This window comes from Rhinoderma darwinii, chromosome 3 (genome assembly GCF_050947455.1).
Source record: "Rhinoderma darwinii isolate aRhiDar2 chromosome 3, aRhiDar2.hap1, whole genome shotgun sequence".
Lineage (NCBI taxonomy): Eukaryota > Metazoa > Chordata > Amphibia > Anura > Rhinodermatidae > Rhinoderma > Rhinoderma darwinii.
The window spans coordinates 241,299,470-241,443,648 of NC_134689.1; the positions used below are offsets into that span (position 1 = coordinate 241,299,470).

Consider the following 144,179-nt stretch of genomic DNA (forward strand, 5'->3'; position numbering starts at 1 on the left):
AAATGCCTTTGTCATTAAGGTCTAAAATAGGCTGGTCATTAAGGGGTTAAAAACGTATATAAATTTGTTTATATCAAGTTTCTGCAAGAATATGCAGGGGTTTTGCAATTGGCCATATTACAAAAATATGCCAGGATCTCCAGTAACCCTTTAAATGGTTGACACTAGGTAACAGCAGGTGGCAACTAATAGAACAGCAAGCGGCACAGCCTACAGCACTGACTCTGTTATACATGTGCTGAGCTGACAGTTGCAGCATCACCAGGGGAAATAGCAGTAATTAGGACTGCTGTCTTTGCAGCTTGTTAAAGCTATGATGACTCTGTGGGTTTCTCTGCATGTGAAATATAATGCACAATTTATAAACATAAGCTAATAATGGTCATAATGTGTTGGAGCTCCCTGCAGTTCTGAATTTTGTAAACGCCAGTGTATGAAGTAGCTAACGAAATGTAAATGATATTCATTCTGTCATTCGTGATATCAGGTCATTTATGTAACAAATCCTATTAAGAAATACTGTATAAATAACCACATGGAGAAATAGTGCCACTGTAGCTCCGGGTAGGAGCGGAATCCCTCTGGCCAGGAATCTCCGCTTCAGGAGTTGCCCCTGATGTCACTGTCCAGGGGCGTAGCTAAATGCTCATGGGCCCCGATGCAAAAGTTCTTCTTGAGCCCCCCTCCCAACTTCTTCTCATGGCCGACAGCCCGCAGCTTTCAGCTCCTAAGTGACCCAACGATGCAGCACTAGCAGCCAGGGACGTCACTAAGGTCTTAAAACGTCAATACATATGTCCCCCACAAAAAAATGTGTGTGCGTGTATGTATATGTGTATATAGGAGACATCGTATCTATAGCACTACGACCCTATAGCTATGGATAGGGTTAGATACAGTGGCTCAGCAGACAGTATCACATATGATGGGCTTAGATATAGGGCCCAGCTCGCTGACATTGCGGCTCCAGCGCTGGGCACAGGAAAGGTAAGAATAATAATTGTTTTGTTTTTTTATGTGTTGCTAATTTTTTTTTTATTGTGTTTGTGGTTTTTTTACAGGTTTGGATGTTGGACTACGTCGGATTTGAGGACTACTTCAATGGCGGCACTTTTTTTTATTCTCAATAAAATGGTTAATGAGTGTTGTGTGTTTTTTTTATTTCAATAAAATATTTTTTCTATGCCCTTGTATCTTTTAAAAGTTTATTACTACCGCTTTAATAATGGCCGCTGGCTGATTGACAGCGTCTATTACTAAGGCAGGGCTTAATGTTAGCCTTTGAAAAGGTTATCCGGTAAAAAGGCAGGGCTTAATGTATCGGGTAACAATAACACCCCAATATTACCCAGTACCCACTACCACCTAGGGTATCGGGAAGAGCCGGGTGTGATCCAATACCCAAATACTTGTAATGATGATCAGGCACTGGGGCAGCCGCATGCTGGTATTATTAGGCTAGTAAAGACCAGAAACAGTGGCCCTTCCTACTCTGGTAATGCTAGCCTGTTGCTGCTGTGTTGTATCTGGCTGGTTATGAAAAATGGGGAAACCCCACATAGTTTTTTCCAATTATTATTATTATTTTATTTTTTTTTAATTACGTGGGCCCCCCCATTTTTCATAACCCCCCAGATACAACATAGCAGCAGCAAGCTAGCATTAGCAGGATGGGAAGGCCCATAGTTTTTGGGCTTTCCCAACCTAGTAATACCAGCCTGCAGTCGCCCCAGTACCCGACCATCACTACAGATCACACCTGGCTCTTCCTGGCACCCCTGGTGGTGGTGGGTACCGGAGTAATAATGGGTGCTAGTGCTAGCCTTTGCACCGGCTAACACTAAGCCCCACCTTAGTAATGGACGCTGTCAATTAGCTAGTGGCCAATACTAAGGAGGTAGTAATAAAGTTTCAAAAAGTACAAATACACCCAAAAAATATTTTTTTTAAATAAAAAAAACCTACACAACCCTCGTTTACCAATTTTTGGAGAATAAAAAAAGGCATCATCGAAGTAGTCCTCGAAAACCGACGAAGTCCAACGTCCAAACCTGTAAGAAAACACAAACTCAAAAAAAAAAACATTAGTAACACATGTGAACACATTTGTGATACTGTCTGTTGGACTCTATATCGAAGCCTACCTCAAGGTAGGCTTAGATACAGGGTCCAGCAGACAGTAATCTTATTGTCACGTTGGGTGCGTGGACCCACTGGACCGTACCGCCTTAACGGTATGGCATCTGGCCAACAGGACACAGTCTATAGTTCGTATAGATGTAGCTGTGGTAGCTCAGACAGTAGCAAGACAGGCTCGGCTGGGACTAGGTAGCAGGCAGGCACCAGGCGTGGTGTAGCAGGACAGGCATGGTGCTCAGCGCAGAACGACTCCAGCTCAATACGGCACTTGGACCAGGATAGCACGGGATACAGGTTACAGGTAGCAGGAACGGGAAACACTGGGAACTGGAAACCACTTAGGAGACCATTTGCAAAGACAGGCTAGGGTAACGGCAACAAAGCTCAGGCAATGCAGGGTGGGGCAGAGCCCTTCTTATAGTCCAGGTTGATTTGGGATCAATCAGCTCAATCTCACACATGTGTGCACTCTGGCTCCTTAAGACTGGACTGAGCTCGCGAGTGCACCCTAGTGGTGGCTGTGGAACAGGACGGCCGCATGTGCAGACATCTCTGGAAAGAAGGGCGTCGACAGTATGGGAGGAGTTTGTGGTCAGCGACCACGGACGTTACGCTTATACAGTATAAGATTAGTTGTATCTAAGCCTACCATGTGGTAGGCTTAAATACAGGACTCATTAGACATGATCGCACATGGGCCACGTATCTAAGCTTACTATGTGGTCATGGTAAGATGCTTAGAAACAGGGTCCATAAGACAGTAATCTTATACAGTACAGGATTACTGTCTTCTGGAGCCTTGTATCTAAGCCTACCATGTGGTAGGCTTAAATACATGGCCCATCAGACAGGATCACACATGGGCCATCTATCTAAGCCTACCACAAGGTAGGCTTAGATATAGGGCCCAGCAGACAGGATCACACCATCTAAGCCTACTACATCAAGACACGCCATGATCCACAGTGTGAGCAAGTGACCTGAATGAAGGGAAAGCAGTGCTTGTACGAGCGCTGCACCCCCTTCAAAAAACTGATTGTCAGGGGTCCAGGCAGTCAGACCCCGACCCACGAGTTATTGATGGCCTATCTTCAGGATAGGCCATCCATTTTTAGGGACTGGACAACCCAGGCCCCAGCAGACAGTAATCGTATACTTACCCTCCTCTTCAGCCCCATCTAGCGTTGGGATGTTGGAATGTGCCGTGCACACTGTTGTGACATCATGACGCAAAGAGACGTCAGGACCTCCGCTTTTCTCTGGAACGAGGAGGGCAAGTATATTGTCAGTTACTATAGTAACACGGGCCCATATAGTTTATTACATAGTAATAAAGTATGTGCATTATAGTATTACATTACTATAGTAACTTTTTATAGATGTGGTGCAGGGAACCGCTTCGGGGCTCGGTCGCAATTGCGACCACTATAGTTACGCCACTGTCACTGTCCATATATGGATAGTGAGGTCAGTGACTTCTCCTGGAGCGGAATCCTCGGCAACGCTGTGGCCAGTGATTAGGGGGACTCCGCTCCTACGGGGAGATACAGTGGCGCTATCTACGGATGGGGGGGGGGTGAGTGCCATCTACGGTGGGTGCCATCTACAAGAGCGTTGTGGCACACCCTAAAACAAAAAAATCTCCTCCGCCTCACATGCACTTCGCACTGTGAGGAAGAGGAGATAGCGAGCGGCAGAAAGCTTAGCTGCAACTTGGATGACATCCAAGTGACGGACGTGCTTTACACAGCACTATAGACTTCTATGGGAGCCATGCGACTGGGAGAACAGACCAAAATAGGGCATGTTAGGCTATGTTCACACAGAGCTGTTTGCCGATTTTTTTTACGCGGAAACCACGCCAAAAAAGGGCCGAAAATGCCCCCCATTGCGGGAAAAAGAAGCAATGGGGGGCAGCAGATAGGCGCTGCAATGTAGATTACAGTAACGTTTTTATTTTTAAAAAACAAGCATTTTTGGCCAAGTTATGACCATTTTTGTAGTTATGCAAATGAGGCTTGCAAAAATCCAAGTGGGTGTGTTTAAAAGTAAAAGTCCAAGTGGGCGTGTATTATGTGCGTACATCGGGGCGTTTTTAATACTTTTACTAGCTGGGCGCTCTGAAGAGAAGTAACATCCTCTTCTCTTCAGAACGCCCAGCTTCTGACAGTGCAGATCTGTGACGTCACTCACAGGTCCTGCATCGTGACGGCCACATCGGCACCAGAGGCTACAGTTGATTCTGCAGCAGCATCAGCGTTTGCAGGTAAGTCGATCTTACCTGCAAACACTGATGCTGCTGCAGAATCAACTGTAGCCTCTGGTGCCGATGTGGCCGTCACGATGCAGGACCTGTGAGTGACGTCACAGATCTGCACTGTCAGAAGCTGGGCGTTCTGAAGAGAAGAGGATGTTACTTCTCTTCAGAGCGCCCAGCTAGTAAAAGTATTAAAAACGCCCCGATGTAACACACATAATACACGCCCACTTGGACTTTTACTTTTAAACACACCCACTTGGACTTTTGCAAGCCTCATTTGCATAATTACAAAAATGGTCATAACTTGGCCAAAAATGCTCGTTTTTTAAAAATAAAAACGTTACTGTAATCTACATTGCAGCGCCGATTTGCTGCAATAGCAGATCTGGTGACAGAGCCTCTTTAAACTTTACCAAATACAGCTTTGGTAAGCTCTAAGCTTTTATACCAATAATAACAAAATAATCAGTTGCATAATCACTGAATATTAATGAAATGCAAACTATCGCTAATAGCACCGCCATAAATTACATACGCTTATATACGCAACAGCATATACCTAAAAGAAAAGTTAAAATAAAAGAAATAAAGGGAGCAATTAAGGAGGGGAACAAGAACCAAAAAATATATATATTTATTCTGATAGTCTAATAATTTAGTTAGGCATGTTATAGTTTTTGAAGGCCCGATCTGCCATGTGAATAGCCCAATTTGGGGTCTATTGTTCCTACTCCGAGTATCCCTGTCGTGTAAGGCTACATTCACACAACAGTGAAAAACAATGGCCATTAGGCCTCGTTCACACGGAGTTTTCTGCAGGAGGAAAATTCAGCCTCAAAATTCCGTTTGGGATTTTGAGGCAGATTTTGTCCTTCCTGCATGTCGTTTGCTGCGATTTTCGCATCGTTTTTCACTCGCGCCCATTGAGTGCTACGGGCACAAAACTCTGCGAAATACGCTTTCTCTGCCTCCCATTGATGTCAATGGGAAGTCAGAGGCGTAAACGCGCGAAGATAGGGCATGTCCCTTCTTTCTCCCGCGAGGCGGTTTTACCGCTCGCGGGAGAAAACCGCCCCCGCCTCCCATTGAAATCAATGGGAGGCATTTTCGGACGGTTTTTGACGAGTTTTGCGGAGCGGTTTCCACTCCAAAAAACTTGTCAAAATACTCTGTGTGAACAGGGCCTTAAAAACTGATCAATTGTAAGTTTTTCAAGGCTATTTTGCATCAGTGTATCTCCAAATTTTCATCCATTTCCAGTCCATCCGTCCATTTTTAATGGCAGTTTGTCATCCGTTTGCCATCAGTTTTTCATGGGCGTTAACCCCTTCCCGACATTTGATGTATCCATACGCCAAAGTCGGGTAGGGGGAAGTGTGGAGCGGGCTCACGGAGTGAACCCGCTTCATACGATGCTGGTGTTGGCTGTTTGTTGCTCTTTTAACTCGTTAAATGCCGCGGTCAACAGAGACCGCATTTAAATTGTTAGAAAAAGGGGTGCCCCCCCGCAACGCAATCGCGGGGGGCGATGGTTGCTATGGCTACCTGGGGGCCTAATGAAGGACCCCAGGTCCGCCATCTTAATAGTTGCCTGTCAGAATCACGATATACTGTATTATTTGTGTAAAAAAAATATATATATTAAAAGTTTAAAAAAAAACCTTTTCCCATTTTCCCCCTAGAGCATAGTAAAAAAAACAAAACATAATTGGTATTGCCGTATCCGTAAAAGTCTGAACTATTACAATATATCATTATTTAACCCGCAAGGTGAACGCCGTAAAAAAAAAAATTGTAAACGCCAGAATCTCTATTTTTGGGTCACCTAATCTCCTACAAAAAATGAAATAAAAAGTGATCAAACCGTCGCATTTACACCAAAATGGTATTATTAAAAACTACAGCTTATCCCGCCAAAAATAAACCCTCATACCACTTAATCGACAGAAAAATAAAAAAGTTATGGCTCTCGGAATTTGGCGACAAAATAAATTTTCTTTTTTACACTTAGGTTTTTACTTGTAAAAGTAGTAAAATATAGAAAATACTATATATATTTGGTATCGCCGTAGTCGTATTGACCCAGAGAATAAAGTTAACATGTTGTTTTAATTGCACAGTGAATTCCGTAAAAACGGCACGCAAAAAATCATGGAGGAATCGCTGTTTTTTTCATTTTCTACCCCGCAAATAATTTTTTTCCCGTTTCCTAGCTACGAAAAACTACAACTCGTCCCGCAAAAATCAAGCCCTCATAGTACTAGATCGATGGAAAAATAAAGACGTTATGGTTTTAGAAGGTGGAGAGGAAAAAACGAAAATGAAAATCTGAAAATGGGCTGGGGTTAAAAAAATGGATGGATTTCAATAGTCAGGGTTTGTTTTGTCCCAACCCCCTGAAACACAACAGTGCCCATGTAGATAGTGCTGCAATGTCCCTGAAGATAGTGCCACAGTGCCCACTGAAGATAATACCCACATAGGGCCAGTGCCCACATAATACCACAGTGCCCACATATAAAGTGCCACAGTGCCCCTATAGATAGTGCCACAGTGCCCACAAAGTACCACAGTGCAAACATATAGTGCCCACATATAAAATGCCAGTGCCCACATAATGCCACAGTGCCCATTGTAGATGCCACAATGCCACAGTGCCCACATATAAAGTTACATAGCGCCCACATACAAGGTGCCGGAGACCACATAGTGCCACAGTGCCCATGTAGATAGTGCCAGTGTCCCCTGTAGATATTGCCACACTTCCCATGTAAATAGCACCACCCCCAGTAGATAGCACCCCCCCCCTGTATATAGCATCAACCCTTGTAGATAGAACCCAGCCCCCCCCCCCCTGTAGTCTTGTGTGCGGCCTTGGTTCGGTTGCTGGCGTTAATAGGGGGTGCCGGTGTTTACTAACAGACATTTTACTCAAAACAGCATATCAGTCATGGAAACAGTCCCCCTACTTGGGTGACTGTTAGCTATGCAATGGACCTATTGGAATACTCCTGTATGGGCTCTTTGTTCCCAATTTGCCAGTACTTAATATGCCGTTTTTTTAATCCCTGCCCATATTATGTTAAACCTGCACTCCCCTACCTCTTCTATACAGTGTTAGACGCTGTTACCCCTGTCAATATGGTGACGGCGTAGCTCCACTACTTGGTGCGCATGCACGTGCTGTAATGCCGAATGACCAGCCCCAGGTAGACCCTCTCACTAATCTTGCATGTGCGTAGTAAGGCGCTTAGAACGTCGACTAAATGTGTCTTGGTTATACAACCCTATGGAAACATGGCTAGTTACTCTTTTGGTGAGTTCACTCTGATGTATTTTTTCACATGTGCACCTTATCACATGATTAATAACACTTATTGTATATCTTATGATAATATTGAAGGAGTAATGTACATCAATGTGAATTGTATTCTATACACTATGGAGTTCATTCTCATATCTCACTACTCTAATTTGTTTTTAATAAACATGGTTCACTGTTTTATTTATATGTTCATGCATAATTGATTACTACTGCTTCAATGACTGGCATGTATAAATTTTCGTCACTTATGGAATAAAGTCACTTTGAATCCAGGAGTGCTGCTTATTTCTTGGAATTCTATCACATAGGATATAGCCTATATCCTTAGGCTTGCACCCAGCCACCGCTTTATCTATGGTGCTGCCCTGGACTTTTTTTGTTATTATTAGTAGTAGACATATTAATATTTATATAGGAAAACTGGAGAGTTAAATAGGTTGTCCCAACAGGACACCGGCCCATATGCCATATTATGGCATATGGTCGTTATAGAGGGAGTCCCCCAGTTGTTACCCCCTTCTATGAGTCAAAGTCGAGAACTGCTAACAAGCAGTAGCTAGAATGCTACATTTACTACAGGGGCAATGTCTTGCTTGCTGCAGCTTCCCCCAGCAAAATCAGCTGCTTGCCTGGGTTCTCGGGGGTCAGACCCATGTTGATGAGCTGATCACTCCAGCAGCTCCCATATGATAGGCATTGTCTATGATGAGACAAACCCTTTAAAAGACATGCAACTACACCGCGTTCCAAATTATTATGCAAATGTTATTTTTCGCTGATTTTGCTAAATAGTCTATACAAATGACAGTCAGTATAATCTTCAAGCCATCAACCGTTGGAGTATAATGCAAATTTTATTGAACAAATCTCCTAATGATAACAGATTTTTTTTTTAGAAGTAAAAAACTCAGATTATTATGCACAACAGAGATCAAAACATTTTAAGGGCGGGTTCACACATGGCGGATTTTCACTTAAATTCCGCTGCGGACACTCCGCAGCGTTAATCCGCAGCGGAGCCGTTTCTCCATTGACTTTCACTTTAATTTAGCAGTGTTCGTTTAGACGATGCGTAACATTCCGCTGCGGAGCATAGGCTGCGGAGCGGAATGTGGTGTCCGCAGCATGCTCTGTCTGTTGCGGAGCAGTGGCGGACTGGTTGCGGACTCATGGCGGAATTTCTCCATTGACTTCAATGGAGATTCTAAGTTCCGCAATGAAGTCCGCAGCTGTCATGCACATGTTATGTGTGCTGCGGATGCGTCTTGCTTTTTTAACTTGACATTTCTTCATTCTGGCTGGACCTATGTATTTCTAGGTCTACAGCCAGACTGAGGAAGTCAATGGGGCTCCCGTAATGACGGGAGCGTTGCTAGGAGATGTCAGTAAATAGTCACTGTCCAGGGTGCTGAAAGAGTTAAGCGATCGGCAGTAACTGTTTCTGCACCCGGGACAGTGACTACCGATCCCAATATACATGTATCTGTAAAAAAAAAAGAAGTTCGTACTTACCGAGAACTCCCTGTTTCTGTCTCCAGTCCGGCCTCCCAGGATGACGTTTCAGTGTAAGTGACGGCTGCAGCCAATCACAGGCCAAGCACAGGCTGCAGCGGTCACATGGACTGGCGCGTCATCCAGGGAGGTCGGGCTGGATGCCGAAGGAGGGACGCGTCATCAAGACAACGGGCGGTAAGTATGAATTTCTTTTACTTTCACTAGGGAAAGTGCTGTCCCTTCTCTCTATCCTGCACTGATAGGGAGAAGGGAAGCACTTTTCCCGCAGTCCGCAGCAGCTAGTCCGCATCAATTTTCTGCACATTTTGTGCAGATCCGCAGCCGTAATCCGCAACCCGGATTAGGTGCGGCATTGATGCGGACAGTTGCGGAGGAATTCCGCCATGTGTGGTCATGCCCTAAAGGTTGTAAAGAGAACTAAAATGGTAATTTGTTGAATTTGCAGCATCAGGATGTCATATTTACAGAAATCAAAAACTCTTTCAATAAAAAAAACAACTTAGCAGGCCAAGTTACATGTTAACATAGGGCCCCTTCTTTGATATCACCTTCACAATTCTTGCATCCATTGAATTTGTGAGTATTTGGACAGTTTCTGCTTGAATATCTTTGCAGGATGTCAGAATAGCCTCCCAGAGCTTCTGTTTTGATGTGAACTGCCTCCCACCCTCATAGATATTTTGCTTGAGAATGCTCCAAAGGTTCTCAATAGGGTTGAGGTCAGGGGAACATGGGGGCCACACCATGAGTTTCTCTCCTTTTATGCCCATAGCAGCCAATGACACAGAGGTATTCTTTGCAGCATGAGATGGTGCATTGTCATTCATGAAGATAATTTTGCTACGGAAGGCACGGTTCTTCTTTTTGTACCACGGAAGAAAGTGGTCAGTCATAAACTCTACGTACTTTGCAGAGGTCATTTTCACACAGTCAGGGACCCTAAAGGGGCCTACCAGCTCTCTCCCCATGATTCCAGCCCAAAACATGACTCCGCCACCTCCTTGCTGACGTCGCAGCCTTGTTGGGACATGGTGGCCATTCACGAACCATCCACTACTCCATCCATCTGGACCATCCAGGGTTGCACGGCACTCATCAGTAAACAACACAGTTTGAAAATTAGTCCGACGCTAGGAGTCCCTGCCTCTGCGTGGAACTACTGTCCCGTACTGTAATCATGATTACAATACGGGACAGTTGTCCTGCAGCGAGGCAGGGACTGCTAGCATCGTACATCACTATGATGCTAGGAGCCCGGCCCCCTGCAGTGTGTTCGGTCTGGGTCTTCCGGCCGAAATACGTTCCGTACATTACGGACGTAACATGGTCGTGTGAACCCAGCCTAAGACACAATACCATCCATGAGTTTAATTTAAAAAACTAATAATTAAATGTTTATGACACTTAAATCCAATGTGCATAATAATTTGGAACACGGTGTAGACTGATAAGGGATGAGAAGTTGAGAAGTCTTTCCTGTACTGAAAGGCTGGGAAAAAAAAGTAAACTATACAGTTCTTGTACAATGGACTAGAGGGTATTACCGATGTGAGAAAGTTATCATCAATGTAAGAAGGGTATGAACTTCTGTATAGTGGTATTTACAGTTATAATTATTGACAGGGATGTATTGGGTAAATTTGATCCACAAATTTTTTTTTGCCCTGCATCGGGACAAAAATGTTCACAGTTGCTGGAGAGTTATTCTCTACACAAAATGCGTAGATCGGAGTTGGCACCTGATGGACCTTTGTATTTTTTTTTTTCTAGCTTTATAACTATGCAATATTGTGTATAATATATATATATATATATATATATATATATATATATATATATATATATATATAGATATTCGCATTATAATAATTCATGAACCTCTCACTAATATTTACAAGTTTGATGTTTTTAATCACTAGGGCTCTGTTGACATCTGCATTGGAGGCTCCGTTAGGGGGCCCCGTCGCAGATCCGGCAGAGATTACCTGAAACAATAGCTCAGCATGCCGCGCTATTGTTTCCGGTAAAACCACAGACACCCCATCAGAAAGCTGACGGAACCCATCAAAGTCAATGGGTTTAGACGGAGCAGAACAGCGACAATCCATGACACAGGTATGAACGTATCCTAAAGCGCACCATTTGTTTTATTTTGTATTGTTTTGTTTATTAATTCAATAATATAAGCAGAAATCCAAAATTTTATAATTTAAAATGTAAAAATTATTAAGGCATATCGAAGTCATAGCAGTGGCTTTTGCTCTGGGCGACCAGGTCCATTCATCTTTTACATGGACGGTCGTTTATCTGAATAATTCCTATGTAATAGTTTATTTCCCCTGCACTGGTTGCTACAGTGGAAATGTTTAGCTGGCAAATTGTTCCCCGGCAAAATCTATTTTTTTTTTTCCCGAAGCCTCAGGGTTTTATATTAAATATTTAGTCTTTGACTGCGTGAATAGAAGCAGAGGATTTAGAGCTCTGTATAAAAAAAAAAACATCAGACCCATAAAAATATCACATTAATCAGCATATAGTTTTGGATTTAGGTTAAACAAAAAAGTTAAAGATAGGTATACTTTAAGGAAAATCTCAGGTAAAATGTCTCTTAATGTAAGGGTATGTTCACACGGCCTATTTACGGACGTAATTCGGGCGTTTTTGCCCCAAATTACGTCCGAAAATAGCGCCTCAATAGCGCTGACAAACATCTGCCCATTGAAAGCAATGGGCAGACGTTTGTCAGTTCACACGAGGCGTAATTTACGCGCCGCTGTCAAATGACGGCGCGTAAATAGACGCCCGCATCAAAGAAGTGACCTGTCACTTCTTTGGCCGTAATTGGAGCCGTTATTCATTGACTCCAATGAAGAGCAGCGCCAATTACGTCCGTAATTGACGCGGCGTTCAAGCGCCTGCACATGCCGGTACGGCTGAAATTACGGGGATGTTTTCAGGCTGAAACATCCCCGTAATTTCAGCCGTAACGGACGCCCTCGTGTGAACATATCCTAAGGCTGGGTTCACACGACCTATTTTCAGACGTAAACGAGGCGTATTATGCCTCGTTTTACGCCTGAAAATAGGGCTGCAATACGTCGGCAAACATCTGCCCATTCATTTGAATGGGTTTGCCGACGTACTGTGCAGACAACCTGTAATTTACGCGTCGTCGTTTGACAGCTGTCAAACGACGACGCGTAAATGGACTGCCTCGGCAAAGAAGTGCAGGGCACTTCTTTGCCACGTAATTTGAGCTGTTCTTCATTGAACTCAATGAAGAACAGCTCAAGATTTACGAGCATCTCAGACGGCTCGCAAAATGCGAGGAGGAGCATTTACGTGTGAAACGAGGCAGCTGATTTCTCTTGAAAACAGTCTGCCTTTTCACACGTAAATGACAGCTAGCGTGTGAACATACCCTTATACAGCACTCAGCTGTTTCTGTATTCCATACTTATTTGAGTGGAGAGGACCTGCACATGCGCAATCACTACTTCAACAAGAACAGGGAAAACAACTCCATCATTATCAGGATACTTTTTTTGGCTTGTTTTTATGTCAGTTTATGGGAATTTTAAAGATATATATAGTATGTTTGAGCACCAAAGAAACTTGTCTGTTTTAACACTAGTTTTGTCATCTTAGAAAACTCCTTTAAAGGCATATTCCAACTAAGGTACATTCGATCCTGACAATTTAAGCCCTTAGATGCCACAGTCAATAGCAACTGCGGAATCTAAGTGGTTGAAAGAGAACTTCCTCTATACCCCATCGGCCCCCCATGAGTGATCGTGGGATGCCGAAGGTTGCTATGGAAACCAGGAAGTCTAACAATAGCCTCCTGGTCTGCCATGTATGGAAGCCTACTAGACCCTTAAAGGGGTTTTCAAGCTTCGGACAACTGATGATCTATACATCGGATAGGTCATCAGTACATGATCTGTGGGCGTCCGACACCCGGGCCCCGCACAGATCAGCTGGTCCGGTCATACAAAAATTGTCATTTTCAATTTACAAAATCCATCCATTCAGCACTTACTTTTGGAAAACACGCGAGCTCAGAATGCTCACTACAACGCTAGATAATTGCCTTGAGGAGGTGTAGTTTTTAAAATGGAGTCACTTTTTGGGGGTTTCTTTTATTATTTTTCCTCAGAGCTTTTGTAATTGTGGGTAATGCTGAGTAAATCACTAAATTAGACCTCAAAAATGCATTGTGCATTTCACTCCTGAGCCCTGTCGCAGTGGCGTAACTACCGCTGTAGCAGCCATAGTGGCTGCTACAGGGCCAGCGGCATGAGGGGGCCCATGCCGCCCGCCAGCATGGGCCCCCCAATGGCCATGGGCTCCGCTAGCAGCCGCTATGGCTGCTACAGCGCGACGCCACTAAACACTACGGCAGAGCAGGGAGGTATCTCCCCGTCTGCCATTAAAGGGATTGTTCCTACAAAACAGGATAGGGGATACATCTGTGATAGCTGGGACCCTCAGCGAGAAGGAGAACGGGGGACCGAAAGTCCCCCGAAGTTCTCCATGAGAAACCTCGGACTTCCGTGGTCTGTGTTGGCAGCTCCGTATAAATGAATGGACCACTGGTCGCGCTTGTGCGCATGCATGACCAGCGCTCCTTTCATTTTTATTGAGCTGCTGGACGCAGACCCTGGTAGTCCGAGGTTTCTCATGGAGAACTTCGGGGGACTTTCGGTCCCCCGTTCTCCTTATCACTGGGAGTCCCAGTGATCACACATGTATCCCCTATCCTGTGGATAGGGGATGCATGTCTTTTGTGGGACAAACCATAGGCTGCATGCCGGTTTTTTTTGGGGGGGTTGGGGCAGTATGGTGCTATATACATGGGGCTGTATGGTGCTCTCTAAAGGGGGCTGTATGGTGCTATATACAGGGGGCTGTATGTTGCTATATACAGGGGGGCTGTATGGTGCTATATGAAGGGGGGCTGTATGGTGCTACATACAGGGGGCTGTAAGGTGCTATATACAGGGGGGCTGTATGGCGCTATATACAGGGGGCTGTATGGCGCTATATACAGGGGGGCTGTATGGCGCTATATACAGGGGGGCTGTATGGTGCTATATACATTGTGGCTGTATGGTGCTATATACAGGGTGGCTGTATGGCGCTATATACAGGGGGGCTGTATGGTGCTATATACAGGGAGGGGGCTGTATGGCTCTATATACAGGGAGGGGGGCTGTATGGCTTTATTTACAGGGGAGCTGTATGGTGCTATCTACAGGGTGGGGGATGTATGGCGCTATCTACAGGGGGCTGTATGGTGCTATATACAGGGAGGCTGTATGGTGCTATATACAGGGAGGGGGCTGTATGGTGCTATCTACAGGGGGGCTGTATGACACTAACTAGAAGGGGCTGTATGGCGCTATATACAGGCGGCTGTGTATGGCGCTGTCTACAGGGGAGCTGTATGGTGCTATCTACAGGGGTGCGCTGTGTGGCAGAATCTACAGGGAGGCAGTATCTACAAGGGGGGGTTGTGTGGCACCCAGGGGAGGGGGGACCCAGTCAAAAGTTTACTATGGGGCCTAGTCTTTCTTAGTTACACCCCTGCCCTGTCGTATGACCAGATTAGGTTCACATATAGGGTGTTTCTAAAATCTGAAACAAACAGCATAATAATTAGAGAGATGTCTTTTCACAGTGGCACAAGCTGTGCACAACATATTGGACACTGAAATGGCTTAATGTATCTATGGAAATATTGCAATTACCACTCTACAACATCTAAAGTGCACTAATTTCTGCAAGACACCTGTGGGGTCAAAATGCTCACTACACCTCTACAATAATTCCTTGATGGGTGTTGTTTCCAAAATGGGGTCACTTCTCGTTTTCACTGTACTATTACTTTCACACAATGAAACACGGTGTGCGAAAACCAATTTTAGTTAAAGGCTATGTAAACCTTTGAAGCCTTTTTATTTTTTTTACTTAAGCCTAAGAGGAAGGTAAGTATACTATTACGGTCTGCTGGTGCCCGGGTTGTCCAGTCACTAAAAATTGATGGCCCGCCAATCAGCTGTTTTGAAGGGGGTGCAGCGCTTGTAGAAGCGCTGCTTCCCCTTCATTCTGGTCACTTGCTCAAATTGTGAATTGCAGCGTGTTGGCGATTCAGTGTGAGCAAGTAACCAGAACGAAGGGGAAGCAGCGCTCATACGAGCGCTGCAACCCCTTCAAAGCAGCTGATAGGCGGGGGTCCCGGCAGTCGGACCCTCGACCCATCAGCTATTGTGGTAGGCTTAGATAGTGTGATTTTTTATTTTTTTTCCCAATAAAGAGAACATGGAGTCTATTAGTCAAAATATAATACGTCAATTTTATTTCACAAATTCTAAATAATCAGTACATGAGCTATTTAAAAATTAATCACCACAGATGACAGAAAAAGGACCGCCAAAAGATAGGACAATTATCGTGAGAGGGTTCACATAACGATCATATGTCCACATATACGTTGGTATACAATATCATGAAAAAGTGCATAGTGCAAAGTGAATATTTAAAGTGCTAAGTGCAAACAATGAACGACCTGGAATAAATGGTGGACTACTGACCCATGTTGCTGTGTCACCATTTATTCCAGGTCGTTCATTGTTTGCACTTAGCACTTTATAATATGGAGTATAATGGAATAGTGGTAGGGGGGTTTCTATTGGTTTTCCTGTGGAGGCTGGTAACAGTGTAGTTCTCATATCTCAACAACTAGACATACAAACGATTAAATACTCACTTTGCACTATGCACTTTTTCATGATATTGTATACCAACGTATATGTGGACATATGATCGTTATGTGAACCCTCTCACGATAATTGTCTAATCTTTTGGCGGTCCCTTTTCTGTCATCTGTGGTGATTCATTTTTAAACAGCTCATGTACTGATTTTTTAGAATTTGTGAAATAAAATGTATGTTTTATCTTTTGACTTATAGACTCCATGTTCTCTTTTTTGGTGCAATATATGTAAGGAGCACAGTCGTGTTACATGGGGAAATAACTATGTAAAATGACACATGTATATACCCTGTGGATAGGTTCTATTAGATAGTGTGATCCTGTCTTCTGGGCCCTGTATCTAAGCCAACCACATGGTAGGCTTAGATACATGGCCCATGTGTGATCCTGTCTGATGGGCCCTGTATCTAAGCCTACCACATGTTAGGCTTCGATACAGGGCCCCAGCAGACAGTAATCATATACTATATAAGATTACTGTCTGCTGGGGCCCTGTATTTAAGCATCTTACCATGGCCACATGGTAAGCTTAGATAGGTGGCCCGTGTGATCCTGTCTGATTGGCCCTGTATCTAAGCCTACCACATGGTAGGCTTAGATGCAAGGCTCAAGCATACAGTAATCTTATACTGTATAAGACTACTGTCTGCTGGACCCTATATCTAAGCCTAACTTGTGATAGGCTTAGATACAGAGTCCAGCAGACAGTATCACACATGGGCCCTGTATCTAAGCCTACCACATGTGTTACTAATGTTTTTTTTTGTTTTTTTGTTTTGTGTTTTTTTTTTTTTTTTACAGGTTTGGTCGTTGGACTACGTCGTATTACTTTGATGACGGCTTTTTTTATTCTCAATAAAATGGTTAACGAGAGTTGTGTGGGGCTTTTTATTTTAATTTAAAAAAATTCTGTGTATTTGTATTTTTTTAAAACTTTATTACTAATGCCTTAGTAATGGTAGCTGGCTGATTGACAGCGTCCATTACTAAGGCTTAGTAACCCACCGGGACCCATCACCACCAGGGGTGCCAGGTACGAGCCAGTACCCGGCCATCTGTAGTGATTGTCGGGTACTGGAGCAACTGCAGGCTGGTATTATTAGGTTGGAAAAGCCCAAATCACTGGGCCTTTCCACCCTGGTAATGCTAGCCTGCTGCTATGTTGTATCTGTCTGGTCATATAAAATGGGGGGGGGGGCCCCGCGTCATTATAGAAAAAATAATTGTAATTGGATAAAACAATGTGGGGTTTTCATAAAAAGCCAGATACAACACAGAAGCAGCAGGCTAGCATTACCAGGGTGGGAAGGCCCACTGTTTCTAGCCTTTCCTAGCTTAATAATACCAGCCTGCAGCCGCCCCAGTGCCTGACAATCACTACAGATGGTCGGGTAGTGGATCACACCCGGCTCTTCCCAGTACCCCTGGTGGCGGTGGGTACTGGAGTAATAATGGGGGGTTAGTGTTAACCTTTTCACTGGCAAACATTGAGCCCCGGCTTAGTAATGGATGCTGTCAATCAGCCAGCGGCCATTCCTAACAAGGTATTAATAAAGTTTAAAAAATTCAAGGACATAGAAAAAATATTTTATTGAAATAAAAAACCCACACAACCCTCTTTAACCATTTTATTGAGAATAAAATAATCTAAATAGTAGTCATCGAATCCGAAGAAGTCCAACAATCAAACCTGTAAAAAAATACAAAACACAAAAAAAAAATAGTAATACATAAATAAGCAAAGCAATTATTATACTTACCTGTCCTGGGTCCAGTGCTGGAGCCGCAATGTCAAGGAGCTGGGCCCTATATCTAAGCCTATAATATGTGATAAAGTCTGCTGAGCCACTGTATTTAATCCTAACCACAGCTACAGAGTCTTAGTGCTATAGATATGCTGTCTCCTATATAAACATATACATACCCGTACACATTTTTTTTGTGAGGACATATGTATTGGGGCTATTGCCCCTGATGTTTTAAGACCTTAGTGACGCCCCTGGCTTCTAGTGCTGCATTGTTGGTTCACTTAGGACACCCAGTGATGCAGCCGAAAGCTGCGGGCCGTCGGCCATGAGAAGAATTTGGGAGGGGTGGGCCCAAGAAGAACTTTTGCACCAGGGCCCATGAGTCCTTACCTGCGCCCCTGCCTACATGCAAACTTAATCTTTTGCTTGGACATACGACAGGGCTCAGGAGTGAAAAGCACCATGTATTTTTGTGGCCTAATTTAGTGATTTACACTGCATTACCCAAAATTTCAAAAGCTCCAAGGTGAAATAATAAAAGAAGCCCCCAAGAAGTGACCCGATTTAAAAAAACGACACCCCTGAAGGCAATTATCTATCTTTTCTTTTTTTTAAAAGTACCCCATAATTGTCAGTTCACACGTAGCGTAAATACTGCAGATTTTCTGCAACGGATTTCGTTGCGGAAAATCCGCAGCATAATACAGTAGCAGTAAAGTGGATGAGATTGGAACACATCTTACCCACATGCTGCGTAAATGTGGAGCAGAAAAAAATGTTCTGAAATTGACCTGTGGTGCGTTTGTTTAATTCGCAGCATGTCAATTGTATTTGCATAAACACTGCTTATTTGTTGCGGGATTTACCCATTGAATTCAATGCGGAGGTAGAACCCACAACAAATAGCAGATGTGTTTTTTTGTGGAGGAATCGCTGGGCTTCCGCCTCAAATAACGCAACTCAAAGAAAAAAAAATCGTATACTTACTCAGAAGTCTGTGTTTCTACCTCCAGACCGGCCTCCTGGGATGACATTTCATCTGATATGAGCCATGCAGTCAATCACAGGTTGCAGTGGTCACACGGGATGAAACGTCATCCCAGGGCTGCAGAGCGTCATGACGTTGGAGGGATGTGTCGTCATTGGAAGTATCCTTTTTTTATTTTTTCTGTGTAGTTTTCCGCAGCAGACATTTTGGCTTGAAAACTGCACCACAATTTGGTGCGGTTTTCCGTCCGAAATTCGCTGCAGCGCACAGGGCGCATACGCTGCATGCTTTTACACAGCGTATCCGCCCTGTGTGAACATACCGTAAGCCTGTAATCCCTTTTGAGTGCACATGCCGTATATAAATTAGCCTCTCTGCGTCATCATCCAATTTTTCACAGCAAGGAAACAGAAACATTCCTTTAAGTACATAGTGAAAACTTCAAAAACATAAATTCTATTGCAGTAGAAGCAGACAATGAGAAAGTGGACAAAAACAAAAAACAACAAACGAGAGAACTAAGGTGGGTGGATGGGGGCTAGGTATGGAGACAGGTATTCCAGGACAGCTTTTGTGGAAGGGTAGACCATCATGATCAGAGCACAGTTAGGGTATGTTCACACGGCAGCGTCTGTTACGGCTGAAATTACGGTGCGGTTTTCAGGAGAAAATAGCACCGTAATTTCAGTTGTAATGGCATGTGCAGGCGTCTTTCGCTGCATCCATTACGGACGTAATTGGAGCTGTTTTTCCATGGAGTCAATGGGAAACGGCTCCAATTACGTGCCTGTCACTTCTTTGACGCGGGCGTCTTTTTTACGCGCCGCCTTTTGACGGCGGCGCGTAAAAAAAATGACTGTCGGCACAGAACATCGTAAGACCCATTCAAATGAATGGACAGATGTTTGCCTACGCTTTTGAGCCGCATTTTCGGACATAATTCGGGGCTAAAACGGCTGAATTACGTCCGTAAATAGTGTGTGTGAGCCCAGCCTTAGGGTATGTTCACACGCAGTGGTTTAAGACGTAATTCGGGCATTTTACTCCTCGAATTATGCCTGAAAAAACGCCCCTAATACGCCTACAAACATGTGCCCATCGCTTGCAATGGGAATTATGATGTTCTGTTCCCACGAGCCTTTATTTTACGCGTCGCTGTCAAAATACGGCGCGTAAAATGACGGCTCGTCAAAAGAACTGCAGGACACTTCTTGGGACGTTTTTGGAGGCGTTTTTCATTGACTCCATTGAAAAACAGCTCCAAAAACGGCCGTAAAAAACGCGGCAAAAAACGTGAGTTGCTACAAAAAGTCTGAAAATCAGGAGTTGTTTTCGCCTGAAAACAGCTCCGTATTTTCAGATGTCTTTGGTCACTACGTGTGAACATACCCTAAGGCTCGGTTCACACGTTGCGTAAACACTGCACATTTTCCACAACGGAATTCGTCCCATGGCTCCCAGATCCCCTGGAAGAAGTCCAGGGTGTTATTAAGAGAGATCACTTTCTCACTTTTAATGCTTACAATATTCATTATGCATACTTTTAATATTTTTCAATTCTCATTATGTTTATTTGTTAATTTAGTGCTTCTTATAATATATCCAGTTTAGAACTGTTGTCCATACTTGACCTCCCATAATCTCCGCTCTACTACCGCCCTCTACTGGTTTCCTACATCTTTAACCCATTACTTTCAAGTTTACTGTATCAATACATAAAGACCTATGATAAAAAAAAATGTGAACCCCTATCATTACTTGACACCACAGTGTATTTTTTTTAACGTTATTGCTCCAGCAGAAAATTGTGGTGATATTTTTGTAAACTATAGAAAATAAGCCCTAATCCAGACAGATCCAGGGCTTTCGCCGATCGCCGACCCTCCACACGTGGTGTCTCTATCATCGGCGAAAGCCCTGCATCTAACTGGGTAAACTAAGACGGAATTCTAACCAGGACACTTCCAGGACTCTAACCTTCAAATGGGTGAAATATTTTGTACACATTTGGCAATTGTGATGACTTTGTTTTCTGTCAATTGACATGGAAAAATATTTAATAGTTTTCTAGTATTTGACACTTCTGTCTGGATTAGTGCTTATTTTCTATACGTTACATCCGAGAGACTGAAAGCACCTGTTATCGCACTACCACACCCATAGGTTAGTCCACTAAAGGTCAGGAACCTCAGACTTGAACCAATATTTTTGTAAACACCTGTTAACGCAAGCTAGTGAGCATTTGATGAACTTTTGCTTACTAAGGAACACCATAAGCATTCTTTTATTTTTCACACAAACACCAGTAGAAATAGTAGGTTAGGCTAAAATGCCTGACAAATTTTAAATTTCTTCCATATAAAATTGTAGTGTAGAAGCTGGACAACGTTAACAGCTCTCAAGGTACATACATGAAGGGTGTGCGGCCACATGGTGCGGTCACGGTGCGGTCACGGTGCGTTTTTAAACAGCAGCAAGTCATTTTTCAATAGAAGTCAATGGTGAAATTTGTGTTATGGACAGACGACTGCTATTATATTACAATGTGCTTTTTGTGCAATTAACCCGTTAGTGACCGCCAATGCGCCTTTTCACGGCGGCCACTAACGGGCTTAAGGGTATGTTCACACGGCAGCGTCCATTACGGCTGAAATCACGGAGCTGTTTTCAGGAGAAAACAGCTCCTGAATTTCAGACGTAATGGCATGTTGCCGGCGTTTTTCGCTGCGTCCATTACGGACGTAATTGGAGCTGTTTTTCCATTGAGTCAAGGGAAAACGGCTCCAATTACGTCCCAAGAAGTGACAGACACTTCTTTGACGCGGGCGTCTTTTTTACGCGCCGTCTTTTGACAGCGGCGCGTACCAAAAATGACCGTCGGCACAGAACATCGTAAAGCCCATTCAAATGAATGGGCAGATGTTTGCCGGCACATTGGAGCCGTATTTTCGGACGTAATTCGAGGTTAAAACGCCCGAATTACGTCCGTAAATAGGGTGTGTGAACCCAGCCTTATTCTGATGCATATGCCTTTTTACGGCACTGCATCAGAATAAAGTAAACAGAGCAGGGAGCTGTCAAATCTCCCTGCTCTCAGCTGCCAGATGTAGCGGAGGGCGTCCCTGCTCGACCGGGTGACCCTTCACCCTTCAGATGCGGTGCGCAATAGCGTGCACCGCATCTAAGTGGCAGTGGGATGAGAGGGAGGGAGCTCCCTCACATCCCACTGAAACCCGGCGATAAGATCGCCGAGTGTCTGTGTCTCCGATGGCCCCCAGGTCTGCCTGTAGCGAATGCCTGCTAGATCATGCCGCAGGCATGACCTAGCAGATGCCTGTCCGTTGTAATGAACTATATACAGGAAGCACCAAACAAACTTCAACACGGGTGAAAACTATGACCATCAATGATTTCCTTTAAAAAACGCAACAGAACTGCAGCATTAGGGCGGATTTACACGAACGCGATATACGTCCGTGCCACCCGCGTGTTTTTCACACGTGTCGCACGGACCTATGCAAGTCTATGGGGCAGTGCAGACTGTCCGTGATTTTTGCGCAGCGTGAGTCCGCTGCGTAAAACTCACGACAGGTCCTATATTTCTGCGTTTTTCTCGCATCACGCACCCATTGATATCAATGGGTTCGTGAAAATCACGCGCACCACACGGAAGCACTTCCGTGGGACGCGTGTTATTCGCGCAACAGCAGTCAAAAGTATGTTTGGAAACAGAAAAGCACCACGTGCTTTTCTTTTTACAAACATCCAAAAACCAACACGCTCGTGTAAATCCACCCTTACAGAGACCAAAAAAAAAACACGCAGTTGACCGCATGCGGTTTTCAAACGCAACAAAACCGCGTCAACGACGCACCATGTGGCCTTACCCGAACACATGTCATTGATAGTCGTCTACGCTATTGATTCCATCAAAACGACAGAATCCCTGCACAACTGAGACAAACGGAGTCCATTGGTACCGGATCCATCACCATTGATGATGGAAACGGAAACCTCTGGCACGTTCATCGGCTGATTGCATCGCTTTAAATGCATAAACTTTTATCGGCAGCAATTTCTCTGTATAAACTGGGAGATTCACTGCTGAGATGATAGAAATGTATGGGGACGAGCGATCGGAGTAATGAGCGATCGGAGTAACGAGCGCTCGTCCCCATACTCGCTCCTTGTGAAAGGAGCAAACGAGCGCCGATCAATGAGCTGTCTCGTTGATCGCTTCTGGTTTACACGGCGCATGTCTGTGCCGTGTAAGAGGACTTTTAGACTGATGTGATTGATGGCAAAATCTGTACAGCTCTGCGGAATATATTGGCGCTATACGAAAAACAAGACATAAATAAAAGCATCTAGTTAAGAGACACACAAACTGTATTTTTTCTGTGGTTCGTTGACTGGTATGTAGCTTTACAGTGGGATGAATTATAATCCTCTCAGCTAATAATAATCAGTAATCCCCATACAAGCAACAATAGTAAATATTAGGCCTTATTTACACGAGCGTATTTCACGTCTGTGATACGCGCGTGAAATTCACGCACGTCGCACGGACCTATGTAAGTCAATGGGGCCATTCAGACATTGTGTTTTTCACGAACGCGTGTCCGCTGCGTGAAACTCACTGCATGTCCTATACTTGTGCTTTTTTGCGCATCACGCACCCATTGAAGTCAGAGTGCGTGAAAATCACGGACATCACACGGACGCACATCCGTGTGCTGTGCGTGATTCGCGCAACAGTTGCTCAAGAAATTAAGAGAAAAAGAAAAACACCTCCTTCATTTCATTTTGCATACGTCAAAACCACGTGACATAAGGATGCCAAACGCGCAAAAATAACGCAGACATGCACCAAACACTGATGACACACGGAACTGCAACGCGCGCAAAATGCTGCATTTTTTACGCAAGCAAAATGCACACGTTCATGTAAATAAGGCCTCAGGGTTTCTGTAACATTGTAGCTTCTCAAAGACAAGTCGCATGACTTTACTAGATGTAGGAAATTGAATTATAGTTTAAATATGTACAGTTCCAGTGATTTTATAACATGTGATTACTGCTGTGTTATTGCATTTTCCGTTTCCTTTCTCGCACTCTGATTTTTATGAAACAGAAGCTCATCCTGAGTTAAACGACAGCTCTTGTTTACTGTAGGGTGAAAAGGTAATTTTTCAGCAACATTTTTGTTTAGACACATTTTTTTGGCCAAAGATATTACTGAAGTGTTCAGACAGTTAGCATTTCAAAGGGAGCATTAGATAACTAACCTTAAGGCTGGATTCACACGAACGTTGCGTTTTTGCGCGCGTGAAAAATGCGCCGTTTCGGTTGCGTTGCGTGTGGCATCCGTTTGGGCAGCGTGATAGCGTATTTAACGCGCGTACGGCATGCGTTTTTTACGCGCGTCAAAACAACGGAGTGTGGAGTAATGGAGAGGGCAGCCTACAAAAAGACACCTTCTCCAACACCTGCTTGCTGTGAGCACATGTGCGCATCAAGATTTCACGTTACCTCACACTTTGGCCCGTGTTTGTTGTTTTTGGGTGGTTTTACAGGTAAAAAAACTACTATTGCTGCAGATGTCAGTTTAAACTGTGCGCATGTGCTCAGAAAGTGAAAAGCCACTTCCTGGTTTGTAGTTGTTTTGTCTAGTCTGCTCAACTCATTTACATAGACTTAACAAGTGTTGCGTGAAAAACGCTGTGCGTACGGAGGTGCTTCCATGTGCCCTGCGTTGTTTTCACGCACCCATTGACTTCAATGGGTGCGTGATGCGTTGAAAACGCTGAATCAACGGACATGTCGTGCCTTTTTGGCAACGGAGCAACGCTGCGCAAAAACCACGCACATGTCTGCACGGCCCCATAGACTAATATAGGTCCGGGCAACGCGCGTATTTTACGTTCGTCTGAATAAAGCCTAAGGGTATGTGCACACACACTAATTACGTCCGTAATGGACGGACGTATTTCGGCCGCAAGTACCGGACCGAACACAGTGCAGGGAGCCGGGCTCCTAGCATCATACTTATGTACGATGCTAGGAGTCCCTGCCTCGCTGCAGGACAACTGTCCCGTACTGTAATCATGTTTTCAGTACGAGACAGTTATCCTGCAGCGAGGCAGGGACTCCTAGCATCGTACATAACTATGATGCTAGGAGCCCGGCTCCCTGCACTGTGTTCGGTCCGGTACTTGCGTCCAAAATACGTCCGTCAATTACGGACGTAATTAGTGTGTGTGCACATACCCTAAGGCTGGCTTCCCACAGGTCGGATACGCATCGTGTCCCACATGGAACTCGTAGTACATTCCGTCCGAAAAATTTTACCACATAGTGGTGTGGTTTTTCAGACAGAATTTCTGCTGCGGAAAGCAGCGCTTGAGAAAAAACAACAACCTATCGATACTTACCCGCTCCCTCTTCTCTGACGTTGCAGGCCATGTGACGCTGCAGCCTGTGATTGGCTGCAGCGGTCAGATGGGATGAAACATCATTCCAGGCTGATGGGACTGCAGGAAGAAGGAGAGCGTTCTGGGTAAGTATGATTTTTTTTCCGGAGTTGCGATTTCTGCTGCGCAATCGCTGTGAATACGCCACAAAAGTCGCAACACTGGGCTTTCTGTTGCAGGTTTTGCATCCCCATTGAATTCAATGGGGAAAACCCACAACACAAAATCAACGAAAACGCAGCATAAATTGACATGCTGCAGATTTAAATTCCACACCGCAGGTCAATTGATTAACGTTTCCACTGCGGTTTTTTTCCGCAGCGTGGGCATGAGATTTTCAAAATCTCATCCACTTTGCTGCTGCTGTAAATGCTGTGGAATTTCTGCACAAAATTCCGTTGCGTAAATTCTGCAGTGTTTTCGCTACATGGGAACCCAGCATAAAGGGGTTTACCGAGTTATTTAAAAACTTGGCCACTGTAGGAGGGATGCAAAAAAACAAACAAACACAGATCACCTCACAGTTCCCCGCCACTTCCAGCCCTCCCTGCTGCTGTGTATTGACATAGTTGCAGCGATGATGTTCTTGTATATCCAGATGATCACTGCAGCCAAAAACTGGTCTCAGTGGGTATATGGCACAGGATCGCTGAGGCCAGTGCTGCACTGCAGCGATCACGTGGGTATACGGGCACGTCATCGCTGCAGCTATGTCAATAAACAGCGGTGGCTAGGAATGGAGCAGCAGCGCTTGAACGATGGGGATCTGTGAGGTGAGTTATGGCTCTTTTTTTTTTCTGCATCCCTCCCACCTTGGCCAATTTTTTAAATAACCTGTAAAACACCTTTAAAGGGAATGTGTTGCCAGCAAAACATGTTTTTTTTTTTTTAGTTAAACAATTAGTGTGTAGGTGATTAAACATTGTTCTAATTTATTTTATTTTTTCACGAGTCAGAAAATATTATAAATTGGATTCAATTGGATTCTAATTTATAATATTTTCCATTGCTGGTCACTAGATGGAGCCATTCCCAAAATTGCAGCATTGCATGTGGTAAAGCAACCACATTGCTTTATGCTGCAAAATTGGGTAAAAATCCCTCGCTCTAGTGAGCTCTCAGAATCCCCCCTCCTTTATCCTGGCTAGTGCCGGGAGAAACGAGGGGTTTGAACGGTCTAACCTCCTACACTGTGTGTCGCCATTTTTTGAGCTAACACACAGTGTAGTAGGTTTACATACAGTAGTAAACACACATTGAAACACAAACATACATAGAAATCCCTTATCTGCTCCAGTCGCCGCCGCTCCCTCCGGTCCATCCGCTCCGTCTGCTGCTCCATGTGCACAAGTCCGAAAGCCGCGACCGGAAGTAGTAATATTACTGTCCGGCCGCGACTTCCGGTCCACAGGAAAATGGCGCCGGACGGCACGCATTTCAAATTGAACTGTGTGGGAACGGCGCATGCGCCGTTTCCACACAGCAGCGTACATGATAGTGGATGGAACGGGCCCCGTTCGCTGTCCCTATGGGACTGGAGCTGCCGTATTCCATGTCTGTATATGTCGTTAATCGACACATACAGAAATGGAAAAAAAAATGGCAGCCCCCATAGGGAAGAAAAAGTGTCAAAATAAAAAAAAGTAACACACAAACACACAAATTAATCCAAACGTTTTTAATAAAACATCTTTAACATATTAAAAAAAAAATTGTGGTGACACTGTTCCTTTAAGGAAGTTTTTTTTATACGTTTTTTGACGCGGAAACCACGTCGGAAAATGCACCAAAAAACGTCCGAAAATGCCTCCCATTGATTTCAATGGAAGGCGGAGGCGTTTTTTTCACACGAGCGGAAAAAACCGTCTCATGGGAGAAAGAAGTGGCATGCCCTATCTTCAGGAGTTTACGTCTCTGACCTCCGATTGACATCAATTGGAGGCAGAGAAAGCGTATTTCGCGGCGTTTTTGCCCGTGACGCTCAATTGGCGTGCGCAAAAAACTCAGCGAAAAACGCGGCAAACGGCTTGCAGGCAGATCAAAATCTGCCTCAAAATTCCAAACGGAATACCCAAAGGGTATGTGCCCACGTAGTGTTTTCTGCCGTTTTTCGAGCTGTAAACATGCCGAAAAACGGACAAAAAATCGGAAGTAGAACGCCTCCAAACATCTGCCCATTGATTTCAATGGGAAAACGGCGTTCTGTTCCGACGGGGCGTTTTTTACGCGGCCGTTTTGAAAAATGGCCGCGTAAAAAAAACGCCGTGAAAAAGAAGTGCATGTCACTTCTTCAGCCGTTTTTGGAGCCGTTTTTGATAGAATCTATAGAAAAACAGCTCCAAAAACGGCCGTTAAAAACGCAGTGAAAAACGCGACTTTGATTAAAAAACGTCTGAAAATCAGGAGCTGTTTTCCACGAAAACAGCTCCGTATTTTGAGACGTTTTTTATTTTGCGTGTGAACATACCCTAAGGCCCCATGCACACAAACGTGCTTTTGCGTGTTTCTATGGGGCCATGAACACGACCGTGGTTTCCACGGTCCGTGCATGGTCCAGGAGCCCGGACCGCAGAAAGAATGGGCAAGTCTTATTACGGCAGTGTTCTGCGGTCCAGGCTCATAGCAAATAATGGCAAGGGCACATGGATACAGTCGTGTGCATGAGGCCTATGGGCTTATTCAGATGAATGTGATATACGTCCGTGCAACGCACGTGATTTTCACGCGCCTCGCACGGACCTATGTTAGTCAATGGGGCCGTTCAGACAGTCAGTGATTTATGCGCAGCTTGTGTCCGCTGCGTAAAACTCACGACATGTCCTATATTTGTGCGTTTCTTGCGCATCACGCACCCATTGAAGTCAATGGGTGCATGAAAATCACGCGTAGCACACGGAAGCAGGTGACAGGTCAGGTGACTGGACTGGTCTACTCCCGGGCCGGCATCGACCCCAGTCAGAACGCCGCTGGAAGACCTCCTATCTTCTCCTAACGGTGAGTGACGTCAGGAAGAAGAGCAGAGAGTGGTAGCAGTAGGCTACCTCTACCGCTCTCCACTCTGGCAGCAGATTGGCAAAAAGTACAAGGGGGAGGCCTCAGGGGGGTTGTGTGGCACTATGTACAAGGGTGGCGAGGGGGGTTATGTGGCACTATGTACAAGGGGAGAGGGGATTATGTGGAACTATGTATAAGGGGGAGGGGGGTTGTGTGGCACTATGTACAAGGGGGGCTGTGTGTGGCGCTATTTACAAGGGGGGCTGTGTGTGGCGCTATTTACAAGGGGGGCTGCGTGTGGAGCGATCTACATGGGGGCTGTGTCTGGCGCTGTCTACACGGCGGGGCTGTGTGTGGAGCGATCTACAGGTGGGCTGTGTGTGGAGCGATCTACACACAGCCCTCCCTTGTAAATATTACTAATTTTATTTTTTTGTTTTGCAGGTTCCGCTGGACTGTTTGGACTATGTCGTAGATTCGTTTGACTATTTCGATCTACGTTTTTTTTAAATAAAATGGTTAGCGAGGATTGTGTGGGGGAGTTCTTATTTCAATAAAAAAAAATCTTATGTCTCTGTGTTTTTTTAATACTTTATTAGCGCCTGGATAATGGCATTTGTCTGAATGACAGCGTCCATTACTTTGGTGTTAGCCAGTAAAAAGGCTGTAACTAACCCCCATTATTACCCCGGTACCCACCGCCGCCAGGGGTGCTGGGAAGAGCCGGGTACGATCCAGTACCCGACCATCTGCAGTGATGGGCGGGCACTGGAGCAGCAGCAGGCTTGTATTATGAGGCCAAAAACCGTGGCCCCTACCACCCTGGTAATGCTAGGCTGCTGCTATCTTGTATCTGGCTGGTTATGAAAAATGGGGGGGACCCCACGTCATTTTTTTTTTTTTTTTAAATGAAGAAAATTACTTGCATCCCCCCCATTTTCATAACCAGCCAGATACAACACAGCAGCAGTAAGCTAGCATTACCAGGGTAGGAAGGGCCTTTCGCAGCCTCATAATACCAGCCTGCAGCCACCCCAGTGCCCGCCCATCACTACAGATGGTTGGGTACTGGATAGTACCCGGCTCTTCCCAGCACCTCTGGTGGCGCAGGGTACAGTGGTAATAATGGGGGGTTAGTTGCAACCTTTTTGCCGGCTCACACTAAGCCCCACCTTAGTAATGGACGCTGTTAATTAGACAAATGTCATTACCAAGCCGCTAATAAAGTATTAAAAAAAACACAGATACATAAGAAAATATTTTTTATTGAAATAAAAACTCCCCCACACAATCCTCACTAACCATTTTATTTAAACAAAAACCGTAGATCATTGCAGTAGTCCAACGAATCTACGACGTAGTCCAAACAGTCCAGCGGAACCTGCAAAACAAAAAAATAAAGTTAGTAATAAAAAAACTTCTCCTCACCTCCAGCTATTTTGGTTGTCTTCCCTGCGCTGCAATAGAAACTAGACATCAATGAAAAAGAATTCCCCTTCATGTAACTCTGCTACTTGTCAGCTGAAAAGTCATCCACCACAGGGAAAAATGTTTCCCCATCATGTCTGATTCCCAGGTGTATCTTTGTGGTACTCCGCCATGGCGAAACATTTTTCCCTCTGGCAGATGATTTTTCCCATGACTTTTTTTTCCAGTTGTGTAACTCTGCTTCCTGTCAATTAAAAAGTCATCCACCACAGGGTCTCCCTCTTGACTTTCAGGCTGGATTCGCACGAGCACATTACGTCCGTAATGGACGGAACGTATTTCGGCCGCTAATCCCGGACCGAACACACTGCAGGAAGCCGGGCTCCTAGCATCATAGTTATGTACGATGCTAGGAGTCCCTGCCTTGCTGCAGGACAACTGTCTCGTACTGTAATCATGTTTTCAGTACGGGACAGTAGTTCCACGGAGAGGCAGGGACTCCTAGCATCATACATAACTATGATGCTAGGAGCCCGGCTTCCTGCAGTGTGTTCGGTCCGGGATTAGCGGCCGAAATACGTTCCGTCCATTATGGACGTAATGTGCTCGTGTGAATCCAGCCTCATTGTTCTCAGTCTTTTGGTTTGTCCTGCCGCTGCTGCTGCCGTGATGAGCAAATTTTATACCCAAGTTAGGAAAAGAAACACAAAGACGATATAACCTGATCCATAAAATTGGTGATGTCCATAGTTTTTTTTTGTAAATTTAGAGATCCACAGTGAGAATATGCTCTTGTTATTTGAAGAAGGATCTGGCCATGATTTAATGTGCTTATGCGGGATATTGGGCCTGGTTAAGGGGCGGGGCTTAAAAATGTCCCTCTTTTCCAAATTCAAAAGTTGGTTGGTATGGATACAGTTGAATCCTATGGTAGAGCAGGGAGCCGTCAGTTCCCTGCTCTACTATTCACTGTGTAATGTCGGCCGCTCACGGCAATGACGTCTCTGCCTCGCACCTGTTTGTAGTCAGCGGTGAGCATCTGGGCACGCATATTTTCAGGGTCCACTGGACTTCTGGCATATACATCATCCCAGTACATAACCCCCATCAACCCTCTATATAACCCCCATCATCCGTGTATATATATACAATTGGTTCGAACACTGTCCGCTGTCATGTTTGGCCTCAATACCCACGGGCATTGAGGCCAAACAAGAAGTAAATGGGGCGGGTATATGGCAGAAGTCCAGCAAAATCTGAAAATATGCGCCAAGCCACACAGACCGGAGGAGCAGAGGGACCTCCTCCACTTGTCGTTGGAACAGGGTTAGGTGAGTATGTATTTTATTATTTTTATTGGGACATTATACTGCATGGGGGCATTATAATGTGTGGGGGCAGCTGTAGGGACATTATACTTTGTGTGGGCAGCTTTGGGGGCATTATACTGTGCGGGGACAGCTAATGGCGCATTATACTGTGTGAGTGGCAGTGTCGGGGGTATATTATATACAGTAGTATACAGCTCAGGGGATCTATATTAATTCGAAGTCGTGGCATGCAAAATGGGGACGTGCCTTGCGGAAATGGGTGTGGCCTAAAAAAAACGTTTATTAATCGTAATCGAGGTTACATATTTGATTTAGGTCATAATTGCCTAGCCCTACTTAGAAGTGTAAGTAGTTTCCACTATTGAGGCAGCTGCCTAAAGATCACAGCATACTTTTTAGAGATTCGAAGAAAATTGTAAACATATTTTGGCATGTAAAATGTTAGTAATGTGCATGTCCAGGCCCACATTTATTAAAAGTCACATCATTTTAGCCAATGTCTAAGTTGAAGCTAGATTGCTTTTTTTTTTTTAAATTATGTTGCAATAAATTTATGATTGCATTTGCCTACTTTAATAAATCTGTCACAACATACCTCACTGCCATTAACTTTTACACTGGCTAACATTACTTCACATTTTCCATGCCAGGGTCTGTGTGGACTAGAGATGTGACTTACTACTAATCTGTTGTGTACTTCTCAAGGCTAGTATACACTTAGCAATTAGATCTAAAGGCCCTTTTACACGGGCTAATGATCGGGCAAACAATCGTTCATATGGATGCTTGTTCCCGATCATTGCCCTGTGTAAACAGGGCAACGATCAGCTGATGAACAAGTAAATGCTCGCTCATCAGCTGATCGTATCGTTTATGCAGCACAAAATATTATTGTTGTCGGCAGCACATCTCCCTGTAAAACAAGGGAGGTGTGCTACCGACATAATAGAAATGCATGGAGACAAGCGATCGTAGTAGCTGTTTCATTGATCGGCGCTTGTTTCTACAGCCCATATTGGCAGGTGTAAAAGTACCGTTATTCACACATTGCAGATTATTTTATTGAAACAATATCCAATATTCGGATTTGCCACTGCCGGTTGTATGATCAGCACGATAAATGATTAGCGTTTACAAGTCAAAGTATGGAGTCCATGCTCATCTTTTCTTGGACTGTAATATGTAAAGGCTTTTTAGAATGAGCATTTTTCACTTGTATCCTTTATTGATACGTCCCCCCAGTGCATGAATGAATGTAATGATAAGTGCTGCCCTTGTGACCACTTGCTAAAAAATCATGTGGTCTCATTGTGAAATCTTTCAAGCACAACTAATGTGGCTCACAAGTTTGGTCACTTATCTTTTCCTGTACAAGTTTCATCAGAACATTATATAGGTCATGAGGCTATAGAATAATTTGATTATTGCCAACAGGTCAGGCTTTGTTTTACTTATTTCAGATTCAGAAAGGGAATAATATTAATAGGCGCCTCGGTCTTTTTATTGTTTTTTTTATTAGCGCTTATTTTGTGTTTCTAATGAACAACTCGCCACTCAAATGTGGAGAAAATGTAAGAAGTTTATTTTATTCTGTGAAATATAGAAACATTTAGTTTCCCACACAGAACAAATCTGCAGCCCGATATTACAAACCTAGCATGCGTTTCAAGGGCAGCTGAACCTTTTTGGTCTGTCTGATGTCTAAATAAACATGTTAGCCCTACATCTTGAGATAAAGTTCAAGGACAGGCAATAGAATAATAGAAGATACTGGAATACTGATCATTAACAGTGTTATGGATGTTATGAGAGTTCTACAATTCACATAAACCGTAGTAACAGATGTCTTTCAGAAACTGAAAATGGCACTCAAATTTCCTAGCAAAAAAATTAAAAGGCTTCACGCACACCTGTTTCAGTACCCTCTTTGGAGGAATACTTCTAAGAGGAGGAACTAAAGACAGCAATACGCTCTCTACCTGGGGGTAAAAGTCTGGGCCCGGACGGCTTCACTTCTAAATTCTATAAAGTGTTTTTAACCCCTCTTTGTCATCAACCCATTCAGATTTTCAATGATGTCTCAGACACCTCCCCATTTACTCCACAAACAATGGAGGCCCATGTTGCGGTCCTCCCTAAACCGAGAAAGGATCCCCCCCTGTGTTCCAGCTACCGACCTATTTCTCTAGTAAACTTAGATCTTAAACTATACGCTAAAATGTTAGCCAATAGGCTCCAGACTATAATTTCTAATCATATACAACTTGACCAGGTGGGGTTCGTCCCGGGGAGAGATGCCCGTTACAACATCCTGAACATTATTCAGCATGCCCAATCCAAAAGGTTCCTCTAATGGTCCTCTCTCTCGATGCCGATAAGGCATTCGACCGGGTCTCCTGGTCGGCAATATATTATTCCTTACGGACACTAGGGGTTGGAGAGACCCTCATAGCCAAAATTATGGCTCCATATTGCAATTCTTCAGCTAAATTAAAAATTAACGGTGCTCTTTCCCCTCCCTTCTCGATCACCAATGGCATGAGACATGGATGGCCTTTAAGCCCCCTGTTATACATAATGGTGATGGAACATCTTTTAAGCTCTATCCGAAACAACCCTGATATTAAGGGCATCATCATTGGGCATTCTGAATTCAAATTTTACCTCTTACTTTACATCACCCAACCACACACATCCCCACCCTCGGTAATGGCAGAACTTGACCACTTTGGTACTTGGTCGAATTTTAAGGTTAATGCGGCCAAATCAGAGGCACTTAATGTCTCACTCTCCATAGAGCTACAAACTTTAATCCAAGATAATTAACCTTTTGCCTGGCCCACCACAGGTATCCGTTACTTGGGATTGCGAATTCATAGAGATTTTAATAAGTTGTTTGATCTCAACTTTCGTCCGCTACTAGTACAAATTCGCAAGGACTTGGAGTCCGGGTGATTTCTCCTGGTTTGGTCGCATTAACAATCTAAAAATGAACTTCCTTCCCAAATTCTTGTACCTGTTTCACACTATACCATTCCGTATCCCTGCCCCATTCTGGCTTTCCCTACGACTTTTTTTCAAGATTTAATTTGGTCTGGCAAACATTCTCGCCTACGGTGGAACATTCTTACTAGATCCAAAATCAGAGGCGGACTTGGCCTTCCAGATTGTGAAAAATATTCTTTAGCTTCTGTCCAATCCCGAGTTCTAGACTTCTTCCATGAACACGCGCACAAACTTTGGATACAGATTGAACAGATGATTTGCCCCAAATCCCTATGGTCCAGATACCTAGCTGACCTCTCCTTACAATCCATGTCCTTTAGTGCATATTACACTCTTCTATCTTTAAAATAAGCACGCCAGACCAATAGCTTGCTAGATTTGAATGGCCCTATGCTCCCAGTGACTGATAACCCCAATTTTCCTCCTCTTCTAATCGTTTTCTGCGAAGGAAAAAATGTACCCCTTTGCATTTCACACTTGTACGATCAGGTAATACCGTAGCCTCCCTACAGTCTCTACTTCGGGAGGATCGAGGCTTGCCAAGGGCCTCTTATGACTATACTCAACTTAAACATTATTACCTCTCTGTAAAACCACGCACACGGCTTCAAAGAGCACTTTCAGATCTCAAACAGTTGTGTCTGGCATTGTCCCCTCCCTCCCCCTCCGCATCTATGTTATACAACCTCGTACTGACAAATTCTACTGATATGCCACCCCACCCCCCCCCCCCCATTTGTAAAGCTTGGGCGAAGGCATTGATGCTCAATGGTTCCGGTGCTTTCAGTTTGCTCATAAGGAACTTATAGCAAACAAAGCGCAGGAAACCTCATTCAAAATTATTTTGCGATGGTATAGGGTCCCAGCCTAGTTACATTGTTGGTATCCAAATGTACCGGACACCTGCTTGAGGTGAGGATTGGGGGAGGGGACAATGTCACGCATTTGGTGGGATTGCCCTCCAATATTAGGCTTTTGGTCACAAATCCTCTCGCTGGTTACCGAAATCACCAATATTTCCATACCAAATACACCAGAGGCCCTCCTTTTTATGATACCAACATGATTCTCTAAATACAAAAGGTCCTTGGTGAGTTTCCTCCTCCAGGCAGCAAAAAACGTTATACCTAGACGCTGCAAGGGTTCTGAACCTCCTTCCTTGGAGGAATGGTACACTGAAGTCTCACACCTTTATAGAATGCAAGATCTTATCGTGCACACTCCTGAATTAAGGCAAAGATTTATTTGTACTTGGGAAGCCTGGATTGAGTTCCAACACTCTGAGAAATTTCGGGAACCAAAGCTTTAATATATAACTAAATTGGGGTCTCAGGGAATATACCAGTAGGACTACAAATTCAACATATTTTTGGGGCCTGCCTCCTTTTCAACAAAGGTTTATCTTTCTCTGCTATTCTATGCTGCTCAAGAGTCCTTTTCTCTTACTGCTTTGAGTCTTTATCATTTTTTTTTCTTGGAATATATTGATATACAATGCTGTGAATCCCTTTTCTTCATTACCTTTCTTCCCCCCCTATACCAAGCATGTTTAAATGCTTCAATGTAATGCTATTTTGTCCATGTCAGGTGATTCCCACCTGGATGTTTGTTATATTTTATTCTAGAAAAATCAATAAAACTTTGAATTTGAATTTTTTTTATAAAAAAAATTCATAGGCTTACATTTTTTTCCCTCATAATTTTTCTGTTTGTCCGTCTTTTCTGTTCACAATAGGTTTGAATATGGATATTATGTATGCTATTAATTTCATTAGACCATTTACAGAAATTGTCCTAAAAATACATCTGTGACATCCATTGTGAGAAAGGCCGTCCTGTGTGACAGACAAAAAACATTGCATTCTGCCCTGCACGTACACTAAAGTCAATGAGACTATATACCAAACATACGTTTTGTAGCAGGACTCTAGTGGGAACATTATCTTATTCTGCATGTTGTAGAGTAGAATACCCCTTTAACCCCTTCCCGCCGGATCACGTACAGTAACGTCATTAAAACTGGTGTATTACCGCATTATCACGTTACTGTACGTCAGGAGCTGAGCCAGCGACATCACCGGCGGGTGACAGCTGTGTTTTACAGCTGGCACACTGAGGTATCGGGCAGGACCGTAGCTAGCCTCCGATCCGACCGATTAACCCCTCACATGCTGCGTTCAATAGAGATCGCAGCATGTGAGGAGTTTATAGCCACCGGCACCCCAGCAACATGATCGCTGGGTTGCCGGTGGCTGCAAAGGCGATCGGAGGGCTAATGCTTACCTCCCGGTCCGCCAGTAACGGAATCCTCCTATGCCCCGTCGTCGGCGGGGCCAGGAGGCTTCCGGTACCATCGGCAAGATGGCGCCGTCTCAGCTTCCGGCTCAGAAGCTGAGCCGGCGTCATCAGCAGTGGGTGTCCGCTGTATGTTACAGCGGACACCCCGATCTAACGCCAGGAACCGGAGCTAGCTCCGATTCCTGGCATTAACCCCTTCGATGCAGCGATCCATTGTGATCGCTGCATCCTAGAGGCTTGCAGAAAATCGGCAGCCTTGCCATGTGATGGCAAGGCTGGCGACTGCTACTATGGCAACAGGAGCCCTAACAATGGACTCCTGTCTGCCATTACGTAAGCTGATTAGGCCCCGCCCAGAGGCGGAGCCTGATCGGCTTGCTGTCAGTGAACAACTGACAGTTCCAATACATTGCACTACATAGGTAGTGCAATGTATTAGAACATCAAACAAACAGTTGGACATTCAAGTCCCCTAGTGGGACTAAAGAAAAGTGTAAAAAAAAGTGTAAAAAAAGTAAAAATAAAAGTTGTAAAACATACAATAAAAGTTTCAAGTAATAACACAAAACACAAATCGCCCTTTTTCACTTATCAAGTCATTTATTATGGAAAAAAAATAATAAAGCCATACATATTTGGTATCGCAGCGACCGTAACGACCTGAACTATAAAAATATTATGTTATTTATCCAGCGCAGTGAACGCCGTAAAAAAAAACCTCAAAAGCACTGCCATAATTACTGTTTTTTTGGTCACTGTCTTCCAAAAATTGAAATAAAAAGTGATCAAAAAGTCGCATGTATCCAAAAATGGTACGTATAAAATCTATACCTCGTCCCGCAAAAAACAAGCCCTCACACAGCTCCATCGACGAAAAAATGTAAAAGTTATGGCTCTCACAACTTGGCGACAGAAAAAATACATTCTCTTTCCAAAAGTAATTTTATTGTGCAAAAAGTTATAAAAAAGTTCTATAAATTTGGTATCGCCGGAATCGTACTGACCCGCAGAATAAAGGTAACATGTAGTTTAGAACGTACGGTGAACGCTGTATATAAAAAGTGGCACAAGCTGGGCACGACATATTTGACACTGAATTGGCATATCTAGGGAAACATTTTAATTTGTACCTTCCGCAGCGCAATCATTTATGGAAAAGACACGTGGGGTGAAAATGCTCACTACACCTCTTAATAAATGCCTTGAGGGGTGCAGTTTCCAAAATGGGGTCACTTCTCAGGGGTTTCTTTTATTATTTCACATCAAAGCCTCTGCAATTGTGAACCAATACTTTATATGTCGCCAAATTAGGCCTCAATTTTAAATGGTACTCTTTCACTCCTGAGCCCTGTCGAATGTCCAGGCAAAAGATTAGGGCCACACGTAGGGTGTTTCTAAAACAGGGAAACACCGCATGATAATTGAGAGCTGTCTTGTTATGGTGGCACAAGCTGGGCACCACATATTGGCGTATCTAAGGAAAAATTCCCATTTTCATTCTCCCACATCGTGTGCACACGAATTTCTGCAAAACACCTGTGGGGTTAACATGCTCACTACACCCCTAGGTGAATACGTTGAGGGTGTGGTTTCCAAAATGGGGTCAGTTCTGGGGGGGATCCACTGTTTTGGTCCCACAGGGACTTTGCAAATGCAACATAGCGACCAGAAACCAAATGCAGCAAAATTTGTACACCAAAAGCAAATAGCGCTCCTTCCCTTCTGAGCCCTGCCGTGTGCCCAAACAGCATTTTATGACCACGTGTGGGGTATTGCCGTACTCCAGAGAAGTTGCTTTACAAATGTTGGGGTTCTTTTTTTCCTTTATTTGTTGAGAAAATTAAAAATTTGGAGCTAAAGCTACGTCTTATTGAAGAAAAAGGATTTTCTTTATTTTCACTGCCCAATTCTAATAAAATCTATGAAACACCTGTGGGGGCAAAATGCTCACTACACACCTAGATGTGTACATCTACACCTCAAGGGGTGTAGTTTTCTCAATGGAGTCACTTTTTTGGCGTTTTCACTGTTTTGGTCCCTCAGGGGCTTTGCACATGCGACATGGCCTGCGCAAACCATTCCTGCTAAATTTGAGCTCCAAAAGCCAAATAGCGCTCTTTCCCTTCTAAGCTCCGCCGTGTGTCCAAACATCCGTTTGTAACCACATGTGGGGTATTGTTTTACTCGGGAGAAATTGCTTTATAAATGTTGTGGTGCTTTTTCTCCTTTAGTCCTCTTGGAAATTAGAAAAAATTAGCTAAACCTACATTATCTTTGAAAGAATGACGATTTTCATTTTCTCGGCCAACTTCCAATAATTTCTGCAAAAAACCTGCGGGGTCAAAATGCTCACTATACCCCTAGATAATTTCCTCAAGGGGTATAGTTTCCCAAATGGGGTCACTTTTGGGGTATTTCCACTGTTTTGGCACCGAAAGAGCCCTTGAAACCTGACATGATGCCTAAAATATTTTCTAATAAAAAGGAGGCCCAAAATCCACTAGGTGCTCCTTTGCTTCTGAGGCCGGTGCTTCAGTCCATTACCGCAATAGGGCCACATGTGGGATATTTCTAAAAACTGCAGAATCAGGGCAATAAATATTGAGTTGCGTTTCTCTGGTAAAAACTTCTGTGTTACAAAAAAAATAGATTAAAAATGAATTTCTGCAAAAAAAAATGAAATTTGAAAATTTTGCCTCTACGTTGCTTTAATTCCTGTGAAACGTTTAAAGGGTTAAGAAACTTTCTAAATGCTGTTTTGAATACTTTGAGGGGTGAAGTTTTTAAAATGGGGTGACTTTTTGGGGGTTTCTAATATATAAGGCCCTAAAAGCCGCTTCACAACTGAGCTGGCCCCTGTAAAAATAGCCTTTTGAAATTTTCTTGAAAATGTGAGAAATTGCTGCTAAAGTTCTAAGCCTTGTGACATCATAGAAAAATAAAAGGACATTCAAAAAAACGATGCCAATCTAAAGTAGACATATGGGGATGTTAATTAGCAACAATTTTGTGTGGTATAACTGCCTGTCTTACAAGCAGATACATTTACATTTAGAAAAATGCAAATTTTTGCAATTTTTCACAAAATTTTGGTGTTTTTCACTGGTAAATATTGAATTTATCGACCACATTTTTCCACTATCATAAAGTCCAATGTGTCACGAGAAAACAATCTCAGAATCGCTTTGATAGGTAAAAGCATTCCGGAGTTATTACCACATAAAGTGAAATATGTCAGATTTGAAAAAATGGGTCTGGTCCTGAAGGCCAAAATGAGCTTGGTCCTGAAGGGGTTAATATACTCGGATTGTTAGTCTGAAATGTTTTACAGACCTAGACACCATCTCTCTCCTTTGAAAATGTTCTCTTTTTACTTTGAAGCTCCATGCACTTCGTCTTACATAACAACTACAAGCAATATAATCCTTGGTCTTTTTATAAATAGTCTTGAAAACGGATTTTGGCTGCATACTGTAAGAACCCACAAACAAAACATTGGTTAGTGCTGTGTCTGTAAATGCATTCAGTTACCAGGCCGAGGGGATTTTACTGGCTTTTAAGTATAATCCATATAAAAGACATTTGCTTGTAAGTGAAGCCTTCTGGCATTTTTTTTTAGTTTATTGAATTTGTTCGCTGTATACCCTTAAAAGTGTGCCAGTCTCTTTCTGAGGAAAGTTCACTTAGGTTTCTATTCAGTGGAGGACTAAGATGTCTTCACTGTGTCTGATTTTGCCTTTTTGTGCAAAATCTTTTTTTTTTAGACCTCCTTCACACACAGAATTTTTCTGGCAATTTAAACTGCTTCAAAAAAGGCTAGCGTTATTAAAATGTAACATGCATTTTTTTCTTGATTTTAATTTAGTGTCATTTTGTACACGCTTTCTTTCTAGCGTTTTCGAAGTTCTATAGAGAAGCCTTATGCGAAAATGCTTAAAAAACATCATACCTAGAGAATGCTACATTTCGAAAAAGAAAAACGGACTACAAAATTGCCTCAAAAACGCCACAAACCAAAAGGCAGTGGTATGTAGTGCTTTTTATAGACTTTAATAAAACATCTGGCCGCACTAAAAAATGCATAAAAACAGTCATTAAAAACGCAAACGCAGCAAAATGCTGTGTCCAGCCTTAAAGAGGCTCTGTCACCAGATTTTGCAACCCCTATCTGCTATTGCAGCAGATCGGCGCTGCAATGTAGATTACAGTAACGTTTTTATTTTTTAAAAACAAGCATTTTTGGCCAAGTTATGACCATTTTTGTATTTATGCAAATGAGGCTTGCAAAAGTCCAAGTGGGCGTGTTTAAAGTAAAAGTCCAAGTGGGCGTGTATTATGTGCGTACATCGGGGCGTGTTTACTACTTTTACTAGCTGAGCGTTCTGACGAGAAGTATCATCCACTTCTCTTCAGAACGCCCAGCTTCTGGCAGTGCAGACACAGCCGTGTTCTAGAGAGATCACGCTGTGACGTCACTCACAGGTCCTGCATCGTGTCGGACGAGCGAGGACACATCGGCACCAGAGGCTACAGTTGATTCTGCATCGGCGTTTGCAGGTAAGTCGATGTAGCTACTTACCTGCAAACGCTGATGTTGCTGCAGAATCAACTGTAGCCTCTGGTGCCGATGTGGCCGACACGATGCAGGACCTGGGGCAGGAAGTGAGTGACGACACAGATCTGCACTGCCAGAAGCTGGGCGTTCTGAAGAGAAGTGGATGATACTTCTCGTCAGAACGCCCAGCTAGTAAAAGTAGTAAAAACGCCCCGATGTACGCACATAATACACGCCCAGTTGGACTTTTACTTTAAACACGCCCACTTGGACTTTTGCAAGCCTCATTTGCATAACTACAAAATATGGCCATAACTTGGCCAAAAATGCTCGTTTTAAAAAAATAAAAACGTTACTGTAATCTACATTGCAGCGCCGATCTGCTGCAATAGCAGATAGGGGTTGCAAAATCCGGTGACAGAGCCTCTTTAAGAGGGCAAAAAAACATTTTTGGAATTAGAAGATAAATAAAAACATACTAAAATGTGTATTAATATATTTAAGTAGTCTTAACAAAATTATTCATTTCTCTCAACAAGGTCACACAGGCATGATTTTTATTTAGATGTAAACTTGCCTTTTTCTGCTGTCCTTGAAGACAATAATAAAAATTTAGTTATTTCTCACGACAACTTTATCTTCTAAACAAATGAGCTTCATTTGTTGACATTTTTCACATTTTTGCAGTAATAGCATATTAAAAGGAAGCTGTGACGTCAAACATGCAGTCCCATCTGCAGGCAGCTAGTAATAGAGTACGAGGAGTTGAGCAGATTGATATATCATTTTGTGGGAATTGGTTCAGGGTAAAACCTGTATTTTATTTATTTAAACATCTGCTCATTCTCATTGATCAGTACAGGAAAACTGGGCTTGTTGTCTATAGCAACCAATCTCATAGCAGCTTTATTTTTGCTGAACAGTTTAAGAAATTAAAGCTGAGCTCTGATTGGTTCGTATGTGCAACAAGGCCAGTTTTTCTTTTAGACACAATTGTGTGATGTGAGCCATATTCCTCAGACACTGCATGCCCTTTGGAGAATCCAGCGCTGCTATTGTTCAGTAGCAAATCAGTTTCAATGCAATTATAGCAGAAAACTAGTCAATGTGTAATGGACTGACATAAATGCTTAAAATAGTTTATTTTAAAATACTCTCCAAAAACACCCCTGCCCTGGAATTTGGTCTGTCCAAACTCCTAGCCTCTCACCTTATAAAGACCCATCTGCTGGTCCAAGGCCATGTTCAGACATAGTGCACTGCAAATCTGCATCAAAGTATAGTAGAATACATGTGGATACGATTTTCAAAAACCCATTCACATATAGTGGAAAAAAACCTGCAGCATGTCAACTATATCAAAGATTTGTCATTCATTTTCATAGTGGATTTGACCCCTTCAATAAATTGGGTAAAATCCGCTGTGAATCCGCATGTTACACAGCAGACTTTTCAGCTAGGTATGGTGAAAATCATAAGGTATGTCCACATCACACAGGCTCCTCAGGGACCCTATAGAAGCATGGCATTGAGTGAAGAGCATAATAGAAGTAACCAGACAACTGGCATTATTACATTGATATACCCCCACTAAGCCCGATGTGTGCAACTAGTGCAGACAAAATGTCGAACCGCTGTCCATGGCAACCAATCAGAGCACGGATTTATTTTCCCTAACCTGCCTTCTGATTGGTTGCTATAAGCAACTACTTCACTTTTCTGCCTTCACTTGTCTTTATAGACGAGTTGTTATCCTGAGTCTTTTCAGGTAGGTTTTCAGATAGATAATTCCGGTTTCTGCATGGACACACTTAGCTGTCTGTGACAAATATCACATCACATTTGGACATATTTAGACTTGTCTATAAAATGATTACTTTTCTAGCAGCTTACCATCAGTGAAAGTAGCACAAATGTTATCAGAAATAGTGCATTTTATTAGAAATGCAGTTATATGTAAATTTATATAATGGTGTAAACCTAGCAAAACTTACTCATTGAAATATAGAACATTTCAAAAAAGGATTTGTGTGCTATCTTTATTTTTTTTCTCCAGAATATAGGCTGTCAGTGTTTATAAATTACCCCCATTATTTTTCATATATTTACTTTTTACCATACTGTTCATGTTAGTATGTGAAGGAACACAACACGTTTGTATTGTTATTGAGTCCTACTCCTGGAATTAGAACTAAATTGATGAAACAAATGGTTTCTATGGTCTTCCCTAACAGAACGTATATGGGTTAAGAGCTCATGAGGTTTACTGTACAGGATGTGAAATGTGGATAATCATTGTTACATAACGGCTGGGGGCAGCAGGCAATGCGAGCGATCTGGCCATTGCTAATTACACTGTGAGAGAAGTCACTAGAGAGCTTGCCTTTGGGGAGTCATGTTCATGTCCTTGCTGCTACTCACATGCCTGAATACGCTGTTCATGCTTCATTTTAGATAGGCTGCATCAGTCATGTAATGTCATGGATATTTAGAAACAACATGAAAAGGTGCATTGACATATAGGACAAGGAGCCATAGTGTACTTCTAAAAGGCCAAAATGAAATGAAAAATTTCTGTCTGAGTATTACGGCTAAAAATCCTGACCCAACCACAGGTCTACTGATCCAAACTAAAAGGCCTCATGTACACAAACGTATTTTTTTCCACTGGCATAAATACGGTTCCTTGGTCACACGTTTTCGACCCGTATTGCATCAGTATTTACGGACCCGTGCCCGTAAATACGGGTCCGGTGTCACCCGTATTCCACCCGTATTTACGGGCACGTTTTCGCTGCAAAATTGCACTGCAGTAATCGGCAGCCCTTCTCTCTATCAGTGCAGGATAGAGAGAAGGGACAGCCCTTTCCGCAGAAAAAGTAAAAGAATTTCATATTTACCCGGCCGTTGTCTTGGTGACGCGTCCCTCTTTCGACATCCAGCCCGACCTCCCTGGATGACGCGGCAGTCCATGTGACCACTGCAGCATGTGATTGGCCTGTGATTGGCTGCAGCGGTCACATAGGCTGAAACGTCATCCCAGGAGGCCGGTCTGGAGGAAGAAGCAGGGAGTTCTGGGTAAGTATGAACGTCTTTTTTTTTTTTTTTTTTTACAGGTTGATCTATATTATGATCGGTAGTTTCTGTCCAGGGTGCTGAAAGAGTTACTGCCGATAATTTAACTCTTTCAGCACCCTGGACATTGACTATCCCCTGACATCACCTAGCAACGCTCCCGTAATTACGGGTGCACACATGTAGTCACCCGTAATTACGGGAGCCCCATAGACTTCTATGGATCTGCCCGTGCCGTAATTACGGCCTGAAATAGGACATGTTCTATATTTTTCAACAGCACGGGCACCTTCCCGTAAGCATACAGGGAGGTTCCCGTGGCCAATAGAAGTCCATGGGCCCGTAAAAACGTGCTGTAATTACGGCCCGTAATTACGGGCGTTTTTTACGTTCGTGTGCATGGGGCCTAACAGCGTCACAGGTCCCTATGATAATGTAAATACCAGCCAGGATTTTTGGATGTAAATCGGGTATAGAAATGCGTCATACTACACTTATAAAACTCGTCAAAGATTTTTTTCTGGGGATATTCCTATTGTATTCAACCTACCTAACTACACTTCTTTAATAAAATTATACCACTGTTCACATCATATTTTTGCCCTACGTTTAGCATGTAAGTCGGTAAAGCACTTGATGTACACGCTAAGAGGGAGGCTTAATAGTGGAATAAGATATGAAATAGAGTCGTAGACTAGGCTATTTAATTCGTCGGAGTCCAGTAAAGAAAAACATATGTTAGTCACAGCATATATTTAACGTATACATTAGGAGCTTTTCCTAGCGTATATATGAGAAATGTAGTCCAAAAACACAAATATGAACATAACCTTACCAAGAACATTGCATTTCAAATTTCCTCCTAGCCCCTGCTCACATAATCCTGCAATCGCATGTAAACATTACAAACATTGGCACAAAGGCCAGGATCACACACGCACAGTTTTGATGCAGTTTTTTTTTTAGACAAACACAGAAATAGAAACAAAAGAAAGGAGATGCATCAGTCGTTTCTTTATATCTTTACTTCTTTTTGGATCCACTTCTGAATATGGCTCAGAAAACGGAGCTAAAAACTGCGTGTGGCTATGTTCACACGGAGTATTTTGGGGGAGGAATATCTGCCTCAAAGTTCCAAACAGAATTTTGAGGCAGATATTCCTCCCCCAAAATACTCCGTGTGAACAGCAATTATCGCGCCGTTTTTCGCCCGCGGCCATTGAGCGCCGCGTGCATAAAACACGCTTTCTCCTGCCTCCCATTGAAGTCAATGGGAGGTCGGAGGCGGAAGCGCCCGAAGATAGGGCATGTCGCTTCTTTTTCCCGCGAGGCAGTTTTACTGCTCGCGGGAAAAAGACGCCGACGCCTCCCATTGAAATCAATGGGAGGCGTTCTCGGGCCGTTTCTGCCGAGTTTTGCGACGCGGTTTCCGCGTCAAAAAACTCGGCAAAAGACCCCGTGTGAACATAGCCTATGTGTGATCCTGGCCTAACACAAAATAACAAAATGCTGTCTGCTGCTTGTTCACACCATTTATCTATGCTCATAGAAGGCATTTGTATGGCACTTTACGAGTTCAGTATTATATATAGATTATACTGAACCACTTACCTGCAAAAGATTGAGGAAACCCAGTGATATAGTCCATTATAAGGTTTTGTTGCTGCTTTTTTTATTTATTTTTATTAATAGGAAACAAAATGCAATGTAAACTATAACCCCAGAAGTATTATTTTTTTTTTAAACATTACATTTTTATTGAAAATAAATTTTCCATGAAAATGTACAGATACAATTGATACAATTTAGTAACGAATGATTCACAAGCAAAAGTTAGGCAAGCCTATACAGTATCAGCTTCATTGAGTATTATTTATATGAAGGAGTGCCTATGTTTTTTTTATTAGGAAACACTTCCAATTCCAACTAAGGGACCTTTCATATCAGCGTTCCTTTTCGCTGAGTGGTTCATACTTGCCAACTGTCCCGAATTTGACGGGACTGTCCCGAAATTACAGAGACAGTCCCGGGAAATTACTTTCCCGGGACTTGTCCCAGCAACTGCTACATTCAATTGTATCTGCGTCCTTAGGAAACTATCCGCTTCCTGCTCTGCCATTCACTCTTCCTGCAGGACAGTGAAGTCAGGATTCTCTCTATGAGCGGAATTGCCGGCCAGGGCGTCAGCAACGCTTTGCCCGGGATTCGGGTGCTCCAGGAGTAGCCCATGACTTCACTGTCCATATTAAGGCAGTGACGTCATTGGCACCTCCTGCAGCGGAATTACCGGCCAGAGCATTGACAACGCACCTATGTGGCACTATCTACAGGGGGAGTATGTGACACTATCAACAGGGGGAGATTGTGGCACGATCTACAGGGGAAGTATGTGGCACTGTCTACAGGGGAAGTATGTGGCACTATATACAGGGGGAGTATTTGGCACTATCTACAGGGTGATTATGTGGCACTATCTCAGGGGGCTGTGTGTGGCATCTACAGGGGGTCTCTGTGGCATCATCTACAGGGAGTCTGTGTGGCATCAGCTACAGGGAGTCTGTGTGGCATCAGCTACAGGGAGTCTGTGTGGCATCAACTACAGTGGGTGTGTGGCATCATCTACAGGGGGTGTGGCATCATCTACATGGGGGGGTGGCATCACCCACAAGGGGTCTGTGTGGCATCACCTACAGGGGGTCTATGTGGCATCACCTACAGGGGGTGTGGCATTATCTACAGAGGGCATTGTGGTATTATCTACAGAGGGCACTGTGGCACTATATACAGGGGGGTCATGTGGAACTATCTACAGGGGGCACTGTGGCATCATCTACAGGAAGCAGTGTGTGGCAATATCTACAGGGAGCAGTGTGTGGTAATATCTACAGGGAGCAGTGTGTGGCAATATCTACAGGGAGTAATATCTACAGGGAGCAGTGTGTTGCAATATCTACAGGGAGCAGTTTGTGGCATCATCTACAGGGAGCAGTGTGTGGCAATATCTACAGGGAGAAGTGTGTGGCATCATCTACAGGGAGAAGTGTGTGGCATCATCTACAGGGAGCAGTGTGTGGCACCATCTACAGGGAGCAGTGTGTGGCACCATCTACAGGGAGCAGTGTGTGGCACCATCTACAGGGAGCAGTGTGTGGCACCATCTACAGGGAGCAGTGTGTGGCACCATCTACAGGGAGCAGTGTGTGGCACCATCTACAGGGAGCAGTGTGTGGCACCATCTACAGGGAGCAGTGTGTGGCACCATCTACAGGGAGCAGTGTGTGGCACCATCTACAGGGAGCAGTGTGTGGCACCATCTACAGGGAGCAGTGTGTGGCACCATCTACAGGGAGCAGTGTGTGGCACCATCTACAGGGAGCAGTGTGTGGCACCATCTACAGGGAGCAGTGTGTGGCAACATCTACAGGGAGCAGTGTGTGGCAACATCTACAGGGAGCAGTGTGTGGCACCATCTACAGGGAGCAGTGTGTGGCACCATCTACAGGGAGCAGTGTGTGGCACCATCTACAGGGAGCAGTGTGTGGCACCATCTACAGGGAGCAGTGTGTGGCACCATCTACAGGGAGCAGTGTGTGGCACCATCTACAGGGAGCAGTGTGTGGCACCATCTACAGGGAGCAGTGTGTGGCATCATCTACAGGGAGCAGTGTGTGGCATCATCTACAGGGAGCAGTGTGGCATCATCTACAGGGAGAAGTGTGTGGCAATACCTACTGGGGGCAGTGTGGAGCACCATCTATAAGGGGCACGGAGCGTGGCACTATCCATGATGGGGGTTCCGTCTGAGGTTTCCGTTGGTTTAACCCCTCATCGGAAAGGCAAAGTGAAACCTTAGCTTCCATTTCCCTCACCATTGAACTCAATGGTGATGGAAACCTAGCTAATGGCTTCCGTTTGTCACCGTTGTGACAGGGTTCCGTCATTTTTGACAATCTATAGCGCAGTCGACTAGCAGGTATCAGCTATGTCATTTTAAAAGCAGTTATATCTGCTTTACCAAGTGCACACTACTGCCATCATCTGGTAACTGTTCGCCTCCAGGTGTGATGGTGAAGATTCATATTTCAATTGCACTTAAAAAGCCACGCCCTTTCATTAACACAGATTATTAGGGTATGTTCACACGGCCTATTTACGGACGTAATTCGGGCGTTCTTGCCCCGAATTACGCCCGAAAATAGCGCCTCAATAGCGCTGCCAAACATCTGCCCATTGAAAGCAATGGGCAGACGTTTGTCTGTTCACACGAGGCGTATATTTACGCGCCGCTGTCAAATGACGGCGCGTAAATAGACGCCCGCGTCAAAGAAGTGACCTGTCACTTCTTTGGCCGTAATTGGAGCCGTTCTTCATTCACTCCAATGAATAGCAGCGCCAATTACGGCCGTAATTGACGCGGCGTTCAAGCGCCTGCACATGCCGCTACGGCTGAAATTACGGGGATGTTTTCAGGCTGAAACATCCCCGTAATTTCAGCCGTTACGGACCCCCGCCGTGTGAACATACCCTTAACCACTTGATGCATTATCACATACATGTATGTGATAAGCCTCATAGGAAAGTCTGGGGCGCGCTCACGGGCTGAGCGCGTTCCATACGCTGCGGGTGTCAGCTGTGCTTTACAGCTGACACAGGGGACGGTGATCGCGCTGTTCCTGGCCGTTTAACCCTTCAAACCACCAGCGCCCCCACACCACGATCGGGGGGCGCTGGCGGGTGTCATGGCAGCCCTTGGGCCTAATGAAGCCCGCAGGTCTGCCTTTTGTCTGCCTCTGTTAAAGCGTAACTAAACGTTTGACAAGCTTCTGACATATCATAGTGACATGTCATAAGTTTGGATTGGTGGGGGTCCGAGCACTGAGACCCCCACCAATCTCTAGAACGAATCAGCTGAAGTGCTCGTGTGAGCGCTAAACTGCTTCGTGTCTGTTCGGCTTTTTCCGGAAAGCCGATGTATCGGAGTACAGGCTCATAGACTTTTTATTGTGTCCGTACACGATACATTTCCGGAAAAAGCCGAACAGACACGAAGCAACTGAGCGCTCACACGAGCTCTTCAGCTGTTTCGTTCTAGCGATTGGTGGGGGGTCTCAGTCCCTGGCACGGCTTAACAGAAGCCTGTGAAAATGATTGCTGGTTCAAGTACCCTAGGGGGACTAATAGAATGTACAAAAGCAAGTTTAGGAAAGTTAGTAGTGAAAAAAATATATATATTAAAAGTTTAAAAAAAAAAAACTTTTCACATTTTTCCCCTAAAGTAATGTAAAAAAAAATAAATTGGTATTGCTGCATCTGTAAAAGTCTGAACTATTACAATATACCATTATTTAACTCGCAAGGTGAACGCCATAAAAAACAAAAAATAGAAAACGACAAAATCGCTGTATTTTGGTCAAAATGTAATAAACTGCTCAAAAAGTCACATGTACCAAAAAATGGTACCAATAAGAACTACAGCTCGTCCCGCAAAAAATAAGCCCTCACACCGCTCAATTCATGGAAAAAGAAAAAAAAGTTATGGCTCTCAGAATGTGATGAAACAAAACGGTTTTATTTTTAACAAAACGTTTTTTTTGTTTTTTCTTAAAGTAATAAAATATAAAAAAAAACTATATAAATTTGCTATCACGGTAATCGTATTGAGCCACAGAATAAAAAGTTACGTTGTTGTTTTTAGCGCACAGTGAAAGCCGTAAAACCGAGAACCGAAAAATAACGTAGGAATTGAAGTTTTTTCCAATTTCAACACGCAAAGACTTTTGTTTCAGTTTCTCAGTACATTAAATGGTGCCATTAGAAACCACAAGTCCTCCCGCAAAAAATAAGCCCTCACACCGCTCTAGTGACGGAAAACATGGCTCTTGGAACAAGGAGAGTGAAAATCGAAATGGAAAAAATGGCTCTGTCATTAAGGGGTTAATCTGTATATTTTGTGTGTGTTTCAGTACTTTGGTTATTACAAGTCGTGCGACATTTTACAATCGTATCAAACCTGCGATGTTAGTGATAACAGAGTCCACTGCTCTATATGACCACAGAGCCGGGGCCGCCTTGTGCTGGCTGAGGTGTGGCTCGGAGCAACGTGGTAGCAGCAGCGTCAGACTACCGTAAGGAGCCGGGGGCGAAGCTGACACGCGGCTGGGTCTGTATATCTGCTGACACATGCTAAGCTTCGTGTCTCCTGACAAACCTGCACTTCATTGTCTGCCGGCGCCCTGTTTAGTAGCAGCTGTCAGGGGCTTCGTTCAGATGGGGGTTGAAGCGCTTCTTCAGTCAGACAAACCTACTGAGATACAGCTCGGTATGCTGCGCTCTGGAATACAGACGAGAAGTAACGTGTATTTGTGGTGAGGGCATGGCTTGTATTGCCGTGCTGCCTCTGTGCACACCAGTCGCGTAGCACGCGGTCAGCTAGGCGGTCGGGCATGCGGCTGCAGGGTTCTATGCTTCGAACACTCGTTCTCCTGTGTTATATTTTGTGCCCACGTGTTGCTGCTGTTTGCTTCCGCCGCCCACGTGGCTGTGGCGCCCCTAGATACTGCGCATGCGCTTTTGCCCCCTATCCAGAGGGTTACTGAGGTGACGGGGATATTTGGACTAATGATTAGCCGTATACGGTTCACCATTGCCTCCCTGAGGGTGGGAGAGTGAAGTAAGCCCTGCGGCGCTCGTGTTTGAAACCAGGCAGACGGGGCGGAAAAAAATGAAAGGGGGAGGAGGCTACTGATGGCCAGGCCCCGCCCCCTTTGCAGACGGTTTATGTGTTTGCATCGTCTGGCAGTCAGGCCGTTATTCTTGAGGATCCTGCACCGTGATCGCGGCTCGTTGTGAGGAGCGGCCGTCTAGCAGTGAGAGTGCTCCTCCCCGGGGGACGCGTGTGTTCTGCAGTGTGTGTATACATACGTATTGTTCTCCTATGGGTGTATTTACCTGTCTGTCTGTGGTGGAGGGAGAAGGCCTGCTGCTGCACGGTGTGTTCTGTAGATGCGATGCTCGCCTGTCACTGCTCGCTGCCTGTCATCTGCTTGTGAGGAGAATGCTACTTGTCCTCACTGATTCTCATTCATTTACTGCTAAAACGCAGGCCATAGAGCTGCAGGACTGCGCCTCCGTGTAGTTGTTACGGCTGCGGCAGGCTGGGAGATGACCGCGGATTACTGCTTTATGCTGCGTCTAGTGCAGCCCCATGATCCCTAAATCTCTGCTCTTGGGTGTCTTTCACTTTTATCGCTTTCAAACAGGAACTGGAATCTGTGAGCAGTCACTGCTGCTTATGTCACTCCTCAGATGCCACATTGTCCCTGTTATAACGATACTTACTTAGTAGACATGTTTGTGTCTTTTTGATAAAGCTACGTTCATGTTTTCTGAAACCGCATGTACGGTTCTCTACATAATTTTTTTTTTTTCTTCAGTCCATCAGCAGAACACGGACTGCTGCTGTATTGTACCCATTTAATCTATGTCTGCTGACAGGGAAGCTGCTGGGGGTTTACATTTCCTACTCTTCTATTGGGTGTCTCCTGCTTGTGAGAAGTGACCATGCTGCATGCACGCTTCCGTTGTATGACTGATCCGTGAAACACGGACCGCACACGGAGGGCCTCCGTGTGCAGTCCGTTGTTTCACGGACCAAATAAAAAAAAAGGCCAAGACTGTTCCTACTCCTGTCCGTTTTTGACGGACCTGTCCTGTGTTTGACGGAACGGCCGCACGGTTCTGTTAAAACGACGGAAGTGTGCTTGGCCCCTTTGAAATGAATGTCAGGGTGCTGTCAGTTAAGAAAACGGATAGCACCCTGACAAAAAAAAACGTGACGTGTGCGTGAGGTAATATTGGGTACATGTTAGGTCATGTTAACACTCCGGGTCCTGTTTTAAATGCAGATTCCATGCCTAAAGCCTGACAATCTGCTAACGTTCCGCTGGCTATGCGTGTGAATGAGGGGTTTCTGGTATAATACTGCTGACGTTCCGCTGGCTGTGCGTGTGAATGAGGGGTTTCTGGTATAATACTGCTGACGTTCCGCTGGCTGTGCGTGTGAATGAGGGGTTTCTGGTATAATACTGCTGACGTTCCGCTGGCTGTGCGTGTGAATGAGGGGTTTCTGGTATAATACTGCTGACGTTCCGCTGGCTATGCGTGTGAATGAGGGGTTTCTGGTATAATACTGCTGACGTTCCGCTGGCTGTGCGTGTGAATGAGGGGTTTCTGGTATAATACTGCTGACGTTCCGCTGGCTATGCGTGTGAATGAGGGGTTTCTGGTATAATACTGCTGACGTTCCGCTGGCTGTGCGTGTGAATGAGGGGTTTCTGGTATAATACTGCTGACGTTCCGCTGGCTGTGCGTGTGAATGAGGGGTTTCTGGTATAATACTGCTGACGTTCCGCTGGCTGTGCGTGTGAATGAGGGGTTTCTGGTATAATACTGCTGACGTTCCGCTGGCTGTGCGTGTGAATGAGGGGTTTCTGGTATAATACTGCTGACGTTCCGCTGGCTGTGCGTGTGAATGAGGGGTTTCTGGTATAATACTGCTGACGTTCCGCTGGCTGTGCGTGTGAATGAGGGGTTTCTGGTATAATACTGCTGACGTTCCGCTGGCTGTGCGTGTGAATGAGGGGTTTCTGGTATAATACTGCTGACGTTCCGCTGGCTGTGCGTGTGAATGAGGGGTTTCTGGTATAATACTGCTGACGTTCCGCTGGCTGTGCGTGTGAATGAGGGGTTTCTGGTACAATACTGCTGACGTTCCGCTGGCTGTGCGTGTGAATGAGGGGTTTCTGGTACAATACTGCTGACGTTCCGCTGGCTGTGCGTGTGAATGAGGGGTTTCTGGTACAATACTGCTGACGTTCCGCTGGCTGTGCGTGTGAATGAGGGGTTTCTGGTACAATACTGCTGACGTTCCGCTGGCTGTGCGTGTGAATGAGGGGTTTCTGGTACAATACTGCTGACGTTCCGCTGGCTGTGCGTGTGAATGAGGGGTTTCTGGTACAATACTGCTGACGTTCCGCTGGCTGTGCGTGTGAATGAGGGGTTTCTGGTATAATACTGCTGGCTGTGCGTGTGAATGAGGGGTTTCTGATACAATACTGCTGACGTTCCGCTGGCTGTACGTGTGAATGAGGGGTTTCTGATATAATACTGCTGACGTTCCGCTGGCTGTGCGTGTGAATGAGGGGTTTCTGGTATAATACTGCTGACGTTCCGCTGGCTGTGCGTGTGAATGAGGGGTTTCTGGTATAATACTGCTGACGTTCCGCTGGCTGTGCGTGTGAATGAGGGGTTTCTGATACAATACTGCTGACGTTCCGCTGGCTGTGCGTGTGAATGAGGGGTTTCTGATATAATACTGCTGACGTTCCGCTGGCTGTGCGTGTGAATGAGGGGTTTCTGGTATAATACTGCTGACGTTCCGCTGGCTGTGCGTGTGAATGAGGGGTTTCTGGTATAATACTGCTGACGTTCCGCTGGCTATCCGTGTGAATGAGGGGTTTCTGGTATAATACTGCTGACGTTCCGCTGGCTATGCGTGTGAATGAGGGGTTTCTGGTATAATACTGCGCGGAATAATGACTGCAATGCGGATTTTAAAATCTACAGAATTCTCATTGCCGCAGATTGTTGGCCAGCCTACGGCAGAAACCCGAGTGTCGGCTCGGATTCCTACTGTGGTATTTTTAAAAAGTCCTTGGTGGATTTGCCTATGGCAAATCTCTAGTGTGTGAACATAGCCTTAGGGGATTGTTGTGTATGCAGTATGACTGAGCCATACCTACTCCGTGTCACCCATATTCTTAGGGGTATTGTAGTGTAGCTAAGGGTATGTTTACGTGGCTTATTTTCTGAAGTTTTTCGGGGCGCAAACGCCCCGAAAAATAGCTGAAAAGCCCGGAAGCTGAACGCTTCCAAACATCTGCTCATTGATTTCAATGCGAAAAACTGCATTCTGATGGGGCGTTTTTTTACGCGGTTGTTTGAAAACACGGCGCGTAAAAAAACACCCTGTAAAAAGAAGTGCATGTCACACTTTGAGCTGGTTTTGGAGCCGGTTTTCATTGTCAATAGAAAAAAAGACCGCCAAAAATGCCCGAAAAAAAACATTTGTGGTTTCAAAAACGGATGAAAATCAGAGGCTGTTTTCCCTTGAACACCGCTCCATTTTTTACAGCCGTTTTTACCTTATGTGAACATACCCTAAACTTTGTTTATTACTACAGCAACTTACGCCTGGAGTCCTGCGTATTGTGAGCTGCAGGGTGACCACTTTCTTACTACTAGGGTGTAATAAGTGAGTCGTTTTTGTCACTCTTTGCAGTGATGTTTGTAATTGATGCCAAATGGCGGTGTTTTTTTTTTTTTTTTTGCAGCGTTACAAAAATGGAGGCAAGTGCCAAAAAACCACTCCACTTAAATCAACCCAAACTGTTAGGCTGGATTCACACGAGCACATTACGTCCGTATTGGACCAACGTATTTCGGCCGCAAGTCCCGGACCGAACACCGTGTCGGGAGCCTGGCTCCTAGCATCATAGTTATGTACGATGCTAGTAGTCCCTGCCTCGCTGCCGGACAACTGTCCCGTACTGTAATCATGTTTTCAGTACGGGACAGTAGTTCCACGGAGAGGCAGGGACTCCTAGCGTCGTATATAACTGTGATGCTAGGAGCCCGGCCCCCTGCAAGGTGTTCGGTCCGGGACTTGCGGCCGAATTATGTTCCATCCATTACAGACGTAATGACCTCGTGTGAACCCAGCCTAAATCAGTTGTAAGTGGGCAGGGAAATCCCACAGCTCATAAATACGCCGGACTGCAGGCTCCGAGTGCTGTAACTAATAAACTAAATTGAACCAAACTCCATCATGGTCACACATAAGACATAACGCTGAAGTCGGCGTGCCGGTCTCCTGTTTTCTGCCCTCAGAAGGCAGCATGTAATTCACTTCACTCGGTGTAGTATAGTCTTAGGAGTTGGTTATACATCCATTAGGAAACTATGCCTTTGACTGGAATGTGCATCTGCTTTACAGCTGGAGCACAGATTGTGTAATACTAGTATGGAGTCTTCTAAACTATGGAGTAAACTGTTACTTTTAAAACTGACAGTAACAGAATCTAGACTGGTTTTGTGTGTATGTACTAAATTTTGTTAATGTTTCTGTATTTTTCTTTCAGCATGGCAGACTACTTGATCAGTGGTGGTACTGGATACGTTCCTGAAGATGGGCTTACTGCGCAACAGCTTTTTGCAAATTCTGATGGCCTTACATACAAGTAAGTATCTAGTTATCACTCATCAGATATACAGGATATTCCATTCTTTAATCTTGCTGCAGTTACTGATGACCTCTGGTCCTTAAAGGGGTGTTCCCATTGTAATCACTTATGGCATATCCACAGGATACCACATAAATGCCTGATACATTCAGGTCCCCACCTCTAGGATCCTCGTCTTTTGGGAGAATGGGTCGCTGGCTGATTCCTGCCTACTTTTTGCTCCATTGACTTCAACGGAGAGGTGACTGAGCTTATATGCTGCACACTCTTTTGAAGTCTATGGGAGTTACAGAACTCAATGGAAGAGAACCGTGGTCACTAGACCCCCACATCTCCCACTAGATTAGGGTACCGGAGGTGGGACCGGCATGTATCTGACCTTTCCTGTGGATATGCTATAAATTATTAAAATGGGACTACCTCTTTAGGAAATGTGACCTTTTCTTTTTTTAAAAAGGCTTTATTTTTCCAAAACTTTTGCAATTTATTACAGTACAAAACAAGTACAGTAAATAAAACAATATAAACAAGACAAAGTACAAGGTATCTGCTAGGCACTATACTGCAATATTATCAGAAGAGATGTAGTACATATATAGCATACATGAACTGTGCCCTGTCAATGCCTCACAAGAAAACAGTTATACCACATTTATCCCATGCCCCATTCTCCCCAACCCAATCAGAAGTTTCTCCACCTTTTAAACCGCAGATTCGGATGTCTCCAACCATCTGGACCAGATCTGAACTTTCTTATCTTTAGTGTTATGTTGCATTTTCAAATACAGTTAATTGAAATAAACAGGTTGTTTGTAATGTGCAGTTCCAACTTTGAACACTATATTTAGTTTTTAGGTCCGAGATTCTGGGCTGATGTCGTCAGATATTTTTTATTGTGTTTGGTGCTCCATTTCTCTGACAGTGACAAATAGAAATGTAGCACTTGATTTGTGGCTGTGTAGACTATCTGTTAGCAGCTGCCACTTACTGCATACGGTTTGGGCTATATTCACTCTTGCATTATTTCTTTTGCGTCTGGTTTCTTTGCTCTTGGACGGCCATTCTGCTTGATACTATCCTGTAAGACAAACTGTTAACCAGACAGATTCCTTATACATTTGTGAGATCCATTATGTTATATTAGTCATCGCACCTGTAAAAATGAAAGTCATGATGCCAGTGTAAACAGCGATTTGGTTAAGATTGCAATGCAATTTAGAGTGCACACAGAGTAATTGCACGTCAAAACCACAGGGGTCCTAAATCTGTTGGTTGTAGCCTGATTTTTTTTTTATTTAACCCCTTCGAGCACCTGTACGTGCTATTACGCAGGTGCAGTGGGTGATGTTTTGGGGCGCGCTTCATTTGCAGAGGGTGTCTGCTGTATTTTAAAGCGGACAGCCGGCAGCAGCGATCGCGCTGTTCCTGGCTGCTTAACCCCTCAAATGCTGTGGTCAATCGCGACTGCAGCATCTGAGGCGTTGAAAAGAGGGGGCCCACTCCGACCGCTTATCACCCCATTAACAAAGCCTGTAAATATGATGATATACTGCAATACGTTATTATTGCAGTATATTGTACTAACGATTGTCTGTTCAAGTCCCCTAGGGGGGCTAATAAAGTGTGTAAAAAAAAAAAAAATGCCATAAAAGATGTAAACCGCCGAAATTGATGGATTTTTGGTCAACTTCGCTCTCAAAAAAAAAAAAAAAAATGTAACTTTTACATACCAAAAAATGGTACCAATAAAAACTACAGCTTGTCCCGCTAAAAATAAGCCCTCACACCGCTCAGTCGATGAAAAAATAAAGTTATTGCTCTCAGAATGTGGCGACACCAAATCTTTTTATTTTTAGAACAAAAAGTTTATCAATAAAAGGTAGTAAAATATAAAACAAACCTATATAAATTTGGTATCACCGTAATCGTATTGAGCCTCAAAATAAAGATACGTTTTTTTAGTTTTTACTGCACGGGGAAAGCCGTAAAAACATAACACAAAAAACAATTGAGGAATGGCAGTTTTTTCCCAACTTCAGCCCGCAATTTTTTTTTTCCAGTTTGCCAGTAAATTATATGGAACTATAAATGGTACCAAAAGCAACTACAACTCCTCCCACAGAAAATAAGCCCTCATGCCACTCTATTGACAGAGAAATAAAAAACGTTATGGCTCTTGGAATGCGGGGAGTGAAAAATGCAAGTCAAAAAATGGCTTCGTCCCGTCTTATTTTATTGTTTTTAAATCCAGCATTGCGCTCGCCTTTCCTGCCCTCCTAAGACTGAATAATGACCGCTACTCTAGTATACACTCTTAGGCTATGTTCACACAGCGTTTTTTGACGTGGTAACCGCGCCACAACACGTCAAAAACGGCCCGAAAATGCCTCCCATTGATTTTCATTGGGAGGCGGAGGCATCTTTTTCCCGCGAGACGGAGAAAGAAGGGACATGCCCTATTTCCAAACAGAATTTTGAGGCAGAATTTCCGCCTGCAAAAAACTCTGTGTGAACATAGCCTTAGAGTGTGTTCACACGCGGAGTCAAAAATATATGAAAATACGTTGCTGTTTTCAAGGGAAAACAGCTCCTGATTTTCATACGTTTTTCTAGCAACTCGCGTTTTTTACGGCCGTTTTTGTAGCGGTTTTCAATAGTCTATGAAAAACTGCTCCAAAAATGTCCCAAGAAGTGACCTGCACTTTTTCGCCGCCGTTTTTTTACGCGGCTGTTTTGAAAAACGGCAACGCGAAAAAAACGCCCGAAAAATCGGAAGCAGAACGCCTCCAAACATGTGCCCGTTGATTGCAATGGGAAAACGGCGTTCTGTTCCGATGGGCTGTTTTTTTACGTGGCCGTTTTGAAAAACAGCCGCGAAAAAGTGCAGGTCACTTCTTGGGACGTTTTTGGAGCCGTTTTTCATAGACTCTTGAAAAAAAGCTCCAAAGACGGCAGTGAAAATCGCGGGTGGCTTAAAAAAACGTCTGAAAATCAGGAACTGTTTTCCCTTGAAAACAGATCCGTATTTTCAGACGTTTTTGAGTTTGCGTGTGAACATACCCTTAGGGTCAATGCACACGATGCGTATTGCGTGTGGTTTTGCCACGCATATTCGCGTGCGGCAAAACCGCAGCATAATACAGTACTGGACTTTAAAATCTGCAGCATGTCCATTTATCTTACGTTTCCGCTTGCGATTTCCATCTGTCTAGTGTAGAGGAAAATCACACCAAAACGCTGCGATTTACGCATCAAAACTTAAAAACCGCAATGAAAATACATCAAAATATGCGCGATCTGATGCAGTTTTTACCTGCGAATTTCCCACGTATTGCTGAGGTTTTGGTGCGTATTTTCTGCTGCAAAATATGCAACGTGTGCATGTAGCCTTATACAGAGGCCTTCATCTATTTTTGCGCTTTTATTTTAATAAAGGACAAAATTTGTCAGTACTCTTTCTTTTGAAGAGTTTGGCACTCAAGCACAGTTATAAATTGCTGTCCTTTTATTGGGGCCGCACATTTAAAGGGAGCCTGACAGCACATCTAACAAACAGCTGGCACTGCCAGTTAGCGATAAGGTAACGAAAAGGAAGATGTACATACCAGTGAGGTGTATCATAGGGCTTGCATTGGGGTAAAAGATAAACTTTTATACCGCTGTTTGCTAACGTGCAAACAGACTCTGTTTTAAGTGTCAGATCCGTTTTTGTAACGATCAGAAAAACAGATCTGCAACCCCTATAAAATATGAAGTTAATCGGCACAGAATTTTGGACCTAACAATGAAATTGTGTTGAACTTTGAAGCAATTGGCCTAAAGTCGTGTGATCTCTTTGCATTCAGTGTGTCCAAGGAAAATAATACATACACACAGGTTCAATGTGTTTATTTATTTATTTTTTTATTGGACTGCTACAGAATATACATTAGGGTATGTGCACACACACTAATTACGTCCGTAATTGACGGACGTATTTCGGCCGCATGTACCGGACCGAACACAGTGCAGGGAGCCGGGCTCCTAGCATCATACTTATGTACGATGCTAGGAGTCCCTGCCTCGCTGCAGGACAACTGTCCCGTACTGTAATCATGTTTTCAGTACAGGACAGTAGTTCCATGGAGAGGCAGGGACTCCTAGCATCGTACATAAGTATGATGCTAGGAGCCCGGCTCCCTGCACTGTGTTCGGTCCGGTACTTGCGGCCGAAATACGTCCGTCAATTACGGACGTAATTAGTGTGTGTGCACATACCCTTACAAGCTTTAAATGCAGCCTAAAATTGGTTGTTTGTACAATCCCGGGAAACGTTAAAATACTCGCTATGGCCAGGACATCCGCTTATTAGAAAAACTGTGACACCTGTAGCTTCTTGACCGGAAAACAAAAAGCAATGGTCGATTTGCCCACCATTCCAGAAGCATCTGGTAATGCGTGTACAAGATTTTTAGCATAGGAGTTTATGGAGGTTGTTGCGCATGGTTAGGTAAAAAGGCATTGAGAACGGGCTGTGGTTGCCCTTTGCTTGCAATATAGGAGTTCTGTTCCATATTTGAGTTTTATTGTGGTCTATTAGGCTATACATTGGAATCCCTTTTTTACAGGAGTTTCCCCATGGACGTTCTATATTTGGACGTGGCGTTCTTGTTGCAGGTTTTCAGTGCGGCTAGAGCCCCGAAAACCTGCATCAATGTGTACAGTACAATGCATGTAAAAAACCCTATTGAATTGCAGAAGGAAATATCTGTTTTGCATCTGAAATCATGCAAATTTTCATCTGTTTCAGCCTTGTGGATTAGCATCAAATTTCACTTATTTCTACGCAAAGGGTAAAACCTGCATGCAACACATGAAGGTTTTGCATCAGTTTTCAGGCCCTCTCAGCCAAAGAGATTTTCCACTGCCTAGGATCATGGCATAATTAAAGCTTCTTCAACTTTCTAATATACCCTGTATTGGGTCCATAGTTTACAAGATCTCTGCCTGCGATCAAGTCTTGTTCACACCCAGAGGCTGAATACATATGCTGGATTTTCAGCTTCTGCATGTAAACCAGAATGTTGGCAAGCATTGATCTTGCTAGAGGGGAAGTAATAGTTTGTTAGAAAGTTGCACAAGTTTTCTTCATGCTATAAATAAGCTTTAGTCACGTAAAACTAGACCATAGCTTTAAATATGAGCGAAACCACAATATATGGTCCCCTGCAACTTTAGGTAAAATCATAACATTAATGTACTCACTGACTAATGTTTCGTCACGGCCACCAAGTTTCTTGTAGGAAAACATTCTGCGGTTTTACTGTGACTTGCAGGCAACAAAATGTTGCCCCTGCCTTTAACCCCTTAATGACTGCCGATTAGCCTTTTCACGGCGGTCATTAGTGGGCTTTATTCTGATGCAATAGCCTTTTCACGGCGCTGCATCAAAATAAAGTAAACCGAGCCGGGAGCTGATAAATCTCCCTGCTCTCAACTACCAGAGGCAGCTGATGGCTGGGGGCGTCCCTGCTCGAATGTGTGAGATCGATATTAGTATCTATCTCTCCCGTTTAACTCCTCAGATGTGGCACTAAATGACGTGTGCCGCATTTGAGTGGTTTTGGAGAGAGGGAGGGAGCTCCCTCTCATCCCACTGACACCCGGCGATAAGATCACTTAGTGTCTGTGTCTTCTATGGCAGCCGGGGGGCCTAATAAAGACCCCCAGGTCTGCCTGTAGTGAATGCCTGCTAGATCATGACGGAGGCATGACCTAGCAGATGCCTGTCTGTTTTAAACGGACAGGCAGTAATACACAAAAGTATTGCAGTGTATTATAATAGCGATCGGAGGATTGCATAGTGAAGTCCCCTAGTAGAGTAAAAAAAAATTGAATAGTTAATAAAAAAAAAAAATGAAAAACCCACTTTTTCCACTTACAAAAATGCTTTACTATTAAAAAACAAAATAAAGCAAAGAAGTTACACATATTTAGTATCGGCGCCTGCGTAACGACCCTGACTATAAAGCTGTTACATTATTTAACCCGCATGTTGAACGCTGTAATAAAATAAATAAAAAATTCTGTGAATCCTGACTTTAAAAAAAAAAAGTGATCAAAAAGTCGTATCTACTCCAAAATGGTATCAATAGAAACTACAAGTCGTCCCGCAACAAACAAGCCCCCATACAACTGCATCGGCGGAACAATAAAAAAAAGTTATGGCTCTTCAAATATGGAGACACAAAAACAAATTTTGAAAAAAAGTGTTTTCACTGTGTAAAAATAGTAAAACATACAAAATCGATACAAATTTGGTATGGTTGCAATCACAACAACCCGCTGAATAAAGTTGTGTTATTTATACCACACGGTAAACAGCATAGATTTAGGACGCAAAAAAGAGGGGTGACATTTCAGGTTTACTTCTACCCCCCCCCCCCACAAAAGTTTATAAAAGTTAATCAATAAATTATATGTACCCCAAAATGGTGCTATTAAAAAATACAACTTGTCCTGCAAAAAATAAGACTTTCTACAGCTATGTCGACGCAAAAATAAAAAAGTTATAGCTCTTTGAATGTGACGATGGAAAACGTAAAAAATAGCTTGGTCATTAGGGCCCAGAATGCAAGCAGGGGGAAGGGGTTAAAGGGGCTGTCTGGCACTTTAAAAAACATTTGCCAAGAGAAGGTAAGTGGGTAAAAAAACCTGAACATTCTTGCATGTTCAATCCCCCGCTGCTTCGCTGGTGTCTGCCGGTCTTTCTTGACTTGTCTGGGAGGGATGACAGGTCGTTAAGGCACGTGACTGCGGCAGCCAATCAATGGCCTCAGGTGTGATGCCGCATATGACCGCGGACACCAGTGTCTTGCTGCAGCTGTCACATGCATGAACGCGGTCATTAAAAAAAAGTGTATCGGTGTGTTTGGTGCAACTTTCTAATTCCTTTTTATTGACTTCATTTTACTTTGAGATACAGCTACCTTGTATCCTATATAGAGCAGCTGTATCTATGATTTTATAGCTGTCTTGCTTTGATTGGGCTGAAACCTGGTAAATTTGTGGTCCCCACTATAAACAACTTTGATTATGCATGATACTATACCAAAACCGAGATCGACCATATACCCCCCTCCTACTTCATTGAGAATTATCCCATATGTATATCTCGTATGTAGCCTACATTTGCCCTATATCATGAAAAATAAGAAGTGGTGTCAACTTGGTCAAATTAGAATAATCGCCAACATCAAAGAAGTGTGTCAAACCCTGATGCATCATAAAAAGTATACATTTTATTGAATCCAAAAATATGTATGTATAGATATATGCCTGCTAAGGGTAAGAGAGATGTGAGATTATATTTTTGGTATCCCCATTTGCAGAATTAACCCATTCAATTAAAAACACGTGCATGGGAGATATATAAAAATTATGTGTGTATATATATATATATATATATATATATATATATATAGTGTGTATACACACACACACACACACACACACACACACACACACACACACACACACACACACACACACACTAATTTTTTTAAATTTATTCCAGAGATAATTTGCCACAGTGTTCGTGGTCATCTGGGTAGAAACCATGTTAAATGGACATAAATACGAGATACAAAATATCACAGCATTGAACCAAATGGTGCACACACTATTATTTAACAATGTTTAGAATGACAACAAGTGGGGGGGGGAGAGATAATTTATACTCCATCTAAATGCAAACTCCCACATCCAATAGTGATAGTGGTTTAATGCTGTTCTAGTCACATTTAGATAGTTAGTCCATGAAACGATGCATAAATGAGATGTATATCTCCATAATGGAAACGTACCCATTAGAAATGTAAGTGGCTACCTGGCGTCACACCCCAACGCGCGATTCGGCTCAAAGCCTTCGTCTTGGTGTGGTGCCAGAAAGTCATAGCGACTTATTTAAATCTAAATGGACCAATAGAATTGGTTCCGCTTACCGATGGCAGCTGTAATGGATGACAGATGAGCATTATGCAAAACATTGTACATAATATTTATTGATTATGCATGATGTTTTGGTGAATCTACCAATAATGTTTCTTGCATAAACTGTTACACTAAATATAATACTTTGTTTCCTTTTAATTTCATAAATACACAAATACTACCGTGCTACTTTATTTACTATGGCATGTGAATTATATTTGGTCCTTTTACAACCACAGCAAAACAGTAAACACTGGCAAGCTCAAATGTTTACGGTCTCTTAGGCTATGTTCACACAGAGTATTTTTGACACGGAAACCGTGCCGCAAAACGTCAAACGGCCCTAAAATGCCTCCCATTAATTTCAATGGGAGGCAGGGGCGGTTTTCTCCCGCGAGCGGTAAAACCGCCTCGTGGGAAAAAGAAGCGACATGCCCTATCTGCGGGCATGTACACCTCTGACCTCCCATTGGCATCAATGGGAGGCAGAGAAGGCGTATTTCGCAGCGTTTTATGCCCGCGGCACTCAATGGCGTGCAGGGAGAGGAAAATCTGCCTCAAACTTCCAAACGGAATTTTGAGGCAGAAATTCCGCCTGCAAAAAAACTGTGTGAACATAGCCTTAGCAGGAGAAGCAGTAAGGGTATATGCGACAATCTGAGTTGATAATGGGTGCCCAGAACCGCTTTTCCACTAGTCGACAGGGCTCCCTGCTCCTTGACCCACAACTTTTGAAGTCTTTTGTTAAGTCTAATTGACATGTGTTGCTTGAATGCCTTTTCAAATAGGTTGTATATCTCTGCAGTTAATACTTTTGCAAGCACTAGGCAGATTCCTATTCAGTAGGTCTGTTAACACGAGATGACAATGTTTTTGGGATCTGTACTGATGGTCAACCAACGTTCCCAGTAACGGATATAACTAATAGCATAGACTGATTTTTAACCGCTTGATAGAAAACTGCAATTTAAGGACATGGTTCATTATTTTGTGTGTTTCCATTTTATTTTAATACTTTTGGAAGGAAATTATTTTTAAAACCTTTCCATTCACTGCCTTGTAAAGAAATGTGGATTTAGGTTAGCAGTGTGCATTAGTTTTTAACTTTAAAAATTATAGATCTTTAGTTTACTTGGTCAAAGAGGAAGGAAAGTCTGTAACAGTGACCCTTCTCCTCCCATATTCCAGATCAAAATAAATAATTGTAAGTCTGTCACGGTTGCCTGCATGTTATGCCGATAATGGAGCGGGACAGTAGAGCCAGCAGTGAGCTTTCACCACCAGCTTTATTACTAAAGAATCCAGAATGGCAAGTGTTTTCTTTCTATTCTCTTCTAATCACTGTCATGTGTTTTCCAGTGCCACTGTATGAAAGGCCCCTTGTCTATTGGCACAGCTACCCTTTTCCATATATATATATATGTATGTGCGCCCCTTGTTTTGTTAATGCTTCATAAGAACACGTTCGGATCAGTTTTCAAAAATTATCAATTAACATGATCAGATTTAAAGGGAAACTTTCAGCAGTTTTGATGCCCCAAAACGGCTGACAGGGTGATATAGGGGAAGGGAAGGGCACTTTAAACTTTTTTTTTTTTTTTTCCCTCGGTCATCCAAATTGCATGACAGATAAACCGCAGTGAGCACCGCTCTCTACTGTTTGACTGCTCTAGCGGCCTGTTAGGAGACTGCTAGCCACGTCACAATCAGAGCAGAGTGGTGGGGCTTGTAGCGTGCAGGAGCATTTGCACATGAAGTCCTGCCTTAGTGGCACATTGCGATCAGCACGTTGGGGGAATTTAAACATAATTTTCTCAGTCCTAAAACTTGCATAACCGATAAAAAGGCAAGCTTAAAATGCTCTTTTCCTCCCCTAATATTACCCAGTCAGCAGTTTTGAGATCTCAACGCTGGTGCTTTAAGGGGAACTTGTCAGCAATTGTAGTTTTCAGTTTCCCATCATCCTAGCTGTTCAGGATCTGCACTATTATACAGTCACCTTATATAGAATAAGGGATTATTTTTACATTTTGTGGCTTTTTTAACGTAACTTTTGCATGATACTTAACCCGTAAGGCCCATGAAAAAGACATTTTGTATTACACCAAATGCTTATGGATGGGATGCGAAGCGTGTGTGTAAGGACTGTTTACATCTGCGGTTAATATTGACCACTGTATTTTAAGCATTAAAAAGAGGGGGGTGACCCCCTCTGACATCCCATCGTCACCCTATTAAGCGTTGGCTTGGCAGCCTGGGGTCCTAATGAAAGCCCCAATGCCTTCCATATTTGCATATTAAGCCCTGCCCTTGGAGTCTGTCAGAATACGATATACTGCAATAAATTAGTATTGCAGTATATAATGCAAAATAAGCCCTCATACTGCTAAATCGATGGAAAAATGTTATGGCTCTCAGAATTTGGCACACAAAATTAATTTATTTTCTCCAAATTTTTTTATTTTCCTTCTAACGTTTTAAAAAAAACTATAGACTTGGTATCGCCATAATCGTATTGACCTACAGACATGTCGTTTTAGTTGCATGCTGAACGCCGTAAAAAATGTGCAAAACAATGAAGGAATCAGTTTGTTGTTTTTTTTTGGTTTTCCATTTTCCTCTTCACAAAGATTAACCCCTTCCCGCTCCTTGACGTACTATTACGTCATGGCAGCTGTATCGTTCGCGCTCCATGCCGTAATAGTACGTCTCGGGAGTAACGGCCGTTTCGGCCGTCCTCCCGACACATACAGGAGCTGTGACACTGCTGTCTTGTTCAGCAGCTGTCACAGCTCCTACAGCGGGGACCGATCGCTGTGTCCCCGCTGATTAACCCCTTAAAAGCCGCGTTCTATAGAGATCGCGGCTTTTTAGGGGTTAAACTGCCATCGCCGGCCTGCTACGCGATAGCGGCCGGCGATGGTGACTATGGCAACCGGACACCAAACAATGGCGTCCGGCTATGCCATAGACGGAAGTCTAGTGGGTCCTGACAACGTCAGGACCCACTATGCTTGCTGTCAGTGAGTAGCTGACAGTTCTAATACACTGCACTACGCATGTAGTGCAGTGTATTAGAATAGCGATCAGGGCCTCCTGCCCTCATGTCCCCTAGTGGGACAAAGTAATAAAGTAAAAAAAAAGTTAAAAAAAGATGTGTAAAAATAAGAAAATAAAAGTTTTAAAAGTAATAAAAGTAAAAGTCCCACTTTTTCCCTTATCAGTCCTTTATTATTAATAAAAATATATAAACAAACAAATAAACTATACATAATTGGTATCGCCGCGTCCGTAACGGCCTGAGCTACAAAATTATTTTGTTATTTATCCCGCACGGTGAACGCCGTAAAAAAAAATATTAATAAACCGTACCACAATCACAATTGTTTGGTCACTTCACCTCCCAAAAAATGGAATAAAAAGAGATCAAAAAGTCGCATGTCCCTAAAAATGGTACTGATGGAAAATACAGTTCGTTACGCAAAAAATAAGTCCTCGCACGGCTTTATTGATTGAAAAATAAAAACGTTATGGCTCTTAGAATAAGGCAACACAAAAAGTGAATGATTGTTTACAAAACGTATTTTATTGTGCAAACGCCATAAGACATAAAAAAAAACTATAAACATCTGGTATCGCCGTGATCGTATCGCCCCGCAGAATAAAGTGAATATGTCATTTATAGCGCACGGTGAACGCTGTCAAAAAAAAAAGTATACAAAAACAATAGTAGAATTGCTGTTTATTAGTCACCACGCCACCTAAAAATGGAATAAAAACTGATCAAAAAGCCGCATGCACCCCAAGAAAACTACAATGGATTCCTCAAGGGGTCTAGTTTCCAAATTGGGGTCACTTTTGGGGGGTTTCCAATGTTTTGGCACCACAAGACCTCTTCAAACCGGACATGGTGCCTAATAAAAAAGAGGGCTCAAAATCCGCTAGGTGCTCCTTTGCTTCGGAGGCCGGTGCTTCAGTCCATTACCGCCCGAGAGCCACATGGGGGATATTTCTCTAAACTGCAGAATCTGGGCAATAAGTATTGAGTTGCGTTTCTCTGATAAATCCTTTTGTGTTATAAAAAAAATGGTATAAAAAGAGTAAATTTCACCTCTACTTTGCTCTAAATTTCTGTGAAACACCTAAAGGGTTCATAAACTTTCTAAATGCTGTTGTGAATACTTTGAGGGGTCTAGTTTCTAAAATGGGGTGTTTGATAGGGGTTTCTAATATATGGGCCCCTCAAAGCAACTTCAGAAATGAACTGGAACCTAAAAAAATAAATAAATGAGGCAATACTTCGCTTCTTACATTATACTGATAATGAGCCGTGCCCACCCCGAGATGACCCCAGTTTTGACCGTTTGTATAAACGGAGACCCCTATTAGACCGTTCCAGTGCCCGGTTTTCCCAAGCATACACCCCCGAGAAGTGTTTTTCTATTGATGAGTCCCTGGTACATTTTAAAGGGAGGGTTCAATTCCGCCAGTACCTGCCGGGTAAGAGGGCAAGGTATGGCGTGAAGATGTATAAGCTGTGAGAGTGCATCAGGGTATACCTACAGGTTTAGGATATATGAAGGAAAGGCCACCCCCAAACCAGACTGCATCCTGGACTACAATAGGTACATGGGAGGGATGGACTTGTCAAATCAAGTCCTGAAGCCCTACAGCGCCATGCGGTGTGGTATAAGAAGCTGGCCGGGCACATCATACAGATGGCTTTGTACAATGCGTATGTGCTACGTCGATGTGCAGGCCAGAGGGGAACTTTCCTGGAATTTCAAGACCTAATCTTTAGGGACCAGGAAGGGGGGGCACCCAGTACTTCTGGAAGCGAGGCCACACGCATCGTACCAGGGCAACACTTTCCAAGAGAAGTTCCCCAAACCGGTGGAAAGGGAAAGAGTCAAAAGAGGTGCAGAGTCTGCTATAAGAGGGGGATAAGGAAGAACACAATATACCAATGTGACACGTGTCCCGAAAAACCAGGGCTCTGTATAAAAGATTGTTTTAAAATGTATCATACATCCCTTGATTTTTAATTTACCCTGATGCACTCCGCACAGCTTACCCCCCTCATCTTTCCCTTCTGAGCCCTGCCGTATGCCCAGGCAGCTGATAACAGCCACATGTAGGGTATTGTCGTACCCAGGAGAACCCACATTACAATTTAAGGGGTGTATATCTCCGGTGGCGCATGCTGGGCACACTATATTGGACACTGAAATGGCATATACATATATAAAATTGCAAATCTCACACTGCACCATCTGCTGCGCATTATCTTTTACACAGTACCTGTGGGGTCAAAATGCTCACTACACCTCTAGATGAATGTCTTAAGGGGTGTAGTTTTTAAAATGGGGTCACTTCTCGGGGGTTTCAACTGTACTGGTACCTCAGGGGCTTCTGCACACATGACTTAGCACCAGAAAAGCTCCAGTAGGCCAAATGGTGGTCCTTTCCTTCTGAGCCCTCCCATGGGCCCAAAGGGCAGTTTATCATCACAAATGGGGTATTGCCGCACTAAGGACAAATTGGGCAACAAAATGGGGTATGTTGTTCCCTGTGAAAATAAGAAATTTTGATCAAAAATGACATCTTATTGGAAAAAATATCATTTTTTTCATTTCACAGCCCAATTCAAATAGGTGCTGTGAAAAAACTGTGCGGTCAAAATGATAACAAAAACCATAAATGAATTCCTTGAGGGGTGTAGTTTCCAAAATGGGGTCACTTCTGGTGGGTTTCCATTGCTTTGATACCTCTGGGGCTCTGCAAATGCAACATGGCACCCGAAAACCAATCCAGCAAAATCTGGACTCCAACAAACACATAGCGCTCCTTTCCGTCTGAGCCCTCCCATGGGCCCAAACGGCAGTTTATCACCACAAATGGGGTCTTGCCGCACTAAGGACAAATTGGGCAACAAAATGGGGTATGTTGTTCCCTGTGAAAATAAGAAATTTTGATCAAAAATGACATCTTATTGGAAAAAAAATAATTTTTTTCATTTCACAGCCCAATTCAAATAGGTGCTGTGAAAAACCTGTGCGGTCAAAATGATAACAAAAACCATAAATGAATTCCTTGAGGGGTGTAGTTTCCAAAATGGGGTCACTTCGGGTGGGTTTCCATTGCTTTGATACCTCTGGGGCTCTGCAAATGCGACATGGCACCCGAAAACCAATCCAGCAAAATCTGGACTCCAACAAACACATAGCGCTCCTTTCCTTCTGAGCCCTCCCATGGGCCCAAACGGCAGTTTATCACCACAAATGGGGTATTGCCGCACTAAGGACAAATTGGGCAACAAAATGGGGTATGTTGTTCCCTGTGAAAATAAGAAAATTTGATCAAAAATGACATTTTATTGGAAAAAATATCATTTTTTTCATTTCACAGCCCAATTCAAATAGGTGCTGTGAAAAAACTGTGCGGTCAAAATGATAACAAAAACCATAAATTAATTCCTTGAGGGGTGTAATTTCCAAAATGGGGTCACTTCTGGTGGGTTTCCATTGTTTTGATACCTCAACGCCTCTTCAAACCTGGCATGCTGCCTAAAATATATTCTAATAAAAAAGAGGCCTCAAAATGCACTAGGTGCTTCTTTGCTTCTAGGGCTTGTGTTTTAGTCCACGAGCGCAGTAGGGCCACATGTGGGACATTTCTAAAAACTGCAGAATCTGGACAATACATATTTAGTAGTGTTTCTCTGGTAAAACCTTCTCTGTTACTAAAAAAAAATTGAATAAAATTGAAATTCAGCAGAAAAAATGAAATTTGCAAATTTCATTTCCACTTTGCTTTAATTCCTGTGAAATGCCTGAAGGGTTAAAAAACTTTCTATATGCTGTTTTGAATACTTTGAGGGGTCTAGTTTTTAAAATGGGGTGTTTTATGGGGGTTTCTAATACATAGGCCCCTCAAATCCACTTCAGAACTGAACTGGCACCTTCAAAAAAAGGCTTTTGAAATTTTCTTAAGAATATGAGAAATTGCTGTTTATGTTCTAAACCTTGTAAAGTCCAAGAAAAATAAAATAATGTTCAAAAAACGATGCCAATCTAAAGTAGACATATGGGAAATGTGAACTAGTAACTATTTTGGGTGGTATAACCGTCTGTTTTTCAAGCAGATGCATTTAAATTCTAAAAAATGCTATTTTTTGTAAATTTTCTCTAAATATTGCAATTTTTCACAAATAAAGACTGAATATATCGACCAAATTTTACCACGAACATGAAGCCCAAAGTGTCACGAGAAAACAATCTCAGAATCGCTTGGATAGGTTTAAGCATTCCGACGTTATTACCACATAAAGTGAAATATGTCAGATTTGAAAAATGGGCTCTGAGCCTTAAGGCCCAAACTAGGCTGCGTCCTTAAGGGGTTAATATTTTCCCATTTCCCAGTACTTTATATGGTACAACAAATGGTGCCATGAAAAAATACAACTCGTCCCGCAAAAATCAAGCACTCATTGGGCTATATTGACGGAAAGATGAAGGTTGGGAGGAAAAAATAAATCCAAAAAATGGTTTTGGTGGGAAGGGGCTGAAATTTTGACCAAATTGTCTAAGCCCCTTTTAATCTTTACTCAACATTCCGCCAGTCTGCATTGGAATAACAATTTAAAGAGGCTCTGTCACCAGATTTTGCTACATCGACTTACCTGCTAACGCCGATGCTGCTGCAGAATCAACTGTAGCCTCTAGTGCCGATGGGTCCTCGCTCGTCCGACACGATGCAGGACCTGGGGCAGGAAGTGAGTGACGTCACAGCGTGATCTCTCGAACACGCTGTGTCTGCACTGCCAGAAGCTGGGCGTTCTGAAGAGAAATGGATGATACTTCTCGTCAGAACGCCCAGCTAGTAAAAGTAGTAAAAACGCCCCGATGTACGCACATAATACACGCCCACTTGTACTTTTACTTTTCAACACGCCCACTTGGACTTTTGCAAGCCTCATTTGCATAAATACAAAAATGGTCATAACTTGGCCAAAAATGCTCGTTTTTTAAAAATAAAAACGTTACTGTAATCTACATTGCAGCGCCTATCTGCTGCAATAGGAGATAGGGGTTGCAAAATCTGGTGACAGAGCCTCTTTAAATAAATATATATATTTTTTTTATCGTTTGGAGTCAAGCATGCCAGTTTTAATGAGGCGTTGCATAACCCTATGGAAATAACAGTAGTTATGCAATGATTGACATTTAAGGCATATATGTAGGATATGCCATTCATGTCTGACAGGTGTGTATAAGACTCCACCTATCTAGAGAACAGCATTCTGTTAGGCCCCCCCCCTCTTTTTTTTTTTTTTGTGTGCAGAAAATGGGCCGGCACAGCCTTCTAAGGCTGGATTCACACGAGTGTGGCGTTTTTGCGCACGCAAAAACCACTTACCAGCTCCGTGGGGCATCAGCATATGATGCGCGGCTGCGTGATTTTCGCGCAGCCGCCATCATTATGACACTCCATTTGGATGTTCGTAAACAGAAAAGCACGTGGTGCTTTTCTGTTTACATTCATCCTTCTGACAGCTGTTGTGCGAATCACGCAGTTCGCACGGAAGTGCTTCCGTGCGGCATGCATGGTTTTCACGCACCCATTGACTTCAATGGGTGCGTGATTCGCGCAAAACGCTGAAAGAACGGACATGTCGTGACTTTTTTCAGCGGACTCACGCTGAGTAAAAATCACGCACATGTCCGCACGGCCCCATAGACTAATATAGGTCCGTGCAACGCGCGTGCAAATCACGCGCGTTGCACGGACGTTTTTCCCCGTTCGTCTGAATAAAGCCTAAAGCTAAGAGAAATGTGAGATTATATTTTTGGTATCCCCATTTCCAGAATTAACCCATTCAATTAAAAATACATGCATGATGATCAATTAAAGGGGTATTCCTAGAATCAACGTTTATTGCCTATCCACAGGATAGGTTTTAAGTGTTTAATTGCTGGAGGCCCTGCCGCTGGGACCACCATGATCTCTAGAACGAGGGTCCTGAGCCCTGCTTTTTCTCCAAACTGCACCCCCTGCAGTGCGGAAGAGCTTGAATGAAGTGAAAGATGTACATGCACCCTGCAGTTCCATTTAGTGTGTTCTTCTCGGCTGTTTTTCTTATAGTGGTTGTGCAGTGAGGAGTAACGGGGGGCTTGGGATTCCTGTTCTATTGATCAGTGGTGGTCTCAGAGGTGAGGATAGGATCATCGATTCTGTGGATAGGTGATAAATGTCACTTCTGGGAATACCCCCCTTAGTAGCAGGCGTTCAAAATGGTGGGATGGTGTTTGAGGTTTTATGATCAAAATGTATATAAAAAACAAACACACAGCTACATTTATGAATAAATAAATATATCCAACAGAGTGTCTGTTATGGCAGGCTGTTTTCTGTTGCACAGTGGGGGTAACAATCTCCCAATAAGTGGGGAACCCGGAGATATTTCATAATGTCAATATTCAGAATACACCATTCAAGGTAAATGTTTTGAAAGTTTTAAATGATCTAGCAAGTGGTTTTGTTTTTTGTTTTGTATATTTTACTTGTTGTATGGGCCTATTTTGCAGCTTGCTACAAAGGTTAAAAGGAAGTAATTTAACACAATGTCAGAACATCCACTAGAAGGACAGACTAGACCAATGATCAATACACTAAGCTATAGATTTCTCCTGTAACTGGGACTGACCTAGTAGATGGTTGTGGAGGTAACTAGTGCTGAAAATGTTGCAATCAGAGAGGTTCTTCGACGCAGCAGCTCTAACATACGTCCAAAAACCTGGTGATCGTGCGATTTGTCACTTTGTTTCTGGGACCTGTAGAGGGAGCGGTACTGACAGTTCCTCTATTATATTAAATTGAAAGCAGAAACCCTTTTAAAACCGTCTCCACTTTCTCTGAAGGGTATCTGGCTGTCAGAGCGGAGCACGTGACCTGTGGCACCACTATCGCAAGTGCAACCGCATTTCTGCAGTGTGGTCAAGACATCAGAAATGAACACATCAGATCACATAGTGACAAAACAGGTCTCCTGGCTGTTAAAGATGCAGATGTGGTGTCTTCCAATAGGTTAATAAGAATGTGCTATATAACCAGGCCTGGCCTGCATCCTGTCCTGGTGTGCGCAGTATGATTGCCTGCTGACTCTTATTTCCTGCTCCTTAAATTTAATAATGCATGGACAAATTACAGTTCCTCTTTTTATAAGAGCTCATCTAGAAATATAATCCCCCTATTTCTCAGGGAAAAAAAAATCCTGACCTAGTGCATTAAAGAGTCTCTCACTTCTTTATTCTGCCTTGTCTGGATTTCAGAGTGCTACCACTTACTTAGTAACGTTTAGTAGTCTGAGTATATAGATCTTAGGGTATGTTCACACGGAGTGTGTTCAGCCATTTTTCGGGTCGTAAATGTTTCGAAAAATTGGAAGCGGAACGCCTCCTAACATCAGCCCAATGATTTCAATGGGAAAAACAGCGTTCTGTTCCGACGGGGCGTTTTTTTACGAGGCTGTTTTTCAAAACTGCCACGTAAAAAACTGCTGCGAAAAAGAAGTGCATGTCACATCTTCAGCCGTTTTTGGAGCCGGTTTTCATAGACTCTATAGAAAAACAGCTCCAAAAATGCCGCGAAAAAAACACTTTGATTAAAAAAAAAGTCTGAAAAATAAGGAGCTGTTTTCCCTTGAAAATAGCTCCGTATTTTTAGACTTTTTTTTTTATGTTGTGTGTGCAAATACCCATATACTTGCAGCGCGTGGCCAGCAATGCAACTGATTAGTCCAAGTGTATTCACCCTCACCCACCCTCCGGCCGCTGATTTACTCTATTCTCACTATGCACGGTAATATGGAGAAAAGTGTCACTCAACGGATAGATAGGAGCATGGATATACTTCTATTTCTGGCGCATGGCAGTTAGAGAGTTCAAGGGCCTGTTAACATCTGCGTTGGAGGCTGTTAGGGGCCTCCATCTCCGATCCGGCTGAGATTACCAGAAACCATAGCACAGCATGCTGCGCTGTTGTCACCAGTAAAACTAGACCCCATGACAGAACCCATTAAAGTCAATGGGTACCTTTGGTCGCCAGTGGTGTCAGTCATGGAACAGAACAATGGAATGACACAACGCAGGTGTGGACATCCTAAACCAGCATGCCCGCCACTACTTTATTCTGCCCTCAGATCTGTTTTATTTTTTATCAATTTATTGCTTGTGCTTGAAAACCTTTCTGCAGATGGGCTCTAATTGTAGCAGAAAAATATCAGCAGATGGTTATTTACCTATGTGGCATATGTTGTAGTGTAACTCCGAGCAAAAACTGAAAATGTAGCTCTTTCCCCTTACTGGCTATCCTCTGGTGCATGGCAACCATTCAGCATGGTCTTAATCTAAAGGAGGCGGGTGAAAGATATGCTCCCTCGACAGTAATTCTAACCGTATCCCGTAGAGTTACACATATTGCTTTTACCTGTTTCCATGTTTATATTTGTGGGTTTGAGTGAGTTACTTTAACATAAGAAATTAGAACGTAGCAGATAAAAGAGAACCTTCCCAAAGTTTTTGAGAAGCAAAAGAAAGGTATATCTGCATTGATTTCGAGCATTTTTTTTTCCTGCATAGGCATCTCATATAACCATCTCATATAACCACTTTAAATGGTGGTCTTATGCGATTTTCTAAGCTCCGTTATGATCAAGTTAATGTGGATCCACTTTGATTTGATTAAAACTGCACTTCGAAAATCACACAGGAGCTGCTGTTCGTGCAGCTCACTGACCTTAGAGCGACTTTCTACAGCCTCTATGTACTGCGATATATAGAAGCTGCAGAAGTGAAACCGGGCACTCATATAATCATTTATGAAGCCCATTACAAAAATGATTACTAAATTGATTTCATTAACCCCCCCCCCCCCCCCCCCCCCCCCCGTTTTCCATAGCCCCTAAGTCTGTTATATAACGTTTCTGTGCATAATTCTCTTGTCTTTTATATTAGGTGTCATTATGCATTGCTACTAATATTCTAAGTGATTTGACTACATTTCCATCCTGTAGATAGGATCGTCTTGCTGTTGATTGCATTAGGGAAGTCCGTATTTCCAGAGATTAGTCAGCAGCTAGGGATTGGCAGTCTGCTGGTTGTAGCCCATCTGCTTTCTTCCAGCTTGATGCTGATGCCATGTCTTTTTCCAAATAATTGTAATCCTTGGTGTTGTACATTCTGGGGTGTTAGGATGCTATTTCAATCACCTGGTTTTTATTTGTTCAGGATTTATATTCCTATTGCTGTTACTACCACTCAGTCTACATTTTTACCAAGATGCTTTTCAGGAAGCAATTCCTCTGTTGTGTGAGAGTCTGAACTATAGACATGTCATTTAGTTAATAAAGATTCCTATGGCCCGCTATATTTAAATATCTTACCACTTATTTAAAAAAAAAAAATCTCAATTATGATAAATCCCTAGTGGCTACACTATTGTTTCTACCAACAAATATATTTTTGTCTTTCCTATATAGATGAGTGTTTTTGTTTGTCAGCCCCCTTGATGACGATGACTATTGCACATATCACAGTTGCTGGAACCCTGGAGCATTTGTAATTGGTGCAAGTTTCTGGTGTGTGCACGTCGTCGTCGTCGTCCCCGTACAGCATCAGCAGTGAAATGTCATGTTACAAGGTGCCCCTTGAGATTAATATTAATGGCCAGCCATGTCATACATGGTTGTGCCGAGTCCTCAGGGATAAGAGCTGCTTTTTACATATTCACCCTAAATGAGGGGACCCCACTTAGTGAAGTCCATAAGCCCTAATGGGGCATATTGATAGGAATAACCCTGTTTAGACCTCCACTTTAAGACACTTTTGTCATGTCAGAAGTTTTGATTGCTTGGGGGTCTGAGCATTGAGACAACCACCGATCGCTAAAACGAAGCGGCAGAAGTGCTCAGGTGAGCGCTGTGCTGCTTAGTTTCTGATCGGCTTTCCTCTTAGCAGTGTACGGACTCATTAGAAAGTCTTTCAGCCCACACAGCGCTCAACTGGTCTCTTCTGCTTCGTTTTGTCGGTGGTAGTTTCAGTGCCCGGACCCCCACCAATCAAAACTTCTGACATGTCAATATGACGTGTTAAAAGTTTAGTTACCCTCATGACATTTCCTTAAAGGGTATTTAGATTAATTCTAAATGGGTCTAGTTAGGGTTTGCATAGCCTTTTCTTCGCTTTAAAGAGGCTCTGTCACCAGATTTTGCAGCCCCTATCTGCTATTGCAGCAGATCGGCGCTGCAATGTAGATGACAGTAACGTTTTTATTTTTAAAAAACGAGCATTTTTGGCCAAGTTATGACCATTTTTGTAGTTATGCAAATGAGGCTTGCAAAAGTCCAAGTGGGTGTGTTTAAAAGTAAAAGTCCAAGTGGGCGTGTATTATGTGCGTACATCGGGGCGTTTTTAATACTTTTACTAGCTGGGCGCTCTGATAAGTATCATCCACTTCTCTTCAGAACGCCCAGCTTCTGGCAGTGCAGATCTGTGACGTCACTCACAGGTCCTGCATCGTGTCGGCACCAGAGGCTACAGTTGATTCTGCATCAGCGTTTGCAGGTAAGTAGCTACATCGACTTACCTGCAAACGCCGATGCTGCTGCAGAATCAACTGAAGCCTCTGGTGCCGATGTGTCCTCGCTCGTCCGACACGATGCAGGACCTGTGAGTGACGTCACAGCGTGATCTGGCAGAAGCTGGGCGTTCTGAAGAGAAGTGGATGATACTTCTCTTCAGAGCGCCCAGCTAGTAAAAGTATTAAAAACGCCCCGATGTACGCACATAATACACGCCCACTTGGACTTTTACTTTTAAACACACCCACTTGGACTTTTGCGAGCCTCATTTGCATAACTACAAAAATGGTCATAACTTGGCCAAAAATGCTCGTTTTTTAAAAATAAAAACGTTACTGTAATCTACATTGCAGCGCCGATCTGCTGCAATAGCAGATAGGGGTTGCAAAATCTGGTGACAGAGCCTCTTTAAGCTGGTTTCCCATGCCAGATGTGATACTAAGGTTAGTGCTTTTAGTTCAGGTAATGGTCAGCACAAGAAGTGGCATATATTCTTAGTTGGTGTACTTCGTGGTTCAAGTGGCACAATATAAGTTTTCACGTTAGGTGACGCCGTCAAATGAAAAGCTTTCTGGATGTTCAGGTAAGTTGTAATGCCGCAGTGTTTTGGTTGGAGTCTGTTTTCCAGACAGTGTTGATTCCTTATTTGCAGGCATGTGTTGATGCTGCTAGTCTCGAAATTATAACTGGAATTGAAAAGCTGTTATAACGTGTTGTTTACATATCACTTATTTCTTTTTCAGTGACTTTTTGATTCTACCTGGGTTTATTGATTTTACTGCAGATGAAGTGGTGAGTGACCTTCTTAGAACCTATGTGGTTAAGTTCTATCATGTGCAATTTCCATTTTCCCATTTATCCCTGACAAAAGGCTAGGGCTACATAGTGACCAAATTAAATTCTGTATCTCTCCATGTGTCAAAGACAGTCCAGCTGAGAAACAAAGAATCTTTCCAAACTAATGTGCAGTACAATGGCAGATCCTTACCTCAATGCTGTTACCTACGTTTTATGTTCGGCTCTCTTAACACTTGGGCCCGTAGTTCCCGTTTAGTGCAGGATACACTACCATCGCACGACCTATACCGCTGGTGCCTGACGGACCCCATTGACTTACAATGGGGCCCTTTGGGTTTTGCCGAGTTATCAGTCTCTTTAAAAAAATAAAAAAAAAGCAGACTAAGGCCTTATTCACACGGACGTGTCTGTCATCAGCATGTCATCAGCATGTGGTGCGCGGCTGCGTGACTTTTGTGCAGTCGACATCAGGATGACACTCTGGTTTTATGTTTACAAACAGAAAAGCACGTGGTGCTTTTCTGTTTTCATTCATAGTTTTTACTACTGTAGCGCGCGGCACACGGAAATGCGTCCGTGTGCCGAGCGCGATTTGCACGCACCCATTGACTTCAATGGGTGCGTGCAGCGCGAAGCACCGGCAAATATAGGACATGTCATGAGTTTCACGCAGCGCACATACGCTGCGTGATTTTCACTGACAGTCTGAACGGCCCCATTCATTCACATAGGTCCGTGCCGCGCGCGTAGCACACGTTCGTGTGAATAAGGCCTAACGCAGAAGTGTAGTCTTAGGCTTAATTCAAACAGGGTTTCTTGGCATGGTTTTTTACTTGGAATTGAGGCAGGTTTTTCCACCTGCAAAATACACTGTGAACAGGGTCATGGAAAGAAGTAGGCGATCGATATAAGTGAATATTACTGAAGGATAACGCTACACGTGGTAGGTTTGTAGTCTAACCATAGACACACATTGGGGGTGAGCTCACTGTAACAGGTGATGGTGGTCACTGCAGTCTAGGGGCCTAATGAAGGCCCACAGGTCTGCTGGCTTCAAGCTCCTATTAATCAGATAATATTAGTTCGTTCCCCTAGGGGACTTTAACAAGCCAACTTTATTGGAAAATGGTCTTAATATTTTTTTGGACACAAATTAAATAAGTTAAGAGAACCTTTTTCATATTTTTCCCTTTTTAAGTAAAATTTTTAAAAAAGCATAATAATTGGTATCGCTGCCTCCGTAAAGTCCAGACTATTACAACATGACTTTATTTAACCTGCAGGATGAACGTCATAAAAAAAACAACCCACCAGAACTGCCGTTTTTGTTTTTCTCACCTTTCCCTAAAAATAGAATGAAAAATGATTAGAAGATAATACGTACCCAAAAATGTCACCAATTAAAACTATAGCTTGCCCCACAAAAAAAAAAAGCACTTTCACACCACATAATGCAAAAATAAGTTACGGCTCTCACGTCTAGTGACACAAACAATTTTTTTTTTTTTGTTTTTTTTTTCTTTTGTAAAAGCAGTACATTTAAAAAAACAAACCTGAATTGTTTTTTTCGCCGTAATCCTATTCACACGCAGATTGAAGTTAACGTATTGCTTTTACCACATGGTGAACGCTGTAAAGCAAAGCCTAAAAAAAAAATTACGGAATAGTTTTTGGTTTGTTTTTTTTAATTACACAACACAAATATTTTTTTTTAATGTCTTCGTACATTCAATTGTACATTAAATGGTGCCATTGAAAACTACAACTCGTCCTGCAAAAACGAAGTCAGACGGCTATGTTGACAGACTGGTTTTTGAAATGCGGTTCGTCAGACAGATTGAACGGAACGGATTACTGGAAGCCCAACACGGATGTGAACAGGCCCCAGTCCATGGTCCTAGATCGGACTTCACCAATGTGATCTTCTGACTTTTATATCTGAAGATCAATATTCCAATAATGATCCAAAACAACAAATGTACTGTGGCCCAGACTCCGATAGAATATTAAACCAAACTAAAGCTCCTTAAGAGTATAAAGGCCACTAGAAAAATTACTTGTACACTTAGTAAAATCTATCTTTTAAGAGTACAGAATTAAGAACACGGATACAAAGTGCCGAGTGTCGCTATAAAAAAAATCTAGTAACTATACGAATTCCTACGGATGTGAATACATAGAAATCATGAGCGCTGTCAATACCATAAGTATTAGACAACTATAATTTTTGAGCGTTGTCCCATTTACGATATTGTCAATTTTATTAATTAAATCTTTACGACTAAATTGACATCCTATTTATGTATCGGTTGTATGAGTTCTCCAGAAACATTGGTGACTTAGGCCAAATTCACACAGCTTTTTTTTTTTTTGGTGCTGAATTTGACGTGGAAACAGTGTCTGACACAGCGCCCAAAAATGGCCAAAACCACCTACCATTGATCTAAATGGGAGGCGGAGGCATTTTTTTTCTGCGGCAGCTTTTTCCGCTTGCTTGCGGGGAAAAAAAATCTATTTCCTTTCATGCTGCGGTTCTGCCTCCGACCCCCCCCCCCCCCCCATTGAAATCCTGAATAAACTGAGGCAGATATTTTTCTTTTACACTGGCCGATTATCGGGCAGACAAGTGTTGATAGAACGCTCAGTGCCAATAATTTCCCTGTGTAAACAGGGCAGCGATCAGCAGATTAAAGTGCGAACACTCATTCATCTGCTGATTGTATAGTTTTAAAAAAACTAAATATTTTCGTTGTCTACCGCACATCTCCCTATGTAAACCTGCCGACGTGATAATGTATAGGGACGAGCGATCGGAGGAACGACCGCTTGTCCCCATCCACAGCTCCGTGTGACAGGAGCAAACGAGCGCCGATCTACGATGTCTCGTTGATCGCTGCACAGGCTGATTATCTGTACTTGGAGCTTTCTACTGTCTATGGCTGTATTTCTATTTGTTACATTTTGTAGTATTGAGGTTACAGAAGATGGTTGTCGTATTGTTTCCTTGTATGTAAATGACCGCACCAAAGGTGCTTTCTTTATAGTGTTTGCACGCTTGTATCTCACCCATATTCACGAGTTGACAAATAACTTCAACATATCATGTAACCTCCATGAGTTGTCTTTGTTTATATTTTTCCTCACCCAAAGAGGACTTTGTAATGGTCCGTTTGAAAACGTGTTGGTTTGATGGCTTCTGCTACCATCTTGTGGTGAACTAAAAGACAGCAACTGAATTCTTCCTCCTGTCCTGACAAAAGGGTGTAATAAAGGGGGATATTTGACTGTATGCATGGCTGATTTCAACCCTACCGATCCCTTAGATGAAATGATTATGCCCCACTACGGAACACCCCATCCTTGTGGCAAGTAGTACTAACACACCATTTTAATAACTGGCGCGAAAGAAAAGTAGAGCAGTCAGCCATATTGACCAATCTAATTCCACTGCTCCGTTTTCAGAGGCTGCTTGGAAAATCAAAGCCGTGACCTGATTGGTTGCTACTAATTACTCTCGTTTTCCTTTGCACCGGTTTTGATCTCCCAACAGTAATGCTGCCTTGTCTGTCTGCTAGCGTGTAACTTCTCTCTTGATGTACTGATTATTGTTATAGATCATCACGGTAGAATGTCTGTGTGCTTTAGCAGTAATGCATTCTTAAGTCTCCACAAAAGTTATTGCCGGCGGTGGGCAGCATATACACTAATAAACTGCACCCTGCTGTTTGTAAATGTATATTTACAGAATAGGTTTGTGCGTTAGTTTAAATTTTTAGACAAGTAATTTAATGCTTAAAATGCAATGTATTTGCAGGACCTGACTTCTGCATTGACACGCAAGATAACTCTGAAGACCCCTTTGATCTCCTCTCCAATGGACACAGTGACCGAATCTGATATGGCCATTGCCATGGCGGTGAGTAAGATGCAGGAGAGGTGTGTGTGTGTCACAGATGTACCAGCTGTCTGACCTATTGTATGCCCAGTTTAATTGGAACGCATGAAGTCTGCTGCGTCGCAGTCAATGTCCTGACGTTTCCTGGCAACAGGATGCTGCACATCACACACTGACTGTCGCAGCCTGAGAGGAACTGTGGCGGCACTTTTCCCTCCAGGCCTGGTTGCACCTTCCTGTGACCGCGATTGGTCAGCGTCATACACTCCTCTGTACAACGCCCACTTTGTCTAAAGTAAAAGTACGCCCACTTGAGCATTAAGAAACTCATTCGCATAAATCTAAAATCGTTAATAACGTGGTGAAAATAGATTGTTTTTTTAAATAAAAAGCATTACTGTCACCTACATTATAGCTGATCTCCTTATGTAGGAGATAGGGCACTTATAATGTGGTGACAGAGCCTCTAAGTCTCCTGCAGCTACGCCAAATAAGAAGTTATGAGTGCTGGGATGCAAAGAAAAAAAAATCAATAAGTTCTGTCCTCAAGGCAAAAAAATGTAAATGTATAGTTGAAAAAAAAATGCTTAAAATATTAGTTGAGCTTTTTGCCGCTACTTTTGAGCCTTGTTCACACAATGCAGATTTTGCAATTTTATGCCAAAACCAGAATTGGATCCAGGAGAGCAGACCTAGAAGTACTATTTGGTTTATAGTCTTCTAGTTTTGGCTTAAAAAATACCTGCAAAATCTACACTGTGAAAACAAAATCTTAGGGTGGATTTGCACGCGGCAGATTTTTTCGCAGAAATGTCTGCGACTGAAAATCAGTTCCATTCATCTGAATACAGTTGTTTCTGCAGCAGGTGCATGGATTTCCGCAAGTACTCTTCAGGGGAATGAACCAATTTTCAGAATATTGATATTTAGTGTTTTTATAGTTGCTTGACTCACTACTGAATTGTTCCTTTTAATTTCCTGTATTACAGTTGATGGGGGGGATTGGGATTATTCACCACAACTGTACACCGGAGTTTCAGGCTAATGAAGTTCGTAAAGTCAAGGTAAAATGAAAGGTCACAGTGTGTTATCTGTTTCCCATAGGACGGTATTTAAAGGGCCACTACCATCACAAAGGAGTAATATAATAGTAGGTGGGAGTGGCCGTTCTATAGTCCTCTTAAGATTTGTCCTCCTGTTTATCTAGACCTATTAACATTTTCTCCCAAATTTTAATCGATTGGAAAAATATCGAGGTGCTAAGCTATATGTGACAAACGCAAGGGGACTGACATGAGTCACAATGTCCTTCTACTTTCTCAGACAAGATATGAATAAGTAAAAATTCTACCTGCTTGACAAGACAGCCCCCCCTTGTGTACGTTTGTAGTAGTACTGGGTCTGTGTTCTGTCCGACAAAATAGTGATGTAGCAAAGCGGAGTGTATATCCTGTCAGCCGTAGTAGTGATACAGTAGTGATGAATGTCAGATCTAGCTGCGCTGAATCTATTGGATTTATCAGCGTTGTCTTTGTACTGGATATCATTAGAAACCGTGCTTGGGCAGAGGTATGTTCCCACACAGGATAAGCTGCGTATTTTCTGCAGCAGAATCTAGAGGGGAGAAAAAAACCCTCAGAAATCCATGGAAAATAGTGTTTTTGCTGAGCATATTGCTGCGGAAGAGCTGCAGGTTTTTCCTGCCGATTTAGTGTTAAACATTGATTATAGCAAAGTATATGCGCACCTGCAGATTTCAATTAGTTTTCACTGCATTTCCGCTGTGTAAACTGTAAAAAACGCAACAAAACCAATGGGTTTAAGTCTATGGACCAAACACGCAGGATCTCCACAAAAAAGCTGCAGCATAAATGGGCATGCTGCGGAATTGAAAGTCGTACCGCAGAACACTTTCCGCACGACTTTTCTGGATTGTTTTTTCCGCAGGGTGGGCATGTGATTTTTCTAAATCTCATTCACGTTGCTGCTACTGTAAATGCTGCAAAATTTCCACACAGAATTCCGTTGCGGAAATTCGGCAGCGTTTACGCTACGTGGGAACCCGGCCTTAGGCTGTTTCAGTTCAAAAGGTAGAATTTTGCTGTGGATATTGTGAAGGCATTGGTCCTAAAAGGCTTGCCACGATATCGGCGCAAATCTTGCTGGTCATGAGGATTTACTACAATGTAACTGAATAGGAAAAAGCTATTGGCCTAGTGTCCGGAGCGTTTTTTCCCATAGAGTATTGTCTAGACTATATATTATAGCTCCTCTCAGCTGTGAGAAGTATGTCTGTACTGGTTTTACGTCTCTATAAACAAGAGTATTTCCATTCAATAACACAAGCAGAGATCTTTACGCTGGGACATTCTGTTTAATTAGTAAAGGCAAAAATCTTGTACAATATAATGACATCCTCGGACTGGATCAGTGTTTGTCCTTACTGATCTTATTTCAGAAGGTGAATGCTGCAATATGGTCCGTGTCATCTGCTGGTTGATAGTGAGACGTCAGCCAGTTCTAATTACCTCAAGGAAGTAATATGGTTTCGTGAAGCTAAAGTGTCATCTTCTCTGCTTGCTTCCCTTTCCTCCAGAAATTCGAGCAAGGATTTATTACTGACCCAGTTGTTATGAGTCCCAACCACACTGTGGGAGATGTGTTTGAAGCTAAAAACAGACATGGATTTTCGGGCATCCCAGTAACAGAAACTGGAAAAATGGGCAGCAAATTAGTGGGGATTGTGACTTCAAGAGACATAGATTTTTTAACAGAAAAGGACTACACGACGTACTTAAGTGAGGTAATATATTGGCCGCTCCTTATGTTACTGTATAATGTTATCCTGTGCTTTTTTTTCAATTATGCAGAAAGTTTTGATTTTAATTGTTTGCTACTCATAATGTATTATTTTGATCTTTGTATTTTCTTAAAATTAGGCCAGAAATAAACTGCTAAAGTGAGCCTGTCATTTCATCTCTCGCTCTCTCATCGCCCCACCAGGCTAAACGGTGGTTGGATTATCCTCGTTCTATATAGGTCAAGGTCCCAGAAGTGTGATCCGCAACCATCAGACATTTATGGCATATGTCTGTTGGGAGACCCCCTTTTAAAGTAAACTTGTGAAAAACTGAATAATAATTTCTGCTTCTGTATAGTGGCGAGCGATCATTACTTCCCACACCTTTTCATCATGTCGGCAGCACAGGGAGATATGCTGCCGACCACTACTATTTTTAAAGTTGCATAAAAAAGCAGATCAGCCGATGAACGAGTTTGCTGATTATACAGAGCAATGATCGGGAACAACTGTTCATGTGAACGGTCGTTTGCCCAATCCTTGGCCAGTGTAAAAAGGCCATAACTCTTCCTTCGAGATTTCGTGTCGTATTTCCGTATAGAACAAAAATGCTCCATTGTTGCCAGTAATTATATTCCCATATGGCTGACACTCCTCATCACTGTACTTTTTGCGGCCTTTTAATGGTTTTTTATTTGTATTTTATTTATTTTTTCTTCAGTTTTGCAGTTCATGTCTAATCAAGAACATTCTAATGTTTTTATAGGTGATGACCAAACGTGATGAACTGGTTGTTGCACCAGCAGGTGTCACGCTAAAAGAAGCAAATGAAATCTTACAACGTAGTAAGAAAGGTATGCCAAATGTAATGTCGCAAAGCACTTAATGTAGAAGTACAATAGTGTGTCTGGAAGAACTGCATGTAAAAACATACTAAAATGTTAGCATTTTAAAGGGGTCTTTCGAGTTTATCAACAATCTGGCCAGGGGGAGGTTTGGAGGGGATGCCATTATACAATTATCTGGTTGCCAACACAGGAAGAGAATGCTCGTCCTGAGGGGCGAGTACTTGGCGCATTAGGATGAGCATTCTCGTCCTCTGTGACAGCTGTCTGTGCGCGCGATCGAGAGCGGGGCAACAGCTGTAATACACAGCCACGGCCCCGCTCTGACAGTGGAGAGGAGAGAAACATCTTCTCTCCGCCGTTAACCCCTTGAATGCCGTGATAAAAGCTGAGCGCGGCGTTCAAGGAAGGGGGACTGCACTTTGATCGCATCACAGAAAATAACTGACGTGATCAAAGCCCATAACTTGTATGGCCAGACAGCCCAGGGTCCATTGAAGGACCCCAGGGCGGTCTGAACATATTTCCTGTTAGGGCATACTGAGGTATGCCCTAACAACTGCCTGTCTACAATCAGTAACAGTTACAAAATCAAAATGATAAATCCCTTTATGGGATTAAAAAAAAAAAGCTAAATGAATGTAAAAAACAATGAATGATAAATAAATAAATAAAAGTTAAAAAAAAATACACAAACACATTTTTTTATAATACACTCTTTAAAATATAAGTTATCAAAACATGAAATAATAGAGACATATTTGGTATCGCCACGACCGTAACAACCTGTACAATAAATGTATAACATTATTTAGGATGATCGGTGTATGGTGTAAAAAAAAAAATAATAAAATATATTAAAACTGCAGCGAACTGCTTTTTTTTTTTTTTTTCTGCATTTTCGCCAAAATAAAAATTTAGAGAAATTAAGCGATTATGTAGATACCATTTTTTGGTACAAATACATTAAGTACAACTTGTCCCGCAAAAAACAGTCTCATACAACTACGTCGTACAAAAAAAATAAGAGTTATGATTGTCGGGACGCAAAGAGGGAAATCTAAAAAAAAATTGTTCTGTCCTGAAGGCCAAAATTGGCCGTGTCCTTAAGGGGTTAAAACACCTTAAGCCCCTATTGCACCGGCCGGTGCAGAGCGCGCCGATCGGTGCTCATTTGCTTCTGTCACAAAAAGCTACTCCGATCGTTCGTCCCCACACATTATCGTGTCAGCAGTGCGTCTCCCTGTTTATACAGGGAGATGTGCTGCCGATAACTATAATATTTGACATTTTTCAAAGTATACGATCAGCCGATGAACGAGCGTTTGTTCGTTCATCTGCTGATCGCTGCCCTGTTTACATAGGGCAATTACCGGCAACGAGTTCGATGAACGCTTATCTGCCCGATAATAGCCTAGTGTAAAAAACCCCTTTACTCTCCTGACAAAGCCCCTAGGCCAGCACAGCCTCTCCAGTCCTCCCCGCCGTTCTTGGTTGACAAGGCTGCAGCGATGTGTCCGTATACCCACATGATCGCAGTAGCCAATCACTGGCCTCGGTCCTGTGCCATAAACCACGGTCTCCTTTTATTAAGTATTTCTCTGTCACCAACACACACGCGCGCAGGCTGTTCTACTGTGAACCGCTGCTACGTGTGTCGGATTGTATACAGTATGGAACAATCCGCGTTTGCATGAGTCCTGCAGCTGATTGGCAGGATTGCCGAGAGTTGGCCCCTCCCTGATTAGATACTACTGGCCTATCAGAAGAACAGACCAATTTATTTTCTCTGGATAAACCCTTTAACTCAAGAAAGCATTTTAGGGATATACTTTTACATATATATTTTTTTCTTCTGCGTCAGCAGCTGTGTTTTGGCTGGCAATCTGTGGTTTTCCAAATAAGGGTAGTTAGGTTTTTTTGCAAATTGCATAGCATATGTACACCAAAAGTTATTGACTTAGGCCTCACGCCCACTTCAGTGTCTTTCTAAAGGGTGCTAGCTGTTTTTCTGACAGCTAGCACCCTGACCCATTCATTTCAATGGGGCCATGCACACTTCAGTTTTTTTTGACGGTCCCGCTGCTCCGTTCCGATCCAAAGTAGAGCATGTCCTACTTTGGTCCGAGATTCCGTGACCGTGAGGCCCATACAAGTCAATGGGGCCGTCAAAAAAACTGAAGGCACACGGAAGGCATCCGTGTGTGACGGAGCCGTTGCCTAGCAACGGCCGGGCAGAAATATATTACACTAATCGGCAGCCACTTGTCTCTATCAATCACTTATAGAGACAAGAGGCTGCTGATTAAAAATAAAAAGCAGTTCATACGTACCCGGTCGTTGTCTTGGTGACGAGTTCATCTTCTTCCACCAGTCCGACCTTCCTTTCTGACGCTGCAGCCTGTGATTGGCTGCAGAGGCCGCTGCAGCCTGTGATTGGCTGCAGAGGCCGTCAAATGGGATGAAGCGTCATCCCTGGAGGCCGGCCTTCTGACATCATCCTGTCGTGCGTGACAGCCACTACAGCCTGAGATTGGCTGCAGCGGTGACATGGATAAAACTTCATCGCTGGAGGCCGGACAGGAGGAAAGTAAGTATGAACTTATTTTTTATTTTTATTTATTTCATTAAAATGTTATTTTCCGAGCACAGTGCATGGTACTGTCCAGGGTGCTTGAAGAGTTACCGCCGATTAGTGCAGCCCATTAACTCTTTCAGCACCTTGGACAGTACCATGCTCGCCGCACAGAAACGGAAACACGGAGTGCACACAGCCGTTAAAACGGGCACACGGATCCGTCACAAACGGCCGTGAAAACGTTGTCGGAAGTGTGCACGAGGCCTTAGTGTAAATTATTTTCTCAAAGTCTGCAAGTTACATAACCTTTATTGTATGTGAAATGCAATTAAATAGGCCTAGTATCAGTTCTACCTCAACCGTTAATATTAATATCTTACAGAATTTATTTAGCAAATTTATATTTCAGCCATTATTAACACATTGCCATTTAAATGACGTGCAAATACTGACCGCATTCACAAATAAAATATTAATCATGCAAGTATTTTGCCCTTAGGCATAAGGCCACTCTAAATACGAAATTTGTACGCTATTGTTACATTGGAAATTGTGCGCAATCCAACAATAGGCCATTGTAGGTTCTGCAATGAGCACATCTGTCAATCTGAAGGACCTGCCACTTGCTGAGTTAGTATGCATTAACGGTGCTTACATTTCTCGGGGATGTAAAACATTTTCTCATAGAAAAGGCATTGACCTGCCAGTAAGAATATGCTGCCCAATTTACAAACCGCGTGTTAGAGTTTAAGGCCCTGTTCACACGGAGTTTTTTGCAGGAGGAAAATTCCTCCTGTAAAAACTGACCCTGGAGGTTTTCATGTTTGACGTGGTTTTTGACGTGGTTTTTGACGTGGTTTTCCAGGCGGTTTTTCAGGCTGTTTTTGCCGAGGTTTTCACACGCATGAGGCTGGGTTCACACAACCATGTTACGTCCATAATGTACGGAACGTATTTCAGCCGGAAGACCCGGACCGAAGACAGTGCAGGGAGCCGGGCTCCTAGCATCATAGTGATGTACGACACTAGGAGTCCCTGCCTCTGCGTGGAACTACTGTCCCGTACTGTAATCATGATTACAGTACGGGACAGTTGTCCTGCAGCGAGGCAGGGACTCCTAGCGTCGTACATCACTATGATGCTAGGAGCCCGGCTCCCTGCACTGTCTTCGGTCCGGGTCTTCCGGCTGAAATACGTTCCGTACATTACAGACGTAACATGGTCGTGTGAACCCAGCCTGACAGCCTTCTGTCAACGGATCTGTCACCATTGAAATGAATGGTGATGCAAACGGAACTTACTTCACACTTGCCTTTCCGTTGAGGGGTTCCCCTGACTGAAAGCACCGACGGAACCCCTCAGCGGAAACCACGCTGATGTGAACAGGCCCACATTAAAAAAAAAAAAAAGTATACTTACTTCTTGAATCAATTTCCCAACATCAATGTCCATTCGGTGGTACACCTCTGCTGTCGTCATGTCTGTTCCTGAAATGTTAAAAAAAAATAAAAAAAGAGATGACATACATGAACAACTGCATAACAGAATTAAAAAATTAAAAATAAAAAAATAGAAAAAAAAAATAGAAAAAAAAAATCTAAAAAATAAATCAGAAAAAAAAATTCTAAAAAAAAAAATGCACAGCTCCATACATGTATAGCATGTATGGAACATAGGAGCAAGTGCACTTGTATTTGGATGCAGGACTTCGGTTTTCTGTATCCCTGAGTTCTGTCCACGATGTTTTTCAGCCTCCACGAGCAGACAGGAAATAACAGCCCCTTTCTGGGCTGGACTAGCAGCAGGAGACGACTCCTGCAAGAAACTCCTCCAAAACTCTCGGCAATATACTCGTCAGAAAACACCTCACTAGTTCGAGGTGTTTTTTGACGTGTCCCCATTGCTTTCAATGCGGTTTTGGACGCGGAAACCGCATCAAGAAGGGTCATGTCCCTTCTTTTTGCCGCGAGGCGTTTTTTTACTCGCGGTAAAAAAACGCCTCCGTCTCCCATTGAAATCAATGGGAGTCATTTTGGGTCGTTTTTGGCGCGTTTTCCGACGCGTTTTCCGCGTCAAAAAACGTGTCAAAAAACTCCGTGTGAACAGGCCCTAAGGGGTTTCCAGGATTAGAAAAACATGACTGCTTTCTTCCAAAAGCAGCGCCACACCTGTCCATTGGTTGTTTGGTATTCCAGCTAAGATCCATTGAAGTGAATGGGGCTGAACTGCAATACCACACACAACCTGTGGATAGGTGTGGTACTGTTTTTTTGGTAGAAGGCATCCATGGTTTTTCTTCTGGAAAACCCATTTAATGTTTAACTTTATAGGAAATGGCTGTTTTGCTGAGCAGCTGCAGCAAATCCAGAGGGCATCTTCCTCCTCCCACTGTCGGGGATTGACAGCTAGAAATAAGCAAATCAGTGAAAATTTGTCTTGTCAGTTTTTCTGAATTTTGTGTAATATGGAGCCATATAGAAGATGATGGTTACATAGTTAGTACATCATGTTCAACCAAGGGATGGTTGCAGATAAACGAATCAGTATTTCAGCCACTGTCCTTCTTTTTTTTTTTTTGGACTCCATAATAGAAAATTCCCCCACTAGCAAAATGCTGACTATGCAAATATCCCCTGATTGACTCCTCTATTGACCTCTTACCCCGTCTGTAATAAATGGCTTTGAGTTAATATCTTTTGGATGTTGCCTGTTCTAATCGCAGGACCACATAACGGTCTGTACGTATACCTATACAAACTTAAACTAGTGCGTGAGCCTTCAGCACCATGCACAGGTGTGTGTGGGCAATGAAGTCCTAATTTTTGCGTGTGGCATTGTGACCCTAACTTAGGGGGGAAAAAACTTTTAAATCGCAGAGAAATGCATGAAATTTTTTGTTTTTACTAAATAAATCTTGAAATAGTATGTTTTTAAATTAAAAAAAATGCAGTTGACTTTTTTTAATCCTGCTCTTAAAACTGCCACTAAGCAGTCCTTTCTATTATAATTTTAAAAAGACCCTTAATGGTTAAGACAGGGAGGCATTAAAGAGAACCTTTCACCTGACCATACATGTGCAGCATGTAATGGGCAGGGCTGCACAATCCATGGGGCACTTTTACATTTATTTTTTTTTCTACCTTCCTTCGTTATTTAGATATTGGTGCAGTTATATTTGGCGCCCGATATTTAAATAACCCCCTGAACTATCAATGGGGCGTGTAATGGCAAGGGGGCGTGTAACATTGCTGTGACACTGTCCAATCAGCTACGGACAGTATCACCGCTAGAGCTGAAGAGTAAAGAGTGTGTGCCTCCGCATGCTCTCTCTTCAGCTGTCGGGAGACAAGGACAAGACTGATCTTTCGCGAGAGATCAGTCTTGTACTTGTCTGCCAAACTGGCAAGGGGGTGTGTCACCGCTGCAGACAGCGCAAGAGTTCTCCTCTCTCCAGCTCTTACACAGTCCGCAGCGGTGACACACCACCTTGCCAGTTTGGCGGACAAGTACAAGACTGATCTCTCGCGAAAGATCAGTCTTGTCCTTGTCTTCCGAGAGCTGAAGAGAGAGCATGCGGAGGCACACACTCTTTACTCTTCAGCTCTAGCGGTGATACTGTCCGTAGCTGATTGGACAGTGTCACAGCAATGTTACAAGCCCCCTTGCCATTACACGCCCCATTGACAGTTCAGGGGGTTATTTATATAAAGTGCCCCAGGGTTTGTTCAGCCCTCCCCATCACATGCTGCACATGTATGGGCAGGGGAAAGGTTCTCTTTAATTGATATGTTCACACGATCAGGATTTGCACTAGGCAAATCCACCGTGAATTTTGAAGAATATCTGCATTTGAAACTCTAATTTCCGCCATTGATGGGCTTGCGGATCCATACACAGATTAGCTCTTGTTTTTATAGGCTAATCTGTGGCTTTTCAGGACGGATTCTGTGTCAATGAGCCTGCTGTACATTTTCTTTTTTTTTTATTTTTATTTTGGTGTGAATTGGGGCATAACGTACCACATTAGCATGCATTGCAGGCGGAATGCTAGCAGATCTAGGCACTAATTCCACAACATTTTTCTAGTGGATTGTGAGGTAGTAGAGCTGCATCTAGTGTTTGCAGACCACTGCAGAGCCGTAATGGAAAAGATTCAATGGTTAAATGGAAATTCTATAAATTCTCATCAACTAACGTTCAACAGTCTCGTGCAGTAAAGTACAGCTGTGGCAAAACTGCAACATAACCATAGCGTCAGTCTTTCTTTTGATATCGGCCATACCAATGTTTTCAGTGCAATGCAATACAATACTAGTGGTGATAGACAAATTTATATACTGTGGTTTTCTGATGGCCAGAAGCCCCCCCCTCCCCCAAATTCAACAAAGGTTTTCCAATGTATTTGAAAAGTAGGGTTACCGGCACGATTTGGTCTGTGGAATTAAAAACATGGGGATGTTTCAAAGATGTGGGATTTGTTGTAAATATTAGTCTTGACTAGTTGAGGGGGAGGGTATGATTGGCTTTTTACATTGCAGTATTGTGGTATTGTCTTACATGAATCTTTTGGAATTGCTCATTGACCAAAGGTAAGCAGGATCCTGGAGCAGATCCCTTCATCCTCAACATCAATGCCCCCTGGCTCCTCCCTGTGAATAAGGGGGAGGGGCATATGCCAGAAAAGACTGCAGAAGTCGATTGTGGTGGTAAGGATATGCTTGGCAAGCTCAGAACGGAGGTGGTTTCAGGAAACAATTTCCTTTTAATGTGTTTTTTTTTAAATATTTTGTAGTATTTAGAATCTTGAGAAGCAAGGTTTTGAGAAATGTTACTATGTAATGGGCTTTTGCTTGCTTTCTGTATGACTGGGTATTGGCAGAAAAAAGTAAGTATCGGGGCTCATAACAAATCCGATGTTACACACAACTATTACATAACAAAAATGATCTCAGGGGATTATGTTAAAAAGCAATTAGAGTAACTTACAACCGCTTGTTTTAGTAATTGTAATGCTTTTCTGGTGTCCTTCGTGTTGACATGCTCATGTAGTCTTTTGGCATTGCTTTCTGGCTTTACTAAGGCTGCTAACATGCCATGCAATATGTGGCCTTGCGTGTCTCCTTTCTGATGGCTTTAAAAAGTAGGACCTTTTTGCCTTTCACAACAGGAAAACTGCCAATAGTGAATGACAGCGATGAGCTTGTCGCTATTATTGCCAGGACTGATTTGAAGAAGAACCGAGACTACCCTCTTGCCTCAAAGGACTGCAGAAAGCAGCTGCTGTGCGGTGCTGCTGTTGGAACCCGAGAAGATGACAAATATCGACTTGATCTTCTCATGCAAGCTGGAGTTGATGTTGTTGTCCTGGTATGTATAGGATGTGGGTTTTCTTTTTCTTTCTTTGGGTCTGTTTTTGTGCGCTCGTGATACTTGTGTTTCTAGCCACAAAGGGTATGTATGTATATAAAATCAATTGTGTGTGTGTTTTAATGCTAAATAGATTTACAGTTAAAGGTTTTCTTTCCCTCCACTGACAGGATTCCTCACAGGGTAATTCCGTGTATCAGATAAATATGATCCACTACATCAAACAAAAATATTCTGATCTACAGGTGGTTGGTGGAAATGGTAGGTGCTTAAACTCTATTGAAAGACCATTACATATGTGCAGCCATGGTTTTTGATTTGCTAGAACTTTAGTTTCCGTCCCAGACCTGCCAAGGCTAAGCGACATTTCATGATCTTCCTCGATTAAGGGTGTTATTCTTTTTTTGAATCTTTTGTCTGATAGTTGTGACTGCAGCACAAGCAAAGAATCTTATTGATGCGGGTGTTGATGCCCTGCGTGTAGGAATGGGGTGTGGATCTATATGTATTACCCAGGAAGGTAAGAGGAACAGATTTTTTTTTTAACCTATATTTTAGTAATTGAATAGTTAAAGGTTGTCCCGCAATCAGATGTTTTTATCTAAGGCACAGGATATTATCAACTAATGAATGAAAACTGCCTCAAGCAGAAATAAACTTACCCTGAGTTTCTAGTCTATGTATTTTATCCCCTCTTCTCCTGTGCGTGCTTCTCTTTTCAGTCAGCAAACTGAGCCGTTTCGTTAGGGTGTGTTCACATCAGCGTCCGGTGTCCATCGGTTTCATTCGATCTATCCGTCTGAGGAACCGTTGAAATGAAAGCCAAACGGAAACGCGTTATCATTGATTTTAATAATGCTTCCATTGTAGTTGGTTTCCGATCTGTAAGGTTGCAGTTTTTCGTGGAAACAATAGCTTTGGTGACTACGCTATTTCCGCCAATAAACCTGGAAACTTTACAAAACTGTAATGGAAACGAAAGCTAGGGTCTCCGTTTGACTTTCCGTTCCTCAGACAAAGGTTGAACGGAACCGATGATGTAAACAGGCCCTTACTCCTACCACTTGATCGACTATTCTTGCTGGAAACTACAGTTCCCAGAAGCAGTTGGTGGCTCTCCCGGCTCTTCTTTGGCACAAACTGCTGCAGCTGTCAAACAGCCAAAGGAGGCAAAGCAGAGAGATCCAGCTGTTTGTTCTCCCTTGGCTGCACAAGGAAAGCCAGCTATTGACTAGGGAGGAAGAACTGCGCATGCTTGACCCAGTGAAGATCTACAAGAGGAGGACATGTCCTGTAGCAACAGCGGTTAAACACAGGACTTTCATGGGTTCGTAACGTGGGTGTGAAGACGGAAATGGTAGTGTTTCAATAATTGAATGTATCTTGAAAATAATTATTTTAGGTTTAGAACACACGGCTGCCGATGTGATTTTGAAAATACTCCTTTGAATAAAAAAAATGTTAGTTTATACTTTGGTTTAAAAAAAAAAAAAATTTACACTTTTGTTTTGACTATCACATTATCTGAGCAGTATCAGAGTTGCTTAACCAAAGGCTATTTTTCACATTAAAAAAAAAACTTGCAGCAATTTGTGATACTGGTAATCAGAACTTAACAGCAATTGTTTGAGACTGACGTGTCCTTTTTTTTTTTTTTTTTGTTTTGTTTATATGAAATTGATCAAATGGAATATTCTCATTTACAGTTATGGCCTGTGGTAGACCCCAGGGAACGGCAATATACAAAGTTGCAGAGTATGCCCGCAGATTTGGCGTTCCAGTTATAGCAGATGGTGGCATTCAGACAGTGGGACATGTTGTGAAAGCTTTGGCTCTTGGAGCTTCCACAGGTAAATCTAACAAAATAATTGGCCAGTCCAACAGTTTTTTTGTTTACGGTTTTTGATCACGGAAAAAAACAGCCCCGATAAAATTTATGTGTAAGTGCTGAAAGTCAGAGAAGGCGGTCTTACAGTTTTTGTGCAAGACCCCATATGACAATGACCATTATCAGAGCAAATTCACTTTATCATTTTGCCTATGGGTAATACCCAATTTTGATTGTCCTAAAAGGTCAGGATCGAAATCTTCAGGCTGTTAAAAAAAAAAAAAAACGGAGATTCATATGGATGAAACAACTGTGTGGCTTCCATGTCATTTATTTTTCTCATCCAATTTATTTTATTTTTAATACTAGGGCTTTTTATTTTTTATTTTTTTTTTCCTCCTCCTGCCTTTTTTCTTTAGCAACTGATCCATGAAAAATGGACCACACACACACACACACGAATGTCTTCAGTGTGCTGGCTTTTTTTTTTTTTGTCCAAGCCCATATACTTTAATGGGAGAGTCTGTCCTGCAACAATGGACTACAATAGGGCATGCTGTGAGTTTCTCGCAATGGACACGCTGCATAAAAAAAAATAAAAGGATGTGTGACTAGCGCTATAGATTTTCATTGGTCAGTGTGCTGTCCGTTGTTGAAATGGACAACACATGGACGAGAAATCCGTTTGTGTGAATAAGGCCTTAGAGAGTTCAAGCATTACATGTCACAAGGACAGTTTATGAAAGGGTGTATTTAAAGGGTAACTAAGCGTTCAACTTCTGACATGTCCGTGACCTGTCAGACGTCTTGATCGATTGGGGTCCGAGCGCCCCACCGATCGCTAGAACGAAGCTGCAGAAGTGTTGTAGCGGTGTACGGGCCCATAGACTTTCTATTGAGTCCATACATAGGCATTCCGAGAAAAGCTGAACAGAAATGAAGCGGCTCAGCGCCCACACGAGAGCTTCTGCTACTTCGTTTTAGCGATTTTTGTGGCAGTCTCAGTGCGCCGACCCCCCCCCCCCCCCTTCCCACCAATCAAAGCTTCTGACATGTCAGAAGTTTGAACGTTTAGTTACCCGTTTAATGTTTGTCCAGAAGTTTTGTTTAAAGTATGTACATCGCACGACCATTATCTTGACTATGTAACCGATTTATATTCAGATTATTTATTTTTTGTCAAGGAGCAAAAACTGTATATTTATGTATGGGCACAGTTAGTGTCTTAAGGGCTCGGCACCTCCGTGTTTGTGCAGATGACGGAGCTCGGTTAACCTATGAAATCAGCCATTTGGAGCACAATGATGTAAGCCCACTAGTAACAAATAAGCGGTTTGCTGTGATATCCACATAATTACTGCAGGAATTTAGTTTCCTATCTTGCACCTCTTGGAATGGAGCAAACTTAAATGGGCAATAACTTTTCAAACAATTTATGCTAATCTAATAATATACATAAAATAGATTAAGTTTGATTTACTCACTTTTAAAATGTAGTCCTAATATCCAAAGCAAATTCTGTGTGAAGTTACTGCCACTAGTTGTCTCCCTTCCTGTAATCTGCTGTCCACCCCCTGTTGTCAGTCAGAACCTGGTTACAGATCAGAATTGATGGACTGTAGAAGGTGAGGGTGTGTCTCTTCACTGCCTGTCTCTACAAGTCTATTCAGGGGGGAGCAGGGGGAGGAAGCAGGAGCACAGTGAGAGACAGTCTGCTGGTAGGATTTCTATGTCACCCCAGTGCTGGGTTCTCCACTGGACTGCTGTATAATGTACTCCATACTGCTGCAGCTTCTATTTATGTGATAGATGGGCGAGCAGGATTCTGCACTTGTATGTGTAGAAGACATGATAGCAGGATCTACCCACTAGTTCAGAGAGAACTGAGAATTGGGGCCGGTTCACATCAGCGTTGGCTTTCCGTTCAGGGGTTCCGTCGGAGGTTTCAGTCGTTGAACCCCGCAACGGAAAGTCAAACGGAAGCCACAGCTTCTGTTTGCATCACTATTGATGTCAATGGTGACGGAAACCTTTCAAATGGTTTCCGTTTGTCACCATTCCAGCAGGTTTCTGTTTTTTCAACGGAATCAATAGCGTAGTAGATTCCGTCAAACTGAAACCTGCCAGAACGGTGACAAACAGAAACCATTTGAAAGGTTTCCGTCACCATTGATATCAATAGTGATGAAAACGGAAGCGAAGGTTTCCGTTTGACTTTCCGTTGCGGGGTTCCACGATGGAAACCTCAGACGGAACCCCTCAACGGAAAGCCAACGCTGATGTGAACAGGCCCTTAGAGGGGTACCAACTACAAGGGGTAGGAAGTTGTTCTTTACAACTTCTGAAAGGCAAAGTGGTAATGTGCTCAGACCTGGTCAGGATCAGGGATGAGCAATAATTTTTGCCTGTCTAGCCTCAATTTGCTGGTCCATAGAATTCCATTGGAGATGAAATTTTTCTCAGAAATTTGACAACCATGAAACCTTATTCTGGTGAATTCACCAAAGGATCATCATAAGTGGCAAATCGGCAAAACACAAATTGGGCAAAAAATGACAACCCCCTCTCTAGCCAGGAGCCTTAAGTTTTACTGTGATTGGTTGCTATAGGAAATAAGGTGATATATTTCCCTAAAGTAGACAGGACATTTTTTAATTTTCCTAATGTCTATTTGAGAGATTTTATATTTTGGTCTCTTATTACTTCATGTTTCTGTATAGATCCTCTAACTTGCTGGGGTCTTAACACCGTACCATAGCTGGTAAGATTGTAAAGACACAAGTCTTGCGAGTTCAACCTATTCTGCAGTGTTAATATAGAGGAAGGCAAAGCAACCTTTATTCCTCATCTTGGAGGGGAGTGGGGATTCCTTTTCTAACTTTGACTTAGTGATTTTGGTTTTACTTGAAAATAACAGGACATTTTAGACCTTTGTGTTAATGTTTACTTTTTAATCTAAATAGTGATGATGGGCTCCTTGTTGGCTGCAACTACAGAAGCACCTGGGGAATATTTCTTTTCTGATGGTGTGAGACTGAAAAAATACAGAGGAATGGGCTCACTGGATGCCATGGAGAAAAATACTAGTAGCCAGAAAAGATACTTCAGGTCTCCTTAAATGTTTTATTTTCCACACGCACACACGTTTATGAATTGTTTTCCCAAGTCATGCAACCCCTACATTCCAACTGTCCTGTGTTTTTGGTGTACGGTCCCACGAAATGGACCACAAAGGGGCTGAAGCTTTTGAAAATATGCCCAAAGTGGGCTTTTCTGGGATGGTCGGTGGCAGGGCTTAAAGCTGTTCTGCAAATGTGGATTCAAATGTTGGAAGGTATGATCAAACCAAACCTAGAGAAAGCTGGCTTTAATCTTTTCTTTTTCGTTACATTGGGGGACACAGACTGTGGGTATATGCTGTTGCGACTAGGATTCTTGACACTAAGAATTGAAAATTGTGGCCCCTCATACAGACACTGAGCTAATTCAGTCTAAGCTTAGTGTCTGTAGGAGGCAGACGCTCCTGCTACTATAGCAGAGTCTTTCCTTTTTTTTTTAGTGTGGGTTTTTCTTCCCATTTTAGCTGGGAAACAGGGTTGACCAGAAGTCTCCCTGTTATCCCCTCCATGGCCGTTGTCCCCCTGCCTATGAAATGAGGTGGGACAAGAGTGTCCACTCCTATCACCCACCAGCCGAAGGAGAACTCCTCTCTTGATGCTGCTTGTCTCGTGCTTCAGCCTCTACCATTGCTATTTGCAGGACAACCTGTCTGAAAGTTTGGTCCGCAGATACGGTTTCCAAGAACTCTAACTGCACTTCCTTTTTCTGGTTACCGTTTCTTCAGGAACAAAAACGAGACCAGTCTCTGAATCTGCTGATGGCAAGAGAACTCCCCTCCCATGTACAAGGTCAAACGGACCACCCCTGTCAAGAAGGCATGTCCTCGTTTTTGGTCCTTTCGTGAGTTTTTCCAGCACTCTATCTTCCAGACAACCATCCAACCAGGACCAGAAGGCCAAACTATCCTTTTAAAGCTTGCCCCTCCTTGCAACCACGACTTGCCAAGGCAGGACCTGGCAAGCCAGACTCCGCTTAAGGGTGCACCTCTGCTTAGTTCAGGTGGGGGAGAAACATCTGTACTTCAAGGATGTCTGGCTCTCCCACATTTCAGATGTTTCTTCCAGTCCACTCTCTCCTGGGCGGCCAGCTTTATTCAAGCAATCGACTCTGCTTCTTCAAGGAGGCATTATTTAGGTACCTCGAACCAAAGGTTTCCGGGGTTCTACTCCAACCTTTTTGTTGTGCCAAAGCAGCACGGCTTGGTTTTGCCCATCCTAGACCTCTAGCGAGTAAGTCAAGGTCCGCCATTTCCGCATGGAAGTTTTCTGATCCGTTATCTCTTCCATGGGACATAGTTTCTTTCTTCAGTGGACATCAGGAACTAGTGTCTGCATGTTCCTATTTGCCAGTCCCACCAGCGCTTTTTGCCCTTTGCAGTGCCTCATCACTATTACCAGTTTGTGGCTCTTCCATTCGGGCTGGCTACAGCACCGAGAGTCTTCACAAAAATTCTGTCTGTGGTGATGGTGCTTCTTCGAATCAGGAGGTGTCTGTCACTCTGTACCTGGATGACCTCTTGATCAAGTCTCCTATCAGGGAGGACAACGTGACTGTGCTCCAGTTCACTCTAGACATCTTGTGCCAGTTCGGTTGGATTGTCAAGCGCTCTAAATTCTGCCTCTTTCCATCCCAGAAGATTGTATTCTTGGGCATGGCCTTTAAGACTGGGTTTACATGAGCATGTTACGTCCGTAATGGACGGAACGTATTTCAGCCGCAAGTCCTGGACCCAACAAACTGCAGGAAGCCGGGCTCCTAGCATCATAGTTATGTACGATGCTAGGAGTTCCTGCCTCTCCGTGGAACTACTGTCCTGTACTGAAAACATGATTACAGTACGGGACAGTTGTTCTGCAGCGAGGCAGGGACTCCTAGCATCGTACAGAACTATGATGCTAGGAGCCGGGCTCCCTGCAGTGTGTTCGGTCCGGGACTTGCGGCCAAAATACGTTCCGTCCATTACGGACGTAACATGCTCGTGTGAACCCAGCCTAACTGTCAGCACGAGTGTTCCTTCCCCAAGATAGGTTGTTTGCAACGAGGGAATCCTTTCCTGAAGGACAAACTGCTTGGCTGACCTCTCTCCATTTTTGCATAAGGGTCCTTGGAAACCATTGTGTGGCTCAATCGTAGCCATTCCCTTCACAGTTCCACATTCACCCTCTTAAATGAGCAATCCTATCCAATGTACCTGTTCTCTGGACTTACATCAACATCTTTCCTCTGGCTGTCTGTCGAACAACCCAGTGATGGATCTCCTTACCAGCCAGTCCCTGCCGTCTCTCCCTCCATCTACTGAACTGGCAGATCCTCTCCACAGATGCCAGTTTTAAGGAGCGTGGAGGAACATTTTGTAACCCTGACATCTTAGGGGCTGTGGTCTCCACAGGAATCATCTCTTCCCTACAACCTGCTAGAGTTGAGAGCCATCTTCCTTTGCATGCTGCACTGGACATTGGTCCTGCCAAACGGACGATGTCACGGACATGGCTTATCTCAAACACCTAGGCGGGACTTTAAGCGAAGCAGTAATGGCAGAGGACGCAAAGATTCTCACTTGCTCTGTCGGCAGTATGTGTTCCCAGGGTCGACAACTAGGTCGCAAACGTCCTCATTAGCAAAAAGGTGCATCCCGGGGAGTGGTCTCTCCAGGAGGTCTTCGACCAGCTGTCTCTCAGATGGGGCAAACCGTATATGTTCATGACGACATCAAGGTTCTCTAATTAATCTCCAGAGTCCTATTCTGTGGACGCCCTTGTGGCTCTGTGGACCTGCTTCAGGCTCCTGTATATATTTGCTCCTCTGCGCCTCTGCTCCACTGACCGTTTAAGGTCAAACGGATTCCGGCCATCCTGGTAGTGTCAGATTGGATGCATTGTTGCTGGTACGTGGACGTAGCGTCCCTGCTGGCCAATGTCCCTTAAATCTTGTGTCTGCGTCCCTACCTTTTTCAGGGACCTTTTTCAGGGACCTTTTCCATCAGAATTTAACGACGTGACTGAGGCCGCCGTTCTGAGGGCTCGTGGGTTATTCTTACCATGCTCAAGGCTTGAAAGTAGGCCTCCAAGGTGAGATGATAAATGCAGGTTGAGGAAGGCTTCCATCATTTTGCTGTCCTTTTGTCCATCTTCCAGATATCTGAGGGAGCGTGCTCTCCACAACCTGGATGTTTTCCAAGCCTTCTGGACTTCGTTCTGTAACTGCTTTCTTCCGCAGATTAGATTCCTTGCTCATGCTTCCGGAGGGTCCCAGTAAGGCGTTGGCGTGCCTCTAAGCCCTCTTTCACTCGATGGCTTTTTGTGAGGCTTATTGTGTTCGGCGTAAGGTACCCTGTTTTTGGATCATGACCCACTCTACCAGAGCAGTTGGGGCTTCCTGGGCTATGCACATCAAGCTACTGCTTCAGGTGTGCAAGGTAGCTACATGGTCTTTCTTGCACACTTTTGTTAAGTACTATTTTGTGCAAACCTTTGCTTCTGCAGACTCTTCCCTTAGACTCAAGCTCTTACAGGTATCTGTGGAATAGGTGACCTGTCTTTACTTTCTGGGGACTGCTTTAGGACGACCCAAGGTCTGTGTCCCGCAATGTAACGAACGAGAGAATTGAATTTTTTTGTTTTTGACTATTCTCCGTATAATCCTTTTTCTCATCCAATTCATTGGGGGACACCTCTCCAACACACTTGTTCAAGGTTTTTATATTTGTCAATTGGAAGGATTCTCCTGTCTGTAAGCAATAGGAGAAGTAGAAATGAGGTAAGTCAAAACAATAGACTGAATATGCTCAGTTTTTGTAGATGGGGTATATCTTGTAGGAGGGGCCACGATTTTGGAATCTTAGTGTCAAGCCTCCTAGTGGCAATGGAATACCCTCTCTCTGTGTCCCCCTAATGAACTGGACAAGAAACTAATTTTACGGTGAGTACTCAAAAAAATCCAGTTTGTGACAGGACTGTGCTAGAATGTCTGTTTGCACTGATTGGCATAGCTTCCGACAAACCACAGAAATGAACAAATCACGTTTTAGGTTCGTACAAGTCTTTTAGCATAGCTGTTTTGAGACCTCCATTAAGGCCACTTACAATAACTAACTTTTATATGTAATTACTATTCTGTAACTGCATTTTGTATATTTTCATAACAGTGAAGGGGACAAAGTGAAAGTGGCTCAAGGTGTGTCTGGTTCCATTCAGGACAAAGGGTCCATCCATAAATTTGCACCATACCTAATTGCAGGCATTCAACATGGCTGTCAAGACATAGGGGCCAAAAGTCTTTCCATTTTACGGTAAGTAACTTTTTAGTATTGAATGCCTGTTTGGTTTTACTTCAAGTTGTGCACTTTATACGAACCTCCCTCCCTTTTATTTCTTCTACTTTTGTTAGAAGGCAGTAAGTGTTTATTTTTCCTGCGGTTACGCTGCAGGAGCATTGCCGTATTAGGCCTCATTCACACACTGTAGATTTGGCCAGTATTTTGCATCCGTATTTTGACGCAATAAGGAGTGCATGTAAAGAAAAGTGTAAATGTTTCCATTATATTTCGAACAAGGCCTTAGGACGAGTGTTCTCGTCCTGTGTGCGCGTGCACACTGTCAATCAGGAGTGTGGCAACGGCTGTAATACACAGCTGCAGCCCTGCTCTAATGGCGGAGAAAAGAAAAGCCTCTTTTCTCTGCCATTAACTCCTTGAATGTCACGATCAAAGCTGACCGTGGCATTCAAAGGGAAAATGAGCAGGGGGACCCCCCTTTTGATTGCATCACAGGGAATCCCTGTGACCCGATCGAGAGACATGCCATATATTGACAGACCGCCCAGGATCCATTGAAGGACCCCAGGGCTGTCTGTGCACAGGGAGTTGTTAGGGCATACCTCAGTATGACCTAACAGGAAATATGGTCAAACCGTACACAGGCATATACATGCCAGTACTTTAAAGTTAAAAAAAATTAAAATATAAAAATCCCCCTATGGTATTTAAAAAAAAAAGTTAATGTTAAATAAATAAAAAAGTACAAAGACATGTAAAGTTTATTAATTGTAAAAAATTTGCAAGTCCCAAAACATGAAATATACACATTTTTAGTATTGCAGACTGTAACAACCTGGACAACAAATGTATAAACATTATTTATGGTGTAAAAAAAAAAAAGGGGTTAACGGCAGAGAAAATAGGTTTCTCTTCTCTCCGCCGTTAGAGCGGGGCTTTGGTTGTGTAGTACATCCATTGCCCCGCTCATCGTGGCGCGCGGACACTGGCTCTCCTAATGCACCAAGCACCCACCACTCAAGACGAGTATTCTTGTCCCGTGCCTGCAACCAGTTAAGGGGTTCAAATAAAAGAATTGCAGCGTTTTTGCTGCAAAAGTCTCAACACATCGCTTTTTGTTGCGGTTGTTCACTCCCAATTGAATTTAATAGGGAAAACCTGCAACAGAACAGAGATTTCACAGTATGAATTTGCATGCTGCGGATTAAAATACTGCACCGCAGGTCAATTTCTGAAGTTTCTGGGTTTTTTTTTTGGGGGTTTTTTTCTCCAGACTATTTTTAGATTTATTCAAATCTTATCCACCCTTCCATTACTGTGCTACACGGCGGATTTTCCACATTGAAATCCATTGCGGGAAATCCGCAGTGTATCTGAGTTAGTTCCTACCCTTAAAGTTTTCATTGAAATGGGCTGTCTGTGCAATTCACGATAGTGCCTGGTGCATATTTGCTGCATCTTACGTTCCCACAGTTATGATTGCAATGTAATATTGTGTGCAGTGTAGGAAAACCTATACCGCTACTTATTTCATCAAAGTTAGGTTTGGCAGTTTTGATTGGAACCATTTTAATATGAAATCGTAAGCTTTTGGGCTCGATGGCCCTCAGTATTTGCCTCTTTAGAATGGAGTAGTAGCAAAGATATACTTGACAAACTCAGCAGTGACATTCCTACCAAAATCTGTTGCTTTGTCAGATTCAAGTTTAGTAAACAAATCTGAAATGTATTATTTTAGAGAAGTAATACATGGTTTCATACTTTTGTAGGTCCATGATGTATTCAGGGGAACTCAAACTGGAAAAGAGAACAACATCAGCCCAAGTAGAAGGTGGTGTACATGGTCTCCATTCGTAAGTATTACCCTTTATTCAGATGAGGTGAAATATCGGATTTACTGAATTAGTTCTTGGTGCTTTTTTTTTTTTTTTATACATTTTCTGAATACGGATTAATTTCCAAAAGTGTAGAAAAAAAACCAATGCTTTTATTTGGACTTTTTAATGTCCTTTCAGTCTCTGTTCACATCTGCGTTGCCATTTCCATTGTCCTGCTCCACCATAGGAACGAAAATAATGCAGTGATGGATCTGTTCCACCAGGTTTCCGTTGTGTCCGTTGTTTTACTGGAAAATATAGTGCAGCATGCTGCAGAGTTTTATTTTTTTTTGTTTTTTCCTGATTTTTTTTTTTACAGGATCTGCAATGGAGGGTTCTAACTGAGTCTCCAATGCATATGTGAACATAGCCTTATCTTTTTTAAAGTAATGATGATTTTGCGCCACTAATGCATGTTGTGAAAATTATATAAAATGTAAATTTTTTTTCAATATACGCCTCCATGTTTTGTAAGTCGTGTTGTGCAGTAACTTCCATTCACGTATGGTTTTCAGTTGTTACTCTTGTTGGCAGTGATTGCATGTGGCCTTTTCTAGTACAATGTTCCTTTAGAAACCTGTTATAATGTACAAGCGATGGGTCTTATCAGTCCCGATGTTTATGGTCAATGATGCATCTTTTGACATCATCATACAATTTAGTTATGAAGTTTACCCACTAAATTTGTGGGAGTAACAGATCTATTTCAAAGGGGTTTTCTCATTTAGGACATTTATGCCATTTCTATAGGATCTTCCTTAAATGTCCGATAGATGCGGTTCCCAACTCTGGGGCCCGCACATATCCCTAGAACGGGGCTCCTGCTGCTCCCTGGCCATTGTCTGATAAGGTGGTTGGGAGTATGGAAACAGCCGAGCTCACTGTGCTACGCTGTAGCTCGGTTGTTTTCAGAAACCCGGCCTGTTGTGTGCTGATGCTCTGACTGGATGCAGCGGCCGCCTCACCTGATGGGACGGGGTTGGGAGACCCCTGTACAGGAGATTGATGCCGGTCCCACCTCTAAGACCCACATCTGTTAGACATCTATGACATATCCTGTGGATCTGCCATAAATGTGTGCCCATATATTAAAGCGGATTGTGTTATGACCACTCAAATAATACCATACCCTATTCTTATTAGCTTTGTACTCAACACATTGAAAAACATGGATTTTAACTCGTACTATACATAAGTCACAAAATAGTCATAACAATTATGCGGTGTATTACTGGCTACTACATTTTACATAGAGCCTTGACATTTTCTCATGGTTTTTAGTTATTGGTGATGGGATAGATTGAAACCCCCTTAATGACCATATGGCTTTTAATCTTCTTTCTCTTTTTTTGAACATGCATCCATTCTAGATATACATTTCTGCCATGTAAGTAGTAGAGCATTTATCTGTCTTCTATTCTACATCATTATATAACATTTGACAAACCCACAAGAGAATGCAATACATTTTATATATCTAGTTTTCCTTGACAAATATACCGACCCTAGACGAAGTCTATCGACTATCTTTTATCATTGAAAAAATTTACGAACTTGTGGTCCATGCTCTTTATTCCCATGAAGAGCTCCAATGTCCTTTTGCAAAAGGTCAATTGCAAGCTGTCCACGCTGCCTACTGAGCTCTCCCCTTATTTTAACCATTCCAATATTTACTAAGACCGTAAAACTGCAAGATGGTGGCAGTTGTGTGCTCAGGTGGGGGGAGGGAGTTATAACCAGGTTAATTTTCTGTAAATTATCTCTAATTATGCCGATCTGAATCTGCACCACATGTGTAACCTTTTTCTTAAGGCTGGATTCACACGACCTATTTTCAGACGTAATGGAGGTGTTTTACGCCTCGAATTACGTCTGAAAAAACGGCTCCAATACGTCGGCAAACATCTGCCCATTACTTTCAATGGGCTTTACGATGTACTCTGCCGACGACCTGTCATTTTATGCGTCGCTGTCAAAAGACAGCACGTAAAATAACAGCCTCATCAAAAGAAGTGCAGGACACTTCTTGGGACGTTTTTGGAGCCGTTTTCTCAGACTCCAAAGAAAACCGCTCCAAAAACAGCCGTAAAAAAACGCTAGTTGCTCAAACGTCTGAAAATCGGAGGCTGTTTTCCCTTGAAAACAGCTCCGTATTTTGAGACGTTTTTGAACATAAACGTAAGCGTTTTCCAACCTCACTGCATAATGTGTTTGAATTCCTCGCCATTTTGAAGATGTCTGCTTGCTGTTAGTGAATGGGAATACTTGTGCACATTCAGAGGCAGCACCCTGTACTCCATGCATCACAGGAATCCCTGTGATGCGATTGAGGGACATACCATACATGGCCAGACAGCCCAGGGTCCATTGAAGGACCCCAGGGCTGTCTTACCATATTTCCTGTTAGGACATACCTAAGTATGCCCTAACAACTGCCTGTGTACTATCCGTGCACAGGCTAATGTACTGGCATATACAGTGAAGGAAACAAGTATTTGTTCCCTTGCTGATTTTGTAAGTTTGCCCACTGTCAGACATGAACAGTCTAGAATTTTTAGGCTAGGTTAATTTTACCAGTGAGAGATAGATTATATTAAAAAAAACAAAAAACTGAAAATCACATAGTCAAAATTATATATATTTATTTGCATTGTGCACAGAGAAATAAGTATTTGATCCCTTTGGCAAACAAGACTTAATACTTGGTGGCAAAACCCTTGTTGGCATGCACAGCAGTCAGACGTTTATTTTAGTTGATGATGAGCTTTGCACACATGTTAGATGGATTTTTGGCCCACTCCTCTTTGCAGATCATTTGTAAATCATTAAGATTTCGAGGCTGTCGCTTGGCAACTCGGATCTTCAGCTCCCTCCATAAGTTTTCGATGGGATTAAGGTCTGGAGACTGGCTAGGCCACTCCATGACCTTAATGTGCTTCTTTTTGAGCCACTCCTTTGTTGCCTTGGCTGTATGCTTCGGGTCATTGTCATGCTGGAAGAACCAGCCACGAGCCATTTTTAATGTCCTGGTGGAGGGAAGGAGGTTGTCACTCAGGATTTGACGGTACATGGCTCCATCCATTCTCCCATTGATGCGGTGAAGTAGTACTGTGCCCTTAGCAGAGAAACACCCCCAAAACATAATGTTTCCACCTCCATGCTTGACAGTGGGGACGGTGTTCTTTGGGTCATAGGCAGCATTTCTCTTCCTCCAAACACGGCGAGTTGAGTTAATGCCAAAGAGCTGAATTTTAGTCTCATCTGACCACAGCACCTTCTCCCAATCACGCTCAGAATCATCCAGATGTTCATTTGCAAACTTCAGACGGGCCTGTACATGTGCCTTCTTGAGCAGGGGGACCTTGCGGGCACTGCAGGATTTTAATCCATTACGGCGTAATGTGTTACCAATGGTTTTCTTGGTGACTGTGGTCCCAGCTGCCTTGAGATCATTAACAAGTTCCCCTAGTGTAGTTTTCGGCTGAGCTCTTACCTTCCTCAGGATCAAGGATACCCCACGAGGTGAGATTTTGCATGGAGCCCCAGATCGATGTCGATTGACAGTCATTTTGTATGTCTTCCATTTTCTTACTATTGCACCAACAGTTGTCTCCTTCTCACCCAGCGTCTTACTTATGGTTTTGTAGCCCATTCCAGCCTTGTGCAGGTCTATGATCTTGTCCCTGACATCCTTAGAAAGCTCTTTGGTCTTGCCCATGTTGTAGAGGTTAGAGTCAGACTGATTAATTGAGTCTGTGGACAGGAGTCTTTTATACAGGTGACCATATAAGACAGCTGTCTTTAATGCAGGCACCAAGTTGATTTGGAGCGTGTAACTGGTCTGGAGGAGGCTGAACTCTTAATGGTTGGTTGGGGATCAAATACTTATTTCTCTGTGCACAATGCAAATAAATATATATAATTTTGTCAATGTGATTTTCTGTTTTTGTTTTTTTTTATATAATCTATCTCTCACTGGTAAAATTAACCTAGCCTAAAAATTCTAGACTGTTCATGTCTTTGACAGTGGGCAAACTTACAAAATCAGCAAGGAATCAAATACTTATTTCCTTCACTGTGTCTGATACATGCCAGTACATTAATATTACTTTTGTTTTTAAACTTTAAATAAAAAAAAAAAATACACATACACCTTTTTTACAATAAACATTAAAATAAATCTCAATACATAAAATATACACATTCGGCATTGGCGCAGCCGTAATAACCTGTACAACTATTTTTTTGCGTCATTTATGATGTGTACGCTGTAAAAAAAAAACTGCTTTCTTTCACTTAGACCGGATTTACACGAGCGTGTGCGTTTTGTGCGCACAAAGGGTACTTAACAGCTCCGTGTGTCACCCTTGTATGATGCGTGGCTGCGTGATTTTTGCGCAACCGCCATCATTATGACACTGTTTGTAAACAGAAAAGCGCATGGTGCTTTTCTGTTTTCATTCATACTTTTTACTGCTGTTGCGCGAATCACGCGCGTGTCACGAGAGTGCTTCCGTGTGCTGCGCATGATTTTCACGCACCCATTGACTTCAATGGGTGCGTGATGCGCGAACAACGCACACAACGGACATGTCGTGAGTTTTACGCAGTGGACACGCGCTGCGTGAAACTCACGGACAGTCTGCACGGCCCCATAGACTAATATAGGTCCAATCGAGGCGCGTGAAAACCATGCGCGTTGCACGGACGTATATCACGTTCGTCTAAATAAGCCCTTATTGTGAGGCGCGAGGTGTGATGAATTTAACCTCCATGTGCCTCACGTTAATAGTAATTAACCCCATCATGTACCTTACACATTAACCCATTATGACTGAGAAACATGATGGGGTTAATTACTATTAGTGTGAGGCACATTCAAAATTCATCACACGTCGCGCCTCACCTCAGAAAATGGAAGATTTTTTTTTTTTATTATTACTGTTGGCAAAGTATCGTATTGGTATCGCAATCGCAATACTACACGCAGTATCGGTATCGAAGTTCAAATTCTGGTATCGTGACAACCCTAATATATATGACTGTCTGTGTCCTGTGTATGGTTTTTAAATGAGAAAACATGTACAAAATCCTGCTCTCAGCTGGGAAGTGGATGCAGCTGATACATCCTAAATCCGTTAGCAGTGACTGCTATCTGGCAGTTTGCTACAGTGTAGCAGTCTTGGAGTCCAGGCTGCTTAGATCTCAGAACATTGGACTGATTACAATTGTGTCTGCTTACCAGCTGAGGGCAGGACTAGGTATTTATGGTTTGCAGACTCTGAATGTAATAGTGTTCTCATTCACGAACCGGAAACACAAGCTTGATATACATAAAACCGGGAAACCCCTTTTAATCCCATCCTGATTTATGACTTGTAATTACGTCCTAGCTGTGTAGCGGGAGTATGAAATGGGCTGAGGTCACTCCATACTACGGGGATGTCGGCTGTAGGATACTGGAACAGACGGGATCCAACTAGTTGAACCCCTTAGATGCCCCAGTCAAAAGCGACCGAGGCAGCTAAGCAGTTAGAAAGATTACCCCCCTCTTAACAGCCTGCGGTTGCAGGGTGACTTTGGATGTCATGGCAGCCTGGGGGCCTAATGAAGGTCTGCGATCGCTGGTTCAAGTTCCCTTGGGGGACTAAAGAAAAACCCAAACCTTTCATTTTACTCGTTTTGCTAAAATCTATGGAAAAATCATGGCTTTCAGAATGTGGCGACGCAAAACTAATTTTAATTTTTAACAATTTGTTTTTCATTTTACTATTTTTACAAGGAAAAAAACGAACTATATAAATTTGTCATTGCCCTAATCTTATTGACCCCCCCGCGTTTTCCTTGCGCTCTTTTTACATGATCCGAATTTTGCGTATGACATGCAGATGCACTACGGATGACATTTCATCCACAAAATACAGACCACGGCCCGGGAATTTGCGGACCAGAAAAACACAACGGTTGTGTGCATGAGGCCTACTGCACACGAACATGTTTTTACATCCGCAATTCACCCGAAAATCAATGTGTGCGGGGTCTGTGATTTGTGGGCGGCCGGCGCATGACATTCCGCGGCGGTCTGTGCCGCAATCACGGGCCGTGCACCCAGCTACGGTCATGTGGATGAGGCTTAAGAGTGGTGTACAGTATCCAGTAAATAAACACCAGAATCTGTTCTACTATTTCACATACTTCATGTTCGCTAGGCTCATCATAGTGATTATGTGATCATTATTTTGTAGAAAACAACGTTTTGTTTGTATTGATCAAAGAATACCATTGTACTTATAGCAGACCTCTTCATAATGTTTCAAAATGAGAGCATGGGTTATTTGTATCGTTCGGAGGTGGTGGAAAAAAAATCTGCATAATTTGCATTGCAAAGATCAAAATCCATGGTATAAATCTGCAGCAGAACTGACTTGCTGCGGTTTTAAAAATCTGCCACATGCCCTGAATTTCTCATTGATTTTTCCCGCTACATGCGGATGGGTTGTACTGTAAATTACAGTAGATGTTTAGTGCAGAATACACGCACAAAATCTGTCGTTAATTTACCCTAATAATCTATGCCTCACCACGACCGACCGTTTTTTAAGGGTGTATTCACACCGTGCGTGGCCGAAATCCGCAGTGAAAAAAGGTATGTGTTTTACTGCACTTTGCAGCGGTTTTACAGTTGGCGCGGAAATCGCAATAAAAAAATTAGGTTTTTTTTCATTGCACTTTTTATCCGCACTGAAAAAAAAAATGCCAGAACTACAGTGTGAATACACTCTAGGTAATGAGAAATGCATCAGCAACTTCTCAAATCCCTGTTGGGAGTGTTGATTGAAGGCATCCACTTTATGTAAATTAATATGCCATGTGCTTGCGCCTCCTATAGCAAAGAGAGTGTTGCATGTTTTATGCAAGTTAATCAAAACATGCCCTTAGGGTATATTCACAATTTCTGTGTCTGAAAAATCTGTTCCATACATTTGGGGGTTGTTTCAGCAGCACATGCATGAAATCAGCAAGCCCCGTTCAGATGAATGGGACAGCAAAATCTGCAACAAATCTGTTGTGTGAATAAACCCTCAGTCTTCAGAAAGTGATGGCATATAGCACCATCTGAGACCTGGCAGTGGTAGGGGAGATGCATACACGTCTTTATCTAAATGGTATATTACTTTCCTGTCATGCCTAGGTTTCTAGCAGTGTTTTCATTAAATTGTCCATTCTCTGCTGAACCTGTCCCAATCAACACAGCAAAGCGGATAAGTGAGCTACAGCAAAATAAGTCTCAGCCTATTGTATCTGCTCTAGTGTAAAAATTTTATTTTTTTTATTTTTTTAATAGAGGCAGATTTAACTGTATACTTACTATTGGGGGGAGTGGTCCACAAACATTACATGCAAAACTGCAGGTTTTCTTTCTCTTGGCTCTCCTTACTTGGCAGATATGTTATGTTTAGAGGTGTATCATGAAGCTAGGAATATAGTGGAAAATGCAAGGTAACCAGAGGCTTATGGTCTAAGGCAAAACAAACCCAAAAAAAAAATCTATCAAGCTACATAAAAATGACAGGCAATATTGGTTTTGTATTGGGAGTGTTAACCTAATTATTGTTTTACTGTAAATTTGTCTGCTTATCTGTTTTTGTTTTTTCCCCCTCCAGTTACGAGAAGCGGCTATACTGAAGCAGGAAGACGTAGCCATCGCCAGTCTTCTCCCAACATCCCAACTCTAGTCCCAACCAAATCCACGTGATGCATTTGAAGAGTCTCCTCTGTTTCCCGTGTTCTTCACCTTTCCCTTCTCCTTATTACGCAGGAAATCCAACTCGGCAATGTTTACCTACTCACTGTGTGGTGTGGTATTTGCACTAAGGACACCATTCTATGGGTGTGTGTGAGACTTTTAAAGAATGAAACTCCTAACTACTGCCATGCTAACATACTAGTTGTTTGTTCTCCTAGATTAGCAATGCTAATAGTTCTGTTACATTTTACAGCATCTGTATGCATTCTCCTCTTTATATACAGTGATAACCATTGGTGTTCAGCCCTTTTGTAAAGGCATTCAGAGATACTGCTATTGGAAGGACGCAACCTGACACTTTTCTCACGCTCCGAATAATGTGAAGTATTGGAAGTTATACAGTACAATAATTCTGACAATCTGGCTTTCTCTCCCTTTTATTTGCATCCTATGTTCTGGCTTCACAATACAGGACTGGCAGAACTAATCTATCAGTCTGCAATCTAGTATAGCAGAAATAAGGAACAGTGTGCTATGGTATTAACCAGCGGTGATCAAATATTCCTTCAGCATCCTAAACTAATTGTATGTTTCTTGTTGAACCTGTCATTTATTTTGGAGTTGTGCAGCAGGGACTGTACACAGATCAGATGCAAGTTTCACTTTATACTACTTTGGTTACTTTGCTCATTACTGGAATGTGTTTTTTAAATGAATGTTACAAGATAGAGGAACTATTTTAACCAACACCTTTAAAGAGACTCTGTCACCGCATTATAAGTGCCCTGTCTCCTACATAAGGAGATCGGCGCTATAATGGAGGTGACCGTATTGCTTTTTATTTAGAAAAACTATTTTCACCACATTAGGAGCGATTTTAGCTTTATACTAATGAGTTTCTTAATGCCCAATTGGGCATGTTTTTACGTTCGACCAAGAGGGTGTTGTACAGAGGAGTGTATGACGCTGACCAATCAGTCATGCACTCCTCCATTCATTTAGTCAGCACATAGTGACACTGTTATTCACTATGTGCTGTCTTATACTGACATATTAACGTTACTGAAGTGTTTAGACAGTGACTAGACGTTCCTTCCAGACAGGACGCGACGTCTATTCACAATCCCGGCACTTCGTTAACGTTTGTTTGGTACTTACAGCAGAGCAAACGTTAACGAAGTGCCAGGATTGTGAACGGACATCCCTTCCTGGCTGGCAGGAACGTCTACTCGCTGTCTTATACTATGTGCTGTCTGAATGGAGAGAAGTGCATGACGCTGCTTGGTCAGCGTCATACACTCCTCTGTACAACGCCCTCTTGGTCTAACGTAAAAACACGCCCACTTGGGCATTAAGAAACTCATTAGCATAAAGCTAAAATCGCTCTTAATGTGGTAAAAATAGTTTTTCTAAATAAAAAGCACTGCTGTCACCTACATTACAGCGCCGATCTCCATATATAGGAGATAGGGCACTTATAATGTGGTGACAGAGCCTCTTTAAGAGAGAATTATTTCATACATAATTTTGTATTTTTTTTTTCTTAATGTTGCCATTCCTTACATCTAGTGCATTGTGATCAATTTATGTATGCTATATTTATTACCATGTCATTAAGGTGATGATGATGAACACCAAGCAATAAATCCGAGCTTCGCCTGCTAATGTGTTTATGATATACAGTAATTCCTGAATTAACTGTCTTAATAGCTTTAAAAAATCAACAAAATTATACCAGTGCGCCTAGAAATCTGCCAGTGGCGTCTAACTTTTTTGTAATGTTTGTTAATGAGGTCTCATAAAAAAAAAATGGCACCTGAAGAGGCCTTAGAGGGTTTCTCCAGGAAATAAACAAAATTAAATCATTTAAAAATACATTCCTATAAGTAAATTCATAAACACCTTAATTTATGAACGCTCGTCTTGTCTAGGGGTAATAATTAGATTAATTTAAATGCCTGCCGTAACACTAGTATACCCAAAACCGGTCTTATATTGGAGAACACCTGCAGCAGGACTGGCTGTATACATCAGGATACATTGCTCAAAACCACCGTAAGCCCTCCTTACTGAGGTGGCTGTTAGTAACCAGGGACATAAGTCAGTCTCACGAAAGACCTACTGGATATACACCTAGAACAGCTGACTCATCTTGGCTGTGTCTGTGTACTTCAGAGGCAATCCGGGAATGGAGCACACATAGACACATTTAGGCCAGGATCACACACACCATTTTGATGCAGTATTTGGCTCCATTTTTTTTATTTTTGTTTTAGCCAAACCCAGAAGTGGATCCAAAGGGAAGAAGCGCTATAAAGAATTGACTGATGCATCTCATTTCTTTTGCGTCCACTCCTGTGGTTTAAAAAAAAAAAAAAAGACAAACTGCATCAACTGTGTGACGTGATCCTGGCCTTAAACAGTTAATTTGCTGGGTTTTTTTTTCCCTCTTTAAAACAGAAAACATTTGTTTTACTTGTTTTATAAACCATGATTTCATTAATGCCTGTTAAGGGCTTGTGCATACAGCTGTATTCAGGATCCGTGTCACTGAAATCTCCAAACCCATACTAAGAGTACATGAAAATAGAGGTACCCATAATCGCGCTGTGTGCCACCATAAATGCCCGTGCACACGTCCTCCCTTTCTCTGAGCTATTGTTATCTATAGGTAAGGCTCTGTTCACAATTGTGTTATTTGTAAAAATTATAAGATGAAGGATGTCAGCGATCTGGGATTCTCTGCTCATGGGCCTTCAGTGATGTCCTCAAGGACCTGTAAGCCGATGGATAAAAGCAGAGTTTAACTTTAAGGGTAGGAGAACACAGCGTATTTAGGGCGCATACGCTGCATCAAGATGCACAGCGTAGCCGCCCTGGACGCCGCAGGGAATATGTCCGAAATCCCGCACCACACTGGTGCATTTTGTCAGGCGTAAATTATCGCAATTACTTACCCCCTCCCTCCTCTGACGACCGCTCCAGCTTCCCTGGATGACGCAGGCCATGTGACCGTGGCAGCCTGTGATTGGCTGCAGCAGTCACATGGCCTGCTACATCATCCAGGGAGGCTGGACTGGAGAAGAAGCAGGGAACTCTGGGTAATTTCTTATTTTTTTCTTACTTCCGATTTTTGCAGCAATTACTGATTCCACCGCAAATATCGCAACACAAGCCGCTTTGTTGCGGGTTTAAGCACCCCATTGAATTCAATGCGAAAACCCGCAACAGAAGAGCTGCGATTCTGCAGCATTAATTGATGTACTGCGGTTGAAGAAACTGCAACGCAGTTCAATATATGTGCGGTTTTTTTTTTAGGCGGAATTTTTCCACAATGGGGAGGAGATGTTGAAATCTCACCCACACTGCTGCTACTGTAATACGCTGTGGATTTTCCGCAATTAATCAGTTGAGGAAAATCCAGAGTTTACGCTCTGTGGGTTTGTACCCTCACTATGTGTGTTGCCACAGATATAAAGATGGTTATTTAGAGAGCGTTAACTTCAAATGTAGATTGGGTTTAGTTTTGAGAAGATCGATTTAGTGTTAAGCTTGTTCTAATATGAAATCCTTCCTATAAAGATATTATACAGTAAAACATTTATACATTTTAAAATCAATTTTAAAGGGGTTGTCAGGTTTCCACATGTAAATGTTGTTGTTTGTGTAATAAAGTTATACAGTTCTCCAATATACTTTCTATATCAATTCCTCGCAATTTTCACTCATTCAATAGGAACGTTCATTGTTTAATTGTAAACAATAATCTGTTCTGGTCGCGTGATGGACAACACAGGTCCTCGGGTTGTTACAATAAAGTGCACTGTAACTATCAAACTCTGCACCTGTATCAAACTCTGCACCTGTATCAAACTCTGCACCTGTATCAAACGACAGGACAGAATTGTATCCCTTATGAGTAAACTAAGTGTTCCAATTGAATGACGGCAAGAAGAGATCTGGAAAACCATGATAAATTAATACAGAAAGTATATTGGAAAACTGACTGTTATGGAAAGAATAGTTTTTATTTGCTGAAACTTGAAAACCTCTTGATGAAAAAAATCTTGGAAACCTGCAAATATAATTGCTTGGTCATTTCACTAAATTATGTGTTGCTTGTGTATAAAAAGCAGGGACATTCAGGTGTTAGGTAGCACTGTCAATTGCCGATCAGCCATAAAAAATAAATAAAAAAATATATATATAGTGACTTTGTTTCAGAAATTGGTTTAGTTGCCGGCATCCCTATACATGCGTTAAAAAGGGGACCTGTTGGCTCTGAGAACGAAGCCTTAAAAAAAACAGCTATTAAATGTATATTTCTATGCGTATTTTGGCATTCTTGGTCAATTCCTGATGAAATAACAATTCTGGAGCGTCGTTTATTAGAATTCTGGGTTATGCTATTCCTCTGTTCCTCCTGGAAATGTGTCAATTGGTAAGTGGATGTTACCATTCCCCTTGTAAATAGGGTAGCGTGTCCCTGTACAGTGTTAAACCATCAGAACTGATTGCACAGTTGAAGAGTGGAGGGGAATGGTAATAACCAGCTATCAATTTATTCAAACATTTCCAGGAAGAATGGCACAATGCAGAGTTCTAAGGAAAAATGCTTGAATTGTTTTGTGTGGAATGAAAGTTTATACTTACCTGTGCTCCAGGCTATTCTTTTTGCTGGGAGCACATGGGGATGATGACATTCCTGTTTTAATTGGTACCATGGGCTTGTCTGCGAAATAAGCTGAAGCCAAATGTATTCAAGATTACTTGTGCCTATTGGACTTCTTGCATAGGTTTAAGGTGCTTAAAGGGGTTATCCAGACACTAAATTGATGGCCTGTCCCCAAAATAGGCCATCAATAGCTGATGAGTTGGGGTCTGACTTTCGGGACCCCTGCCGATCAGCTCTTTTGAAAGGGCTGCAACGCTAGTACGAGCGCTGCTTCCCCTTCGTTTCTTCTTGCTCACTAAAGTGAATGGGAGAAAAGGCTGCAATACCTGTGAATTGCTGCTAAATGCGTGTCGACTACACTGAGCAAGAAGAAAGGGAAGCAGTGCTCGTACGATCCCTTCAAAGCAGCTGATCGGAGGGGATCCCGAAAGTCTCCCCTACCCATCAGCTATTGATGGCCTATCCAGAGGGTAGGTCATACATTTTTAGTGCCTGGAAAACCCTGATGACCCGTCAGATTTATCTGTTAAGGAAATCTTGTTAAAGAGAACCTTTCCCCTCCCCATACATGTGCAGCATGTAATGGGGCGGGCTTAACAAACTCTGGGGCACTTTAAAATAATGGAGGGAGGTAGAATTTTTTTATTTTTGATATTGGTGCTGTTATATTTGGCACCCGATATTTAAATAACCGCCTGAACTGTCAACGGGGTGTGTACTGGCAAGCAAGAGCAAGGAGTGCGTGCACGTGTGTACGCGTGTACGCTCTCACTTCAGCTTTCAAGATTAGTCTTCTGCCGAACTGGCAGGGGGGCGTATCTCTGCTACGGACAGTGTAAGCGCTCCCCAGCTCTGGCAGTAGCAGAGACACGCCCACTTGCCAGTTCGGCAGTCAAAGTACAAGCCTGGTCTCTCGAGCTGAAGAGATGAGAGCTTGCATGCGCGCTCTCCTCTCCACAGCTCTTACACTGTCCGTAGAAGTGACACCCCCTTGCCAGTTCGGCAGAAGACTGATCTTGAAAGCTGAAGAGTGACAGAGCGTGAGTGAGACACACTCCTCGCTCTTGCTGTGGCACTGTCCATATCTGATTGGACAGTGTCACAGCCATAGTAACACTCCCCGTTGACAGTTCAGGGGGTTATTTAAATATCGGGTGCCAAATATAACGGCACCGATATCTAAATAACGGAGGGAGGTAGAAAAAAAAAAATGTGAAGGGCCCCAGGGTGTGTTCAGGCCTGCCCATTAAATGCTGCACATGTATGGCTGTGTTCACATGGAGTATTTTGCAGGAGGAAAATTCTGCCTCAAAATTCCGTTAGCTGCGATTTTCGCTCGCGCCCATTGAGTGCTACGGGCAAAATACTTCGCAAAATATGCTTTCTCTGCCTCCCTTTGATGTCAAGGGGAGGTCAGAGGCGTAACCGTGTGAAGATAGGGCATATCCCTTCTTTCTCCCGCGAGGCGGTTTTACCGCTCGCGGAAGAAAACCGCCTCTGCCTCTCATTGAAATCAATGGGAGGCATTTTCGTCCGGTCTTTGACGAGTTTTGCGAATCGGTTTCTGCGCCAAAAAGCTCTTAAATACTCCATGTGAACAGGGCCTATTGGGAGGTGAAAGGTTCTCTTTAAGATAATTAATTTGAAAATATGTAAAAAAAAATGCACATGCAAAGAATAAACAAATGTTTGTTAATCAGATGTATTTTGTGTACTGTAGAAAGTGTAAAATATGACAATGTATTTTTTGGTTGTATACCATATGAAATGTCTGTAAACCGCACACTGTTCTGTTATCAGACCATACTATGTGGCAGAGAATGAAGGAACGCTGTTCTGCAGTTACCTTTTCTTGTTCAACCTCCTGTAATGTTTTTTCCATTCTGCAGTCATGTCTTCCCAATTCTCAAATGCCCATCCCATTATCCAGTCTTGCACGTGCATGAAAAAGCCATCCTATGTAAAGGCAATCGATAGCCAGCAAGTGTGCAGACAATCGCCATAAGGCTATGTTCACACGACATATGTTTAGGATGTAAAGCACAAGGCTGATTCAAAGAGAAAACAGTGTTTGAAATTCAGGTGTTTTTGGAGGTAATTTTCAGAGCTTGGGGTTTTTTTTGTTTTTTTGTTTTGTTTTTTTGTGTTTGTCAGTGGCGAAAAAATAGGTTGTAAAATGCTTTATGACGTGACATGGTCCACTTTTTGGAGCATAAGCTTGTCTGAAAATATGCTGTGTGAACAGGGCCTAACACTAGAAGACACTGCTACTTCCAGATAAATATAGGGTTATAAGCAGGTGAAATGTAACCTTTGCTCATGGGATGTAGTTCTCTTGTATGGTACCCGGGCTCAGTGTGTTCACCTCCTGCATGTAAAAGATTGTATGGGCATTGCTTCCAAAATTACCATTTAGCAGGCAGGTTTCCTATGCTGTGCTTACAATGTTTAGAGGTAACAATGATTAGTAGCGAATAACATTCCACACACAAGGAAATGATAAAGATAAGGGGGGGGGGGGGCTTTCTTCCGTCGATCTTCACTAGTATTCAATTCGGGTGAGCGGATGCGGTGGAAAGAATTGTCATGTCACATGGTAATAATGCTGCAGTAAAATTATGCAAATTTTGAAGTCCGTAGCATGCCTATTCGGTATTACATTTGCTGCTGAGTATAATACGCTAATGTGAATGGGGGTTTGAAACTCAATACACAAAGTGCAATACATGTGAATAAGGCCTTATTCACAGGAACGTATAATACGATTGTCACGCACGTCGCACGGACCTATGTTAATGAATGGGGCCGTTCAGACTGTCGGTGAATTTCACGACGTCCTATATTTGGCCGTGTTTCGCGCAGCACGCACCCATTGAAGTCAAATCGCACACGGAAGCACTTCTGGGCGCCGCGTGTGATGCGCGCTACAGTAGTAAAATGAATAAACTGAAAAGCACCTCGTGCTTTTCTGTTTGTAAACATAAAACCAGGGTGTCATAATGATGGGGGCTGCGTGAAAATCACGCAGCCGCGCACCATATGCTGATGCCACACGGACCTGTTGCGTGCGCAAAACGCGTTTTTTTTGCACGCGTAATACGGACAGGTCCGTGTGAATAAGGCCTAAAGTGCAGATATTCCAACAAATCTGCCACGTCTTTGGGTATGTTCAACGTACAAAAAGTGGCTGAAAATTACGGGGCTGTTTTCAATGTAAAATTGCCACTAAATTCAAGGCGTTTATTAAGCTTATTTGGAGGCATATTTATTTTTATTTTTTTACGTAGTTTTTCATACTGTCAATGGAAAATTCGCTCCAAATCCCTCAAGAAGTGACGTGTGTGTGTGTGTGTGTGTGTGTGTGTGTGTATATATATATATATATATATATATATATATATACACACACACACACACACTATCTTCTTTTGGGGCATTATTTGAATTCCGCAGTGTAAAAATACGCCTCATGTGAACAGTCGTGTATATTTTTCATTGAACTCAATGGAAAATTAATTGAAGGCGTATTTAAAGTGGATTTTGGAGTGTAATACGAGGCCTTTACGCTCCGAAAATAAGCTGTGTGAACATACCCTTAATGTAGTCTTAAAGTTCGTCAGACTTGCATGACAAATATAGCAGTTTACACCTATTTTCTGACCCTATCAGGTTCCATTCCCCATATCGTGTTTACTTTACCTGTATCATGACTTCTGCTAGGTATGTTTATGTTAAATTCATTTATTCTAAAGCTTTAATTATATTCTGCTGGGTCCAATTTTGTCTTTTTGTGCAACTGTCTTTAAGGTAAGAAATAAAGTGAATTTAACAAGCCACTTGTTTGTATGATATAGATAGAAGGGAAGAAAAACTGGGTAATTGCTGCCCATGACAAACATCCAGATTTTCTTTTTATGGAGTCATTTTAAAATAAATATTGGGCTTTCTTTCGTGGAAGCTTGATGAGCATGGCGTTCTTGCTTAACACCTTTTATTTTCAAAGCCTTTACGACAGACATAAATGTTCCCCTGTGTATTTGCTGTTCCGGTAGCTAGCCATTGCAACCGGATCCCTAATGCACGAGTTTCTCCTTTGATAAAAAGTTACCAAAAGGCCAGATTCGCATTAACATGTTAGTTTATGTCGGTATTTGGGCACGTTTTTTTTATTTATTTTTTTCCTTCTCTCTCCTCTGTGATTCACGCACCAGTTGCTAAAGAAATGCAGACCGCACACGGATGATTTTCAAGCACCTGTTGATTTTCAATGGGTGCGTGATCTGCAAAATCGCACCAAACTAGGATATGCAGTACGCGTCACGCAACGGAAACAATGTGAAAAATCATGCATATCTAGGCCCATTGGGTTGCATAGGTGTCGTGTGTTGTCCGTTGTTTTCACACACAGCACACGGATGTATACAATGTTCGTGTGAATCGGGCCTTAAAAGTGATCCATATAATTATCTGGTGCCTGTATGGAACCTTGGATAATGCATCCCACATTAGTCCTCAAAATGTTTTTATTTGTAAGCTAACAAGAATACGAATGAGCGCAGGCATTTCACTGGTCTCCAAGAAACTATCGTTTTTAGATTAAATCGAACAATTTAGCAAAAATAAATAAATTCAAAGAAGCACTCCAGCAACAATGTTTTTTGCCTATATAGTGCAACACAGGCTGCTATTAAAGAATATTGTAGAGGCCTCTGTGAATGTTGATGTGCCATTTGAAGGTTGGTTCCTTCTTCACCCTCTGATATGGTTTCTCTAATGAAGCCTACATTTTCCATGATGCCTCTGCAAAGCGCAGAAGCAGTGGGCTGGAGTTCTATCTAAGTGCAGCAAGTGATAGATCAGTGATATAGAACTTCTGTCCTAGCACTGCAGAGTGTTATTCTATGTGATGTAGTTTCCACCTGTCTCCTCTGTATTCTGGTAGGAATAGATTTCATGTCAGTCCTTACAAGCAGGAGACTGTAAACAGCATCTCAAATACAGTGGACTTTGCACACATAGTATAGACAGTGTGAGTCAGAAGATTATAATTCTGTGGCTAATCATTTTATGGACTTTCCTATTATATCACTGCACTCCTAGTCCCATAGGGGAGAAATTCTCTTCAGCAGCACTATATGCATGGGGGGAGGGGGGGGAGAACATACAGAGGAACAAGGTCGGTGGAGCTGGGAGGGATTTGATTGGTGCTGATGTATTCCTGTAGATCACAGGAAGTCTGCCAGACATGAGACATGACCTCCTGTCTACACATGAGAGCATGGTCTATTCTGGTGTTTAGACTGAGAGCACATGATGCAGCTGCCCAAAATGTATGGATTCAACAGAGCAGAGGAAGAAACAAATGACACTGCTAGAATTTGAACTCGCCACCATTCTATGTGCAATACCTGCTGGAGTGCTTCTTTAAAAGGCTTATATGCTCATCTACTTTTTCAGTTTTCACATGCGGAATATTTTGTAGCGGTAATTTGTGAGACTAAGGCCTTATTCACATGAACTTATATTACGTCCGTGATACGCTCGTGAAAATCACACATGTCGCACGGGCCTATGTTAGACTATGGGGACGTTCAGACTGTCAGTGATTTTCACGCAGCGTGTGTCCGCTGCGTAAAACTCACGACATGTTTCGCACAGCACGCACCCATTGAAGTCAATGGGTGTGTGCAAATCGCGCATGGCACACTGAAGCACTTCCGGGTGACACGCGTCATTCGCGCTACAGTTGTTAAAGAAGTGAAGGGAAACATAAAATCCCCTCCTTTACTGTTTCGTAACATAAAAACAGTGTCAATGATGCCGGCTGCGTGAAAATCACGCAGCTACGCACCATATACAGATGCCACACAACTTTTGTGCGCGCAAAACGCAGCATTTTTTGGTGTGTGCAAAAACGCACACGTGTGAATCCGCTGCCACTCCGTGTAACTACTGTCCCGTACTGAAAACATGATTACTGTACGGGACAGTTGTCCGGCAGCGAGGCAGGGACTCCTAGCGTCATAGATAACTATGATACTAGTAGCCTGGCTCCCTGCAGTGTGTTCGGTGCGGGAAATGCGGCCGCGTGCGTGCGGTACGGTACAATCTGAATATCACTAAAAATGGGGGATGGCTAGTTTTTGCCACTCCCCAGAGGGATGGTTTCTTCCATACTGCTCTAATGCCCTATTCAGATGGTGCTGTTGAAACTGCATGTATAAAAAAAAAATATGCATTTTTACAGCAAGTGATTGTGGTTATTACTGTACAGGTAAAACACATTTTATAAATAACATGTTTAAACACTGCAACTGCATATAATCTTTCTAAAAACGCACATGTGGTTTTAAAGCCATTTTCATATGCGGTTTCATCCGTACCGCAAGGGCAATGTCTGAAATACAGATTAAGGGCTGATTCAGATGAATGTTGCGTTTCGCGCGCGTGTCAGCAGCGTGTGGCATGCGTATTTGGGCCGTGTGTGCGTGTATTACGTGCGTAAGACATGCGTTTTTCCTGCGCGTATAAAAAAATGCAAGCAGGTGTTCTGTTTTTGCCAGCCTACAAAAAGGCCAAGAATGCAACACCCCTGCTTGATGTGCGCACCTGTGGTGCTGAATTTTTGAGCTTTTGGTGCAACAGAGTGTTCGAACGAGTATTTGCGGTTACTTTGTATGCCCCACTGCATTGATGCCACCTAGCTCTCTGGCCCGTGTCCTCTTAGCATGGATGGTTTCCCGGAGGTTTGGCCAACGCTGTAGCATGCTACTGCCACACCGGCGGAGATCAGGTAGGATGTGGGTTCACCCAATAGTGGCCCAACGCACCTCAAAAGGGCATTTTCATACCCTGTATGCTGACCTCCGTAGTCACCCAGATAAATTTCGCTCCTTTTGCCGCCTATCAGTGCCTGCCTTTGATATGCTGCTGGAGCTGGTTCGGCCAGGAATAACCTATCAGGACACCAACATGCGGCGCAGGAGCGTCTCCTTGTCACCTTACGGTATGTGCTGTTTCTTAATCCAGGTTACACATTGTTTTATGTGCTTCATGCCCTACCTAACATGTTGGCTTTGTGTTCCTGATTTCCTGTAGATTTTTGGCGACAGGCAATAGCTACCATTACCGTCATTTCGAATTCCTTCTTGGTATCCACTATTTCCGGCATTGTCCCATCAACCTGTGTGGTCCTGTGGCTGAGATTGAAGAGCAGCATGATGCCTCAGCCTATGGCCCAACACTGGCTTCGAATAGCCCAGCAGTTTGAAACCAACACTCAATTTCCCCACTGTATTGGTGCACTCGATGGGAAGCACATCCGTGTCCAGAAACCCCCCCCCCCCCCCCCCCCGGGGTCTCGATACTTCAACTACAAGCAGTTTTTTTTTCCAGTCTTGCTGGCCTTGTCGGACTGTAATTTGTGCTTTACCATCGTCGACATCGGGTCCTATGGAAGCTCTGCGGATGCCCGCATATTTCGCTCGTCCAGAATGGCCCAGCGTCTAATGTCTAACCAACTTGATGTTCCCGAGCCTAACATCCTCCCTGGCACCAGCGGTCCACCCGTTCCTTATGTTATGGTTGCAGATGAGGGTTTTGCCCTCAGCAGACAAGTCATGCGTCCATATGCGCGGAGGGGCATGGATAACTGTAGGCGCATTTTCAATAACCGGCTAGGCAGAGCACGGAAAGTGGTGGAATGCGCCTTTGGCATCATGTGCAGCAAGTGGAGGGTCCTGATGACAGCAATGCAAATGTCGCCGGCCAATGTGACATCTGTGATCAAAGCCTGTGTTGTGCTGCACAACTTTACCCGCATCCATGATGCCGCTCATGATGGGGAATATATGTTAACAACTGCACCCACCACCAGCCTGCTCGGCCAGGGCGGCCACCGACATCTGGCCTGCGAGTGCGGCAGCAATTTGCAGAGTATTTTGACAGCCAGCCTGGAGATGTACCCTGGCAGAACGTAGCCATTTGAGGTGTGGTGAAGTTAGTATTCTTTTGTCGAACGTCTGTTTATCCCTCTAGTCCTTTTTTGGTTTGGGGGGGGTGGGGTAGGGTTAGGGACTCGCAAAACTTGAGGCCCCTTGACGTGGGTTGCGAGCTTAAACCTCGGGAGGGGTTTGGAATTCCCTTTTTTTAAGCCACCAATTCCTTGACATAACATCCTCTTGTGTAGACAAAGGATTTCCTGCCCTATGTCAGCGCCCCTTTCTGCATGAGTGAAGCTAGGTATGGCCAAACAATAACTATACTAATAACACCTCAGTTCCTGGTATTCCAAACCTCTTCCGATCAACGAAGACCTCAACGATGTGGTGGAGAAATGTCATACCGTCCAAACCTCTTATGCCATGGCACCTCATAGCGGTAGAGGCTATAAAAATCAGTGAGCTATGTAACAGAAGGATTGTCCACACGGGAGTGAAATATATAACTTTGGCGTTTATGTTATATGCACATACACTTCATAACACAAAAAAACAGACGGGGGATTACATACCCCAACAAAAATTGGCACCAACATGATGGATTGCAGATAGTAACCAGGAATGATTACATGGCTGTCATGGCTTTTGGACATTTGGCCTTTGTATACACGCGCCCCTACGGATTGTGATAGGCATGGGGCGGCGATGTGTATGCAGACATATCAGCACCACTATGCTGTCCCCGGGCCTGATGAGGATGTTCCTGAGCAGCATAGTGGTGCTGATACTGTGGCTGGTAGCCGTGAGGCTGGATGGGAGCCTGAAAACTTGGGGCAGGTAGGGAGTAGGGAGGGAAGTGACAGACAGGGCCAGCCATTAGGCCAGGGGAGAGGTATCTTGGCCCTGGAGGATATTGCGGCATTTGCGATATGGCAGGGGCAGGTTGTGAGTGCCCTGGCAAATGGACCCCCGCGGAGGGCATAAACACACTACGCCACTGCTCGATAGCAGTGAAGCACCGCCCTGGACTAAGCGGGGGTGTAGCACTGTCGAGGAGCGACAGCATGTTCGATTGCAGGCGCGCCAGCCTATGCTCTGGTACCCGGCGCATTAAAGGTGCCATGCTGCGACAAAAGTAGTCGCAGTTGTCCTCATCAGCTGCACGCCGCAGGTACTTCCGAACACGCGTGTCCACCTGTGCACCTGCGGACGGGTTCACAGGGCGTCTGCGGCGGGGTGCTGCATGGGTAGGTGCCACTTGGTCCGGTGGGCCCGCTTCTGGCGCTGAGGCGACTGGGACAGGATCCTCTCTGGTGGGGTCCAGGGTTAGGGTGACCAGGGGAGCGGCGGCTTCGGACGCCTGGGTAGACTCGGCCCGTGCCGCCTCTTCCGACGCGTCAAGATTGTCGCTAGTTCTGGAATATGTGGGACGTCAGTTGAGGAACACAATTTACTGTTCAAACACAAAGCATCTTTGGCGTATATGACATTTTTGGGAGGTCACGTTTGCAAAAAAGGCCAACAACGAGTACTTACGGTCGCATGTCCATTATTTCCCGAAGGAACAACAGCTGATCATAGTATATATAGCGGCGCTTCCTGGTGCCACCTTCTCCGCTGCGGCCGCTGGAACCATATTCTCTCCGGAACTGGTCCCTGGAACTTCGCCACCGTCTCTTTACATCGTCCACTGTATAAATAATAAAGTACACATCATTCAAGCAACACACAAGATGTTACTGCGCACACAGACACATATAAACGACAGTACGACACCTCCACACAAGAACAGACCTTACTTTCAGCTACTATAAAGATGCCACTGAACCGAAACGTTGCCCATGACAGACATTGTTTCAACAGGGACGCAATAGGCAATGTGGATGGCATTATACACGTATATGTCGACACACACATATATACTCACCAATGCGATGGCGGTCACGGGTGCGGCTGTCGTCCCCTCCTGCTCGAACAGCGCCTCGGCAATATGCTCCCATGCAGCCTCCTTGAGTGTGCGGTCATGGTATGACTCCGCATGGGTGTTCCATACCTCCGGCCGCTCCTGAACTAATGCAATTAGCTTAGCAACATCCATCTGGCGAGGCATGGCTGCAAGCTGCTTGTGGTGCAGGAGTTAGGGTATGTGCACACACACTAATTACGTCCGTAATTGACGGACGTATTTCGGCCGCAAGTAGTGGACCGAACTCAGTGCAGGGAGCTGGGCTCCTAGCATCATACTTATGTACGATGCTAGGAGTCCCTGCCTCTCCGTGGAACTGCTGTCCCGTACTGAAAACACGATTACAGTATGGGACAGTTGTCCTGCAGAGAGGCAGGGACTCCTAGCATCGTACATAACTATGATGCTAGGAGCCCGGCTCCCTGCACTGTGTTCGGTCCGGGACTTGCGGCCGAAATACGTCCGTCAACTACGGACGTAATTAGTGTGTGTGCACATACCCTAAACGGTTTGGTCTCTTTTTGAAAACCTGGTCTCTAAGCTACTTCCTGCTTTTCTGCTGGTTTGGACGAGTTAGGTCAAACTCCTTAGCATAGAGACAACGTGTCCTGCGTGAAAAACGCGCGTTCCACGCAGGTGCCTCCGTATGACATGCGTGATTTTCACGCACCCATTGACTTCAATGGGTGCGTGATGCGTGAAATACGCAGAGATATTGTACGCAGCGAACAAACGCTGCGCAAAAATCACGGACTGTCTGTACTGCCCCATTGACTTCTATTAGCCAGTGCGTGGCGCGCGAAAACAACGCGCCCTGCACGGACGCAAATCACGCTCGTGTGAATCCGCCCTAAGGCCTGATTCAGACGAGCGTGGCGTTTTTGCTTTTCGCGCAGCCGCCATCATTATGACACGCCATTTGGATGTTTGTAAACAGAAAAGCACATAGTGCTTTTCTGTTCACATTCATCCTTTTGACAGCTGTTGCGCGAAACAGGCAGTTCACACGGAAGTGCTTCCGTGCGACCTGCGTGGTTTTCACGCACCCATTGACTTCAATGGGTGCGTGATGCGTGAAATACGCCGAGATATTGAACCTGTCGCACTTTTTACGCAGCGGACAAACGCTGCGCAAAAAGCACGGACTGTCTGTACTGCCCCATAGACTTCTATTGGTCCATGCGAGCCGAGTGAAAACCACGCGGCCTGCACGGACGCAATTCACGTTCGTGTGAATCCGTCCTAAATGGGAAGGTGATTTCCAGACCTCCTCATTAGGTCATACATTATATAGACAAAAGTTTTGGGACACCTACAGGAGTTTTTATTCCATTGTAAATCCATAGGCATTAGTATGTTTTAGGGTTGTCACGATACTAGAATTTGGACTTCGATACCGATACTTTGTGTAGTATTGAGATTTTTTTTTTATACCAAATCGATACATTGCCAACGGTAATAAAAAAAAAATAAGTTCTTCCATTTTCTGATGTGATGCACGAGGTGTGATGAATTTTAAATGTGCCTCACAAGACGGCCGGATTCGCACGAGCGTGTGCGTTTTGCGCACGCAAAAAACTCGGCTTTTTGCGTGCGCAAAAGGTACATAACTGCTCCGTGTGTTACAAGCGTATGATGCGTGGCTGCGTGATTTTTGCGCAGCCGCCATCATTATGACACTGTAAACAGAAAAGCATGTGGTGCTTTTCTGTTTTCATTCATAGTTTTTACTGCTGTTGCGCGAATCACGCGCGTCACACGGAAGTGCCTCCGTGTGCTGCGCGTGATTTTCACTCACCTATTGACTTCAATGGGCGCGTGATGCGCGAGAAACAGCCAAAGATAGGACATGTCGTGAGTTTTACGTAGCGGCCATAAGCTGCGTGAAAATCACTGACCGTCTGAACGGCCCCGTAGACTAACATAGGTCCGTGCGTCGCGCGTGAAAATCACGCGCGTAGCACGGACGTATTACACGTTCGTCTGAATAAGCCCTAACGGTAATTAACCCCATCATGTTTCTCAGTCATAATGGGTTAATGTGTAAGGTACATGATTAGATTAATTACTATTAATGTGAGGCACATGGAGATTAAATTCATCACACCTCGTGCCTCACATTAACTCCTTAACGCACCATGACGTAACTGTACGTCAAAGCGAGCAGTAAGTTTGCGCACCTTGACGTGCAGTTACGTCTGTGCTTTGACCGTTAACCGCCGCGCGGCGCTACACCGCAGCGGCAGTTAACTGTGCAGGGTGTCTGCCCTGCATTCCCCGTTGCCGATCAGCGGCCCATCGCCGCTGATATCGGCAGTTAACCCCTTAATTGCGGCGCTCGATTTTGAACGCCACAATTAAGGTGTTTAGCGCCGATCGGCAACCCACACGTGAAATCACGGGGGCTGGCGATGGTACCCATGGCAACCGGACGCCAGACAATGGCTTCTGGGTTGCAATGTACAGAAGCCTATGAGGACCACCCGGAGGGTGGTTGTCGTAGGCTTCCTGTCAGTGTGACTGTTACGTCACAATGACAGTTGGAATGCATTACACTACGTGTGTAATGTAATGTATTCCAGCAGCGATCAGAGCTGCAAGTCTAAGTGTCCCCTAGTGGGACAAGTGAAAAAAGTAAAAAAAAGAATAAAAAGGTTTTTAAAAAAAAGTGTAAAAATAAAAGTTATAAGTGATATAAACAAGAACTGCTTTTTTTCCTATTATAAGTCTTTTATTATAGGAAAAAAAATTAATACATAAAAAAAAATTACACATATTTGGTATCACCGCGTTCGTAACGACCCCAACTATAAAACTATAATATTATTTTTCCCGCACGGTGAACACCGCAAAAAAAATAAACGAAAAACAATGCCACAATCACTATTTTTTGGTCACCACCCCTCCCAAAATATGTAATAAAAAGTCGCACGTACGCCAAAATAGTACCGATACAAACTACAACCCGTCCCGCAAAAAACAAGCCCTTACACAGCTTTTTTGACTGAAAAATAAAAAAGTTATTGGTTCTCAGAATATGGTGACACAAAAAATAATTTATTTTCTAAATAAGTTGTTATTGGGCAAACGCTGCAAAACATAAAAAAACGTATATACATATGGTATCGCCATAATCGTACCGACCCACAGAAAAGTATAATAGTCATTTACAGCCCAGGGTAAACGCCGTCAAAAATAAATAAAAATCATTGTCAGAATTGATGGTTTTTGGTCACCTGGCTTGCCGAAAAATTGAATAAAAAGTGATCAACAAAATCGCATGTACCTCAAAATGGTACCAATGAAAATGACAGATTGTCCCGCAACAAATAAGCCCTCACACGGCTCCGGTGGTGAAAAAATAAAAAAAGTTCCGGCTCCCAGATTATGGCGATGCAAAATGTACAGAGCGTTCCAAAAGCGGATAGGATCGGGTGCCATTTATAAGTGCGACACTGGCCACATATCTGTGGATTATTATTTATTTACCCCATTATTATACCCTCTTATTATGCCCCTGATGTACTCTGCCCAGCCTACATGTGCCCCCACATTATAAACTGAAATACCAGCAAAACGCCAGAGCTACTACCAAGCAAAATATGCGCTCCAAAAGCCAAATGGCGTCCCTCCCTTCTGAGCCCTACAGCGTGCCCAAACAGCCGTTTACGTCCACCGATATGGCATCGCCATACCCGGGAGAACCCTGTTAATATTTTATGTGGTATTTGTGGCACAAACTGGGCACAACATATAGTGCACTAAAATGGCACATCAGTGGAAAATTTAAATTTTCACTCTGCACCATCCGCTGCGCATTAAACCCTTCGCGCACCATGACTTAATAGCATGTCGTGGTGTGGGGGGTGATATATGGAGCATCTCACACGTTGAGCCCGCGCCATACGCTGCGGGAGTCAGCTGTGTATTACAGCTGATACCCGGGACTAACGGACAGAATCAGCGATCACGCTGTTACAGGAGCCTGTAAAAATCACAATATACTGCAATACATTAGTATTGCAGTGTATTCTACCAGTGATCTAACGATCGCTGGTTCAAGTCTCCCAGGGGGACTTATAAAATCTGTAAAAACAAAAGTAAATAGTTATTATTAGTGGAAAAAATTAAATAAATATTTAAAGTCCAAAAATAAACCCTTTTCACATTTTTTCTCTAAAGTAATGTAAAAAAAATTTAAAAAATACACAAAATTGGTATCGCTGCGTCCGTAAAAGTCCAAGCTATTACAATATACCATTATTGAACTCGCACGGTGAATGCCGTGAAAAATAAAGAATTTTAAACTGCAAAATCGCAGTTTTTTGGTCACCCTGGCTCTACCAAAAATGTAATAAAAAGTGCTCAAAAAGTCTTATGTACGAAAAATTGCTACCAATAAAAACTACAGCTCGTCCCTCAAAAAATAAGCCCTCACACCACTCTATTGACGGAAAAATAAAAAAGTTGTGGCTCTCGGAAAGCGGGGCGGAAAAACGAAAAAGCAAAAAGCAAAACATGAATCAGTTCGTAAAGGGTTAATTACTTTCTAATGAAAAAGCCTTTATGACCACATGTGGGATATAGCCGTACTCGGGAGAAATTGCTTTACAAATGTTGGGTTGCATTTTCTCCTTTATCCTTTGTGAAATTGAAAAAATTCAACATTTTAGTGGAAATAATGTTGATATTAATTTTCACGACCTAATTCTAATAAATTCTGCAAAAGACGTGTGGGGCCTAAATGCTCACTATACCCCTAGATAGATTCCTTAAGTGGTGTAGTTTCCCAAATGGGGTTACTTTTGGGAGGCTTCCACTGTTTCGGTCTCTCAGGGGCTTTGCAAATTCGACATGACACCCAAAAGCTATTCCAGCTAAATTTGAGCTCCAAAAGCCAAATAGCGCTCCTTCCCTTCTAAGCCCCGGTGTGGGTCCAAACAGCAGTTTATTACCACATATGGGGTATTTACGTAATCAGGAGAAATTGTTTTACAAATGTTGGGGTGCTTTTTCTCCTTTATTCCTTGTAAAAATTAAAAATGGCTACCTTTTTTCAGAAAAAAAGTAGGTTTTTACCTTTACAGACTAATTCCAATGAATTCAGCAAAACAACTGTGGGGTCAAAATGCAAACTTTACCCCTAGAAAAATTCCTTGAGGGGTGTAGCTTCCAAAATGGGGTCACTATTGGGGGGTTTCCACGGTTTTCATCCCTCCAGTGCATTGCAAACGCGACACGGCACTGAAAACTATTCCATCAAAATCAGAAATCCAAAATCCAAATGGTGCTCCTTCTCTTCTGAGGCCTGCTGTGGGTCCAAACAGCAGTTTATTACCACATATGGGGTATTGCTATAATCGGAAGAAATTGCTTTACATATGTTGGGGTGTTTTTTCTACTTTATTCCTTGTAAAAATTTAAAATTTCTAAGTTTTTTCACAAAAAAAGTAGATTTTCATCTTCACATACTAATTCAAATAAATTTAGAAAAAAAACTGTGGGTTCAAAATGCTAACTATACCCATAGATAAATTCCTTGAGGGGTATAGTTTCCAAAATGGGGTCACTTTTTGGGGGTCTTTACTGTTTTGGTACCACAAGACCTATTCAAACCTGACATGGTGCCTAAAATATATTCTAAAAAAAGGAGGCCCCAAAATCCACTAGGTGCTCCTTTGCTTCTGAGGCCTGTGTTTCAGTCCATTATCACACTAGGGCCACATGTGGGATATTTCTAAAAACTGCAGAATCTGGGCAATAAATATTGAGTTGCATTTCTTGGGTAAAACCTTCTGTGAATTTTCGAAGAAAAAAAATGAAATTTGTAAATTTCACCTCTACTTTGCTTTAATTCCTGTGAAACGCCTAAAGGGTTAAAACACTTTCTGAATGCTGTTTTGAATACTTTGATGGGTGCAGTTTTCAAAATGGGGTGACTTCTGGGGACTTTCTAATATATAAGGCCCTCAAAGCCACTTCAGATCTGAACTGGTCCCTGAAAAAATAGCCTTTTGAAATTTTCTTGAAAATATGAGAAATTGCTTCTAAAGTTCTAAGCCTTGTAACGTCCTAGAAAAATAAAAGAATGTTCAAAAAACGACGCAAACATAAAGTAGACATATGGGAAATATAAACTAGTAAGTATTTTGTGTGGTATTACTATCTGTTTTATAAGTAAATACATTTAAATTTAGAAAAATGCAAATTTTTGCTAATTTTCTCTAAATCTTGGCGTTTCCTACAAATAAATATTGAATTTAACGACGAAATTTTTTCAGTATCATAAAGTACAACATGTCACGAGAAAACAATCTCAGAATCGCTTGGATAGGCAAAAGCATTCTGGAGAAATTACCACATAAATTGACACATGTCAGATTTGCAAAAATGGGGCTGGTCCTGAAGGCCAAAACAGGCTTAGACACTAAGGGGTTAATAAGTAAAAGAAAGCAATTTTTATTTTTTACAGCGTACACATCATAAATGACGCAAAAAATTTGTTGTGCAGATTATTACGGCTGCGCCAATGCCGAATGTCTATATTTTATGTATTGAGACTTATTTTCATATTTTATTGTAAAAGTGTATTTGTATTTTTTTTATTTAACATTACTTTATGTTTTGACTTTTTTATTTTTAAACTTTAATGTACTGGCATATATCTATATGCCAGTACATTAGCCTGCGCCCTGATAGTACACAGGCAGTTGTTAGGACATACCTCAGTATGCCCTAACAGGAAATATGGTAAGACAGCCTGGGGTCCTTCAATGGACCCTGGGCTGTCTGCCCATATATGGTATGTTCCTCAATTGCCTCACAGGGAAGTGTCACAGGGATTCCCTGTGATGTGATCCAAGGGGCATCCCCCCACCTTCTAATTTTCCCCTGAATGCTGCGGCCAGCTTTGATCGCAGAATTCAGGGGAATAGCGGCGGAGATGAGAGGTTTCTCTGATCTCCGCCGTTAGAACAGGGCTGTGGCTATGTAATACAGCCATTGCCCCGCTCCTCACAACAAGTGTGCGCCCAGTCAGCATGATGTGATGTAGCCGGCGCTGCACTAATCAGTGGCAGGCACTGAAGACAGAACATGGGGGTGTTTTGCAGTGCGTCCACCATGTTCGGTCTTCAGTGCCGCCACTCATCACATCATGCTAACAGCGCGCACTCGTCAGGACTCAGGAGTGGGGCAATGGCTGTATTACACAGCCGCAACCCCGTTCTAACAACATTCATGTATAACTATGCTTAGCTGTGTGGCCGCACAGCTTAGTAACGGTATCGAACCGGTTGAGGATGCACGGCATCGAAACAGTATTGAAGTTTTGATGCATCGTGCATCCTTAGTATGTTTGCAGTTGAAACAACTTCCACTCTTGTGGGAAGACTTTCTATGATTCTACATTATGGAGTGTGTCTGGGAGTTTTTGCCCATTCATCCAGAAGAGCATTTGTGAGGTCAGATACTGATGTTGGATGGGAGGGCCGGGCTTGCAATCTCCTTTCTAATTCATCCCAAAGGTGTTGGAAGGGTTTGAAGTCGGGGCTCTGTGCGGGTCACTCAAGTTCTACCACACCAAACTCACCCAACCATGCCTTTATGAACCTTACTTTGTGCACTGGGGCACAGTCATACTGGAACAGAAAAGGGCCTTCCCCAGACTGTTCCCACTAAGTTGGAAGCGTACAATTAGCCCTCCACCACCAAACTTTACAGTTGGCACAATGCAATCCGGCAGGTATCGTTCTCCTGGCATTTGCCAATCCCAACTCGTCCATCAAACTGTCAGATAGAGAAGCGTGATTCATCACTCCACAGAACACGTTTCCAGAGTCTAGTGCCAACATGCTTTACAACACTCCAACTGACGCTTGCCATTGTGCTTGGTGATGTAAGGCTTTCATGCAGCTGCTATTGAAACCCATGCCAGTTAGCTACCGGCACCTAGATTTTGTGAGGATGTTAATGCCAGAGGAGGCTTGGAACTTTGCATTTGAGTCAGCAGAGTGTTGGTGACTTTTATGCACTATGCGTCTCCGTACTCAGCAAGCCCGCTCTCTAAGGGTATGATCAGATGATGTGTTTGCAGACGTAATTCGGGCCGTTTACGCCTCGAATTACGCCTGAAAAAACTGCACCATTACGCCTCCAAACATCTGCCCATTGCTTGCAATGGGATTTATGGTGTTCTGTTCCCACGAGGCATAATTATACGCATTGTTTTCAAAATACGGCGCGTAAAAAGTGATAGTCATTTCTTGGGACGTTTTTGGAGCCGTTTTTGATGGACTCCATTGAAAAACAGCTGCAAAAGCGGCCGTAAAATATGCAGTGAAAAACGCGAGTTGCTACAAAAACGTCTAAAAATCAGGAGCTGTTTTCGCCTGAAAACAGCTCCATATTTTCAGCCGTATTTTGCTAAGCCGTGTGAACATACCCTTACTTTACATGGTCGGCTAAGTTTCTGTGGTTCCTAAACGCTTCCACTTGCAATACACCGTGTTCCAAATTATTATGCACATTGGATTTAAGTGTCATAAACATTTAATTATTAGTTTTTCAATTAAACTCATGGATGGTATTGTGTCTTAGGGCTCTTTGGATAATTGTTTTTTAAATCAAACCAATTTTATTGATACGAACACAGAAAAGAAATAACATAGTAACATTCACATTTCAATTTTCCAACATCGTATACAATAATGACAGCATATCAGGAAATCCCCAACTTCCCCCCTTTCCCCCCTCCCCGCACGGCCCGCCACTATATCTCTGCCCTTTGTTTCTAGTACCAATCCTGGCCAGAGCACATTTCTCTTATCAAGTTTCCCCACCACCCCTTTTTGCTCCAGACTCTACCACCTCCAGTTCCTCAGACAACTCTCGCCCTTATTCTGCTCAGTTCAGGTGTCAGCACCTCAGGACAGGCCATCCATCTGCTCCATTGTTTCTCAAATTTTTTTTCCGTGCCCCTTTTAGAAAATATCTTATGCTCCATCAGGATATTATAGTTCACCATTCCTACAATTTCCCTCATCCCTGGTGGCTCCTCATCCAGCCAGTGTTTAGCAATGCATTTCCTGGTTTGATATAATATCTTGGCAATTGCCAGGTTTGCCATTCTGTCACTCTCCAATTCTCCCACTGCTCCCAACAACATAACTTTAGGGTCTGCCGCCAATTCCCGACCATACACCTGTTTTATCAGATCCAATATTTCCCCCCATAGGGTCCTCAGAGCCTCACATGACCAAAACATATGCAGTATATCCGCTTTCTCTTCCGTGCACCTAGGACATTTAGCATCCGCTCTAATACCCATCTGTTTTAATACCCACGGGGTGCGATACACTCTATGTATCAGGAAGAGTTGTGATCTCCTCTGCGCCAGACTGAGCGATAAGTGACATGTGGATGCTAATATCTCCTCCCACTCCTCCTCAGTCAATGGACCAACATCCCGTTCCCATTTCGCTTTTACCAGCATCATTGGGTTTCCCAGGTGTTTGGACAGTAAGCTCCTGTACGCCATTGAGATCAGGCCTTTGGTCGTGTCAGCCCTTCCCACATACTCCAGGACCCCAAGAGCACAGACCGTCAGGTCCACTACCTGCGCCTGCGCCTGTAGGGCATGACGGATCTGCAAATATTGATAAAACATATTGTGCTCTAGTGGAAATAGGTCTTTCAACTGCTGAAATGATCTCAGCCCGTTATCATCATATAAGTGTTGTATTCGTCTAACCCCTGCCAACTCCCATTTTTGCATGCCCTCTAATTGGTATAATTCCCACAGGACCGGATTATGCCATAGGGGAGTATATTTGGTGCACATTCCCACTCCCAGGATCTGTTTGCATTGCCACCATACTTTATGTATCAGGAGTAACGTTGGTTTAGCACTCGCCAATCTCTTAAAGGTATGCGCTTCCAGACTCTCTAGTGGATTGTGTCCTCCCCCCATGTATGACAATAAACGTGCACTGGCACCCCAAGTCTCTGTGTCCTCCCATCCCTTAAATTGTTGGCTCTGGGCAGCCAGGTAATATATCCAGGCATTTGGCAGCGCGACCCCCCCTTCATCTTTGGGCAATTGCAATTTCTCCAATTTAATCCTTGGAACCCCTTTTTTCCATACCAGATCCCGAAAGAGATTGTGCAATCATCTGAACCATTGCTTAGGTATCCATACTGGGGAGTTATGAAGAATGTATAAAACTTGAGGCATAAGGATCATCTTGATTAGGTTAGTCCTCCCCAGAGCAGAGAGCGGGAGCCTGTTCCAGGCATCCACCTTTTGTTTCACCTTAAGCAGCAGTGGTGAGACATTCAAAGACATATAGTCTTGGACCCTAGCCGTCACCTTAACCCCTAGATACTTAAATTCAGAGACTATCGGAATCCGGATTCCCACTCCAGTATCTACAATATTCACTGTATCAAGTGGCATCAAAGCAGACTTGGTCCAGTTAATATTTAATCCCGAGAACTCCCCAAACCTTGTGATCGTATCCATTACTACCTGCAGTGTATTCTCCGTGTCCGTCATATATATTAAAATGTCGTCTGCATATAATGAAATTTTTTCCTCCATTTCCCCATATTGCAAGCCTCTTATACGCTCCTCCTGTCTTATGAGGCATGCCAGTGGCTCCACCACCAAGGCGAATAGTAATGGTGACAGTGGGCACCCCTGTCGTGTACCCCGGGCCAGTGAAAATTTCTCAGACATTGCACCATTCACCCGTATGCGGGCTGTAGGGGCCACATACAGCAACTGTACCCACTTTACGAAGTTAGGGCCGAATCCCATCTTTTCTATTACCCGCCATAAATACCCCCATTCTACGCAGTCGAACGCTTTTGCAGCATCTAACGTTAGCACTGCCCTTCCTCCTTGCTCATCCGGTGCCGCCTGAAGATTTAAAAACAGCCGCCTGAGGTTGACCGCTGTCGATTTGGAGGGCATGAACCCCGATTGGTCTTCATGCACAACATGCTGTACCACCCTGTTCAGCCGCAGTGCCAATATCTTTGCCAAAATCTTGACATCCGATGTCAACAAGGATATTGGTCTGTAGGACTCCGGTAATTGACTGTCTTTCCCCTCTTTTGGGAGAACCACTATCGTAGCCTCATATAGGGAGTCTGGTAGTTTACCTCTGTCAAAACTATCCTGCAAAGTACTCAAATATTCTGGCGCTAGTTCCGTCCCATATTCCTTATAGATTTCCCCCGGTAACCCATCTGGACCCGGAGCTTTCTCATTTGCCATATCTCTTATCGCCTGTTCCAACTCCTCTAGTGAAATAGGGGTCTCCAAACTTTCACGGTCCTCCCGGCCCAAGGTAGGCAAATTAATGTTTCCCAGGTACTCGTCCAATTGCTGTGTGTCGTAATGCACTTTGGATGTATATAGGTCAGTGTAAAACCGCTGGAATATTTGCAGGATTTGCCCCGTGTCTGTCTCCACCCTCCCCCCCTCCCCCCTAAGGCCATGAATGAAATTATTGCCCCCATGCGGTTTTGCCATCCTAGCGAGTAATCTCCCCGCCATTTCCCCTTCTTCATAATATTGCTGTTTAAGGAATAGTCGTTTATTATCCGCCATTGTTAGTTGGTGATTTTTTAACAGCGTCTGTGCCTCCACCCAATGTCGAAGTGTCTCCTCGGATCCCTCTTCTACATGTCTCCCTTCTGTTTCTGTCACCCGCTCCTCTAAACTTTCTCCCAACTGCCTGGATTTAGTTTTAATTCGTTTAATATTTTGAATGAATACTCCTCTCAGCCAGGCTTTCATGGCATCCCATAACACTCCTCGCGGCACCGACTCAGTATTAAAATTAAAATATTCTTTTATCAGGTTCCGTATTTCCTCGCCATCCATCAATCTTAACCAAAACGCATTCAGCTTCCAATTCCCGGGGTTCCTGGTATATCTTACACCCAATTCCAGCGTCACCGCCATCGGAGAGTGGTCTGACAATGCCCTCTGTAGGTACTCTATTTGCGCTATGTACGGCACCGCTGAAGCTGAGCATGCTACCAAGTCTATTCGCGAAAGAGACTGAAATGTGGATGATGCACACGAGTCCTGCCTCACCCCTGGATGTTTATCTCTCCAAATATCCCGCAGACCCAATTCCTCCATTAATCTTCCAAAGGCGGTCAGATCTCCTCTTTGCCCTCCTCCTCCTCTATGAAACCTGTCCAACCCTTCAGACATCACTGCATTAAAATCCCCCATCACAATTAGCGGTACCTCAGGCCACCTGGAGAGTTTCTCCGTAACTCGTTTCAGTACATTGCTAGAATAAGGCGGAGGGATATACAGCACTACCAGAATACACTCCCAGTGATATATAGTACAATGCACTCCCACATACCTCCCCTCCTCATCAGAAAAGGACGAATGACAGACAAAGGGAAGACTCCTGTGTATCAGCAAACTCACCCCCCTGGAATAAGTCGTGTGAAATGAGTGAAACCCATGTGCGATCCACACTCTCTGCAATAATGATACAGACTCTCTAGTCAGATGCGTTTCTTGCAGCCCCACTATCAGGGCATTTTGCTGTTTAACCCAGTTAAAGATTGCCTGCCGTTTCCTAGCTTCCCGTATTCCCCGGACGTTCCAGGATAGACATTTAACCGATCCCATCAGGCGTCATATCTTTAAGAAATCTGTTACTCCTCCAGCCTGCTCCAGTCAAGATATTAGGCCGTGCGTTCCCTCCCTCCTCCCCTCCCCCCCCAACAAAACCTCCCCTCCGAAAAGGGTCAGAGCGACATGTACTGTCTCTCCTATCCAACAGAAACGCACCATAGTGCGAACTTTTAACATGCCCTACTGGCATCTCTCTTTGAACCGTTTAACTTTCTCACCACTTCCAGTGAGCGCTGGCTGCCACTGCTATTCGCATGTATTAAACAATCCCACACAATCAGCAGATTTTACAGATACAAAAGGTACCCAGTAACAATCCCACAATAACATTGCCATCAGGTGCGGCCATTCTTGTTAAAAGGATACCACCCTGCGGTGTTTCAGACAAGGGTGTTCACACACTTCGGAGAACTGCATAATAACATATAATATGCTACAGTCCCATAAACGCCAACATGGCTCCAGACTTCACCGCCCATGCGGCTTTCACGCATCTTCTTCTCCAGCCGGTCTCCGCAACCGTGCCTCATTGCTATCCAGCCATCTTGCAGCCTCTCTGGGGTTCTCAAAGAATGAAGCAGTCCCAAAAGCAACCACCCGCAATTTGGCCGGATACTTCATGGAATATGGTATGGACAAGTTCCTCAGACGTTTCTTTACATCCCAATATTGCAGCCGCTTCTTCTGTACCTCCGCGGAGAAATCCGGATAAAAGGATATTTTGGCGCCATTGATGGAGATATCCTGCCGTTCCCTTGCCTTCCTCAGGATCTTATCTCTGTCCTTGTAGTGCAACAGCTTCACTAAGACCGGCCTCGGGGGCCTCCCCGGTGGTCCCGGTCTGGTAGGCACTCTGTGCGCTCTTTCAACAGCATATAAAGGAGACAATTCATCCCGGCCAAACTGCTCCAGCAGCCATTTTTCAAAAAACTCATCCGAGTTATTGCCCTCCGTTTTTTCCGGCACTCCGACCAAACGCACGTTGTTTCTGCGTAGCCGATTCTCAATCATCCGCCTTAGCCTGCAGGGCCACCACCGCCAAGGACTGAGACTGCACATCCCGCCTGAGCTCCGGCAGAACATCTTCCACTTCAGACACTCTCCCCTCAATAACTGTGGTTCTTTCTGCCACTTTCTGTAAGTCATTACGTAACAGCAGAATATCTTCCTTCAGGCTTCCCACCTGCCCGGTCAGCACAGATAAAATTGAGGAGTTCTGCTTTACCGCAGCGAATATATCCGCAAGGGAAGGCTCCTTCACCTGGTCTCTCCTGCTATGCGTTCTGCCGCCATCTTCCTCCACATGCCTGTCCCGCCGCTGACTCCCCAGCTCTTCCTCCTCCTCACTCACCGTGTCCTCTCCCAGCACGGAGTATCTGGAAACGGAGGCCATGTTGTCTGCCTTCCCACTGCCAGCCCCCGGCGTCTTGCCTGCTGCAGATCCGCTCGCACGAGGGGTTCTTGCAAATCTCTCCAGCCTGTCTGCCGCCTCAGACCACATGTGCCTGCTCCTGCATTCAGTCTCCTCGGCGCCATCTTGCCTCCTCGGCCCCGGACTCGCCGGCGGCGTTTTTTGCTTCTTAGAATGGGTCATTGTGGCTGTATTAAGCGGTACCGACTCCTCCAGCCTCCCAGCCTCCAGATCGGTGAATATTACCGGGTAATTCAGGGATAATCTGTACTTTCAGGATGAATACAGCAGGAGCTCCAGCCACACACGTCCTCTTACATCTGCTGCTAGGCCACGCCCCTCTTTGGATAATTGTAATCAATCTCAGACACCTGTGATAATTAGTTTGCCAGGTGTGCCCAATCAAAGGAAAACTACTTAAAGGGAATGTGTTGCCAGCAAAACATGTTTTTTTTTTTTTTTAGTTAAACAATTAGTGTGTAGGTGATTAACCCCTTAATGACCGCCGATACGTCTTTTTACGGCGGTCATTAGTGGGCTTTATTCTAGAGCGCCGCTATTCTACGTCGCTGCTGTAGAATAAAGTAAACAGAGCAGGGAGCCGTGAAATCTCCCTGCTCTCAGCTGCCAGAGGCAGCTGAGGGCTGGGGGCGTCCCTGCTCTGCCGGGTGAGATCGATATTAGTATCGATCTCACCCGTTTAACCCTTCAGATGCGGTGCACAATAGCGAGCACCGCATCTGAATGGTTTTGGAGAGAGGGAGGGAGCTCCCTCTCATCTCACTGACACCCGGCGATAAAATCGCCGAGTGTCTGTGTCTTCTATGGCAGCCGGGGGTCTAATAAAGACCCCCAGGTCTGCCTGGAGCGAATGCCTGCTAGATCATGCCGCAGGCATGACCTAGCAGATGCCTGTCCGTTTTAAACGGACAGGCAGTAATACACTGCAATACAAAAGTATTGCAGTGTATTACAATAGCGATCGGAGGATAGGGAAGTCCCCTAGTGGGACTAGTAAAAAAGTAAAAAAAGTTTAATAAAGTTAATTTAAAAAAAAAGTGAAAAAAAAAAATGAAAAACCCAGCTTTTCCCCTTACAAAATGCTTTACTATTAAAAAAAACTACAATAAAGCAAAAAAGTTACACATATTTGGTATCGCCGCATCCGTAACGACCCCAACTATAAAGCTGTTACATTATTTAACCCGCACTGTGAACGCCGTAAAAAATAAAATAAAAAACAATGGAAAAATTGCTGTTTTCTGTTAATCCTGACTTTAAAAAAATGTGATAAAAAGTGATCAAAAAGTCGCATCTACTCTCAAATGGTACCAATAAAAACTACAAGTCGTCCCGCAAAAAACAAGACCTTATACAGCTATGCCGACGCAAAAATAAAAAAGTTACAGCTCTTTGAATGTGACAATGTAAAAATGTAAAAAATGGCTTGGACATTAGGGCCCAGAATGCAAGCAGGGGGAAGGGGTTAAACATTGTTCTAATTTTTTTTTTTTTTCACGAGTCAGGAAATATTATAAATTGGATTCAATTGGATTCTAATTTATAATATTTCCCATTGCTGGTCACTAGATGGAGCCATTCCCAAAATTGCAGCATTGCATGTGGTAAAGCAACCACATTGCTTTATGCTGCAAAATTGGGTAAAAAGCCCTCGCTCTAGTGAGCTCTCAGCATCCCCCCCTCCTTTATCCTGGCTAGTGCCGGGAGAAATGAGGGGTTTGAACGGTCTAACCTCCTACACTGTGTGTCGCCATTTTTTGAGCTAACACACAGTGTAGAAGGTTTACATACAGTAGTAAACACACACTGAAACACAAACATACATAGAAATCCCTTACCTGCTCCAGTCGCCGCCGCTCCCTCCGGTCCATCCGCTCCGTCTGCTGCCGCTGCTCCATGTGCACAAGTCCGGAAGCCGCGACCGCAAGTAGTAATCTTACTGTCCGGCCGCGACTTCCGGTCCACAGGAAAATGGCGCCGGACGGCGCGCATTTCAAATTGAACTGTGTGGGAGCGGCGCATGCGCCGTTCCCACACAGCGGCGTACATGTTAGTGGATGGAACGGGCCCCGTTCGCAGTCCCTATGGGACTGGAGCTGCCGTATTCCATGTCTGTATGTGTCGTTAATCGACACATACAGAAATGGAAAAAAAAATGGCAGCCCCCATAGGGAAGAAAAAGTGTAAAAATAAGAAAAAGTAACACACAAACACACAAATTAATCCAAACGTTTTTAATAAAGCACTAACATCTTTAACATATTAAAAAAAAATTTGTGGTGACACTGTTCCTTTAAGAAGGACATTCCACATTATTAAGCAGGCCACAGGTTTCAAGCAATATGGGAAAGAAAAAGGATCTCTCTGCTGCCGAAAAGCGTGAAATAGTGCAATACCTTGGACAAGGTATGAAAACATTGGATATTTCAAGAAAACGTAAGCATGATCATTGTACTGTGAAAAGATTTGTGGCTGATTCAGAGCACAGACGGGTTCGTTCAGATAAAGGCATAATGAGGAAGATTTCTGCCAGAAAAATTAATAGGATTAGGAGAGCAGCTGCTAAAATGCCATTGCAAAGCAGCAAACAGGTATTTGAAGCCGCTGGTGCCTCTGGAGTCCCGCGAACCTCAAGGTGTAGGATCCTCCAGAGGATTGCAAGTGTGCATAAAGCTATTATTCGGCCACCCCCTAAACAATGATCACAAACAGACACGGTTGCAGTGGGCTCAGAAATACATGAAGACTAATTTTCAAACAGTGTTGTTTACTGATGAGTGCCGTGCAACCCTGGATGGTCCAGATGGATGGAGTAGTGGATGGTTGGTGAATGGCCACCATGTCCCAACAAGGCTGCAACGTCAGCAAGCAGGTGGCGGAGTCATGTTTTGGGCTGGAATCATGGGCGGAGAGCTGGTAGGCCCCTTTAGGGTCCCTGACTGTGAAAATAACCTCTGCAAAGTACGTAGAGTTTATGACTGACCACTTTCTTCCGTGGTACAAAAAGAAGAACCGTGCCTTCCGTAGCAAAATTATCATCATGCATGACAATGCACCATCTCATGCTGCAAAGAATACCTGTGTCATTGGCTGCTATGGGCATAAAAGGAAAGAAACTCATGGTGTGGCCCCCATGTTCCCCTGACCTCAACCCTATTGAGAACCTTTGGAGCATCCTCAGGCAAAATATCTATGAGGGTGGGAGGCAGTTCACATCAAAACAGAAGCTCTGGGAGGCTATTCTGACATCCTGCAAAGATATTTAAAGAGGCTCTGTCACCAGATTTTGCAGCCCCTATCTGCTATTGCAGCAGATAGGCGCTGCAATGTAGATTACAGTAACGTTTTTATTTTAAAAAAACGAGCATTTTTGGCCAAGTTATGACCATTTTTGTAGTTATGCAAATGAGGCTTGTACAAGTCCAAGTGGGTGTGTTTAAAAGTAAAAGTCCAAGTGGGCGTGTATTGTGTGCGTACATCGGGGCGTTTTTAATACTTTTACTAGCTGGGCGCTCTGATGAGAAGTAACATCCTCTTCTCTTC

General features: G+C 43.4%; 1 protein-coding gene across 6 annotated transcripts; it reads left to right on the forward strand.

Annotated features, from left to right (window-relative positions):
• The first annotated feature begins 49,991 nt into the window (after positions 1 to 49,991).
• IMPDH1 (inosine monophosphate dehydrogenase 1) lies at positions 49,992 to 112,369 on the forward strand. 6 transcript variants are annotated; one of them, XM_075857573.1, is made up of 16 exons: positions 49,992 to 50,072; positions 55,111 to 55,209; positions 77,566 to 77,614; positions 81,435 to 81,536; positions 82,505 to 82,579; positions 84,112 to 84,318; positions 85,082 to 85,169; positions 92,906 to 93,105; positions 93,276 to 93,366; positions 93,530 to 93,625; positions 94,812 to 94,955; positions 97,897 to 98,041; positions 102,198 to 102,341; positions 104,096 to 104,179; positions 105,574 to 105,590; positions 111,868 to 112,369. In XM_075857573.1, the coding sequence occupies exons 2-16, from the start codon at positions 55,112 to 55,114 to the stop codon at positions 111,957 to 111,959; spliced, it is 1,632 nt and encodes a 543-aa protein (XP_075713688.1). In that variant the 5' UTR covers positions 49,992 to 50,072; position 55,111; the 3' UTR covers positions 111,960 to 112,369. The 6 variants fall into 6 exon arrangements, with proteins under 6 accessions (XP_075713688.1, XP_075713686.1, XP_075713685.1 ...); XM_075857571.1 differs by lacking the exon at positions 49,992 to 50,072 and adding an exon at positions 50,491 to 50,582; XM_075857570.1 differs by lacking the exon at positions 49,992 to 50,072 and adding an exon at positions 50,612 to 50,819.
• Positions 112,370 to 144,179: the final 31,810 nt, after the last annotated feature.

Bases quoted from the DNA above. Each gene is read 5' to 3' on its own strand.
- IMPDH1 (XM_075857573.1), top strand. From the start codon at position 55,112: ATGGCAGACTACTTGATCAGTGGTGGTACTGGATACGTTCCTGAAGAT. The intron at 81,537-82,504 runs GTGAGTAAGATG...CCTGTATTACAG, and splicing joins ATATGGCCATTGCCATGGCG to TTGATGGGGGGGATTGGGAT. The intron at 98,042-102,197 runs GTCTCCTTAAAT...TTTTCATAACAG, and splicing joins AGCCAGAAAAGATACTTCAG to TGAAGGGGACAAAGTGAAAG.